Genomic DNA, 144,179 nt, shown 5'->3' with positions numbered 1-144,179 from the left:
CTGCTCAGTGTTCTGTTAATTCATCTCACAGAGTTACATCTGTATTTCGTGGATCTCTTTGCTATCCTTATTTCTGTGGAATCTGAGAACAGATATTTCTGATCCCCTTGAAGACTATAGGGCCAAAGGAAATATCCTGCGATAACAAAGAGAAAGAAGCTTTCTGAGAAACTTCTATGTGTTCTGTGAAATCATCTCACAGAGTTAGAGCTTTCCCTTCAAGAAGCCTTTCGCTAAGACAGTTCTAGTGGAATTGGCAAAGTGATATTTGGAAGCCCATAGAGGGCTATGGTGAAAAAGGAAATATCCTCAGATGAAATCTGGAAAGAAGCTTTCTGAGAACCTGCTCAGTGTTCTGTTAATTCATCTCACAGAGTTACATCTGTATTTCGTGGTTCTCATTGCTATCCTTATTTCTGTGGAATCTGAGAACAGATATTTCGGATCCCTTTGAAGACTATAGGGCCAAAGGAAATATCCTCCGATAACAAAGAGAAAGAAGCTTTCTGAGAAACTTCTATGTGTTCTGTGAAATCATCTCACAGAGTTACAGCTTTCCCCTCAAGAAGCCTTTCGCTAAGACAGTTCTCGTGGAATTGGCAAAGTGATATTTGGAAGCCCATAATGGGTTATGGTGAAAAAGGAAATATCCTCAGTTGAAATTTCGAAAGAAGCTTTCTGAGAAACTCCTTACTGTTCTGTTAATTCATCTCACAGAGTTACATCTGTATTTCGTGGATCTCCTTGCTAGCCTTATTTCTGTGGAATCTGAGAACAGATATTTCGGATTCCTTTGAACACTATAGGGCCAAAGGAAATATCCTCCGATAACAAAGAGAAAGAAGCTCTCTGAGAAACTTCTTTGTGTTCTGTGAAATCATCTCACAGAGTTAAAGCTTTCCCCTCAAGAAGCCTTTCGCTAAGACAGGTCTTGGGGAATTGGCAAAGTGATATTTGGAAGCCTATAGAGGGCTACGGTCAAAAAGGAAATATCCTCAGATGAAATCAGGAAGAAGATTTCTGAGAAACTGCTTAATCTTCTGTTAATTCATCTCACAGAGTTACATCTGTATTTCGAGTATCTCTTTGCTAGCCTTATTTCTTTGTAATCTGAGAACAGATATTTCGGATCGCTTTGAAGACTATAGGGCCAAAGGAAATATCCTCCGATAACAAAGAGAAAGAAGCTTTCTGAGAAACTTCTTTGTGTTCTTTGAAATAATCTCACAGAGATACAGCTTTCCCCTCAGGAAGCCTTTCGTTAAGACAGTTCTTGTGGAATTGGCAAAGTGATATTTGGAAACCCCTAGAGGGCTATGGTGAAAAAGGAAATATCCTTAGATGAAATCTGGAAAGAAGCTTTCTGAGAAACTGCTCAGTGTTCTGTTAATTCATCTCACAGAGTTACATCTTTATTTCGTGGATCTCTTTGCTAGCCTTGTTTCTGTGGAATCTAAGAACAGATATTTCGGATCCCTTTGAAGACTATAGGGCCAAAGGAAATTTCCTCCGATAAAAAAGAGAAAGAAGCTTTCTGAGAAACTTCTTTGTGTTCTGTGAAATCATCTCACAGAGTTACAGCTTTCCCTTCAGGAAGCCTTTCGCTAAGACAGTTCTTGTGGAATTGGCAAAGTGATATTTGGAAGCCCATAGAGGGCTATGGTGAAAAAAGAAATATCCTCAGATGAAACCTGGAAAGAAGCTTTCTGAGAAACTGCTCAGTGTTCTGTTAATTCATCTCACAGAGTTACATCTGCATTTCGTGGATCTCTTTGCTATCCTTATTTCTGTGGAATCTGAGAACAGATATTTCGGATCCCTTTAAAGACTATAGGGCCAAAGGAAATATCCTCCGATAACAAAGAGAAAGAAGCTTTCTGAGAAACTTCTATGTGTTCTGTGAAATCGTCTCACAGAGTTACAGCTTTCCCTTCAAGAAGCCTTTCGCTAAGACAGTTCTTGTGGAATTGGCAAAGTGATATTTGGAAGCCCATAGAGGGCTATGGTCAAAAAGGAAATATCCTCAGATGAAATCTGGAAAGAAGCTTTCTGAGAAACTGCTTAGTGTTCTGTTAATTCATCTCACAGAGTTACATCTGTATTTCGTGGATCTCTTTGCTAGCCTTATTTCTGTGTAATCTGAGTACAGATATTTCGGATCGCTTTGAAGACTATAGGGCCAAAGGAAATATCCTCCGATAACAAAGAGAAAGAAGCTTTCTGCGAAACTTCTTTGTGTTCTGTGAAATCATCTCACAGAGATACAGCTTTCCCCTCAGAAAGTCTTTCGTTAAGACAGTTCTTGTGGAATTGGCAAAGTGATATGTGGAAGCCCATAGAGGGCTATGGTGAAAATGGAAATATCCTCAGATGAAATCTGGAAAGAAGCTTTCTGAGAAACTGCTTAGTGTTCTGTTAATTCATCTCACAGAGTTACACCTTTATTTCGAGGATCTCTTTGCTAGCGTTATTTCTGTGGAATCTGAGAACAGATATTTCGGATCCCTTTGAAGACTATAGGCCAAAGGAAATATCCTCCGATAACAAAGAGAAAGAAGCTTTCTGAGAAACTTCTTTGTGTTCTGTGAAATCATCTCACAGAGTTACAGCTTTCCCCTCAAGAAGCCTTTCGCTAAGATAGTTCTTCTGGAATTGGAAAAGTGATATTTGGAAGCGCATAGAGGGCTATGGTGAAAAAGGAAATATCCTCAGCTGAAATCTGGAAAGAAGCTTTCTGAGAAACTACTCAGTGTTCTTTTAATTCGTCTCTCAGAGTTACATCTGTATTTCGAGGATCTCTTTGCTAGCCTTATTTCTGTGGAATCTGAGAACAGATATTTCGGATCCCTTTGAAGACTATAGGGCCAAAGGAAATATCCTCCGATAACAAAGAGAAAGAAGCTTTCTGAGAAACTTCTTTGTGTTCTGTGAAATCATCTCACAGAGTTACAGCTTACCCCTCAAGAAGCCTTTCGCTAAGACAGTTCTTGTGGAATTGGCAAAGTGATATTTGGAAGCCCATAGAGGGCTATGGTGAAAAAGGAAATATCCTAAGATGAAATGTGGAAAGAAGCTTTCTGAGAAACTGCTCAGTGTTCTGTTAATTCATCTCACAGAGTTACATCTGTATTTCGTGGATCTCTTTGCTATCCTTATATCTGTGGAATCTGAGAACAGATATTTCTGATCCCCTTGAAGACTATAGGGCCAAAGGAAATATCCTGCGATAACAAAGAGAAAGAAGCTTTCTGAGAAACTTCTATGTGTTCTGTGAAATCATCTCACAGAGTTAGAGCTTTCCCTTCAAGAAGCCTTTCGCTAAGACAGTTCTAGTGGAATTGGCAAAGTGATATTTGGAAGCCCATAGAGGGCTACGGTGAAAAAGGAAATATCCTCAGATGAAATCTGGAAAGAAGCTTTCTGAGAACCTGCTCAGTGTTCTGTTAATTCATCTCACAGAGTTACATCTGTATTTCGTGGTTCTCATTGCTATCCTTATTTCTGTGGAATCTGAGAACAGATATTTCGGATCCCTTTGAAGACTATAGGGCCAAAGGAAATATCCTCCGATAACAAAGAGAAAGAAGCTTTCTGAGAAACTTCTATGTGTTCTGTGAAATCATCTCACAGAGTTACAGCTTTCCCCTCAAGAAGCCTTTCGCTAAGACAGTTCTTGTGGAATTGGCAAAGTGATATTTGGAAGCCCATAAAGGGCTATGGGGAAAAAGGAAATATCCTCAGATGAAATCTGGAAAGAAGCTTTCTGAGAAACTCCTTAGTGTTGTGTTAATTCATCTCACAGAGTTACAGCTGTATTTCGAGGATCTCTTTGCTAGCCTTATTTCTGTGGAATCTGAGAACAGATATTTCGGATCGCGTTGAAGACTATAGGGCCAAAGGAAATATCCTCCGAAAACAAAGAGAAAGGAGCTTTCTGAGAAATTTCTTTGTGTTCTGTGAAATCATCTCACTGAGTTACAGCTTTCCCCTCAGGAAGCCTTTCGCTAAGACAGTTCTTGTAGAATTGGAAAAGTGATATTGGGAAGCCCATTTAGGCTATGGTGAATAAGGAAATATCCTCAGTTGAAATTTCGAAAGAAGCTTTCTGAGAAACTGCTTAGTGTTCTTTGAATTCATCTCACAGAGTTACATCTGTATTTCGTGGATCTCTTTGCTAGCCTTATTTCTGTGGAATTTTAGAACAGATATTTCGGATCCCTTTGAAGATTATAGGGCCAAAGGAAATATCCTCCGATAACAAAGAGAAAGAAGCTTTCTGAGAAACTTCTTTGTGTTCTGTGAAATCATCTCACAGAGTTACAGCTTTCCCCTCATGAGGCCTTTCGCTAAGACAGTTCTTGTGGAATTGGAAAAGTGATATTTGGAAGCCCGTAGAGGGCTATGGTGAAAAAGGAAATATCCTCAGATTAAATCTGGAAAGACGCTTTCTGAGAAACTGGTTAGTGTCTTGTTAATTCATCTCACAGAGTTACATCTGTATTTCGTGGATCTCTTTGCTAGCCTTATTTCTGTGGAATCTGAGAACAGATATTTCGGATCCCTTTGAAGACTATAGGGCCAAAGGAAATGTCCTTGGAAAACAAAGAGAAAGAAGCTTTCTGAGAAACTTCTTTGTGTTCTGTGAAATCATCTCACAGAGTTACAGCTTACCCCTCAAGAAGCCTTTCGCTAAGACAGTTCTTGTGGAATTGGCAAAGTGATATTTGGAAGCCCATAGAGGGCTATGGTGAAAAAGGAAATATCCTAAGATGAAATCTGGAAAGAAGCTTTCTGAGAAACTGCTCAGTGTTCTGTTAATTCATCTCACAGAGTTACATCTGTATTTCGTGGATCTCTTTGCTATCCTTATTTCTGTGGAATCTGAGAACAGATATTTCTGATCCCCTTGAAGACTATAGGGCCAAAGGAAATATCCTGCGATAACAAAGAGAAAGAAGCTTTCTGAGAAACTTCTATGTGTTCTGTGAAATCATCTCACAGAGTTAGAGCTTTCCCTTCAAGAAGCCTTTCTCTAAGACAGTTCTAGTGGAATTGGCAAAGTGATATTTGGAAGCCCATAGAGGGCTATGGTGAAAAAGGAAATATCCTCAGATGAAATCTGGAAAGAAGCTTTCTGAGAACCTGCTCAGTGTTCTGTTAATTCATCTCACAGAGTTACATCTGTATTTCGTGGTTCTCATTGCTATCCTTATTTCTGTGGAATCTGAGAACAGATATTTCGGATCCCTTTGAAGACTATAGGGCCAAAGGAAATATCCTCCGATAACAAAGAGTAAGAAGCTTTCTGAGAAACTTCTATGTGTTCTGTGAAATCATCTCACAGAGTTACAGCTTTCCCCTCAACAAGCCTTTCGCTAAGACAGTTCTTGTGGAATTGGCAAAGTGATATTTGGAAGCCCATAAAGGGCTATGGGGAAAAAGGAAATATCCTCAGATGAAATCTGGAAAGAAGCTTTCTGAGAAACTGCTTAGTGTTGTGTTAATTCATCTCACAGAGTTACAGCTGTATTTCGAGGATCTCTTTGCTAGCCTTATTTCTGTGGAATCTGAGAACAGATATTTCGGATCGCGTTGAAGACTATAGGGCCAAAGGAAATATCCTCCGAAAACAAAGAGAAAGGAGCTTTCTGAGAAATTTCTTTGTGTTCTGTGAAATCATCTCACTGAGTTACAGCTTTCCCCTCAGGAAGCCTTTCGCTAAGACAGTTCTTGTAGAATTGGAAAAGTGATATTGGGAAGCCCATTTAGGCTATGGTGAATAAGGAAATATCCTCAGTTGAAATTTCGAAAGAAGCTTTCTGAGAAACTGCTTAGTGTTCTTTGAATTCATCTCACAGAGTTACATCTGTATTTCGTGGATCTCTTTGCTAGCCTTATTTCTGTGGAATTTTAGAACAGATATTTCGGATCCCTTTGAAGATTATAGGGCCAAAGGAAATATCCTCCGATAACAAAGAGAAAGAAGCTTTCTGAGAAACTTCTTTGTGTTCTGTGAAATCATCTCACAGAGTTACAGCTTTCCCCTCATGAGGCCTTTCGCTAAGACAGTTCTTGTGGAATTGGAAAAGTGATATTTGGAAGCCCGTAGAGGGATATGGTGAAAAAGGAAATATCCCCAGATTAAATCTGGAAAGACGCTTTCTGAGAAACTGGTTAGTGTCTTGTTAATTCATCTCACAGAGTTACATCTGTATTTCGTGGATCTCTTTGCTAGCCTTATTTCTGTGTAATCTGAGAACAGATATTTCGGATCCCTTTGAAGACTATAGGGCCAAAGGAAATGTCCTTGGAAAACAAAGAGAAAGAAGCTTTCTGAGAAACTTCTTTGTGTTCTGTGAAATCATCTCACAGAGTTACAGCTTACCCCTCAAGAAGCCTTTCGCTAAGACAGTTCTTGTGGAATTGGCAAAGTGATATTTGGAAGCCCATAGAGGGCTATGGTGAAAAAGGAAATATCCTCTGATGAAATCTGGAAAGAAGCTTTCTGAGAAACTGCTTAGTGTTCTGTTAATTCATCTCACAGAGTTACATCTGTATTTCGAGTATCTCTTTGCTAGCCTTATTTCTGTGTAATCTGAGAACAGATATTTCAGATCGCTTTGAAGACTATAGGGATAAAGGAAATATCCTCCGATAACAAAGAGAAAGAAGCTTTCTGAGAAACTTCTTTGTGTCCTGTGATATCATCTCACAGAGATACAGCTTTCCCCTCAGGAAGCCTTTCGTTAAGACAGTTCTTGTGGAATTGGCAAAGTGATATTTGGAAGCCCATAGAGGGCTATGGTGAAAAAGGAAGTATTCTCGGATGAAATCTGGAAAGAAGCTTTCTGAGAAACTGCTCAGTGTTCTGTTACTTCATCTCACAGAGTTACATCTTTATTTCGAGTATCTCTTTGCTAGCCTTATTTCTGTGGAATCTGAGAACAGATATTTCGGATCGCTTTGAAGACTGTAGGGCCAAAGGAAATATCCTCCGAAAACAAAGAGAAAGAAGCTTTCTGAGAAACTTCTTTGTGTTCTGTGAAATCATCTCACAGAGTTACAGCTTACCCCTCAAGAAGCCTTTCGCTAAGACAGTTCTTGTGGAATTGGCAAAGTGATATTTGGAAGCCCATAGAGGGCTATGGTGAAAAAGGAAATATCCTCTGATGAAATCTGGAAAGAAGCTTTCTGAGAAACTGCTTAGTGTTCTGTTAATTCATCTCTCAGAGTTACATCTGTATTTCGAGTATCTCTTTGCTAGCCTTATTTCTGTGTAATCTGAGAAGAGATATTTCAGATCGCTTTGAAGACTATAGGGATAAAGGAAATATCCTCCGATAACAAAGAGAAAGAAGCTTTCTGAAAAACTTCTTTGTGTTCTGTGAAATCATCTCACAGAGATACAGCTTTCCCCTCAGGAAGCCTTTCGTTAAGACAGTTCTTGTGGAATTGGCAAAGTGATATTTGGAAGCCCATAGAGGGCTACGGTGAAAATGGAAATATCCTCAGATGAAATCTGGAAAGAAGCTTTCTGAGAAACTGCTCAGTGTTCTGTTAATTCATCTCACAGAGTTACATCTGTATTTCGTGGATCTCTTTGCTAGCCTTATTTCTGTGGAATCTGAGAACAGATATTTCGGATCCCTTTGAAGACTATAGGGCCAAAGGAAATATCCTCCGATAACAAAGAGAAAGAAGCTTTCTGCGAAACTTCTTTGTGTTCTGTGAAATACTCTCACAGAGTTACAGCTTTCCCTTCAGGAAACCTTTCGCTAAGACAGTTCTTGTGGAATTGGCAAAGTGATATTTGGAAGCCTATAGAGGGCTATGGTGAAAAAGGAAATATCCTAAGATGAAATCTGGAAAGAAGCTTTCTGAGAAACTGCTCAGTGTTCTGTTAATTCATCTCACAGAGTTACATCTGTATTTCGTGGATCTCTTTGCTATCCTTATTTCTGTGGAATCTGAGAACAGATATTTCTGATCCCCTTGAAGACTATAGGGCCAAAGGAAATATCCTGCGATAACAAAGAGAAAGAAGCTTTCTGAGAAACTTCTATGTGTTCTGTGAAATCATCTCACAGAGTTAGAGCTTTCCCTTCAAGAAGCCTTTCGCTAAGACAGTTCTAGTGGAATTGGCAAAGTGATATTTGGAAGCCCATAGAGGGCTATGGTGAAAAAGGAAATATCCTCAGATGAAATCTGGAAAGAAGCTTTCTGAGAACCTGCTCAGTGTTCTGTTAATTCATCTCACAGAGTTACATCTGTATTTCGTGGTTCTCATTGCTATCCTTATTTCTGTGGAATCTGAGAACAGATATTTCGGATCCCTTTGAAGACTATAGGGCCAAAGGAAATATCCTCCGATAACAAAGAGAAAGAAGCTTTCTGAGAAACTTCTATGTGTTCTGTGAAATCATCTCACAGAGTTACAGCTTTCCCCTCAAGAAGCCTTTCGCTAAGACAGTTCTCGTGGAATTGGCAAAGTGATATTTGGAAGCCCATAATGGGTTATGGTGAAAAAGGAAATATCCTCAGTTGAAATTTCGAAAGAAGCTTTCTGAGAAACTCCTTACTGTTCTGTTAATTCATCTCACAGAGTTACATCTGTATTTCGTGGATCTCCTTGCTAGCCTTATTTCTGTGGAATCTGAGAACAGATATTTCGGATTCCTTTGAACACTATAGGGCCAAAGGAAATATCCTCCGATAACAAAGAGAAAGAAGCTCTCTGAGAAACTTCTTTGTGTTCTGTGAAATCATCTCACAGAGTTAAAGCTTTCCCCTCAAGAAGCCTTTCGCTAAGACAGGTCTTGGGGAATTGGCAAAGTGATATTTGGAAGCCTATAGAGGGCTACGGTCAAAAAGGAAATATCCTCAGATGAAATCAGGAAGAAGATTTCTGAGAAACTGCTTAATCTTCTGTTAATTCATCTCACAGAGTTACATCTGTATTTCGAGTATCTCTTTGCTAGCCTTATTTCTTTGTAATCTGAGAACAGATATTTCGGATCGCTTTGAAGACTATAGGGCCAAAGGAAATATCCTCCGATAACAAAGAGAAAGAAGCTTTCTGAGAAACTTCTTTGTGTTCTTTGAAATAATCTCACAGAGATACAGCTTTCCCCTCAGGAAGCCTTTCGTTAAGACAGTTCTTGTGGAATTGGCAAAGTGATATTTGGAAACCCCTAGAGGGCTATGGTGAAAAAGGAAATATCCTTAGATGAAATCTGGAAAGAAGCTTTCTGAGAAACTGCTCAGTGTTCTGTTAATTCATCTCACAGAGTTACATCTTTATTTCGTGGATCTCTTTGCTAGCCTTGTTTCTGTGGAATCTAAGAACAGATATTTCGGATCCCTTTGAAGACTATAGGGCCAAAGGAAATATCCTCCGATAAAAAAGAGAAAGAAGCTTTCTGAGAAACTTCTTTGTGTTCTGTGAAATCATCTCACAGAGTTACAGCTTTCCCTTCAGGAAGCCTTTCGCTAAGACAGTTCTTGTGGAATTGGCAAAGTGATATTTGGAAGCCCATAGAGGGCTATGGTGAAAAAAGAAATATCCTCAGATGAAACCTGGAAAGAAGCTTTCTGAGAAACTGCTCAGTGTTCTGTTAATTCATCTCACAGAGTTACATCTGCATTTCGTGGATCTCTTTGCTATCCTTATTTCTGTGGAATCTGAGAACAGATATTTCGGATCCCTTTAAAGACTATAGGGCCAAAGGAAATATCCTCCGATAACAAAGAGAAAGAAGCTTTCTGAGAAACTTCTATGTGTTCTGTGAAATCGTCTCACAGAGTTACAGCTTTCCCTTCAAGAAGCCTTTCGCTAAGACAGTTCTTGTGGAATTGGCAAAGTGATATTTGGAAGCCCATAGAGGGCTATGGTCAAAAAGGAAATATCCTCAGATGAAATCTGGAAAGAAGCTTTCTGAGAAACTGCTTAGTGTTCTGTTAATTCATCTCACAGAGTTACATCTGTATTTCGTGGATCTCTTTGCTAGCCTTATTTCTGTGTAATCTGAGTACAGATATTTCGGATCGCTTTGAAGACTATAGGGCCAAAGGAAATATCCTCCGATAACAAAGAGAAAGAAGCTTTCTGCGAAACTTCTTTGTGTTCTGTGAAATCATCTCACAGAGATACAGCTTTCCCCTCAGAAAGTCTTTCGTTAAGACAGTTCTTGTGGAATTGGCAAAGTGATATGTGGAAGCCCATAGAGGGCTATGGTGAAAATGGAAATATCCTCAGATGAAATCTGGAAAGAAGCTTTCTGAGAAACTGCTTAGTGTTCTGTTAATTCATCTCACAGAGTTACACCTTTATTTCGAGGATCTCTTTGCTAGCGTTATTTCTGTGGAATCTGAGAACAGATATTTCGGATCCCTTTGAAGACTATAGGCCAAAGGAAATATCCTCCGATAACAAAGAGAAAGAAGCTTTCTGAGAAACTTCTTTGTGTTCTGTGAAATCATCTCACAGAGTTACAGCTTTCCCCTCAAGAAGCCTTTCGCTAAGATAGTTCTTCTGGAATTGGAAAAGTGATATTTGGAAGCGCATAGAGGGCTATGGTGAAAAAGGAAATATCCTCAGCTGAAATCTGGAAAGAAGCTTTCTGAGAAACTACTCAGTGTTCTTTTAATTCGTCTCACAGAGTTACATCTGTATTTCGAGGATCTCTTTGCTAGCCTTATTTCTGTGGAATCTGAGAACAGATATTTCGGATCCCTTTGAAGACTATAGGGCCAAAGGAAATATCCTCCGATAACAAAGAGAAAGAAGCTTTCGGAGAAACTTCTTTGTGTTCTGTGAAATCATCTCACAGAGTTACAGCTTTCCCCTGAAGAAGCCTTTCGCTAAGACAGTTCTCGTGGAATTGGCAAAGTGATATTTGGAAGCCCATAATGGGTTATGGTGAAAAAGGAAATATCCTCAGTTGAAATTTCGAAAGAAGCTTTCTGAGAAATTCCTTACTGTTCTGTTAATTCATCTCACAGAGTTACATCTGTATTTCGTGGATCTCCTTGCTAGCCTTATTTCTGTGGAATCTGAGAACAGATATTTCGGATTCCTTTGAACACTATAGGGCCAAAGGAAATATCCTCCGATAACAAAGACAAAGAAGCTCTCTGAGAAACTTCTTTGTGTTCTGTGAAATCATCTCACAGAGTTGAAGCTTTCCCCTCAAGAAGCCTTTCGCTAAGACAGGTCTTGGGGAATTGGCAAAGTGATCTTTGGAAGCCCATAGAGGGCTACGGTCAAAAAGGAAATATCCTCAGGTGAAATCAGGAAGAAGATTTCTGAGAAACTGCTTAATCTTCTGTTAATTCATCTCACAGAGTTACATCTGTATTTCGAGGATCTCTTTGCTAGCCTTATTTCTTTGTAATCTGAGAACAGATATTTCGGATCGCTTTGAAGAGTATAGGGCCAAAGGAAATATCCTCCGATAACAAAGAGAAAGAAGCTTTCTGAGAAACTTCTTTGTGTTCTTTGAAATCATCTCACAGAGATACAGCTTTCCCCTCAGGAAGCCTTACGTTAAGACAGTTCTTGTGGAATTGGCAAAGTGATATTTGGAAACCCCTAGAGGGCTATGGTGAAAAAGGAAATATCCTCAGATGAAATCTGGAAAGAAGCTTTCTGAGAAACTGCTCAGTGTTCTGTTAATTCATCTCACAGAGTTATATCTGTATTTCGTGGATCTCTTTGCTAGCCTTATTTCGGTGGAATCTAAGAACAGATATTTCGGATCCCTTTGAAGACTATAGGGCCAAAGGAAATATCCTCTGATAAAAAAGAGAAAGAAGCTTTCTGAGAAACTTCTTTGTGTTCTGTGAAATCATCTCACAGAGTTACAGCTTTCCCTTCAGGAAGCCTTTCGCTAAGACAGTTCTTGTGGAATTGGCAAAGTGATATTTGGAAGCCCATAGAGGGCTATGGTGAAAAAAGAAAAATCCTCAGATGAAATCTGGAAAGAATCTTTCTGAGAAACTGCTCAGTGTTCTGTTAATTCATCTCACAGAGTTACATCTGTATTTCGTGGATCTCTTTGCTATCCCTATTTCTGTGGAATCTGAGAACAGATATTTCGGATCCCTTTGAAGACTATAGGGCCAAAGGAAATATCCTCCGATAACAAAGAGAAAGAAGCTTTCTGAGAAACTTCTATGTGTTCTGTGAAATCATCTCACAGAGTTACAGCTTTCCCTTCAAGAAGCCTTTCGCTAAGACAGTTCTTGTGGAATTGGCAAAGTGATATTTGGAAGCCCATACAGCTCTATTGTGAAAAAGGCAATATCCTCAGATGAAATCTGGAAAGAAGCTTTCTGAGAAACTGCTTAGTGTTCTGTTAATTCATCTCACAGAGTTACATCTGTATTTCGTGGATCTCTTTGCTAGCCTTATTTCTGTGTAATCTGAGAACAGATATTTCGGATCGCTTTGAAGACTATAGGGCCAAAGGAAATATCCTCCGATAACAAACAGAAAGAAGCTTTCTGCGAAACTTCTTTGTGTTCTGTGAAATCATCTCACAGAGATACAGCTTTCCCCTCAGAAAGGCTTTCGTTAAGACAGTTCTTGTGGAATTGGCAAAGTGATATGTGGAAGCCCATAGAGGGCTATGGTGAAAATGGAAATATCCTCAGATGAAATCTGGAAAGAAGCTTTCTGAGAAACTGCTCAGTGTTCTGTTATTTCATCTCACAGAGTTACATCTTTATTTCGAGGATCTCTTTGCTAGCGTTATTTCTGTGGAATCTGAGAACAGATATTTCGGATCCCTTTGAAGACTATAGGCCAAAGGAAATATCGTCCGATAACAAAGAGAAAGAAGCTTTCTGAGAAACTTCTTAGTGTTCTGTGAAATCATCTCACAGAGTTACAGCTTTCCCCTCAAGAAGCCTTTCGCTAAGATAGTTCTTGTGGAATTGGAAAAGTGATATTTGGAAGCCCATAGAGGGCTATGGTGAAAAAGGAAATATCCTCAGCTGAAATCTGGAAAGAAGCTTTCTGAGAAACTACTCAGTGTTCTTTTAATTCGTCTCACAGAGTTACATCTGTATTTCGAGGATCTCTTTGCTAGCCTTATTTCTGTGGAATCTGAGAACAGATATTTCGGATCCCTTTGAAGACTATAGGGCCAAAGGAAATATCCTCCGATAACAAAGAGAAAGAAGCTTTCGGAGAAACTTCTTTGTGTTCTGTGAAATCATCTCACAGAGTTACAGCTTTCCCCTCAAGAAGCCTTTCGCTAAGACAGTTCTCGTGGAATTGGCAAAGTGATATTTGGAAGCCCATAATGGGTTATGGTGAAAAAGGAAATATCCTCAGTTGAAATTTCGAAAGAAGCTTTCTGAGAAACTCCTTACTGTTCTGTTAATTCATCTCACAGAGTTACATCTGTATTTCGTGGATCTCCTTGCTAGCCTTATTTCTGTGGAATCTGAGAACAGATATTTCGGATTCCTTTGAACACTATAGGGCCAAAGGAAATATCCTCCGATAACAAAGAGAAAGAAGCTTTCTGAGAAACTTCTTTGTGTTCTGTGAAATCGTCTCACAGAGTTAAAGCTTTCCCCTCAAGAAGCCTTTCGATAAAACAGGTCTTGGGGAATTGGCAAAGTGATATTTGGAAGCCCATAGAGGGCTACTGTCAAAAAGGAAATATCCTCAGATGAAATCAGGAAGAAGATTTCTGAGAAACTGCTTAATCTTCTGTTAATTCATCTCACAGAGTTACATCTGTATTTCGAGGATCTCTTTGCTAGCCTTATTTCTTTGTAATCTGAGAACAGATATTTCGGATCGCTTTGAAGACTATAGGGCCAAAGGAAATATCCTCCGATAACAAAGAGAAAGAAGCTTTCTGAGAAACTTCTTTGTGTTCTTTGAAATCATCTCACAGAGATACAGCTTTCCCCCTCAGGAAGCCTTTCGTTAAGACAGTTCTTGTGGAATTGGCAAAGTGATATTTGGAAACCCCTAGAGGGCTATGGTGAAAAAGGAAATATACTCAGATGAAATCTGGAAAGAAGCTTTCTGAGAAACTGCTCAGTGTTCTGTTAATTCATCTCACAGAGCTACATCTGTATTTCGTGGATCTCTTTGCTAGCCTTATTTCTGTGGAATCTAAGAACAGATATTTCGGATCCCTTTGAAGACTATAGGGCCAAAGGAAATATCCTCCGATAAAAAAGAGAAAGAAGCTTTCTGAGAAACTTCTTTGTGTTCTGTGAAATCATCTCACAGAGTTACAGCTTTCCCTTCAGGAAGCCTTTCGCTAAGACAGTTCTTGTGGAATTGGCAAAGTGATATTTGGAAGCCCATAGAGGGCTATGGTGAAAAAAGAAATATCCTCAGATGAAATCTGGAAAGAAGCTTTCTGAGAAACTGCTCAGTGTTCTGTTAATTCATCTCACAGAGTTACATCTGTATTTCGTGGATCTCTTTGCTATCCTTATTTCTGTGGAATCTGAGAACAGATATTTCGGATCCCTTTGAAGACTATAGGGCCAAAGGAAATATCCTCCGATAACAAAGAGAAAGAAGCTTTCTGAGAAACTTCTATGTGTTCTGTGAAATCATCTCACAGAGTTACAGCTTTCCCTTCAAGAAGCCTTTCGCTAAGACAGTTCTTGTGGAATTGGCAAAGTGATATTTGGAAGCCCATAGAGCTCTATGGTGAAAAAGGCAATATCCTCAGATGAAATCTGGAAGGAAGCTTTCTGAGAAACTGCTTAGTGTTCTGTTAATTCATCTCACAGAGTTACATCTGTATTTCTTGGATCTCTTTGCTAGTCTTATTTCTGTGGAATCTGAGAACAGATATTTCGGATCCCTTTGAACACTTTAGGGCCAAAGGAAATATCCTCCGATAACAAAGAGAAAGAAGCTTTCTGAGAAACTTCTTTGTGTTCTGTGAAATCATCTCACAGAGTTACAGCTTTCCCCTCAAGAAGCCTTTCGCTAAGACAGTTCTTGTGGAATTGGCACAGTGATATTTGGAAGCCCATAGAGGGCTACGGTGAAAAAGGAAATATCCTCAGATGAAATCTGGACAGAAGCTTTCTGAGAAACTGCTTAGTGTTCTGTTAATTCATCTCACAGAGTTACATCTGTATTTCGTGGATCTCTTTGCTAGCCTTATTTCTGTGTAATCTGAGAACAGATATTTCGGATCGCTTTGAAGACTATAGGGCCAAAGGAAATATCCTCCGATAACAAAGAGAAAGAAGCTTTCTGCGAAACTTCTTTGTGTTCTGTGAAATCATCTCACAGAGATTCAGCTTTCCCCTCAGAAAGTCTTTCGTTAAGACAGTTCTTGTGGAATTGGCAAAGTGATATGTGGAAGCCCATAGAGGGCTATGGTGAAAATGGAAATATCCTCAGATGAAATCTGGAAAGAAGCTTTCTGAGAAACTGCTCAGTGTTCTGTTATTTCATCTCACGGAGTTACATCTGTATTTCGTGTATCTCTTTGCTAGCCTTATTTCTGTGGAATCTGAGAACAGATATTTCGGATCCCTTTGAAGACTATAGGGCCAAAGGAAATATCCTCCAATAAAAAAGGGAAAGAAGCTTTCTGAGAGACTTCTTTGTGTTCTGTGAAATCATCTCACAGAGTTACAGCTTTCCCCTCAAGAAGCCTTTCGCTAAGACAGTTATTTTGGATTTGGAAAAGTGATATTTGGAAGCCCATAGAGGGCTATGGTGAAAAAGGAAATATCCTCAGAAGAAATCTGGAAAGAAGCTTTCTGAGAAACTACTCAGTGTTCTTTTAATTCGTCTCACAGAGTTACATCTGCATTTCGTGGATCTCTTTGCTAGCCTTATTTCTGTGGAATCTGAGAACAGACATTTCGGATCCCTTTGAAGACTATAGGGCCAAAGGAAATATCCTCCGATAACAAAGAGAAAGAAGCTTTCTGAGAAACTTCTTTGTGTTCTGTGAAATCATCTCACAGAGTTACAGCTTTCCCCTCAAGAAGACTTTCGCTAAGACAGTTCTTGTGGAATTGGCAAAGTGATATTTGGAAGCCCATAGAGGGCTATGGTGAAAAAGGAAATATCCTCAGTTGAAATTTTGAAAGAAGCTTTCTGAGAAACTGCTTAGTGTTCTGTTAATTCATCTCACCGAGTTTCATCTGTATTTCGTCGATCTCTTTGCTAGCCTTATTTCTGTGGAATCTGAGAACAGATATTTCGGATCCCTTTGAACACTATATGGCCAAAGGAAATATCCTCAGATAACAAAGAGAAAGAAGCTTTCTGTGAAACTGCTTTGTGTTCTGTGAAATCATCTCACAGAGTTACAGCTTTCCCCTCAAGAAGCCTTACGCTAAGACAGTTCTTGTGCAATTGGCAAAGTGATATTTGGAAGCCCAAAGAGGGCTATGGTGAAAAAGGAATTATCCTCAGATGAAATCTGGAAAGAGGCTTTCTGAGAAACTGCTTAGTGTTCTGTTAATTCATCTCACAGAGTTACATCTGTATTTCGTGGATCTCTTTGCTAGCCTTATTTCTGTGGAATCTGAGAGCAGATATTTCGGATCCCTTTGAAGATTATAGGGCCAAAGGAAATATCCTCCGATAACATAGAGAAAGAAGCTTTCTGAGAAACTTCTTTGTGTTCTGTGAAATCATCTCACAGAGATACAGCTTTCCCCTCAGGAAGCCTTTCGCTAAGACAGTTCTTGAGGAATTGGCAAAGTGATATTTGAAAGCCCATAGAGGGCTATGGTGAAAAAGGAAATATCCTCAGATGAAATCTGGAAAGAAGCTTTCTGAGAAACTGCTCAGTGTTCTGTTATTTCATCTGACAGAGTTACATCTGTATTTCGTGGATCTCTTTGCTAGCCTTATTTCTGTGGAATCTGAGAACAGATATTTCGGATCCCTTTGAAGACTATAAAGCCAAAGGAAATATCCTCCGATAACAAAGGGAAAGAAGCTTTCTGAGAAACTTCTTTGTGTTCTGTGAAATCATCTCACAGAGTTACAGCTTTCCCCTCAGGAAGCCTTTCGCTAAGACAGTTCTTGTGGAATTGGCAAACTGATATTTGGATGCCCATAGAGGGCTATGGTGAAAAAAGAAATATCCTGAGAAGAAATCTGGAAAGAGGCTTTCTGAGAAACTGCTTACTGTTCTGTTAATTCATCTCCCAGAGTTACATCTGTATTTCGTGGATCTCTTTGCTAGCCTTATTTCTGTGGAATCTGAGAACAGATATTTCGGATCCCTTTGAAGACTATTGGGCAAAAGGAAATATCCTCCGATAACAAAGAGAAAGAAGCCCTCTGAGAGACTTCTTCGTGTTCCGTGAAATCATCTCACAGATTTACAGCTTTCCCCTCAAGAAGCCTTTCGCTAACACAGTTCTTGTGGAATTGGCAAGGTGATATTTGGAAGCCCTTAGAGGGCTATGGTGAAAAAGGAAATATCCTCTGATGAAATCTGGATAGAAGCTTTCTGAGAAACTGCTCAGTGTTCTTTTAATTCATCTAACAGAGTTACATCTGTATTTCGTGGATCTCTTTGCTAGCCTTATTTCTGTGGAATCTGAGAACAGATATTTCGGATCCCTTTGAAGATTATAGGGCCAAAGGAAATATCCTCCGATAACAAAGAGAAAGAAGCTTTCTGAGAAACTTCTTTGTGTTCTGTGAAATCATCTCACGGAGATACAGCTTTCCCCTCAAGACGCCTTTCGCTAAGACAGTTCTTGTGGAATTGGCAAAGTCATATTTGGAAGCGCTTAGAGGGCTATGGTGAAAAAGGAAATATCCTCAGATGAAATCTGGAAAGAAGCTTTCTGAGAAACTGCTTAGTGTTCTGTTAATTCATCTCACAGAGTTACATCTTTATTTCGAGTATCTCTTTGCTAGCCTTATTTCTGTGGAATCTGAGAACAGATATTTCGGATCGCTTTGAAGACTGTAGGGCCAAAGGAAATATCCTCCGATAACAAAGAGAAAGAAGCTTTCTGAGAAACTTCTTTGTGTTCTGTGAAATCATCTCACAGAGTTACAGCTTACCCCTCAAGAAGCCTTTCGCTAAGACAGTTCTTGTGGAATTGGCAAAGTGATATTTGGAAGCCCATAGAGGGCTATGGTGAAAAAGGAAATATCCTCTGATGAAATCTGGAAAGAAGCTTTCTGAGAAACTGCTTAGTGTTCTGTTAATTCATCTCACAGAGTTACATCTGTATTTCGAGTATCTCTTTGCTAGCCTTATTTCTGTGTAATCTGAGAACAGATATTTCAGATCGCTTTGAAGACTATAGGGATAAAGGAAATATCCTCCGATAACAAAGAGAAAGAAGCTTTCTGAGAAACTTCTTTGTGTTCTGTGAAATCATCTCACAGAGATACAGCTTTCCCCTCAGGAAGCCTTTCGTTAAGACAGTTCTTGTGGAATTGGCAAAGTGATATTTGGAAGCCCATAGAGGGCTATGGTGAAAATGGAAATATCCTCAGATGATATCTGGAAAGAAGCTTTCTGAGAAACTGCTCATTGTTCTGTTAATTCATCTCACAGAGTTACATCTGTATTTCGTGGATCTCTTTGCTAGCCTTATTTCTGTGGAATCTGAGAACAGATATTTCGGATCCCTTTGAAGACTATAGGGCCAAAGGAAATATCCTCCGATAACAAAGAGAAAGAAGCTTTCTGAGAAACTTCTATGTGTTCTGTGAAATCATCTCACAGAGTTACAGCTTTCCCCTCAAGAAGCCTTTCGCTAAGACAGTTCTTGTGGAATTGGCAAAGTGATATTTGGAAGCCCATAAAGGGCTATGGGGAAAAAGGAAATATCCTCAGATGAAATCTGGAAAGAAGCTTTCTGAGAAACTGCTTAGTGTTGTGTTAATTCATCTCACAGAGTTACAGCTGTATTTCGAGGATCTCTTTGCTAGCCTTATTTCTGTGGAATCTGAGAACAGATATTTCGGATCGCGTTGAAGACTATAGGGCCAAAGGAAATATCCTCCGAAAACAAAGAGAAAGGAGCTTTCTGAGAAATTTCTTTGTGTTCTGTGAAATCATCTCACTGAGTTACAGCTTTCCCCTCAGGAAGCCTTTCGCTAAGACAGTTCTTGTAGAATTGGCAAAGTGATATTGGGAAGCCCATTTAGGCTATGGTGAATAAGGAAATATCCTCAGTTGAAATTTCGAAAGAAGCTTTCTGAGAAACTGCTTAGTGTTCTTTGAATTCATCTCACAGAGTTACATCTGTATTTCGTGGATCTCTTTGCTAGCCTTATTTCTGTGGAATTTTAGAACAGATATTTCGGATCCCTTTGAAGATTATAGGGCCAAAGGAAATATCCTCCGATAACAAAGAGAAAGAAGCTTTCTGAGAAACTTCTTTGTGTTCTGTGAAATCATCTCACAGAGTTACAGCTTTCCCCTCATGAGGCCTTTCGCTAAGACAGTTCTTGTGGAATTGGAAAAGTGATATTTGGAAGCCCGTAGAGGGCTATGGTGAAAAAGGAAATATCCTCAGATTAAATCTGGAAAGACGCTTTCTGAGAAACTGGTTAGTGTCTTGTTAATTCATCTCACAGAGTTACATCTGTATTTCGTGGATCTCTTTGCTTGCCTTATTTCTGTGGAATCTGAGAACAGATATTTCGGATCCCTTTGAAGACTATAGGGCCAAAGGAAATATCCTCCGATAACAAAGAGAAAGAAGCTTTCTGCGAAACTTCTTTGTGTTCTGTGAAATCCTCTCACAGAGTTACAGCTTTCCCTTCAGGAAGCCTTTCGCTAAGACAGTTCTTGTGGAATTGGCAAAGTGATATTTGGAAGCCTATAGAGGGCTATGGTGAAAAAGGAAATATCCTAAGATGAAATCTGGAAAGAAGCTTTCTGAGAAACTGCTCAGTGTTCTGTTAATTCATCTCACAGAGTTACATCTGTATTTCGTGGATCTCTTTGCTATCCTTATTTCTGTGGAATCTGAGAACAGATATTTCTGATCCCCTTGAAGACTATAGGGCCAAAGGAAATATCCTGCGATAACAAAGAGAAAGAAGCTTTCTGATAAACTTCTATGTGTTCTGTGAAATCATCTCACAGAGTTAGAGCTTTCCCTTCAAGAAGCCTTTCGCTAAGACAGTTCTAGTGGAATTGGCAAAGTGATATTTGGAAGCCCATAGAGGGCTATGGTGAAAAAGGAAATATCCTCAGATGAAATCTGGAAAGAAGCTTTCTGAGAACCTGCTCAGTTTTCTGTTAATTCATCTCACAGAGTTACATCTGTATTTCGTGGTTCTCATTGCTATCCTTATTTCTGTGGAATCTGAGAACAGATATTTCGGATCCCTTTGAAGACTATAGGGCCAAAGGAAATATCCTCCGATAACAAAGAGAAAGAATCTTTCTGAGAAACTTCTTTGTGTTCTGTGAAATCATCTCACAGAGTTACAGCTTTCCCTTCAAGAAGCCTTTCGCTAAGACAGTTCTTGTGGAATTGGCAAAGTGATATTTGGAAGCCCATAGAGGGCTATGGTGAAAAAGGAAGTATCCTCAGATGAAATCTGGAAAGAGGCTTTCTGAGAAACTGCTTAGTGTTCTGTTAATTCATCTCACAGAGTTTCTTCTGTATTTCGTAGATTTCTTTGCTAGCCTTATTTCTGTGGAATCTGAGAAGAGATATTTCGGATCCCTTTGAAAACTATAGGGCCAAAGGAAATATCCTCCGAAAACAAAGAGAAAGAAGCTTTCTGAGAAACTTCTTTGTGTTCTGTGAAATCATCTCAAAGAAATGCAGCTTTCCCCTCAAGAAGCCTTTCGCTAAGACAGTTCTTGTGGAATTGGCAAAGTGATATTTGGAAGCCCATGGAAGGCTATGGTGAAAAAGGAAATATCCTCAGATGAAATCTGGAAAGAAGCTTTCTGAGAAACTGCTTAGTGTCTGTTAATTCATCACACAGAGTTACAGCTGTATTTCGAGGATCTCTTTGCTAGCCTTATTTCTGTGGAATCTGAGAACAGATATTTCGGATCGATTTGAAGACTATAGGGCCAAAGGAAATATCCTCCGATAACAAAGAGAAAGAAGCTTTCTGAGAAACTTCTTTGTGTTCTGTGAAATCATCTCACAGAGTTACAGCTTTCCCCTCAGGAAGCCTTTTGCTAAGACAGTTCTTGTGGAATTGGCAAAGTGATATTTGGAAGCCCATAGAGGGCTATGGTGAAAAAGGAAATATCCTCAGATGAAATCTGGAAAGAGGCTTTCTGAGAAACTGCTTAGTGTTCTGTTAATTCATCTCACAGAGTTACATCTGTATTTCGTGGATCTCTTTGCTAGCCTTATTTCTGTGGAATCTGAGAACAGATATTTCGGATCCCTTTGAAGACTATAGGGCCAAAGGAAATATCCTCCGATAACAAAGAGAAAGAAGCTTTCTGAGAGACTTCTTTGTGTTCTGTGAAATCATCTCACACAGTTGGAGCTTTCCCCTCAGGAAGCCTTTCGCTAAGACAGTTCTTGTGGAATTGGCAAAGTGATATTTGGAAGCCCTTAGAGGGCTATGGTGAAAAAGGAAATATCCTCAGATGAAATCTGGAAAGAAGCTTTCTGAGATACTGCTCACTGTTCTGTTAATTCATCTCACAGAGTTCCATCTGTATTTCGTGGATCTCTTTGCTAGCCTTATTTCTGTGGAATCTGAGAAGAGATATTTCGGATCCCTTTGAAGACTATAGAGCCAAAGAAAATATCCTCCGATAACAAAGTGAAAGAATCTTTCTGAGAAACTTCTTTGTGTTCTGTGAAATCATCTCACAGAGTTACAGCTTTCCCTTCAAGAAGCCTTTCACTAAGACAGTTCTTGTGGAATTGGCAAAGTGATATTTGGAAGCCCATAGAGGGCTATAGTGAAAAAGGAAATATCCTCAGATGAAATCTGGAAAGAAGGTTTCTGAGAAACTGCTCAGTGTTCTGTTAATTTATCTCACAGAGTTACATCTGTATTTCGTGGATCTCTTTGCTAGCCTTATTTCTGTGGAATCTGAGAACAGATATTTCGGATTCCTTTGAAGACTATAGGGCCAAAGGAAATATGCTCCGATAACAAAGAGAAAGAAGCTTTCTGAGAATCTTCTTTGTGTTCTGTGAAATCATCTCACAGAATTACAGCTTTCCCTTCAGGAAGCCTTTCGCTAAGACAGTTCTTGTGGAATTGGCAAAGTGATATTTGGAAGCCCATAGAGGGGTATGGTGAAAAAGGAAATATCCTCAGATGAAATCTGGAAAGAAGCTTTCTGAGAAACTGCTTAGTGTTCTGTTAATTCATATCACAGAGTTACATCTGTATTTCGTGGAAATCTTTGCTAGCCTTATTTCTGTGGAATCTGAGAACAGGTATTTCGGATCCCTTTGAAGACTATAGGGCCAAAGGAAATATCCTCCGATAACAAAGAGAAAGAAGCTTTCTGAGAAACTTCTCTGTGTTCTGAGAAATCTTCTCACAGAGTTACAGCTTTCCCCTCAAGAAGCCTTTCGCTAACACAGTTCTTGTGGAATTGGCAAAGTGATATTTGGAAGCCCCTAGAGGGCTATGGGGAAAAAGGAAATATCCTCAGATGAAATCTCGAAAGAAGCTTTATGAGAAACTGCTTAGTGTTCTGTTAATTCATCTCACAGAGTTACATCTTTATTTCGAGGATCTCTTTGCTAGCCTTATTTCTGTGGAATCTGAGAACAGATATTTCGGATCGCATTGAAGACTATAGGGCCAAAGGAAATATCCTCCGAAAACAAAGAGAAAGAAGCTTTCTGAGAAACTTCTTTGTGTTCTGTGAAATCATCTCACAGAGTTACAGCTTTCTCCTCAGGAAGCCTTTCACTAAGACAGTTCTTGTAGAATTGGCAAAGTGATATTTGGAAGCCCTTATTGGCTATGGTGAAATAGGAAATATCCTCAGTTGAAATTTCGAAAGGAGCTTTCTGAGAAACTGCTTAGTGTTCTGTTAATTCATCTCACAGAGATACATCTGTATTTCTTGGATCTCTTTGCTAGCCTTATTTCTGTGGAATCTGAGAACAGATATTTCGGATCCCTTTGAAGCCTATAGGGCCAAAGGAAATATCCTCCAATAACAAAGAGAAAGAAGCTTTCTGAGAAACTTCTTTGTGTTCTGTGAAATCAGCTCACAGAGTTGGAGCTTTCCCCTCAGGAAGTCTTTCGCTAAGACAGTTCTTGTGGAATTGGCAAAGTGATATTTGGAAGCCCATAGAGGGCTATGGTGAAAAAGGAAATATCCTCAGATGAAATCTGGAAAGAGGGTTTCTGAGAAACTGCTTAGTGTTCTGTTAATTCATCTCACAGAGTTACATCTGTATTACGTGGATCTCTTTGCTATCCTTATTTCTGTGGAATCTGAGAACATATATTTCGGATCCCTTTGAAGACTATAGGGCCAAAGGAAATAACCTCCGATAACAAAGAGAAAGAAGCTTTCTGAGAAACTTCTTTGTGTTCTGTGAAATCATCTCACAGAGTTACAGCTTTCCCCTCAAGAATACTTTCGCTAAGACATTTCTTGTGGAATTTGCAAAGTGATATTTGGAAGCCCATAGAGGGCTCTGGTGAAAAAGGAAATATCCTCTGATGAAATCTGGAAAGAAGCTTTCTGAGAAACTGCTTAGTGTTCTGTTAATTCATCTCACAGAGTTACTTCTGTATTTCGTGAATCTCTTTCCTAGCCTTATTTCTGTGGAATCTGAGAACAGATATTTCGGATCCCTTTGAAGACTGTAGGGCCAAAGGAAATATCCTCCGATAACAAAGAGAAAGAGACTTTCTGTGAAACTGCTTTGTGTTCTGTGAAATCATCTCACAGAGTTACAGCTTTCCCTCATAAAGCCTTTTGCTAAGACAGTTCTTGTGGAATTGGCAAAGTGATATTTGGAAGCCCTTAAAGGGCTATGGTGAAAAAGGAAATATCCTCAGATGAAATCTGGAAAGAAGCTTTCTGAGAAACTGCTTAGTGTTTTGTTAATTCATCTCACGGAGTTATTTCTGTATTTCGTGGATTCCGTTGCTAGCCTTATTTCTGTGGAATATGAGAACAGATATTTCGGATCCCTTTGAAGACTATAGGGCCAAAGGAAATATCCTCCGATTACAAAGAGAAAGAAGCTTTCTGAGAAACTTCTTTGTGTTCTGTGAAATCATCTCACAGAGTTACAGCTTTCGCCTCAAGAAGCCTTTCGCTAACACAGTTCTTGTGGAATTGGCAAAGTGATATTTGGAAGCCCTTAGAGGGCTATGGTGAAAAAGGAAATATCCTCAGATGAAATCTGGAAAGAAGCTTTCTGAGAAACTGCTTAGTGTTCTGTTAATTCATCTCACAGAGTTACATCTTTATTTCGAGGATCTCTTTGCTAGCCTTATTTCTGTGGAATCTGAGAACAGATATCTCGGATACCTTTGTAGACTACAGGGCCAAAGGAAATATCCTCCGATAACAAAGAGAAAGAAGCTTTCTGAGAAACTTCTTTGTGTTCTGTGAAATCATCTCACAGAATTACAGCTTTCCCCTCAAGAAGCCTTTCACTAAGACAGTTCTTGTGGAATTGGCAAAGTGATATTTGGAAGCCCATAGAGGGCTATGGTGAAAAAGTAAATAGCCTCAGATGAAATCTGGAAAGAAGCTTTCTGAGAAACTACTTAGTGTTCTGTTAATTCATCTCACAGAGTTACATCGGTATTTCGTGGATCTCTTTGCTAGCCTTATTTCTGTGGAATCTAGAACAGATATTTCGGATCCCTTTGAAGACTGTAGGGCCAAAGGAAATATCCTCCGATAACAAAGAGAAAGAAACTTTCTGTGAAACTGCTTTGTGTTCTGTGAAATCATCTCACAGAGTTACAGCTTTCCCCTCATAAAGCCTTTCGCTAAGACAGTTCTTGTGGAATTGGCAAAGTGATATTTGGAAGCCCTTAGAGGGCTATGGTGAAAAAGGAAATATCCTCAGATGAAATCTGGAAAGAAGCTTTCTGAGAAACTGCTTAGTGTTCTGTTAATTCATCTCACAGAGTTGCATCTGCATTTCGTGGATCTCTTTGCTAGACTTATTTCTGTGGAATCTGAGAACAGATATTTCGGAACGCTTTGAAGACTATAGGGCCAAAGGAAATATCTTCCGATAACAGAGAAAGAAGCTTTCTGTGAAATTTCTTTGTGTTCTGTGAAATCATCTCACAGAGTTACAGCTTTCCCCTCAGGAAGTCTTTTGCTAAGACAGTTCTTGTGGAATTGGCAAAGTGATATTTGGAAGCCCATAGAGGGCCATGGTGAAAAAGGAAATATCCTCAGATGAAATCTGGAAAGAGGCTTTCTGAGAAACTGCTTAGTGTTCTGTTAGTTCATCTCACAGAGTTACATCTGTATTTCGTGGATCTCTTTGCTAGCCTTATTTCTGTGGAATCTGAGAACAGATATTTCGGATCCCTTTGAACACTATAGGGCCAAAGGAAATATCCTCCGATAACAAAGAGAAAGAAGCTTTCTGAGAAACTTCTTTGTGTTCTGTGAAATCATCTCACAAAGTTGGAGCTTTCCCCTCAGGAAGCCTTTCGCTAAGACAGTTCTTGTGGAATTGGCAAAGAGATATTTGGAAGCCCTTAGAGGGCTATGGTGAAAAAGGAAATATCCTTAGATGAAATCTGGAAAAAACTTTCTGAGAAACTGCTCACTGTTCTGTTAATTCATCTCACAGAGTTCCATCTGTATTTCGTGGATCTCTTTGCTAGCCTTATTTCTGTGGAATCTGAGAAGAGATATTTCGGATGCCTTTGAAGACTATAGGGCCAAAGGAAATATCCTCCGATAACAAAGAGAAAGAAGCTTTCTGAGAAACTTGTTTGTGTTCTGTGAAACAATCTCACAGAGTTACAGCTTTCCCTTCAAGAAGCCTTTCGCTAAGACAGTTCTTGTGGAATTGGCAAAGTGATATTTGGAAGCCCTTAGAGGGCTATGGTGAAAAAGGAAGTATCCTCAGATGAAATCTGGAAAGAGGATTTCTGAGAAACTGCTTAGTGTTCTGTTAATTCATCTCACAGAGTTTCATCTGTATTTCGTGGATCTCTTTGCTATCCTTATTTCTCTGGAATCTGAGAAGAGATATTTCGGATCCCTTTGAACACTAAAGGGCCAAAGGAAATATCCTCCGAAAACAAAGAGAAAGAAGCTTTCTGAGAAACTTCTTTGTGTTCTGTGAAATCATCTCAAAGAATTACAGCTTTACCCTCAAGAAGCCTTTCGCAAACACAGTTCTTGTGGAATGGGCAAAGTGATATTTGGAAGCCCATAGAGGGCTATGGTGAAAAAGGAAATATCCTCAGATGAAATCTGGAAAGAAGCTTTCTGAGAAACTGCTTAGTGTTCTGTTAATTCATCTCACAGAGTTACAACTTTATTTCGAGGATTTCTTTGCTAGACTTATTTCTGTGGAATCTGAGAACAGATATTTCGGATCCCTTTGAAGACTATAGGGCCAAAGGAAATATCCTCCGATATCAAAGAGAAAGAAGCTTTCTGAGAAACTTCTTTGTGTTCTGTGAAATCACCTCACAGAGTTGGAGGATTCCCCTCAGGAAGCCTTTAGCTAAGACAGTTCTTGTGGAATTGGCAAAGTGATATTTGGAAGCCCTTAGAGGGCTATGGTGAAAAAGGAAATATCCTCAGATGAAATCTGGAAAGAAGCTTTCTGAGAAACTGCTTAGTGTTCTGTTAATTCATCTCACAGAGTTACAGCTGTATTTCGTGGATCTCTTTGCTAGCCTTATTTCTGTGGAATATGAGAACAGATATTTCGGATCCCTTTGAAGACTATAGGGCCAAAGGAAATATCCTCCGATAACAAAGAGAAAGAAGCTTTCTGAAAAACTTCTTTGTGTTCTGTGAAATCATCTCACAGAGTTGGAGCTTTCCCCTCAGGAAGCCTTTCCCTAGGACAGTTCTTGTGGAATTGGCAAAGTGATGTTTGGAAGCCCTTAGAGGGCTATGGTGAAAAAGGATATATCCTCAGATGAAATCTGGAAAGAAGCTTTCTGAGAAACTGCTCACTGTTCTGTTAATTCATCTCACAGAGTTGCATCTGTATTTCGTGGATCTCTTTGCTAGCCTTATTTCAGTGGAATCTGAGAAGAGATATTTCGGATCCCTTTGAAGACTATATTTCCAAAGGAAATATCCTCCGATAACAAAGAGAAAGAAGATTTCTGAGAAATTTCTTTGTGTTCTGTGAAATCATCTCACAGACTTACAGCTTTCCCCTCAAGAAGCCTTTCGCTATGACAGTTCTTATGGAATTGGCAAAGTTATAATTGGAAGCACGTAGAGGGCTATGGTGAAAAAGGAAATATCCTCAGATGAAATCTGGAAAGAAGCTTTCTGAGAAACTGCTTAGTGTTCTGTTAATTCATCTCACAGAGTTACATCTGTATTTCGTGGATCTCTTTGCTAGCCTTATTTCTGTGGAATCTGAGAACAGATATTTGGATCCCTTTGAAGACTATAGGGCCAAAGGAAATATCCTCCGATAACAAAGAGAAAGAAACTTTCTGAGAAACTTCTTTGTGTTCTGTGAAATCATCTCACAGAGTTACAGCTATCCCTTCAAGAAGCCTTTCGCTAAGACAGTTCTTGTGGAATTGGCAAAGTGATATTTGGAAGCCCCTAGAGGGCTATGGTGAAAAAGGAAGTATCCTCAGATGAAATTGGGAAAGAAGCTTTCTGAGAAACTGGTTGGTGTTCGGTTAATTCATCTCACAGAGTTCCATCTGTATTTCGTGGATCTCTTTGCTAGCCTTATTTCTGTGGAATCTGAGAAGAGATATTTCGGATCCCTTTGAAGACTATAGGGCCAAAGGAAATATCCTCCGATAACAAAGAGAGAGAAGCTTTCTGAGAAACTTCTTTGTGTTCTGTGAAGTCATCTCACAGAGTTACAGCTTTCCCTTCAAGAAGTCTTTCGCTAAGACAGTTCTTGTGGAATTGGCAAAGTGATATTTGGAAGTCCATAGAGGGCTGTGGTGAAAAAGGAAATATCCTCAGAAGAAATCTGGAAAGAAGCTTTCTGAGAATCTGCTTAGTGTTCTATTAATTCATCTCACAGAGTTACATCTGTATTTCGTGGGTCTCTTTGCTAGCCTTATTTCTGTGGAATCTGAGAACAGATATTTCGGATCCCTTTGAACACTTTAGGGCCAAAGGAAATATCCTCCGATAACAAAGAGAAAGAAGCTTTCTGAGAAACTTCTTTGTGTTCTGTGAAATCATCTCAGAGAGTTACAGCTTTCCCCTCAGGAAGCCTTTCGCTAAGACAGTTCTTGTGGAATTGGCAAAGTGATATTTGGAAGCCCATAGAGGGCTATGGTGAAAAAGGAAATATCCTCAGATGAAATCTGGAAAGAGGCTTTCTGAGAAACTGCTTAGCGTTCTGTTAATTCATGTCACAGAGTTACATCTGTATTTCGTGGATCTCTTTGCTAGCCTTATTTCTGTGGAATCTGAGAACAGATATTTCGGATCCCTTTGAAGACTATAGGGCCAAAGGAAATATCCTCCGATAACAAAGAGAAAGAAGCTTTCTGAGAAACTTCGTTGTGTTCTGTGAAATCATCTCACAGAGTTACAGCTTTCCCCTGAAGAAGCCTTTCCCTAAGACAGTTCTTGTGGAATTGGCAAAGTGATATTTGGAAGCCCTTATAGGGCTAAGTTGAAAAAGGAAATATCCTCAGATGAAATCGGGAAAGAATCTTTCTGAGAAACTGCTCAGTGTTCTGTTAATTCATCTCACAGAGTTACATCTGTATTTCGTGGATCTCTTTGCTAGCCTTATTTCTGTGGAATCTGAGAACAGATATTTCGGATCCCTTTGAAGCCTATAGGGCCAAAGGAAATATCCTCCGATAAAAAAGAGAAAGAAGCTTTCTGAGAAACTTCTTTGTGTTCTGTGAAATCATCTCACAGAGTTACAGCTTTCCCCTCAAGAAGCCTTTCGCTAACACAGTTCTAGTGGAATTGGCAAAGTGATATTTGGAAGCCCATAGAGGGCTATGGTGAAAAAGGAAATATCCTCAGATGAAATCTGGAAAGAAGCTTTCTGAGAAACTGCTTAGTGTTCTGTTAATTCATTTCACAGAGTTACAACTTTATTTCGAGGATCTCTTTGCTAGACTTATTTCTGTGGAATCTGAGAACAGATATTTCGGATCGCTTTGAAGACTATAGGGGCAAAGGAAATATCCTCCGATAACAAAGAGAAAGAAGCTTTCTGAGAAACTTCTTTGTGTTCTGTGAAATCATCTCACACAGTTACAGCTTTCCCCTCAAGAAGCCTTTCGCTAAGACAGTTCTTGTGGAATTGGCAAAGTGATATTTGGAAGCCCATAGAGGACTATGGTGAAAAAGGATATATCCTCAGATGAAATCTGGAAATAAGCTTTCTGAGAAACTGCTCAGTGTTCTGTTAATTCATCTCACAGAGTTGTATCTGTATTTCGTGGATCTCTTTGCTAGCCTTATTTCTGTGGAATCAGAACAGATATTTCGGATCCCTTTGAAGACTATAGGGCCAAAGGAAATATCCTCCGATAAAAAAGAGAAAGAAGCTTTCTGAGAAACTTCTTTGTGTTCTGTGAAATCATCTCACAGAGTTGGGGCTTTCCCTTCAGGAAGCCTTTCGCTAACACAGTTCTTGTGGAATTGGCAAAGTGATATTTGGAAGCCCATAGAGGGCTATGGTGAAAAAGGAAATATCCTCAGATGAAATCTGGAAAGAGGCTTTATGAGAAACTGCTTAGTGTTCTGTTAATTCATCTCACAGAGTTACATCTGTATTTCGTGGATATCTTTGCTCGCCTTATTTCTGTGGAATCTGAGAACAGATATTTCGGATCCCTTTGAAGACTATAGGGCCAAAGGAAATATCCTCCGATAACAAAGAGAAAGAAGATTTCTGAGAAACTTCTTTGTGTTCTGTGAAATCATCTCACAGAGTTACAGCTTGCCCTCAAGAAGCCTTTCCCTAAGACAGTTCTTGTGGAATTGGCAAAGTGATATTTGGAAGCCCATAGAGGGCTATGGTGAAAAAGGAAATATCCTCAGATGAAATCTGGAAAGAAGCTTTCTGAGAAACTGCTCAGTGTTCTGTTAATTCATCTCACAGAGTTACATCTGTATTTCGTGGATCTCTTTGCTAGCCTTATTTCTGTGGAATCTGAGAACAGATATTTCGGATCCCTTTGAAGACTATAGGGCAAAAGGAAATATCCTCCGAAAACAAACAGAAAGAAGCTTTCTGAGAGACTTCTTTGTGTTCTTTGAAATCATCTCACAGAGTTACAGCTTTCCCCTCAAGAAGCCTTTCGCTAAGGCAGTTCTTGTGGAATTGGCAAAGTGATATTTGGAAGCCCATAGAGGGCTATGGTGAAAAAGGAAATATCCTGAGATGAAATCTGGAAAGAAGCTTTCTGAGAAACTGCTCAGTGTTCTGTTAATTCATCTCACAGAGTTACATCTGTATTTCGTGGATCTCTTTGCTAGCCTTATTTCTGTGGAATCAGAACAGATATTTCGGATCCCTACGAAGACTATAGGCCCAAAGGAAATATCCTCCGATAAAAAAGAGAAAGAAGCTTTCTGAGAAACTTCTTTGTGTTCTGTGAAATCATCTCACAAAGTTGGAGCTTTCCCCTCAGGAAGCCTTTCGCTAAGACAGTTCTTGTGGAATTGGCAAAGTGATATTTGTAAGCCCTTAGAGGGCTATGGTGAAAAAGGAAATATCCTTAGATGAAATCTGGAAAAAACTTTCTGAGAAACTGCTCACTGTTCTGTTAATTCATCTCACAGAGTTCCATCTGTATTTCGTGGATCTCTTTGCTAGCCTTATTTCTGTGGAATCTGAGAACAGATATTTCGGATCCCTTTGAAGACTATAGGGCCAAAGGAAATATCCTTCGATAACAAAGAGAAAGAAGCTTTCTGAAAAACTTCTTTGTGTTCTGTGAAATCATCTCACAGAGTTGGAGCTTTCCCCTCAGGAAGCCTTTCCCTAGGACAGTTCTTGTGGAATTGGCAAAGTGATATTTGGAAGCCCTTAGAGGGCTATGGTGAAAAAGGATATATCCTCAGATGAAATCTGGAAAGAAGCTTTCTGAGAAACTGCTCACTGTTCTGTTAATTCATCTCACAGAGTTGCATCTGTATTTCGTGGATCTCTTTGCTAGCCTTATTTCAGTGGAATCTGAGAAGAGATATTTCGGATCCCTTTGAAGACTATATGGCCAAAGGAAATATCCTCCGATAACAAAGAGAAAGAAGATTTCTGAGAAATTTCTTTGTGTTCTGTGAAATCATCTCACAGACTTACAGCTTTCCCCTCAAGCAGCCTTTCGCTATGACAGTTCTTATGGAATTGGCAAAGTTATAATTGGAAGCCCGTAGAGGGCTATGGTGAAAAAGGAAATATCCTCAGATGAAATCTGGAAAGAAGCTTTCTGAGAAACTGCTTAGTGTTCTGTTAATTCATCTCACAGAGTTACATCTGTATTTCGTGGATCTCTTTGCTAGCCTTATTTCTGTGGAATCTGAGAACAGATATTTGGATCCCTTTGAAGATAATAGGGCCAAAGGAAATATCCTCCGATAACAAAGAGAAAGAAACTTTCTGAGAAACTTCTTTGTGTTCTGTGAAATCATCTCACAGAGTTACAGCTATCCCTTCAAGAAGCCTTTCGCTAAGACAGTTCTTGTGGAATTGGCAAAGTGATATTTGGAAGCCCCTAGAGGGCTATGGTGAAAAAGGAAGTATCCTCAGATGAAATTGGGAAAGAAGCTTTCTGAGAAACTGGTTGGTGTTCGGTTAATTCATCTCACAGAGTTCCATCTGTATTTCGTGGATCTCTTTGCTAGCCTTATTTCTGTGGAATCTGAGAAGAGATATTTCGGATCCCTTTGAAGACTATAGGGCCAAAGGAAATATCCTCCGATAACAAAGAGAGAGAAGCTTTCTGAGAAACTTCTTTGTGTTCTGTGAAGTCATCTCACAGAGTTACAGCTTTCCCTTCAAGAAGTCTTTCGCTAAGACAGTTCTTGTGGAATTGGCAAAGTGATATTTGGAAGTCCATAGAGGGCTGTGGTGAAAAAGGAAATATCCTCAGATGAAATCTGGAAAGAAGCTTTCTGAGAATCTGCTTAGTGTTCTATTAATTCATCTCACAGAGTTACATCTGTATTTCGTGGGTCTCTTTGCTAGCCTTATTTCTGTGGAATCTGAGAACAGATATTTCGGATCCCTTTGAACAATTTAGGGCCAAAGGAAATATCCTCCGATAACAAAGAGAAAGAAGCTTTCTGAGAAACTTCTTTGTGTTCTGTGAAATCATCTCAGAGAGTTACAGCTTTCCCCTCAGGAAGCCTTTCGCTAAGACAGTTCTTGTGGAATTGGCAAAGTGATATTTGGAAGCCCATAGAGGGCTATGGTGAAAAAGGAAATATCCTCAGATGAAATCTGGAAAGAGGCTTTCTGAGAAACTGCTTAGCGTTCTGTTAATTCATGTCACAGAGTTACATGTGTATTTCGTGGATCTCTTTGCTAGCCTTATTTCTGTGGAATCTGAGAACAGATATTTCGGATCCCTTTGAACACTATAGGGCCAAAGGAAATATCCTCCGATAACAAAGAGAAAGAAGCTTTCTGAGAAACTTCTTTGTGTTCTGTGAAATCATCTCACAGAGTTACAGCTTTCCCCTGAAGAAGCCTTTCCCTAAGACAGTTCTTGTGGAATTGGCAAAGTGATATTTGGAAGCCCTTATAGGGCTAAGGTGAAAAAGGAAATATCCTCAGATGAAATCGGGAAAGAAGCTTTCTGAGAAACTGCTCAGTGTTCTGTTAATTCATCTCACAGAGTTACATCTGTATTTCGTGGATCTCTTTGCTAGCCTTATTTCTGTGGAATCTGAGAACAGATATTTCGGATCCCTTTGAAGACTATAGGGCCAAAGGAAATATCCTCCGATAAAAAAGAGAAAGAAGCTTTCTGAGAAACTTCTTTGTGTTCTGTGAAATCATCTCACAGAGTTACAGCTTTCCCCTCAAGAAGCCTTTCGCTAACACAGTTCTAGTGGAATTGGCAAAGTGATATTTGGAAGCCCATAGAGGGCTATGGTGAAAAAGGAAATATCCTCAGATGAAATCTGGAAAGAAGCTTTCTGAGAAACTGCTTAGTGTTCTGTTAATTCATTTCACAGAGTTACAACTTTATTTCGAGGATCTCTTTGCTAGACTTATTTCTGTGGAATCTGAGAACAGATATTTCGGATCGCTTTGAAGACTATAGGGGCAAAGGAAATATCCTCCGATAACAAAGAGAAAGAAGCTTTCTGAGAAACTTCTTTGTGTTCTGTGAAATCATCTCACACAGTTACAGCTTTCCCCTCAAGAAGCCTTTCGCTAAGACAGTTCTTGTGGAATTGGCAAAGTGATATTTGGAAGCCCATAGAGGACTATGGTGAAAAAGGATATATCCTCAGATGAAATCTGGAAATAAGCTTTCTGAGAAACTGCTCAGTGTTCTGTTAATTCATCTCACAGAGTTGCATCTGTATTTCGTGGATCTCTTTGCTAGCCTTATTTCTGTGGAATCAGAACAGATATTTCGGATCCCTTTGAAGACTATAGGGCCAAAGGAAATATCCTCCGATAAAAAAGAGAAAGAAGCTTTCTGAGAAACTTCTTTGTGTTCTGTGAAATCATCTCACAGAGTTGGGGCTTTCCCTTCAGGAAGCCTTTCGCTAACACAGTTCTTGTGGAATTGGCAAAGTGATATTTGGAAGCCCATAGAGGGCTATGGTGAAAAAGGAAATATCCTCAGATGAAATCTGGAAAGAGGCTTTCTGAGAAACTGCTCAGTGTTCTGTTAATTCATCTCACAGAGTTACATCTGTATTTCGTGGATCTCTTTGCTAGCCTTATTTCTGTGGAATCTGAGAACAGATATTTCGGATCCCTTTGAAGACTATAGGGCCAAAGGAAATATCCTCCGAAAACAAAGAGAAAGAAGCTTTCTGAGAAACTTCTTTGTGTTCTGTGAAATCATCTCACAGAGTTGGAGCTTTCCCTTCAGGAAGCCTTTCGCTAACACAGTTCTTGTGGAATTGGCAAAGTGATATTTGGAAGCCCCTAGAGGGCTATGGTGAAAAATGAAATATCCTCAGATGAAATCTGGAAAGAAGCTTTCTCAGAAACTGCTTAGTGTTCTGTTAATTCATCTCACAGAGTTACATCTGTATTTCGTGGATCTCTTTGCTAGCCTTATTTCTGTGGAATCTGAGAACAGATATTTCGGATCCCTTTGAAGACTATAGGGCCAAAGGAAATATCCTCCGATAACAAAGAGAAAGAAGCTTTCTGAGAAACTTCTTTGTGTTCTGTGAAATCATCTCACAGAGTTACAGCTTTCCCCTCAAGAAGCCTTTCGCTAAGATAGTTCTTGTGGAATTGGCAAAGTGATATTTGGAAGCCCATAGAGGGCTATGGTGAAAAATGAAATATCCTCAGATGAAATCTGGAAAGAAGCTTTCTGAGAAACTGCTTAGTGTTCTGTTAATTCATCTCACAGAGTTACATCTGTATTTCGTGGATCTCTTTGCTAGCCTTATTTCTGTGGAATCAGAACAGATATTTCGGATCCCTTTGAAGACTATAGGGCCAAAGGAAATATCCTCCGATAAAAAAGAGAAAGAAGCTTTCTGAGAAACTTCTTTGTGTTCTGTGAAATCATCTCACAGAGTTGGAGCTTTCCCTTCAGGAAGCCTTTCGCTAACACAGTTCTTGTGGAATTGGCAAAGTTATATTTGGAAGCCCATAGAGGGCTATGGTGAAAAAGGAAATATCCTCAGATGAAATCTGGAAAGAGGCTTTCTGAGAAACTGCTTAGTATTCTGTTAATTCATCTCACAGAGTTACATCTGTATTTCGTGGATCTCTTTGCTAGCCTTATTTCTGTGGAGTCTGAGAACAGATATTTCGGATCCCTTTGAAGACTATAGGGCCAAAGGAAGTATCCTCCGATAACAAAGAGAAAGAAGATTTCTGAGAAACTTCTTTTTGTTCTGTGAAATCATCTCATAGAGTTACAGCTTGCCCTCAAGAAGCCTTTCCCTAAGACAGTTCTTGTGGAATTGGCAAAGTGATATTTGGAAGCCCATAGAGGGCTATGGTGAAAAAGGAAATATCCTGAGATGAAATCTGGAAAGAAGCTTTCTGAGAAACTGCTCAGTGTTCTGTTAATTCATCTCACAGAGTTACATCTGTATTTCGTGGATCTCTTTGCTAGCCTTATTTCTGTGGAATCTGAGAACAGATATTTCGGATCCCTTTGAAGACTATAGGCCCAAAGGAAATATCCTCCGATAAAAAAGAGAAAGAAGCTTTCTGAGAAACTTCTTTGTGTTCTGTGAAATCATCTCACAGAGTTGGAGCTTTCCCTTCAGGAAGCCTTTCGCTAACACAGTTCTTGTGGAATTGGCAAAGTGATATTTGGAAGCCCATAGAGGGCTATGGTGAAAAATGAATTATCCTCAGATGAAATCTGGAAAGAAGCTTTCTCAGAAACTGCTTAGTGTTCTGTTAATTCATCTCACAGAGTTACATCTGTATTTCGTGGATCTCTTTGCTAGCCTTATTTCTGTGGAATTGAGAACAGATATTTCGGATCCCTTTGAAGACTATAGGGCCAAAGGAAATATCCTCCGATAACAAAGAGAAAGAAGCTTTCTGAGAAACTTCTTTGTGTTCTGTGAAATCATCTCACAGAGATACAGGTTTCCCCTCAGGAAGCCTTTCGCTAAGACAGTTCTTGTGGAATTGGCAAAGTGATATTTGGAAGCCCATAGAGGACTATGGTGAAAAAGGATATATCCTCAGATGAAATCTGGAAAGAAGCTTTCTGAGAAACTGCTCAGTGTTCTGTTAATTCATCTCACAGAGTTACATCGGTATTTCGTGGATCTCTTTGCTAGCCTTATTTCTGTGGAATCAGAACAGATATTTCGGATCCCTTTGAAGACTATAGGGCCAAAGGAAATATCCTCCGATAAAAAAGAGAAAGAAGCTTTCTGAGAAACTTCTTTGTGTTCTGTGAAATCATCTCACAGAGTTGGGGCTTTCCCTTCAGGAAGCCTTTCGCTAACACAGTTCTTGTGGAATTGGCAAAGTGATATTTGGAAGCCCATAGAGGGCTATGGTGAAAAAGAAAATATCCTCAGATGAAATCTGGAAAGAAGCTTTCTGAGAAACTGCTCAGTGTTCTGTTAATTCATCTCACAGAGTTACATCTGTATTTCGTGGATCTCTTTGCTCGCCTTATTTCTGTGGAATCTGAGAACAGATATTTCGGATTCCTTTGAAGACTATAGGGCCAAAGGAAATATCCTCCGAAAACAAAGAGAAAGAAGCTTTCTGAGAGACTTCTTTGTGTTCTTTGAAATCATCTCACAGAGTTACAGCTTTCCCCTCAAGAAGCCTTTCGCTAAGACAGTTCTTGTGGAATTGGCAAAGTGATATTTGGAAGCCCATAGAGGGCTATGATGAAAAATGAAATATCCTCAGATGAAATCTGGAAAGAAGCTTTCTGAGAAACTGCTTAGTGTTCTGTTAATTCATCTCACAGAGTTACATCTGTATTTCGTGGATCTCTTTGCTAGCCTTATTTCTGTGGAATCAGAACAGATATTTCGGATCCCTTTGAAGGCTATAGGGCCAAAGGAAATATCCTCCGATAAAAAAGAGAAAGAAGCTTTCTGAGAAACTTCTTTGTGTTCTGTGAAATCATCTCACAGAGTTGGAGCTTTCCCTTCAGGAAGCCTTTCGCTAACACAGTTCTTGTGGAATTGGCAAAGTGATATTTGGAAGCCCATAGAGGGCTATGGTGAAAAAGGAAGTATCCTCAGATGAAATTGGGAAAGAAGCTTTCTGAGAAACTGGTTGGTGTTCGGTTAATTCACCTCACAGAGTTACATCTGTATTTCGTGGATCTCTTTGCTAGCCTTATTTCTGTGGAATCTGAGAACAGATATTTCGGATCCCTTTGAAGACTCTAGGGCCCAAGGAAATATCCTCCGATAACAAAGAGAAAGAAGCTTTCTGAGAAACTTCTTTGTGTTTGTGAAATCATCTCACAGAATTACAGCTTTCCCCTCAAGAAGCCTTTCGCTAACGCAGTTCTTGTGGAATTGGCAAAGTGATATTTGGAAGCCCTTAGAGGGCTATGGTGAAAAAGGAAATATCCTCAGATGAAATCTGGAAAGAAGCTTTCTGAGAAACTGCTCACTGTTCTGTTAATTCATCTCACAGAGTTACATCTGTATTTCGTGGATCTCTTTGCTAGCCTTATTTCTGTGTAATCTGAGAACAGATATTTCGGATCCCTTTGAAGACTATAGGGCCAAAGGAAATATCCTCCGATAACAAAGAGAAAGAAGATTTCTGAGAAACTTCTTTTTGTTCTGTGAAATCATCTCATAGAGTTACAGCTTGCCCTCAAGAAGCCTTTCCCTAAGACAGTTCTTGTGGAATTGGCAAAGTGATATTTGGAAGCCCATAGAGGGCTATGGTGAAAAAGGAAATATCCTGAGATGAAATCTGGAAAGAAGCTTTCTGAGAAACTGCTCAGTGTTCTGTTAATTCATCTCACAGAGTTACATCTGTATTTCGTGGATCTCTTTGCTAGCCTTATTTCTGTGGAATCTGAGAACAGATATTTCGGATCCCTTTGAAGACTATAGGCCCAAAGGAAATATCCTCCGATAAAAAAGAGAAAGAAGCTTTCTGAGAAACTTCTTTGTGTTCTGTGAAATCATCTCACAGAGTTGGAGCTTTCCCTTCAGGAAGCCTTTCGCTAACACAGTTCTTGTGGAATTGGCAAAGTGATATTTGGAAGCCCATAGAGGGCTATGGTGAAAAATGAAATATCCTCAGATGAAATCTGCAAAGAAGCTTTCTCAGAAACTGCTTAGTGTTCTGTTAATTCATCTCACAGAGTTACATCTGTATTTCGTGGATCTCTTTGCTAGCCTTATTTCTGTGGAATTGAGAACAGATATTTCGGATCCCTTTGAAGACTATAGGGCCAAAGGAAATATCCTCCGATAACAAAGAGAAAGAAGCTTTCTGAGAAACTTCTTTGTGTTCTGTGAAATCATCTCACAGAGTTACAGCTTTCCCCTCAAGAAGCCTTTCGCTAAGACCGCTCTTGGGGAATTGGCAAAGTGATATTTGGAAGCCCCTAGAGGGCTATGGTGAAAAAGGAAATATCCTCAGATGAAATCTGGAAAGAAGCTTTCTGAGAAACTGCTCAGTGTTCTTTTAATTCATCTCACAGAGTTACATCTGTATTTCGTGGATCTCTTTGCTAGCCTTATTTCTGTGGAATCTGAGAACAGATATTTCGGATCCCTTTGAAGACTATAGGGCCAAAGGAAATATCCTCCGATAACAAAGAGAAAGAAGCTTTCTGAGAAACTTCTTTGTGTTCTGTGAAATCATCTCACAGAGTTACAGCTTTCCCCTCAAGAAGCCTTTCGCTAAGATAGTTCTTGTGGAATTGGCAAAGTGAAATTTGGAAGCCCATAGAGGGCTATGGTGAAAAATGAAATATCCTCAGATGAAATCTGGAAAGAAGCTTTCTGAGAAACTGCTTAGTGTTCTGTTAATTCATCTCACAGAGTTACATCTGTATTTCGTGGATCTCTTTGCTAGCCTTATTTCTGTGGAATCAGAACAGATATTTCGGATCCCTTTGAAGACTATAGGGCCAAAGGAAATATCCTCCGATAAAAAAGAGAAAGAAGCTTTCTGAGAAACTTCTTTGTGTTCTGTGAAATCATCTCACAGAGTTGGAGCTTTCCCTTCAGGAAGCCTTTCGCTAACACAGTTCTTGTGGAATTGGCAAAGTTATATTTGGAAGCCCATAGAGGGCTATGGTGAAAAAGGAAATATCCTCAGATGAAATCTGGAAAGAGGCTTTCTGAGAAACTGCTTAGTATTCTGTTAATTCATCTCACAGAGTTACATCTGTATTTCGTGGATCTCTTTGCTAGCCTTATTTCTGTGGAGTCTGAGAACAGATATTTCGGATCCCTTTGAAGACTATAGGGCCAGAGGAAGTATCCTCCGATAACAAAGAGAAAGAAGATTTCTGAGAAACTTCTTTTTGTTCTGTGAAATCATCTCATAGAGTTACAGCTTGCCCTCAAGAAGCCTTTCCCTAAGACAGTTCTTGTGGAATTGGCAAAGTGATATTTGGAAGCCCATAGAGGGCTATGGTGAAAAAGGAAATATCCTGAGATGAAATCTGGAAAGAAGCTTTCTGAGAAACTGCTCAGTGTTCTGTTAATTCATCTCACAGAGTTACATCTGTATTTCGTGGATCTCTTTGCTAGCCTTATTTCTGTGGAATCTGAGAACAGATATTTCGGATCCCTTTGAAGACTATAGGCCCAAAGGAAATATCTTCCGATAAAAAAGAGAAAGAAGCTTTCTGAGAAACTTCTTTGTGTTCTGTGAAATCATCTCACAGAGTTGGAGCTTTCCCTTCAGGAAGCCTTTCGCTAACACAGTTCTTGTGGAATTGGCAAAGTGATATTTGGAAGCCCATAGAGGGCTATGGTGAAAAATGAAATATCCTCAGATGAAATCTGGAAAGAAGCTTTCTCAGAAACTGCTTAGTGTTCTGTTAATTCATCTCACAGAGTTACATCTGTATTTCGTGGATCTCTTTGCTAGCCTTATTTCTGTGGAATTGAGAACAGATATTTCGGATCCCTTTGAAGACTATAGGGCCAAAGGAAATATCCTCCGATAACAAAGAGAAAGAAGCTTTCTGAGAAACTTCTTTGTGTTCTGTGAAATCATCTCACAGAGATACAGGTTTCCCCTCAGGAAGCCTTTCGCTAAGACAGTTCTTGTGGAATTGGCAAAGTGATATTTGGAAGCCCATAGAGGACTATGGTGAAAAAGGATATATCCTCAGATGAAATCTGGAAAGAAGCTTTCTGAGAAACTGCTCAGTGTTCTGTTAATTCATCTCACAGAGTTACATCGGTATTTCGTGGATCTCTTTGCTAGCCTTATTTCTGTGGAATCAGAACAGATATTTCGGATCCCTTTGAAGACTATAGGGCCAAAGGAAATATCCTCCGATAAAAAAGAGAAAGAAGCTTTCTGAGAAACTTCTTTGTGTTCTGTGAAATCATCTCACAGAGTTGGGGCTTTCCCTTCAGGAAGCTTTTCGCTAACACAGTTCTTGTGGAATTGGCAAAGTGATATTTGGAAGCCCATAGAGGGCTATGGTGAAAAAGAAAATATCCTCAGATGAAATCTGGAAAGAAGCTTTCTGAGAAACTGCTCAGTGTTCTGTTAATTCATCTCACAGAGTTACATCTGTATTTCGTGGATCTCTTTGCTCGCCTTATTTCTGTGGAATCTGAGAACAGATATTTCGGATTCCTTTGAAGACTATAGGGCCAAAGGAAATATCCTCCGAAAACAAAGAGAAAGAAGCTTTCTGAGAGACTTCTTTGTGTTCTTTGAAATCATCTCACAGAGTTACAGCTTTCCCCTCAAGAAGCCTTTCGCTAAGACAGTTCTTGTGGAATTGGCAAAGTGATATTTGGAAGCCCATAGAGGGCTATGGTGAAAAATGAAATATCCTCAAATGAAATCTGGAAAGAAGCTTTCTGAGAAACTGCTTAGTGTTCTGTTAATTCATCTCACAGAGTTACATCTGTATTTCGTGGATCTCTTTGCTAGCCTTATTTCTGTGGAATCAGAACAGATATTTCGGATCCCTTTGAAGACTATAGGGCCAAAGGAAATATCCTCCGATAAAAAAGAGAAAGAAGCTTTCTGAGAAACTACTTTGTGTTCTGTGAAATCATCTCACAGAGTTGGAGCTTTCCCTTCAGGAAGCCTTTCGCTAACACAGTTCTTGTGGAATTGGCAAAGTGATATTTGGAAGCCCTTAGAGGGCTATGGTGAAAAAAGAAGTATCCTCAGATGAAATTGGGAAAGAAGCTTTCTGAGAAACTGGTTGGTGTTCGGTTAATTCACCTCACAGAGTTACATCTGTATTTCGTGGATCTCTTTGCTAGCCTTATTTCTGTGGAATCTGAGAACAGATATTTCGGATCCCTTTGAAGACTCTAGGGCCCAAGGAAATATCCTCCGATAACAAAGAGAAAGAAGCTTTCTGAGAAACTTCTTTGTGTTTGTGAAATCATCTCACAGAATTACAGCTTTCCCCTCAAGAAGCCTTTCGCTAACGCAGTTCTTGTGGAATTGGCAAAGTGATATTTGGAAGCCCTTAGAGGGCTATGGTGAAAAAGGAAATATCCTCAGATGAAATCTGGAAAGAAGCTTTCTGAGAAACTGCTCACTGTTCTGTTAATTCATCTCACAGAGTTACATCTGTATTTCGTGGATCTCTTTGCTAGCCTTATTTCTGTGGAATCTGAGAACAGATATTTCGGATCCCTTTGAAGACTATAGGGCCAAAGGAAATATCCTCCGATAACAAAGAGAAAGAAGCTTTCTGAGAACCTTCTTTGTGTTCTATGACATCATCTCACAGAGTTGGACCTTTCCCCTCAGGACGCCATTCGCTAAGACAGTTCTTGTGGAATTGGCAAAGTGATATTTGGAAGCCCTTAGAGGGCTATTGTGAAAAAGGATATATCCTCAGATGAAATCTGGAAAGAAGCTTTCTGAGAAACTGCTCACGGTTCTGTTAATTCATCTCACAGAGTTGCATCTGTATTTCGTGGATCTCTTTGCTAGCCTTATTTCTGTGGAATCTGAGAAGAGATATTTCGGATCCCTTTGAAGACTATATGGCCAAAGGAAATATCCTCCGATAACAAAGAGAAAGAAGCTTTCTCAGAAACTTCTTTGTGTTCTGTGAAATCATCTCACAGAGTTGGAGCTTTCCCCTCAGGAAGCCTTTCACTAAGACAGTTCTTGTGGGTTGACAAAGTGATATTTGGAAGCCCTTAGAGGGCTATGGTGAAAAAGGAAATATCCTGAGATGAAATCTGGAAAGAAGATTTATGAGAAACTGCTCACTGTTCTGTTAATTCATCTCACAGCGTTACATCTGTATTTCGTGGATCTCTTTGCTAGCCTTATTTCGGTGGAATCTGAGAACAGATATTTCGGATCCCTTTCAAGACTATAGGGCTAAAGGAAATATCCTCCGATAACAAAGAGAAAGACGCTTTCTGAGAAACTTCTTTGTGTTCTGTGAAATCGTCTCACAGAGTTACAGCTTTCCCTTCAAGAAGCCTTTCGCTAAGACAGTTCTTGTGGAATTGGCAAAGTGATATTTGGAAGCCCATAGAGGGCTATGGTGAAAAAGAAAGTATCCTCAGATGAAATTGGGAAAGAAGCTTTCTGAGAAAGTGCTTAGTGTTCTGTTAATTCATCTCACTGTGTTACATCTGTATTTCCTGGATCTCTTTGCTAGCCTTATTTCTGTGGAATCTGAGAAGAGATATTTCGGATCCCTTTGAACACTATAGGGCCAAAGGAAATATCCTCCGATAACAAAGACAAAGAAGCTTTCTGAGAAACTTCTTTGTGTTCTGTGAAATCATCTCACAGAATTTCAGCTTTCCCCTCAAGAAGCCTTTCGCTAACACAGTTCTTGTGCAATTGGCAAAGTGATATTTGGAAGCCCTTAGCGGGCTAAGGTGAAAAAGGAAATATCCTCAGATGAAATCTGGAAAGAAGCTTTCTGAGAAACTGCTTAGTGTTCTGTTAATTCATCTCACAGAGTTACATCTGTATTTCGTGGATCTCTTTGCTAGCCTTATTTCTGTGGAATCTGAGAACAGATATTTCGGATCCCTTTGAACACTATAGGGCCAAAGGAAATATGCTCCGACAATAAAGAGAAAGAAGCTTTCTGAGAAACTTCTTTGTGTTCTCTGAAATCATCTCACAGATTTACAGCTTTCCCCTCAGGAAGCCTTTCTCTAAGACATCTCTTGTGGAATTGGCAAAGTGATATTTGGAAGCCCATAGAGGGCTATACTGAAAAAGGAAATATCCTCAGATGAAATCTGGAAAGAAACTTTCTGAGAAACTGCTCAGTGTTCTGTTAATTCATCTCACAGAGTTACATCTGTATTTCGTGGATCTCTTTGCTAGCCTTATTTCTGTGGAATCTGAGAACAGATATTTCGGATCCCTTTGAAGACTATAGGGCCAAAGGAAATATCCTCCGATAACAAAGAGAAAGAAGCATTCTGAGAAACTTCTTTGTGTTCTGTGAAATCATCTCACAGAGTTACAGCTTTCCCTTAAAGAAGCCTTTCGTTAAGACAGTTCTTGTGGAATTGGCAAAGTGATATTTGGAAGCCCAGAGAGGGCTATGGTGAAAAAGGAAATATCCTCAGATGAAATCTGGAAAGAAGCTTTCTGAGAAACTGCTCAGTGTTCTGTTAATTCATCTCACAGAGTTATAGCTGTATTTCGAGGATCTCTATGCTAACCTTATTTCTGTGGAATCTGAGAACAGATATTTTGGATCGCTTTAAAGACTATAGGGCCAAAGGAAATATCCTCCGATAACAAAGAGAAGGAAGCTTTCTGAGAAACTTCTTTGTGTTCTGTGAAATCATCTCACAGAGTTACAGCTTTCCCCTCAGGAAGCCTTTCGCTAAGACAGTTCTTGTGGAACTGGCAAAGTTATATTTGGAAGCCCATAGAGGGCTATGGTGAAAAAGGAAATATCCTCAGATGAAATCTGGAAAGAGGCTTTCTGAGAAACTGCTTACTGTTCTGTTAATTCATCTCACAGAGTTACATCTGTATTTCGTGGATCTCTTTATTAGCCTTATTTCTGTGGTATCTGAGAACAGATATTTCGGATCCCTTTGAAGACTATAGGGCCAAAGGAAATATCCTCCGATAACAAAGAGAAAGAAGCTTTCTGAGAAACTTATTTGTATTCTGTGAAATCATCTCACAGAGTTGGAGCTTTTCTCTCAGGAAGCCTTTCACTAAGACAGTTCTTGTGGATTGGCAAAGTGATATTTGGAAGCCCATAGAGGGCTATGGTGAAAAAGGAAATATCCTCAGATGAAATCTGGAAAGAAGCTTTCTGAGAAACTGCTTAGTGTTCTGTTAATTCATCTCACAGAGTTACAGGTGTATTTCGAGGATCTCTTTGCTAGCCTTATTTCTGTGGAATCTGAGAACAGATATTTCGGATCCCTTTGAAGACTATAGGGCCAAAGGAAATATCCGCCGATATCAAAGAGAAAGAAGCTTTCTGTGAAACTTCTTTGTGTTCTGTGAAATCATCTCACAGAGTTACAGCTTTCCCCTCAGGAAGCCTTTCGCTAAGACAGTTCTTGTGGAATTGGCAAAGTGATATTTGGAAGCCCATAGAGGGCTATGGTGATAAAGGAAATATCCTCAGATGAAATCTGGAAAGAGGGTTTCTGAGAAACTGCTTACTGTTCTGTTAATTCATCTCACAGAGTTACATCTGTATTTCGTGGATCTCTTTGCTAGCCTTATTTCTGTGGAATCTGAGAACAGATATTTCGGATCCCTTTGAACACTATAGGGCCAAAGGAAATCTCATCCGATAACAAAGAGAAAGAAGCTCTCTGTGAAACTGCTTTGTGTTCCATGACATCATCTCACAGAGTTGGAGCTTTCCCCTCAGGAAGCCATTCGCTAAGACAGTTCTTGTGGAATTGGCAAAGTGATATTTGGAAGCCCTTAGAGGGCTATGGTGAAAAAGGATATATCCTCAGATGAAATCTGGAAAGAAGCTTTCTGAGAAACTGCTCACTGTTCTGTTAATTCACCTCACAGAGTTGCATCTGTATTTCGTGGATCTCTTTGCTAGCCTTATTTCTGTGGAATCTGAGAAGAGATATTTCGGATCCCTTTGAAGACTATATGGCCAAAGGAAATATCCTCCGATAACAAAGAGAAAGAAGCTTTCTGAGAAACTGCTTTGTGTTCTGTGAAATCATCTCACAGAGTTGGAGCTATCCCCTCAGGAAGCCTTTCACTAAGACAGTTCTTGTGGATTGGCAAAGTGATATTTGGAAGCCCATAGAGGGCTATGGTGAAAAAGGAAATATCCTGAGATGAAATCTGGAAAGAAGATTTATGAGAAACTGCTCACTGTTCTGTTAATTCATCTCACAGAGTTACATCTGTATTTCGTGGATCTCTTTGCTAGCCTTATTTCTGTGGAATTGAGAACAGATATTTCGGATCCCTTTGAAGACTATAGGGCCAAAGGAAATATCCTCCGATAACAAAGAGAAAGAAGCTTTCTGAGAAACTTCTTTGTGTTCTGTGAAATCATCTCACAGAGTTACAGCTTTCCCCTCAAGTGGCCTTTCGCTAAGACCGTTCTTGTGGAATTGGCAAAGTGATATTTGGAAGCCCCTAGAGGGCTATGGTGAAAAAGGAAATATCCTCAGATGAAATCTGGAAAGAAGCTTTCTGAGAAACTGCTCAGTGTTCTTTTAATTCATCTCACAGAGTTACATCTGTATTTCGTGGATCTCTTTGCTAGCCTTATTTCTGTGGAATCTGAGAACAGATATTTCGGATCCCTTTGAACACTATAGGGCCAAAGGAAATATCATCCGATAACAAAGAGAAAGAAGCTCTCTGTGAAACTGCTTTGTGTTCCATGACATCATCTCACAGAGTTGGAGCTTTCCCCTCAGGAAGCCATTCGCTAAGACAGTTCTTGTGGAATTGGCAAAGTGATATTTGGAAGCCCATAGAGGGCTATGGTGAAAAAGGATATATCCTCAGATGAAATCTGGAAAGAAGCTTTCTGAGAAACTGCTCACTGTTCTGTTAATTCACCTCACAGAGTTGCATCTGTATTTCGTGGATCTCTTTGCTAGCCTTATTTCTGTGGAATCTGAGAAGAGATATTTCGGATCCCTTTGAAGACTATATGGCCAAAGGAAATATCCTCCGATAACAAAGAGAAAGAAGCTTTCTGAGAAACTGCTTTGTGTTCTGTGAAATCATCTCACAGAGTTGGAGCTATCCCCTCAGGAAGCCTTTCACTAAGACAGTTCTTGTGGATTGGCAAAGTGATATTTGGAAGCCCATAGAGGGCTATGGTGAAAAAGGAAATATCCTGAGATGAAATCTGGAAAGAAGATTTATGAGAAACTGCTCACTGTTCTGTTAATTCATCTCACAGAGTTACATCTGTATTTCGTGGATCTCTTTGCTAGCCTTATTTCTGTGGAATTGAGAACAGATATTTCGGATCCCTTTGAAGACTATAGGGCCAAAGGAAATATCCTAAGATAACAAAGAGAAAGAAGCTTTCTGAGAAACTTCTTTGTGTTCTGTGAAATCATCTCACAGAGTAAAGGCTTTCCCCTCAAGAAGCCTTTCGCTAAGACCGTTCTTGTGGAATTGGCAAAGTGATATTTGGAAGCCCCTAGAGGGCTATGGTGAAAAAGGAAATATCCTCAGATGAAATCTGGAAAGAAGCTTTCTGAGAAACTGCTCAGTGTTTTTTTAATTCATCTCACAGAGTTACATCTGTATTTCGTGGATCTCTTTGCTAGCCTTATTTCTGTGGAATCTGAGAACAGATATTTCGGATCCCTTTGAAGACTATAGGGCCAAAGGAAATATCCTCCGATAACAAAGAGAAAGAAGCTTTCTGAGAAACTTCTTTGTGTTCTGTGAAATCATCTCACAGAGTTACAGCTTTCCCCTCAAGAAGCCTTTCGCTAAGATAGTTCTTGTGGAATTGGCAAAGTGATATTTGGAAGCCCATAGAGGGCAATGGTGAAAAATGAAATATCCTCAGATGAAATCTGGAAAGAAGATTTCTGAGAAACTGCTTAGTGTTCTGTTAATTCATCTCACAGAGTTACATCTGTATTTCGTGGATCTCTTTGCTAGCCTTATTTCTGTGGAATCAGAACAGATATTTCGGATCCCTTTGAAGACTATAGGGCCAAAGGAAATATCCTCCGATAACAAAGAGAAAGAAGCTTTCTGAGAAACTTCTTTGTGTTCTGTGAAATCATCTCACAGAGTTGGAGCTTTCCCTTCAGGAAGCCTTTCGCTAACACAGTTCTTGTGGAATTGGCAAAGTGATATTTGGAAGCCCATAGAGGGCTATGGTGAAAAAGGAAATATCCTGAGATGAAATCTGGAAAGAAGCTTTCTGAGAAACTGCTCAGTGTTCTGTTAATTCATCTCACAGAGTTACATCTGTATTTCGTGGATCTCTTTGCTATCCTTATTTCTGTGGAATCTGAGAACAGATATTTCGGATCCCTTTGAAGACTATAGGCCCAAAGGAAATATCCTCCGATAAAAAAGAGAAAGAAGCTTTCTGAGAAACTTCTTTGTGTTCTGTGAAATCATCTCACAGAGTTGGAGCTTTCCCTTCAGGAAGCCTTTCGCTAAGACAGTTCTTGTGGAATTGGCAAAGTGATATTTGGAAGCCCATAGAGGGCTATGGTGAAAAAGGAAATATCCTCAGATGAAATCTGGAAAGAAGCTTTCTCAGAAACTGCTTAGTGTTCTGTTAATTCATCTCACAGAGTTACATCTGTATTTCATGGATCTCTTTGCTAGCCTTATTTCTGTGGAATTGAGAACAGATATTTCGGATCCCTTTGAAGACTATAGGGCCAAAGGAAATATCCTCCGATAACAAAGAGAAAGAAGCTTTCTGAGAAACTTCTTTGTGTTCTGTGAAATCATCTCACACAGTTACAGCTTTCCCCTTAAGAAGCCTTTCGCTAAGACCGTTCTTGTGGAATTGGCAAAGTGATATTTGGAAGCCCCTAGAGGGCTATGGTGAAAAAGGAAATATCCTCAGATGAAATCTGGAAAGAAGCTTTCTGAGAAACTGCTCAGTGTTCTTTTAATTCATCTCACAGAGTTACATCTGTATTTCGTGGATCTCTTTGCTAGCCTTATTTCTGTGGAATCTGAGAACAGATATTTCGGATCCCTTTGAAGACTATAGGGCCAAAGGAAATATCCTCCGATAACAAAGAGAAAGAAGCTTTCTGAGAAACTTCTTTGTGTTCTGTGAAATCATCTCACAGAGTTACAGCTTTCCCCTCAAGAAGCCTTTCGCTAAGATAGTTCTTGTGGAATTGGCAAAGTGATATTTGGAAGCCCATAGAGGGCTATGGTGAAAAATGAAATATCCTCAGATGAAATCTGGAAAGAAGATTTCTGAGAAACTGCTTAGTGTTCTGTTAATTCATCTCACAGAGTTACATCTGTATTTCGTGGATCTCTTTGCTAGCCTTATTTCTGTGGAATCAGAACAGATATTTCGGATCCCTTTGAAGACTATAGGGCCAAAGGAAATATCCTCCGATAACAAAGAGAAAGAATCTTTCTGAGAAACTTCTTTGTGTTCTGTGAAATCATCTCACAGAGTTGGAGCTTTCCCTTCAGGAAGCCTTTCGCTAACACAGTTCTTGTGGAATTGGCAAAGTGATATTTGGAAGCCCATAGAGGGCTATGGTGAAAAAGGAAATATCCTGAGATGAAATCTGGAAAGAAGCTTTCTGAGAAACTGCTCAGTGTTCTGTTAATTCATCTCACAGAGTTACATCTGTATTTCGTGGATCTCTTTGCTATCCTTATTTCTGTGGAATCTGAGAACAGATATTTCGGATCCCTTTGAAGACTATAGGCCCAAAGGAAATATCCTCCGATAAAAAAGAGAAAGAAGCTTTCTGAGAAACTTCTTTGTGTTCTGTGAAATCATCTCACAGAGTTGGAGCTTTCCCTTCAGGAAGCCTTTCGCTAACACAGTTCTTGTGGAATTGGCAAAGTGATATTTGGAAGCCCATAGAGGGCTATGGTGAAAAAGGAAATATCCTCAGATGAAATCTGGAAAGAAGCTTTCTCAGAAACTGCTTAGTGTTCTGTTAATTCATCTCACAGAGTTACATCTGTATTTCATGGATCTCTTTGCTAGCCTTATTTCTGTGGAATTGAGAACAGATATTTCGGATCCCTTTGAAGACTATAGGGCCAAAGGAAATATCCTCCGATAACAAAGAGAAAGAAGCTTTCTGAGAAACTTCTTTGTGTTCTGTGAAATCATCTCACACAGTTACAGCTTTCCCCTTAAGAAGCCTTTCGCTAAGACCGTTCTTGTGGAATTGGCAAGGTGATATTTGGAAGCCCCTAGAGGGCTATGGTGAAAAACGAAATATCCTCAGATGAAATCTGGAAAGAAGCTTTCTGAGAAACTGCTCAGTGTTCTTTTAATTCATCTCACAGAGTTACATCTGTATTTCGTGGATCTCTTTGCTAGCCTTATTTCTGTGGAATCTGAGAACAGATGTTTCGGATCCCTTTGAAGACTATAGGGCCAAAGGAAATATCCTCCGATAACAAAGAGAAAGAAGCTTTCTGAGAAACTTCTTTGTGTTCTGTGAAATCATCTCACAGAGTTACAGCTTTCCCCTCAAGAAGCCTTTCGCTAAGATAGTTCTTGTGGAATTGGCAAAGTGATATTTGGAAGCCCATAGAGGGCTATGGTGAAAAATGAAATATCCTCAGATGAAATCTGGAAAGAAGCTTTCTGAGAAACTGCTTAGTGTTCTGTTAATTCATCTCACAGAGTTACATCTGTGTTTCGTGGATCTCTTTGCTAGCCTTATTTCTGTGGAATTGAGAACAGATATTTCGGATCCCTTTGAAGACTATAGGGCCAAAGGAAATATCCTCCGTTAACAAAGAGAAAGAAGCTTTCTGAGAAACTTCTTTGTGTTCTGTGAAATCATCTCACAGAGTTACAGCTTTCCCCTCAAGAAGCCTTTCGCTAAGACCGTTCTTGTGGAATTGGCAAAGTGATATTTGGAAGCCCATAGAGGGCTATGGTGAAAAAGGAAATATCCTCAGATGAAATCTGGAAAGAAGCTTTCTGAGAAACTGCTCAGTGTTCTGTTAATTCATCTCACAGAGTTACATCTGTATTTCGTGGATCTCTTTGCTAGCCTTATTTCTGTGGAATCTGAGAACAGATATTTCGGATCCCTATGAAGACTATAGGGCCAAAGGAAATATCCTCCGATAACAAAGAGAAAGAAGGTTTCTGAGAGACTTCTTTGTGTTCTGTGAAATCATCTCACAGAGTTACAGCTTTCCCCTCAAGAAGCCTTTCGGTAAGACAGTTCTTGTGGAATTGGCAAAGTGATATTTGGAAGCCCATAGAGGGCTATGGTGAAAAAGGAAGTTTCCTCAGATGAAATTGGGAAACAAGCTTTCTGAGAAACTGGTTGGTGTTCGGTTAATTCACCTCACAGAGTTACATCTGTATTTCGTGGATCTCTTTGCTAGCCTTATTTCTGTGGAATCTGAGAACAGATATTTCGGATCCCTTTGAAGACTATAGGGCCAAAGGAAATATCCTCCGATAACAAAGAGAAAGAAGCTTTCTGAGAACCTTCTTTGTGTTCTATGACATCATCTCACAGAGTTGGAGCTTTCCCCTCAGGAAGCCATTCGCTAAGACAGTTCTTGTGGAATTGGCAAAGTGATATTTGGAAGCCCTTAGAGGGCTATGGTGAAAAAGGATATATCCTCAGATGAAATCTGGAAAGAAGCTTTCTGAGAAACTGCTCACGGTTCTGTTAATTCATCTCACAGAGTTGCATCTGTATTTCGTGGATCTCCTTGCTAGCCTTATTTCTGTGGAATCTGAGAAGAGATATTTCGGATCCCTTTGAAGACTATATGGCCAAAGGAAATATCCTCCGATAACAAAGAGAAAGAAGCTTTCTGAGAAACTTCTTTGTGTTCTGTAAAATCATCTCACAGAGTTGGAGCTTTCCCCTCAGGAAGCCTTTCACTAAGACAGTTCTTGTGGATTGGCAAAGTGATATTTGGAAGCCCTTAGAGGGCTATGGTGAAAAAGGAAATATCCTGAGATGAAATCTGGAAAGAAGATTTATGAGAAACTGCTCACTGTTCTGTTAATTCATCTCACAGAGTTACATCTGTATTTCGTGGATCTCTTTGCTAGCCTTATTTCGGTGGAATCTGAGAACAGATATTTCGGATCCCTTTGAAGACTATAGGGCTAAAGGAAATATCCTCCGATAATAAAGAGAAAGAAGCTTTCTGAGAAACTTCTTTGTGTTCTGTGAAATCGTCTCACAGAGTTACAGCTTTCCCTTCAAGAAGCCTTTCGCTAAGACAGTTCTTGTGGAATTGGCAAAGTGATATTTGGAAGCCCATAGAGGGCTATGGTGAAAAAGGAAGTATCCTCAGATGAAATTGGGAAAGAAGCTTTCTGAGAAACTGCTTAGTGTTCTGTTAATTCATCTCACTGTGTTACATCTGTATTTCCTGGATCTCTTTGCTAGCCTTATTTCTGTGGAATCTGAGAACAGATATTTCGGATCCCTTTGAACACTATAGGGCCAAAGGAAATATCCTCCGATAACAAAGACAAAGAAGCTTTCTGAGAAACTTCTTTGTGTTCTGTGAAATCATCTCACAGAATTACAGCTTTCCCCTCAAGAAGCCTTTCGCTAACACAGTTCTTGTGCAATTGGCAAAGTGATATTTGGAAGCCCTTAGAGGGCTATGGTGAAAAAGGAAATATCCTCAGATGAAATCTGGAAAGAAGCTTTCTGAGAAACTGCTTAGTGTTCTGTTAATTCATCTCAAAGAGTTACATCTGTATTTCGTGGATCTCTTTGCTAGCCTTATTTCTGTGGAATCTGAGAACAGATATTTCGGATCCCTTTGAACACTATAGGGCCAAAGGAAATATGCTCCGACAATAAAGAGAAAGAAGCTTTCTGAGAAACTTCTTTGTGTTCTGTGAAATCATCTCACAGATTTACAGCTTTCCCCTCAGGAAGCCTTTCTCTAAGACATCTCTTGTGGAATTGGCAAAGTGATATTTGGAAGCCCATAGAGGGCTATAGTGAAAAAGGAAATATCCTCAGATGAAATCTGGAAAGAAACTTTCTGAGAAACTGCTCAGTGTTCTGTTAATTCATCTCACAGAGATACATCTGTATTTCGTGGATCTCTTTGCTAGCCTTATTTCTGTGGAATCTGAGAACAGATATTTCGGATCCCTTTGAAGACTATAGGGCCAAAGGAAATATCCTCCGATAACAAAGAGAAAGAAGCATTCTGAGAAACTTCTTTGTGTTCTGTGAAATCATCTCACAGAGTTACAGCTTTCCCTTAAAGAAGCCTTTCGCTCTGACAGTTCTTGTGGAATTGGCAAAGTGATATTTGGAAGCCCAGAGAGGGCTATGGTGAAAAAGGAAATATCCTCAGATGAAATCTGGAAAGAAGCTTTCTGAGAAACTGCTCAGTGTTCTGTTAATTCATCTCACAGAGTTATAGCTGCATTTCGAGGATCTCTATGCTAGCCTTATTTCTGTGGAATCTGAGAACAGATATTTCGGATCGCTTTGAAGACTATAGGGCCAAAGGAAATATCCTCCGATAACAAAGAGAAGGAAGCTTTCTGAGAAACTTCTTTGTGTTCTGTGAAATCATCTCACAGAGTTACAGCTTTCCCCTCAGGAAGCCTTTCGCTAAAACAGTTCTTGTGGAATTGGCAAAGTGATATTTGGAAGCCCATAGAGGGCTATGGTGAAAAAGGAAATATCCTCAGATGAAATCTGGAAAGAGGCTTTCTGAGAAACTGCTTACTGTTCTGTTAATTCATCTCACAGAGTTACATCTGTATTTCGTGGATCTCTTTGTTAGCCTTATTTCTGTGGAATCTGAGAACAGATATTTCGGATCCCTTTGAAGACTATAGGGCCAAAGGAAATATCCTCCGATAACAAAGAGAAAGAAGCTTTCTGAGAAACTTCTTTGTGTTCTGTGAAATCATCTCACAGAGTTGGAGCTTTTTCCTCAGGAAGCCTTTCACTAAGACAGTTCTTGTGGATTGGCAAAGTGATATTTGGAAGCCCCTAGAGGGCTATGGTGAAAAAGGAAATATCCTGAGATGAAATCTGGAAAGAAGATTTATGAGAAACTGCTCACTGTTCTGTTAATTCATCTCACAGAGTTACATCTGTATTTCGTGGATCTCTTTGCTAGCCTTATTTCTGTGGAATCTGAGAACAGATATTTCGGATCCCTTTGAAGACTATAGGGCTAAAGGAAATATCCTCCGATAACAAAGAGAAAGAAGCTTTCTGAGAAACTTCTTTGTGTTCTGTGAAATCATCTCACAGAGTTACAGCTTTCCCATCAAGAAGCCTTTCGCTAAGACAGTTCTTGTGGAATTGGCAAAGTGATATTTGGAAGCCCATAGAGGGCTATGGTGAAAAAGGAAGTATCCTCAGATGAAATTGGGAAAGAAACTTTCTGAGAAACTGCTTAGTGTTCTGTTAATTCATCTCACTGAGTTACATCTGTATTTCCTGGATCTCTTTGCTAGCCTTATTTCTGTGGAATCTGAGAAGAGATATTTCGGATCCCTTTGAACACTATAGGGCCAAAGAAAATATCCTCCGATAACAAAGAGAAAGAAGCTTTCTGAGAAACTTCTTTGTGTTCTGTGAAATCATCTCACAGAATTTCAGCTTTCCCCTCAAGAAGCCTTTCGCTAACACAGTTCTTGTGGAATTGGCAAAGTGATATTTGGAAGCCAATAGAGGGCTATGGTGAAAAAGGAAATATCCTCAGATGAAATCTGGAAAGAAGCTTTCTGAGAAACTGCTTAGTGTTCTGTTAATTCATCTCACAGAGTTACAGGTGTATTTCGAGGATCTCTTTGCTAGCCTTATTTCTGTGGAATCTGAGAACAGATATTTCGGCTCCCTTTGAAGACTATAAGGCCAAAGGAAATACCCTCCGATATCAAAGAGAAAGAAGCTTTCTGTGAAACTTCTTTGTGTTCTGTGAAATCATCTCACAGAGTTACAGCTTTCCCCTCAGGAAGCCTTTCGCTAAGACAGTTCTTGTGGAATTGGCAAAGTGATATTTGGAAGCCCATAGAGGGCTATGGTGATAAAGGAAATATCCTCAGATGAAATCTGGAAAGAGGGTTTCTGAGAAACTGCTTACGGTTCTGTTAATTCATCTCACAGAGTTACATCTGTATTTCGTGGATCTCTTTGCTAGCCTTATTTCTGTGGAATCTGAGAACAGATATTTCGGATCCCTTTGAAGACTATAGGGCCAAAGGAAATATAATCCGATAACAAAGAGAAAGAAGCTCTCTTTGAAACTGCTTTGTGTTCTATGACATCATCTCACAGAGTTGGAGCTTTCCCCTCAGGAAGCCATTCGCTAAGACAGTTCTTGTGGAATTGGCAAAGTGATATTTGGAAGCCCTTAGAGGGCTATGGTGAAAAAGGATATATCCTCAGATGAAATCTGGAAAGAAGCTTTCTGAGAAACTGCCCACTGTTCTGTTAATTCATCTCACAGAGTTGCATCTGTATTTCGTGGATCTCTTTGCTAGCCTTATTTCTGTGGAATCTGAGAACAGATATTTCGGATCGCTTTGAACACTATAGGGAAAAAGGAAATATCCTCCGATAACAAAGAGAAAGAAGCTTTCTGAGAAACTTCTTTGTGTTCTGTGAAATCATCTCACAGAGTTACAGCTATCGCCTCAAGAAGCCTTTCGCTAACACAGTTCTTGTGGAATTGGCAAAGTGATATTTGGAAGCCCATAGAGGGCTATGGTGAAAAAGGAAATATCCTCAGATGAAATCTGGAAAGAAGCTTTCTGAGAAACTGCTCAGTGTTCTGTTAATTCACCTCACAGAGTTACATCTGTATTTCGAGGATCTCTTTGCTAGCCTTATTTCTGTGGAATCTGAGAACAGATATTTCGGATCCCTTTGAACACTATAGGGCCAAAGGAAATATCCTCTGATAACAAAGAGAGAGAAGCTTTCTGAGAAACTTCTTTGTGTTCTGTGAAATCATCTCACAGACTTGGAGCATTGCCCTCAGGGAGCCTTTAGCTAAGACAGTTCTTGTGCAATTGGCAAAGTGATATTTGGGAGCCCTTAGAGGGCTATGGTGAAAAAGGAAATATCCTCAGATGAAATCTGGAAAGAAGCTTTCTGAGAAACTGCTTAGTGTTCTGTTAATTCATCTCACAGGGTTACATCTGTATTTCGTGGATCTCTTTGCTAGCCTTATTTCTGTGGAATCTGAGAATAGATATTTCGGATCCCTTTGAAGACTATAGGGCCAAAGGAAATATCCTCCGATAACAAAGAGAAAGAAGCTTTCTGAGAAACTTCTTTGTGTTCTGTGAAATCATCTCACACAGTTACAGCTATCCCTTCAAGAAGCCTTTCGCTAAGACAGTTCTTGTGGAATTGGCAAAGTGATATTTGGAAGCCCATAGAGGGCTAGGTGAAAAAGGAAGTATCCTCAGATGAAATTGGGAAAGAAGCTTTCTGAGAAACTGGTTGGTGTTCGGTTAATTCATCTCACAGAGTTACATCTGTATTTCGTGGATCTCTTTGCTAGCCTTATTTCTGTGGAATCTGAGAAGAGATAGTTCGGATCCCTTTGAACACTATAGGGCTAAAGGAAATATCCTCCGATAACAAAGAGAAAGAAGCTTTCTGAGAAACTTCTATGTGTTCTGTGAAATCATCTCACAGAAATACAGCTTTCCCCTCAAGAAGACTTTCGCTAACACAGTTCTTGTGGAGTTGGAAAAGTGATATTTGGAAGCCCATAGAGGGCTATGGTGAAAAAGGAAATATCCTCAGATGAAATCTGGAAAGAAGCTTTCTGAGAAACTGCTTAGTGTTCTGTTAATTCATCTCACAGAGTTACAGCTGTATTTCGAGGATCTCTTTGCTAGCCTTATTTCTGTGGAATCTGAGAACAGATATTTCGGATCGCTCTAAAGACTATAGGGCCAAAGGAAATATCCTCCGATAACAAAGAGAAAGAAGCTTTCTGTGAAACTTCTTTGTGTTCTGTGAAATCATCTCACAGACTTGCAGCATTGCCCTCAGGGAGCCTTTAGCTAAGACAGTTCTTGTGCAATTGGCAAAGTGATATTTGGAAGCCCTTAGAGGGCTATGGTGAAAAAGGATATATCCTCAGATGAAATCTGGAAAGAAGCTTTCTGAGAAACTGCTCACTGTTCTGTTAATTCATCTCACAGAGTTGCATCTGTATTTCGTGGATCTCTTTGCTAGCCTTATTTCTGTGGAATCTGAGAAGAGATATTTCAGATCCCTTTGAAGACTATATGGCCAAAGGAAATATCCTCCGATAACAAAGAGAAAGAAGATTTCTGAGAAATTTCTTTGTGTTCTGTGAAATCATCTCACAGACTTACAGCTTTCCCCTCAAGAAGCCTTTCGCTAAGACAGTTCTTGTGGAATTGGCAAAGTTATAATTGGAAGCCCGTAGAGGGCTATGGTGAAAAAGGAAATATCCTCAGATGAAATCTGGAAAGAAGCTTTCGGAGAAACTGCTTAGTGTTCTGTTAATTCATCTCACAGAGTTACATCTGTATTTCGTGGATCTCTTTGCTAGCCTTCTTTCTGTGGAATCTGAGAACAGATATTTCGGATCCCTTTGAAGACTATAGGGCCAAAGGAAATATCCTCCGATAACAAAGAGAAAGAAGCTTTCTGAGAAACTTCTTTGTGTTCTGTGAATCATCTCACAGAGTTAAAGCTATCCCTTCAAGAAGCGTTTCACTAAGACAGTTCTTGTGGAATTGGCAAAGTGATATTTGGAAGCCCATAGAGGGCTATGGTGAAAAAGGAAGTATCCTCAGATGAAATTGGGAAAGAAGCTTTCTGAGAAACTGGTTGGTGTTCGGTTAATTCATCTCACAGCGTTACATCTGTATTTCGTGGATCTCTTTGCTAGCCTTATTTCTGTGGAATCTGAGAAGAGATATTTCGGATCCCTTTGAAGACTATAGGGCCAAAGGAAATATCATCCGATAACAAAGAGAAAGAAGCTTTCTGAGAAACTTCTTTGTGTTCTGTGAAATCATCTCACAGAGTTACAGCTTTCCCCTCAGGAAGCCTTTCGCTAAGACAGTTCTTGTGGAATTGGCAAAGTGATATTTGGAAGCCCATAGAGGGCTATGGTGAAAAAGGAAATATCCTCAGATGAAATCTGGAAAGAAGCTTTCTGAGATACTGCTTAGTGTTCTGTTAATTCATCTCACAGAGTTACAGCTGTATTTCGAGGATCTCTTTGCTAGCCTTATTTCTGTGGAATCTGAGAACAGATATTTCAGATCGCTTTGAAGACTATAGGGCCAAAGGAAATATCCTCCGATAACAAAGAGAAAGAAGCTTTCTATGAAACTTCTTTGTGTTCTCTGAAATCATCTCTCAAAGTTACAGCTTTCCCCTCAGGAAGCCTTTCGCTAAGACAGTTCTTGTGGAATTGGCAAAATGATATTTGGAAGCCCATAGAGGGCTATGGTGAAAAAGGAAATATCCTCAGATGAAATCTGGAAAGAGGCTTTCTGAGAAAATGCTTAGTGTTCTGTTAATTCATCTCACAGAGTTACAGCTGTATTTCGTGGATCTCTTTGCTAGCCTTATTTCTGTGGAATCTGAGAACAGATATTTCGGATCCCTTTGAAGACTATAGGGCCAAAGGAAATATCCTCCGATAACAAAGAGAAAGAAGCTTTCTGAGAAACTTCTTTGTGTTCTGTGAAATCATCTCACAGAGTTGGAGCTTTCCCCTCAGGAAGCCTTTCGCTAAGACAGTTCTTGTGGAATTGGCAAAGTGATATTTTGAAGCCCTTAGAGGGCTATGGTGAAAAAGGATATATCCTAAGATGAAATCTGGAAAGAAGCTTTCTGAGAAAATGCTCACTGTTCTGTTAATTCATCTCACAGAGTTGCATCTGTATTTCGTGGATCTCTTTGCTAGCCTTATTTCTGTGGAATCTGAGAAGAGATATTTCGGATCCCTTTGAAGACTATAGGGCCAAAGGAAATATCCTCCGATAACAAAGAGAAAGAAGATTTCTGAGAAATTTCTTTGTGTTCTGTGAAATCATCTCACGGACTTACAGCTTTCCCCTCAAGAAGCCTTTCGCTAAGACAGTTCTTGTGGAATTGGCAAAGTTATAATTGGAAGCCCGTAGAGGGCTATGGTGAAAAAGGAAGTATCCTCAGATGAAATCTGGAAAGAAGCTTTCTGAGAAACTGCTTAGTGTTCTGTTAATTCGTCTCACAGAGTTACATCGGTATTTCGTGGATCTCTTTGCTAGCGTTATTTCTGTGGAATCTGAGAACAGATATTTCGGATCGCTTTGAAGACTATAGGGCCAAAGGAAATATCCTCCGATAACAAAGAGAAAGAAGCTTTCTGAGAAACTTCTTTGTGTTCTGTGAAATCAACTCACAGGGTTACAGCTTTCCCCTCAAGTAGCCTTTCGCTAAGACAGTTCTTGTGGAATTTGCACAGTGATATTTGGAAGCCCATAGAGGGCTACGGTGAACAAGGATATATGCTCAGATGAAATTTCAAAAGAGGCTTTCTGAGAAACTGCTTAGTGTTCTGTTAATTCATCTCACAGAGTTGCATCGGTATTTCGTGGATCTCTTTGTTAGCGTTATTTCTGTGGAATCTGAGAACAGATATTTCATATCTCTTTGAACACTATAGGGTCAAAGGAAATATCCTCCGATAACAAAGAGAAAGAAGCTTTCTGAGAAACTTCTTTGTGTTCTGTGAAATCATCTCACAGAGTTGGAGCATTCCCCTCAGGAAGCCTTTAGCTAAGACAGTTCTTCTGCAATTCGCAAAGTGATATTTGGAAGCCCTTAGAGGGCTATGGTGAAAAAGGACATATCCTCAGATGAAATCTGGAAAGAAGCTTTCTGAGAAACTGCTTAGTGTTCTGTTAATTCATGTCACAGAGTTACATCTGTATTTCGTGGATCTCTTTGCTAGCCTTATTTCTGTGGAATCTGAGAACAGATATTTCGGATCCCTTTGAAGACTATAGGGCCAAAGGAAATATCCTCCGATAACAAAGAGAAAGAAGCTTTCTGAGAAACTTCTTTGTGTTCTGTGAAATCATCTCACAGAATTACAGCTTTCCCCTCAAGAAGCCTTTCACTAACACAGTTCTTGTGGAATTGGCAAAGTGATATTTGGAAGCCCATAGAGGGCTATGGTGAAAAAGGAAATATCCTCAGATGAAATCTGGAAAGAAGCTTTCTGAGAAACTGCTTAGTGTTCTGTTAATTCATCTCACAGAGTTACAGCTGTATTTCGAGGGTCTCTTTGCTAGCCTTATTTCTGTGGAATCTGAGAACAGATATTTCGGATCGCTTTGAAGACTATAGGGCCAAAGGAAATATCCTCCGATAACAAAGAGAAAGAAGCTTTCTGTGAAACTTCTTTGTGTTCCGTGAAATCATCTCACAGAGTTACAGCTTTCCTCTCAGGAAGCCTTTCGCTAAGACAGTTCTTGTGGAATTGGCTAAGTGATATTTGGAAGCCCATAGTGGGCTATGGTGGAAAAGGAAATATCCTCAGATGAAATCTGGAAAGAGGCTTTCTGAGAAACTGCTTAGTGTTCTGTTAATTCATCTCACAGAGTTACATCTGTATTTCGTGGATCTCTTTGCTAGCCTTATTTCTGTGGAATCTGAGAACAGATATTTCGGATCCCTTTGAAGACTATAGGGCCAAAGGAAATATCCTCCGATAACAAAGAGAAAGAAGCTTTCTGAGAAACTTCTTTGTGTTCTGTGAAATCATCTCACAGAGTTGGAGCTTGCCCCTCCGGAAGCCTTTCGCTAAGACAGTTCTTGTGGAATTGGCAAAGTGATATTTGGAAGCCCTTAGAGGGCTATGGTGGAAAAGAAAATATCCTCAGATGAAATCTGGAAAGAGGCTTTCTGAGAAACTGCTCACTGTTCTGTTCATTCATCTCACAGAGTTGTATCTGTATTTCGTGGATCTCTTTGCTAGCCTTATTTCTGTGGAATCTGAGAAGAGATATTTCGGATCCCTTTGAAGACTATATGGCCAAAGGAAATATCCTCCGATAACAAAGAGAAAGAAGATTTCTGAGAAATTTCTTTGTGTTCTGTGAAATCATCTCACAGACATACAGCTTTCCCCTCAAGAAGCCTTTCGCTAAGACAGTTCTTGTGGAATTGGCAAAGTTATAATTGGAACCCCGTAGAGGCTATGGTGAAAAAGGAAATATCCTCAGATGAAATCTGGAAAGAAGCTTTCTGAGAAACTGCTTAGTGTTCTGTTAATTCATCTCACAGAGTTACATCTGTATTTCGTGGATCTCTTTGCTAGCCTTCTTTCTGTGGAATCTGAGAACAGATATTTCGGATCCCTTTGAAGACTATAGGGCCAAAGGAAATATCCTCCGATAACAAAGAGAAAGAAGCTTTCTGAGAAACTTCTTTGTGTTCTGTGAAATCATCTCACAGAGTTACAGCTATCCCTTCAAGAAGCCTTTCGCTAAGACAGTTCTTGTGGAATTGGCAAAGTGATATTTGGAAGCCCATAGAGGGCTATGGTGAAAACGGAAGTATCCTCAGATGAAATTGGGAAAGAAGCTTTCTGAGAAACTGGTTGGTGTTCGGTTAATTCATCTCACAGAGTTACATCTGTATTTCGTGGATCTCTTTGCTAGCCTTATTTCTGTGGAATCTGAGAAGAGATATTTCGGATCCCTTTGAAGACTATAGGGCCAATAGAAATATCATCCGATAACAAAGAGAAAGAAGCTTTCTGAGAAACTTCTTTGTGTTCTGTGAAATCATCTCACAGAGTTACAGCTTTCCCCTCAGGAAGCCTTTCTCTAAGACAGTTCTTGTGGAATTGGCAAAGTGATATTTGGAAGCCCATAAAGGGCTATAGTGAAAAAGGAAATATCCTCAGATGAAATCTGGAAAGAAACTTTCTGAGAAACTGCTCAGTGTTCTGTTAATTCATCTCACAGAGTTACATCTGTATTTCGTGGATCTCTTTGCTAGCCTTATTTCTGTGGAATCTGAGAACAGATATTTCGGATCCCTTTGAAGACTATAGGGCCAAAGTTAATATCCTCCGATAACAAAGAGAAAGAACCATTCTGAGAAACTTCTTTGTGTTCTGTGAAATCATCTCACAGAGTTACAGCTTTCCCTTCAAGAAGCCTTTCGTTAAGACAGTTCTTGTGGAATTGGCAAAGTGATATTTGGAAGCCCAGAGAGGGCTATGGTGAAAAAGGAAATATCCTCAGATGAAATCTGGAAAGAAGCTTTCTGAGAAACTGCTCAGTGCTCTGTTAATTCATCTCACAGAGTTATAGCTGTATTTCGAGGATCTCTATGCTAGCCTTATTTCTGTGGAATCTGAGAACAGATATTTTGGATCGCTTTGAAGACTATAGGGCCAAAGGAAATATCCTCCGATAACAAAGAGAAAGAAGCTTTCTGAGAAACTTCTTTGTGTTCTGTGAAATCATCTCACAGAGTTGGAGCTTGCCCCTCCGGAAGCCTTTCGCTAAGACAGTTCTTGGGGAATTGGCAAAGTGATATTTGGAAGCCCTTAGAGGGCTATGGTGGAAAAGGAAATATCCTCAGATGAAATCTGGAAAGAGGCTTTCTGAGAAACTGCTCACTGTTCTGTTCATTCATCTCACAGAGTTGTATCTGTATTTCGTGGATCTCTTTGCTAGCCTTATTTCTGTGGAATCTGAGAAGAGATATTTCGGATCCCTTTGAAGACTATATGGCCAAAGGAAATATCCTCCGATAACAAAGAGAAAGAAGATTTCTGAGAAATTTCTTTGTGTTCTGTGAAATCATCTCACAGACATACAGCTTTCCCCTCAAGAAGCCTTTCGCTAAGACAGTTCTTGTGGAATTGGCAAATTTATAATTGGAACCCCGTAGAGGCTATGGTGAAAAAGGAAATATCCTCAGATGAAATCTGGAAAGAAGCTTTCTGAGAAACTGCTTAGTGTTCTGTTAATTCATCTCACAGAGTTACGTCTGTATTTCGTGGATCTCTTTGCTAGCCTTCTTTCTGTGGAATCTGAGAACAGATATTTCGGATCCCTTTGAAGACTATAGGGCCAAAGGAAATATCCTCCGATAACAAAGAGAAAGAAGCTTTCTGAGAAACTTCTTTGTGTTCTGTGAAATCATCTCACAGAGTTACAGCTATCCCTTCAAGAAGCCTTTCGCTAAGACAGTTCTTGTGGAATTGGCAAAGTGATATTTGGAAGCCCATAGAGGGCTATGGTGAAAACGGAAGTATCCTCAGATGAAATTGGGAAAGAAGCTTTCTGAGAAACTGGTTGGTGTTCGGTTAATTCATCTCACAGAGTTACATCTGTATTTCGTGGATCTCTTTGCCAGCCTTATTTCTGTGGAATCTGAGAAGAGATATTTCGGATCCCTTTGAAGACTATAGGGCCAATGGAAATATCATCCGATAACAAAGAGAAAGAAGCTTTCTGAGAAACTTCTTTGTGTTCTGTGAAATCATCTCACAGAGTTACAGCTTTCCCCTCAGGAAGCCTTTCTCTAAGACAGTTCTTGTGGAATTGGCAAAGTGATATTTGGAAGCCCATAAAGGGCTATAGTGAAAAAGGAAATATCCTCACATGAAATGTGGAAAGAAACTTTCTGAGAAACTGCTCAGTGTTCTGTTAATTCATCTCACAGAGTTACATCTGTATTTCGTGGATCTCTTTGCTAGCCTTATTTCTGTGGAATCTGAGAACAGATATTTCGGATCCCTTTGAAGACTATAGGGCCAAAGTTAATATCCTCCGATAACAAAGAGAAAGAAGCATTCTGAGAAACTTCTTTGTGTTCTGTGAAATCATCTCACAGAGTTACAGCTTTCCCTTCAAGAAGCCTTTCGTTAAGACAGTTCTTGTGGAATTGGCAAAGTGATATTTGGAAGCCCAGAGAGGGCTATGGTGAAAAAGGAAATATCCTCAGATGAAATCTGGAAAGAAGCTTTCTGAGAAACTGCTCAGTGCTCTGTTAATTCATCTCACAGAGTTATAGCTGTATTTCGAGGATCTCTATGCTAGCCTTATTTCTGTGGAATCTGAGAACAGATATTTTGGATCGCTTTGAAGACTATAGGGCCAAAGGAAATATCCCCCGATAACAAAGAGAAGGAAGCTTTCTGAGAAACTTCTTTGTGTTCTGTGAAATCATCTCACAGAGTTACAGCTTTTCCCTCAAGAAGCCTTTCGCTAAGACAGTTCTTGTGGAACTGGCAAAGTGACATTTGGAAGCCCAGAGAGGGCTATGGTGAAAAAGGAAATATCCTCAGATGAAATCTGGAAAGAGGCTTTCTGAGAAACAGCTTACTGTTCTGTTAATTCATCTCACAGAGTTACATCTGTATTTCGTAGATCTCTTTGTTAGCCTTATTTCTGTGGAGTCTGAGAACAGATATTTCGGATCCCTTTGAAGACTATAGAGCCAAAGGAAATATCCTCCGATAACAAAGAGAAAGAAGCTTTCTGAGAAACTTGTTTGTGTTCTCTGAAATCATCTCACAGAGTTACAGCTTTCCCTTCAAGAAGCCTTTCGCTAAGACCGTTCTTGTGTAATTGGCAAAGTGATATTTGGAAGCCCATAGAGGGCTATGGTGAAAAAGGAAATATCCTCAAATGAAATCTGGAAAGAAGCTTTCTGAGAAAGTGCTTGGTGTTCTGTTAATTCATCTCACAGAGTTACATCTTTATTTCGAGGATCTCTTTGCTAGATTTATTTCTGTGGAATCTGAGAACAGATATTTCGGAACGCTTTGAAGACTATAGGGCCAAAGGAAATATCCTCCGATAACAAAGAGAAAGAAGCTTTCTGAGAAATTTCTTTGTGTTCTGTGAAATCATCTCACAGAGTTACAGCTTTCCCCTCAAGAAGCCTTTCGCTAACACAGTTCTTGTGGAATTGGAAAAGTGATATTTCGAAGCCCATAGAGGGCTATGGTGAAAAAGGAAATATCCTCAGATGAAATCTGGAAAGAAGCTTTCCGAGAAACTGCTCAGTGTTCTGTTAATTCATCTCACAGAGTTACATCTGTATTTCGAGGATGTTTTTGCTAGCCTTATTTCTGTGGAATCTGAGAACAGATATTTCGGATCCCTTTGAAGACTATAGGGCCAAAGGAAATATCCTCCGATAACAAAGAGAAAGAAGCTTTCTGAGAAACTTCTTTGTGTTCTGTGAAATCATCTCACAGAGTTGGAGCTTTCCCCTCAGGAAGCCTTTCGCTAAGACAGTTCTTGTGGAATTGGCAAAGTGATATTTGGAAGCCCTTAAGGGCTATGCTGAAAAAGGATATATCCTCAGATGAAATCTGGAAAGAAACTTTCTGAGAAAATGCTCACTGTTCTGTTAATTCATCTCACAGAGTTTCATCTGTATTTCGTGGATCTCTTTGCTAGCCTTATTTCTGTGGAATCTGAGAAGAGATATTTCGGATCCATTTGAAGACTATATGGCCAAACGAAATATCCTCCGATAACAAAGAGAAAGAAAATTTCTGAGAAATTTCTTTGTGTTCTGTGAAATCATCTCACAGACTTACAGCTTTCCCCTCAAGAAGCCTTTCGCTAAGACAGTTCTTGTGGAATTGGCAAAGTTAAAATTGGAAGCCCGTAGAGGGCTATGGTGAAAAAGGAAATATCCTCAGATGAAATCTGGAAAGAAGCTTTCTGAGAATCTGCTTAGTGTTCTGTTAATTCATCTCACAGAGTTACATCTGTATGTCGTGGATCTCTTTGCTAGCCTTATTTCTGTGGAATCTGAGAACAGATATTTCGGATCCCTTTGAAGACTATAAGGCCAAAGGAAATATCCTCCGATAACAAAGAGAAAGAAGCTTTCTGAGAAACTCCTTTGTGTTCTGTGAAATCATCTCACAGAGTTACAGCTATCCCTTCAAGAAGCCTTTCGGTAAGACAGTTCTTGTGGAATTGGCAAAGTGATATTTGGAAGCCCATAGAGGGCTATGGTGAAAAAGGAAGTATCCTCAGATGAAATTGGGAAAGAAGCTTTCTGAGAAACTGGTTGGTGTTCGGTTAATTCATCTCACAGAGTTACATCTGTATTTCTTGGATCTCTTTGCTAGCCTTATTTCTGTGGAATCTGAGAAGAGATATTTCGGATCCCTTTGAACACTATAGGGCCAAAGGAAATATCCTCCGATAACAAAGAGAAAGAAGCTTTCTGAGAAACTTATTTGGGTTTGTGAAATCATCTCACAGAATTACAGCTTTCGCCTCAAGAAGCCTTTCGCTAAGACAGTTCTTGTGGAATTGGCAAAGTGATATTTGGAAGCCCATAGAGGGCTATGGTGAAAAAGGAAATATCCTCGGATGAAATCTGGAAAGAAGCTTTCTGAGAAACTGCTTAGTGTTCTGTTAATTCATCTCACAGAGTTACAGGTGTATTTCGAGGATCTCTTTGCTAGCCTTATTTCTATGGAATCTGAGAACAGATATTTCGGATCCCTTTGAAGACTATAGGGCCAAAGGAAATATCCTCCGATATCAAAGAGAAAGAAGCTTTCTGTGAAACTTCTTTGTGTTCTGTGAAATCATCTCACAGAGTTACAGCTTTCTCCTCAGGAAGCCTTTCGATAAGACAGTTCTTGTGGAATTGGCAAAGTGATATTTGGAAGCCCCTAGAGGGCTATGGTGAAAAAGGAAATATCCTCAGATGAAATCTGGAAAGAGGCTTTCTGAGAAACTGCTTAGTGTTCTGTTAATTCATCTCACAGAGTTACATCTGTATTTCGTGGATCTCTTTGCTAGCCTTATTTCTGTGGAATCTGAGAACAGATATTTCGGATCCCTTTGAAGACTATAGGGCCATAGGAAATATCCTCCGATAACAAAGAGAGAAGCTTTCTGAGAAACTTCTTTGTGTTCTGTGAAATCATCTCACAGAGTTGGAGCTTTCCCCTCAGGAAGCCTTTCGCTAAGACAGTTCTTGTGGAATTGGCAAAGTGATATTTGGAAGCCCTTAGAGGGCTATGGTGAAAAAGGATATATCCTCAGATGAAATCTGGAAAGAAGCTTTCTGAGAAAATGCTCACTGTTCTGTTAATTCATCTCACAGAGTTGCATCTGTATTTCGTGGATCTCTTTGCTAGCCTTATTTCTGTGGAATCTGAGAAGAGATATTTCGGATCCCTTTGAAGACTATATGGCCAAAGGAAATATCCTCCGATAACAAAGAGAAAGAAGATTTCTGAGAAATTTCTTTGTGTTCTGTGAAATCATCTCACAGACTTACAGCTTTCCCCTCAAGAAGCCTTTCGCTAAGACAGTTCTTGTGGAATTGGCAAAGTTATAATTGGAAGCCCGTAGAGGGCTATGGTGAAAAAGGAAATATCCTCAGATGAAATCTGGAAAGAAGCTTTCTGAGAAACTGCTTAGTGTTCTGTTAATTCATCTCACAGAGTTACATCCGTATTTCGTGGATCTCTTTGCTAGCGTTATTTCTGTGGAATCTGAGAACAGATATTTCATATCTCTTTGAACACTATAGGGTCAAAGGAAATATCCTCCGATAACAAAGAGAAAGAAGCTTTCTGAGAAACTTCTTTGTGTTCTGTGAAATCATCTCACAGAGTTGGAGCATTCCCCTCAGGAAGCCTTTAGCTAAGACAGTTCTTGTGCAATTGGCAAAGTGATATTTGGAAGCCCTTAGAGGGCTCTGGTGAAAAAGTACATATCCTCAGATGAAATCTGGAAAGAAGCTTTCTGAGAAACTGCTTAGTGTTCTGTTAATTCATCTCACAGAGTTACATCTGTATTTCGTGGATCTCTTTGCTAGCCTTATTTCTGTGGAATCTGAGAACAGATATTTCGGATCCCTTTGAACACTATAGGGCCAAAGGAAATATCCTCCGATAACAAAGAGAAAGAAGCTTTCTGAGAAACTTCTTTGTGTTTGTGAAATCATCTCACAGAGTTACAGCTTTCCCCTCAAGAAGCCTTTCGCTAACACAGTTCTTGTGGAATTGGCAAAGTGATATTTGGAAGCCCATAGAGGGCTATGGTGAAAAAGGAAATATCCTCAGATGAAAACTGGAAAGAAGCTTTCTGAGAAACTGCTTAGTGTTCTGTTAATTCATCTCACAGAGTTACAGCTGTATTTCGAGGGTCTCTTTGGTAGCCTTATTTCTGTGGAATCTGAGAACAGATATTTCGGTTCCCTTTGAAGACTATAGGGCCAAAGGAAATATCCTCCGATAACAAAGAGAAAGAAGCTTTCTGAGAAACTTCTTTGTGTTCCGTGAAATCATCTCACAGAGTTACAGCTTTCCCCTCAGGAAGACTTTCGCTAAGACAGTTCTTGTGGAATTGGCAAAGTGATATTTGGAAGCCCATAGAGGGCTATGGTGGAAAAGGAAATATCCTCAGATGAAATCTGGAAAGAGGCTTTCTGAGAAACTGCTTAGTGTTCTGTTAATTCATCTCACAGAGTTACATCTGTATTTCGTGGATCTCTTTGCTAGCCTTATTTCTGTGGAATCTGAGAACAGATATTTCGGATCCCTTTGAAGACTATAGGGCCAAAGGAAATATCCTCCGATAACAAAGAGAAAGAAGCTTTCTGAGAAACTTCTTTGTGTTCTGTGAAATCATCTCACAGAGTTGGAGCTTGCCCCTCCGGAAGCCTTTCGCTAAGACAGTTCTTGTGGAATTGGCAAAGTGATATTTGGAAGCCCTTAGAGGGCTATGGTGGAAAAGGAAATATCCTCAGATGAAATCTGGAAAGAGGCTTTCTGAGAAACTGCTTAGTGTTCTGTTAATTCATCTCACAGAGTTACATGTGTATTTCGTGGATCTCTTTGCTAGCCTTATTTCTGTGGAATCTGAGAACAGATATTTCGGATCCCTTTGAAGATTATAGGGCCAAAGGAAATATCCTCCGATAACAAAGACAAAGAAGCTTTCTGAGAAACTTCTTTGTGTTCTGTGAAATCATCTCACAGAGTTGGAGCTTTCCCCTCAGGAAGCCTTTCGCTAAGACAGTTCTTGTGGAATTGGCAAAGTGATATTTGGAAGCCCTTAGAGGGCTATGGTGAAAAAGGATATATCCTCAGATGAAATCTGGAAAGAAGCTTTCTGAGAAAATGCTCACTGTCCTGTTAATTCATCTCACAGAGTTGCATCTGTATTTCGTGGATCTCTTTGCTAGCCTTATTTCTGTGGAATCTGAGAAGAGATATTTCCGATCCCTTTGAAGACTATATGGCCAAAGGAAATATCCTCCGATAACAAAGAGAAAGAAGATTTCTGAGAAATTTCTTTGTGTTCTGTGAAATCATCTCACAGACTTACAGCTTCCCCCTCAAGAAGCATTTCGCTAAGACAGTTCTTGTGGAATTGGCCAAGTTATAATTGGAAGCCCGTAGAGGGCTATGGTGAAAAAGGAAATATCCTTAGATGAAATCTGGAAAGAAGCTTTCTGAGAAACTGCTTAGTGTTCTGTTAATTCAACTCACAGAGTTACATCTGTATTTCGTGGATCTCTTTGCTAGCCTTATTTCTGTGGAATCTGAGAACAGATATTTCGGATCCCTTTGAACACTATAGGGCCAAAGGAAATATCCTCCGACAACAAAGAGAAAGAAGCTTTCTGAGAAACTTCTTTGAGTTCTGTGAAATCATCTCACAGAGTTACAGCTATCCGTTCAAGAAGCCTTTCGCTAAGACAGTTCTTGTGGAATTGGCAAAGTGATATTTGGAAGCCCATAGAGGGCTATGGTGAAAAAGGAAGTATCCTCAGATGAAATTGGGAAAGAAGCTTTCTGAGAAACTGGTTGGTGTTCGGTTAATTCATCTCACAGAGTTACATCTGTATTTCGTGGATCTCTTTGCTAGCCTTATTTCTGTGGAATCTGAGAAGAGATATTTCGGATCCCTTTGAACACTATAGGGCCAAAGGAAATATCATCCGATAACAAAGAGAAAGAAGCTTTCTGAGAAACTTCTTTGTGTTCTGTTAAATCATCTCACAGAGTTACAGCTTTCCCCTCAGGAAGCCTTTCTCTAAGACAGTTCTTGTGGAATTGGCAAAGTGATATTTGGAAGCCCATAGAGGGCTATGGTGAAAAAGGAAATATTCTCAGATGAAATCTGGAAAGAAGTTTTCTGAGAAACTGCTTAGTGTTCTGTTAATTCATCTCACAGATTTACATCTTTATTTCGAGGATCTCTTTTCTAGCCTATTTCTGTGGATTCTGAGAACAGATATTTCGGATCCCTTTGAACACTATAGGGCCAAAGGAAATATCCTCCGACAACAAAGAGAAAGAAGATTTCTGAGAAACTTCTTTGTGTTCTGTGAAATCATCTCACATATTTACAGCTTTCCCCTCAGGAAGCCTTTCTCTAAGAAAGTTCTTGTGGAATTGGAAAAGTGATATTTGGAAGCCCATAGAGGGCTATGGTGAAAAAGGAAATATACTCAGATGAAATCTGGAAAGAAACTTTCTGAGAAACTGCTCAGTGTTCTGTTAATTCATCTCACAGAGTTACATCTGTATTTCGTGGATCTCTTTGCTAGCCTTATTTCTGTGGAATCTGATAACAGATATTTCGGATCCCTTTGAAGACTATAGGGCCAAAGTTAATATCCTCCGATAACAAAGAGAAAGAAGCTTTCTGAGAAACTTCTTTGTGTTCTGTGAAATCATCTCACAGAGTTGGAGCTTGCCCCTCCGGAAGCCTTTCGCTAAGACAGTTCTTGTGGAATTGGCAAAGTGATATTTGGAAGCCCTTAGAGGGCTATGGTGGAAAAGGAAATATCCTCAGATGAAATCTGGAAAGAGGCTTTCTGAGAAACTGCTTAGTGTTCTCTTAATTCATCTCACAGAGTTGCATCTGTATTTCGTGGATCTCTTTGCTAGCCTTATTTCTGTGGAATCTGAGAAGAGATATTTCGGATCCCTTTGAAGACTATATGGCCAAAGGAAATATCCTCCGATAACAAAGAGAAAGAAGATTTCTGAGAAATTTCTTTGTGTTCTGTGAAATCATCTCACAGACTTACAGCTTTCCCCTCAAGAAGCCTTTCGCTAAGACAGTTCTTGTGGAATTGGCAAAGTTATAATTGGAACCCCGTAGAGGCTATGGTGAAAAAGGAAATATCCTCAGATGAAATCTGGAAAGAATCTTTCTGAGAAACTGCTTAGTGTTCTGTTAATTCATCTCACAGAGTTACATCTGTATTTCGTGGATCTCTTTGCTAGCATTCTTTCTGTGGAATCTGAGAACAGATATTTCGGATCCCTTTGAAGACTATAGGGCCAAAGGAAATATCCTCCGATAACAAAGAGAAAGAAGCTTTCTGAGAAACTTCTTTGTGTTCTGTGAAATCATCTCACAGAGTTACAGCTATCCCTTCAAGAAGCCTTTCGCTAAGACAGTTCTTGTGGAATTGGCAAAGTGATATTTGGAAGCCCATAGAGGGCTATGGTGAAAAAGGAAGTATCCTCAGATGAAATTGGGAAAGAAGCTTTCTGAGAAACTGGTTGGTGTTCGGTTAATTCAACTCACAGAGTTACATCTGTATTTCGTGGATCTCTTTGCTAGCCTTATTTCTGTGGAATCTGAGAAGAGATATTTCGGATCCCTTTGAAGACTATAGGGCCAATGGAAATATCATCCGATAACAAAGAGAAAGAAGCTTTCTGAGAAACTTCTTTGTGTTCTGTGAAATCATCTCACAGAGTTACAGCTTTCCCCTCAGGAAGCCTTTCTCTAAGACAGTTCTTGTGGAATTGGCAAAGTGATATTTGGAAGCCTATAAAGGGCTATAGTGAAAAAGGAAATATCCTCAGATGAAATCTGGAAAGAAACTTTCTGAGAAACTGCTCAGTGTTCTGTTAATTCATCTCACAGAGTTACATCTGTATTTCGTGGATCTCTTTGCTAGCCTTATTTCTGTGGAATCTGAGAACAGATATTTCGGATCCCCTTGAAGACTATAGGGCCAAAGGAAATATCCTCCGATAACAAAGAGAAAGAAGCTTTCTGAGAAACTTCTTTGTGTTCTGTGAAATCATCTCACAGAGTTGGAGCTTTCCCCTCAGGAAGCCTTTCGCTAAGACAGTTCTTGTGGAATTGGCAAAGTGATATTTGGAAGCCCTTAGAGGGCTATGGTGAACAAGGATATATCCGGAGATGAAATTTCGAAAGAAGCTTTCTAAGAAACTGCTTAGTGTTCTCTTAATTCATCTCACAGAGTTACATCTGTATTTCGTGAATCTCTTTGCTAGCCTTATTTCTGTGGAATCTGAGAACAGATATTTCGGATCCCTTTGAACACTATAGGGCCAAAGGAAATATCATCTGATAACAAAGAGAAAGAAGCTTTCTGTGAAACTGCTTTGTGTTCTGTGAAATCATCTCACAGAGTTACAGCTTTCGCCTCAAGAAGCGTTTCGCTAAGACTGTTCTTGTGGAATTGGCAAAGTGATATTTCGAAGCCCATAGAGGGCTATGGTGAAAAAGGAAATATCCTCAGATGAAATCTGGAAAGAAGCTTTCTGAGAAACTGCTTAGCGTTCTGTTAATTCATCTCACAGAGTTACATCTTTATTTCGAGGATTTCTATGCTAGCCTTATTTATGTGGAATCTGAGAACAGATATTTCGGATCGCTTTGAAGACTATAGGGCCAAAGGAAATATCCTCTGATAAAAAAGAGAAAGAAGCTTTCTGAGAAAATTCTTTGTGTTCTGTGAAATCATCTCACAGAGTTACAGCTTTCCCCTCAAGAAGCCTTTAGCTAAGACAGTTCTTGTGGAATTGGCAAAGTGATATTTGGAAGTCCATAGAGGGCTATGGTGAAAAATGAAATATCCTCAGATGAAATCTGGAAAGAAGCTTTCTGAGAAACTGCTCAGTGTTCTTTTAATTCATCTCACAGAGTTACATCTGTATTTCGTGGATCTCTTTGCTAGCCTTATTTCTGTGGAATCTGAGAAGAGATATTTCGGATCCCTTTGAACACTATAGGTCCAAAGGAAATATGCTCCGATAACAAAGAGAAAAAGCTTTCTGAGAAACTTCTTTGTGTTCTGTGATATCATCTCACAGAGTTACAGCTTTCCCCTCAAGAAGCCTTTCGCTAAGACAGTTCTTGTGGAATTGGCAAAGTTATAATTGGAAGCCCGTAGAGGGCTATGGGGAAAAAGGAAATATCCTCAGATGAAATCTGGAAAGAAGCTTTCTGAGAAACTGCTTAGCGTTCTGTTAATTCATCTCACAGAGTTACATCTTTATTTCGAATATCTCTTTGCTAGCCTTATTTCTGTGGAATCTGAGAACAGATATTTCATATCCCTTTGAAGACTATAGGGCCAAAGTTAATATCCTCTGATAACAAAGAGAAAGAAGCTTTCTGAGAAACTTCTTTGTGTTCTGTGAAATCATCTCACAGAGTTACAGCTTTCCCTTCTAGAAGCCTTTCGCTATGACAGTTCTTGTGGAATTGGCAAAGTGATATTTGGAAGCCCATAGAGGGCTATGGTGAAAAAGGAAGTATCCTCAGATGAAATCTGGAAAGAAGCTTTCTGAGAAACTGCTTAGTGTTCTGTTAATTTATCTCACAGATTTACATCTTTATTTCGAGGATCTCTTTGCTAGCCTTATTTCTGTGGAATCTGAGAACAGATATTTTGGATCGCTTTGAAGACTATAGGGCCAAAGGAAATATCCTCCGATAACAAAGAGAAAGAAGCTTTCTGAGAAACTTCTTTGTGTTCTGTGAAATCATCTCACAGAGTTACAGCTTTCCCCTCAGGAAGCCTTTCGCTAAGACAGTTCTTGTGGAATTGGCAAAGTGATATTTGGAAGCCCATAGAGGGCTATGGTGAAAAAGGAAATATCCTGAGATGAAATCTGGAAAGAAGCTTTCTGAGAAACTGCTTAGTGTTCTGTTGATTCATCTCACAGAGTTACAGGTGTATTTCGAGGATCTCTTTGCTAGCCTTATTTCTGTGGAATCTGAGAACAGATATTTCGGATCCCTTTGAAGACTATAGGGCCAAAGGAAATATAATCCGATAACAAAGAGAAAGAAGCTTTCTGAGAAACTTCTTTGTGTTCTGTGAAATCATCTCACAGAGTTGGAGCTTTCCCCTCAGGAAGCCTTTCGCTAAGACACTTCTTGTGGAATTGGCAAAGTGATATTTGGAAGCCCTTAGAGGGCTACGGTGAACAAGGATATAACCGGAGATGAAATTTCGAAAGAAGCTTTCTAAGAAACTGCTTAGTGTTCTGTTAATTCATCTCACAGAGTTACATCTGTATTTCGTGGATCTCTTTGCTAGCCTTATTTCTGTGGAATCTGAGAACAGATATTTCGGATCCCTTTGAACACTATAGGGCCAAAGGAAATATCATCCGATAACAAAGAGAAAGAAGCTTTCTGTGAAACTGCTTTGTGTTCTGTGAAATCATCTCACAGAGTTACAGCTTTCCCCTCAAGAAGCCTTTCGCTAAGACTGTTCTTGTGGAATTGGCAAAGTGATATTACGAAACCCATAGAGGGCTATGGTGAAAAAGGAAATATCCTCAGATGAAATCTGGAAAGAAGCTTTCTGAGAAACTGCTCAGTGTTCTTTTAATTCATCTCACAGAGTTACATCTGTATTTCGTGGATCTCTTTGCTAGCCTTATTTCTGTGGAATCTGAGAACTGATATTTCGGATCCCTTTGAACTCTATAGTGCCAAAGGAAATATGCTCCGATAACAAAGAGAAAAAGCTTTCTGAGAAACTTTTTTGTGTTCTGTGAAATCATCTCACAGAGTTACAGCTTTCCCCTCAAGAAGCCTTTCGCTAAGACAGTTCTTCTGGAATTGGCAAAGTTATAATTGGAAGCCCGTAGAGGGCTATGGTGAAAAAGGAAATATCCTCAGATGAAATCTGGAAAGAAGCTTTCTGAGAAACTGCTTAGTGTTCTGTTAATTCATCTCACAGAGTTACATCTGTATTTCGTGGATCTCTTTGCTAGCCTTATTTCTGTGGAATCTGAGAACAGATATTTCGTATCCCTTTGAAGACTATAGGGCCAAAGTTAATATCCTCTGATAACAAAGAGAAAGAAGCTTTCTGAGAAACTTCTTTGTGTTCTGTGAAATGATCTCACAGAGTTACAGCTTTCCCTTCAAGAAGCCTTTCGCTATGACAGTTCTTGTGGAATTGGCAAAGTGATATTTGGAAGCCCATAGAGGGCTATGGTGAAAAAGGAAGTATCCTCAGATGAAATCTGGAAAGAAGCTTTCTGAGAAACTGCTTAGTGTTCTGTTAATTTATCTCACAGATTTACATCTTTATTTCGAGGATCTCTTTGCTAGCCTTATTTCTGTGGAATCTGCGAACAGATATTTCGGATCCCTTTGAACACTATAGGGCCAAAGGAAATAACCTCCGATAACAAATAGAAAGAAGCTTTCTGAGAAACTTCTTTGTGTTCTGTGAAATCATCTCACAGAATTACAGCTTTCCCCTCAAGAAGCCTTTCGCTAAGACAGTTCTTGTGGAATTGGCAAAGTGATATTTCGAAGCCCAGAGAGGGCTATGGTGAAAAAGGAAATATCCTCAGATGAAATCTGGAAAGAAGCTTTCTGAGAAACTGCTTAGTGTTCTGTTAATTCATCTCACAGAGTAACAGCTGTACTTCGTGGATCTCTATGCTAGCCTTATTTCTGTGGAATCTGAGAACAGATATTTCGGATCCCTTTGAAGACTATAGGGCCAAAGGAAATATCCTCCGATAACAAAGAGAAAGAAGCTTTCTGAGAAACTTCTTTGTTTTCTGTGAAATCATCTCACAGAGTTGGAGCTTTCCCTTCAGGAAGCCTTTCGCTAAGACACTTCTTCTGGAATTGGCAAAGTGATATTTGGAAGCCCATAGAGGGCTATGGTGAAAAAGGAAATATCCTGAGATGAAATCTGGAAAGAAGCTTTCTGAGAAACTGCTTAGTGTTCTGTTGATTCATCTCACAGAGTTACAGGTGTATTTCGAGGATCTCTTTGCTAGCCTTATTTCTGTGGAATCTGAGAACAGATATTTCGGATCCCTTTGAAGTCTATAGGGCCAAAGGAAATATCCTCCGATAACAAAGAGAAAGAAGCTTTCTGTGAAACTTCTTTCTGTTCTGTGAAATCATCTCACAGAGTTACAGCTTTCCCCTCAGGAAGCCTTTCGCTAAGACAGTTCTTGTGGAATTGGCAAAGTGATATTTGGAAGCCAATAGAGGGCTATGGTGAAAAAGGAAATATCCTCAGATGAAATCTGGAAAGAGACTTTCTGAGAAACTGCTTAGTGTTCTGTTAATTCATCTCACAGAGTTACATCTGTATTTCGTCGATCTCTTTGCTAGCCTTATTTCTGTGGAATCTGAGAACAGATATTTCGGATCCCTTTGAACCCTACAGGGCCAAAGGAAATATCCTCCGATAACAAAGAGAAAGAAGCTTTCTGAGTAACTTCTTTGTGTTCTGTGAAATCATCTCACAGAGTTACAGCTATCGCCTCAAGAAGCCTTTCGCTACCACAGTTCTTGTGGAATTGGCAAAGTGATATTTGGAAGCCCATAGAGGGCAAAGGTGAAAAAGGAAATATCCTCAGATGAAATCTGGAAAGAAGCTTTCTGAGAAACTGCTTAGTGTTCTGTTAATTCATCTCACAGAGTTACATCTTTATTTCGAGGATTTCTTTGCTAGCCTTATTTCTGTGGAATCTGAGAACAGATATTTTGGATCGCTTTGAAGACTATAGGGCCAAAGGAAATATCCTCTGATAACAAAGAGAAAGAAGCTTTCTGAGAAACTTCTTTGTGTTCTGTGAAATCATCTCACAGAGTTACAGCTTTCCCCTCAAGAAGCCTTTCGTTAGGACAGTTCTTGTGGAATTGGCAAAGTGATATTTGGAAGCCCATAGAGGGCTATGGTGAAAAAGGAAATATCCTCAGATGAAATCTGGAAAGAGGCTTTCTGAAAAACTACTTAGTGTTCTGTTAATTCATCTCACAGAGTTACATCTGTATATCGTGGATCTCTTTGCTAGCCTTATTTCTGTGGAATCTGAGAACAGATATTTCTGATCCCTTTTAAGACTATAGGGCCAAAGGAAATATCCTCCGATAACAAAGAGAAAGAAGCTTTCTGAGAAACTTCTTTGTGTTCTGTGAAATCATCTCACAGAGTTACAGCTTTCCGTTCAAGAAGCCTTTCACTATGACAGTTCTTGTGGAATTGGCAAAGTGATATTTGGAAGCCCATAGAGGGCTATGGTGAAAAAGGAAGTATCCACAGATGAAATCTGGAAAGAAGCTTTCTGAGAAACTGCTTAGTGTTCTGTTAATTCATCTCACAGATTTACATCTTTATTTCGAGGATCTCTTTGCTAGCCTTATTTCTGTGGAATCTGCGAACAGATATTTCGGATCGCTTTGAAGACTATAGGGACAAAGGAAATATACTCCGATAAAAAAGAGAAAGAAGCTTTCTGAGAAACTTCTTTGTGTTCTGTGATATCATCTCACAGAGTTGGAGAATTCCCTTCAGGAAGCCTTTCGCTAAGACAGTTCTTGTGGAATTGGCAAAGTGATATTTGGAAGCCCATAGAGGGCTATGGTGAAAAAGGAAATATCCTGAGATGAAATCTGGAAAGAAGCTTTCTGAGAAACTGCTCACTGTTCTGTTGATTCATCTCACAGAGTTACATCTGTATTTCGTGGATCTCTTTGCTAGCCTTATTTCTGTGGAATCTGAGAAGCGATATTCCGGATCCCTGTGAACACTATAGGGCCAAAGGAAATATCCTCCGATAAAAAAGAGAAAGAAGCTTTCTGAGAAACTTCTTTGTGTTCTGTGAAATCATCTCACAGAGTTACAGCTTTCCCCTCAGGAAGCCTTTCGCTAAGACAGTTCTTGTGGAATTGGCAAAGTGATATTTGGAAGCCCATAGAGGGCTATGGTGAACAAGGATATATCCTCAGATGAAATTTCGAAAGAAGCTTTCTGAGAAACTGCTTAGTGTTCTGTTAATTCATCTCAGAGAGTTACATCTGTATTTCGTGGATCTCTTTGCTAGCCTTATTTCTGTGGAATCTGAGAACAGGTATTTCGGATCCCTTTGAAGACGATAGGGCCAAAGGAAATATCCTCCGTTAACAAAGAGAAAGAAGCTTTCTGAGAAACTTCTTTGTGTTCTGTGAAATCATCTCACAGAGTTACAGCTTTCCCCTCAAGAAGCCTTTCGCTAAGACAGTTCTTGTGGAATTGGCAAAGTGATATTTCGAAGCCCCTAGAGGGCTATGGTGAAAAAGGAAATATCCTCAGATGAAATATGGAAAGAAGCTTTCTGAGAAACTGCTTAGTGTTCTGTTAATTCATCTCACAGAGTTTCATCTGTATTTCGTGGATCTCTTTGCTAGCCTTATTTCTGTGGAATCTGAGAACAGATATTTTGGATCGCTTTGAAGACTATAGGGCCAAAGTTAATATCCTCTGATAACAAAGAGAAAGAAGCTTTCTGAGAAACTTCCTTGTGTTCTGTGAAATCATCTCACAGAGTTACAGCTTTCCCTTCAAGAATCCTTTCGCTATGACAGTTCTTGTGGAATTGGCAAAGTGATATTTGGAAGCCCATAGAGGGCTATGGTGAAAAAGGAAGTATCCTCAGATGAAATCTGGAAAGAAGCTTTCTGAGAAACTGCTTAGTGTTCTGTTAATTCATCTCACAGATTTACATCTTTATTTCGAGGATCTCTTTGCTAGCCTTATTTCTGTGGAATCTGCGAACAGATATTTCGGATCGCTTTGAAGACTCTAGGGCCAAAGGAAATATCCTCCGATAACAAAGAGAAAGAAGCTTTCTGAGAAAGTTCTTTGTGTTCTGTGAAATCATCTCACAGAATTACAGCTTTCCCCTCAAGAAGCCTTTCGCTAACACAGTTCTTGTGGAATTGGCAAAGTGATATTTGGAAGCCCAGAGAGGGCTATGGTGAAAAAGGAAATATCCTCAGATGAAATCTGGAAAGAAGCTTTCTGAGAAACTGCTTAGTGTTCTGTAAATTCATCTCACAGAGTTACAGCTGTACTTCGAGGATCTCTATGCTAGCCTTATTTCTGTGGAATCTGAGAACAGATATTTTGGATCGCTTTGAAGACTATAGGGCCAAAGGAAATATCCTCTGATAACAAAGAGAAGGAAGCTTTCTGAGAAACTTCTTTGTGTTCTGTGAAATCATCTCACAGAGTTACAGCTTTCCCCTCAGGAAGCCTTTCGCTAACACAGTTCTTGTGGAATTGGCAAAGTGATATTTGGAAGCCCATAGAGGGCAAAGGTGAAAAAGGAAATATCCTCAGATGAAATCTGGAAAGAAGCTTTCTGAGAAACTGCTTAGTGTTCTGTTAATTCATCTCACAGAGTTACATCTTTATTTCGAGGATTTCTTTGCTAGCTATATTTCTGTGGAATCTGAGAACAGATATTTCGGATCGCTTTGAAGACTATAGGGCCAAAGGAAATATCCTCTGATAACAAAGAGAAAGAAGCTTTCTGAGAAACTTCTTTGTGTTCTGTGAAATCATCTCACAGAGTTACAGCTTTCCCCTCAAGAAGCCTTTCGTTAAGACAGTTCTTGTGGAATTGGCAAAGTGATATTTGGAAGCCCATAGAGGGCTATGGTGAAAAAGGAAATATCCTCAGATGAAATCTGGAAAGAGGATTTCTGAAAAACTACTTAGTGTTCTGTTAATTCATCTCACAGAGTTACATCTGTATATCGTGGATCTCTTTGCTAGCCTTATTTCTGTGGAATCTGAGAACAGATATTTCGAATCCCTTTGAAGACTATAGGGCCAAAGGAAATATCCTCCGATAACAAAGAGAAAGAAGCTTTCTGAGAAACTTCTTTGTGTTCTGTGAAATCATCTCACAGAGTTACAGCTTTCCGTTCAAGAAGCCTTTCGCTATGACAGTTCTTGTGGAATTGGCAAAGTGATATTTGGAAGCCCTTAGTGGGCTATGGTGAAAAAGGAAGTATCCACAGATGAAATCTGGAAAGAAGCTTTGTGAGAAACTGCTTAGTGTTCTGTTAATTCATCTCACAGATTTACATCTTTTTTTCGAGGATCTCTTTGCTACCCTTATTTCTGTGGAATCTGCGAACAGATATTTTAGATCGCTTTGAAGACTATAGGGACAAAGGAAATATCCTCCGATAAAAAAGAGAAAGAAGCTTTCTGAGAAACTTCTTTGTGTTCTGTGAAATCGTGTCACAGAATTACAGCTTTCCCCTCAAGAAGCCTTTCACTAACACAGTTCTTGTGGAATTGGCAAAGTGATATTTGGGAGCCCAGAGAGGGCTATGGTGAAAAAGGAAACATCCTCAGATGAAATCTGGGAAGAAGCTTTCTGAGAAACTGCTTAGTGTTCTGTTAATTCATCTCACAGAGTTACAGCTGTACTTCGATGATCTCTATGCTAGCCTTATTTCTGTGGAATCTGAGAACAGATATTTTGGATCGCTTTGAAGACTATAGGGCCAAAGGAAATATCCTCCGATAACAAATAGAAGGTAGCATTCTGAGAAACTTCTTTGTGTTCTGTGAAATCATCTCACAGAGTTACAGTTTTCCCCTCAGGAAGCCTTTCGCTAACACAGTTCTTGTGGAATTCGCAAAGTGATATTTGGAAGCCCATAGAGGGCTATGGTGAAAAAGGAAATATCCTCAGATGAAATCTGGAAAGAAGCTTTCTGAGAAACTCCTTAGTGTTCTGTTAATTCATCTCACAGAGTTACATCTGTATTTCGTGGATCTCTTTGCTAGCCTTATTTCTGTGGAATCTGAGAACAGATATTTCGGATCCCTTTGAAGATTATAGGGCCAAAGGAAATATCCTCCGATAACAAAGAGAAAGAAGCTTTCTGAGAAACTTCTTTGTGTTCTGTGAAATCATCTCACAGAGTTACAGCTTTCCGTTCAAGAAGCCTTTCGCTATGACAGTTCTTGTGGAATTGGCAAAGTGATATTTGGAAGCCCATAGAGGGCTATGGTGAAAAAGGAAGTATCCACAGATGAAATCTGGAAAGAAGCTTTCTGAGAAACTGCTTAGTGTTCTGTTAATTCATATCACAGATTTACATCTTTATTTCGAGGATCTCTTTGCTAGCCTTATTTCTGTGGAATCTGCGAACAGATATTTCGGATCGCTTTGAAGACTATAGGGACAAAGGAAATATCCTCCGATAAAAAAGAGAAAGAAGCTTTCTGAGAAACTTCTTTGTGTTCTGTGAAATCATGTCACAGAATTACAGCTTTCCCCTCAAGAAGCCTTTCGCTAACACAGTTCTTGTGGAATTGGCAAAGTGATATTTGGAAGCCCATAGAGGGCTATGGTGAAAAAGGAAGTATCCTCAGATGAATTCTGGAAAGAAGCTTTCTGAGAAACTGCTTAGTGTTCTGTTAATTCATCTCACAGAGTTACATCTGTATTTCGTCGATCTCTTTGCTAGCCTTATTTCTGTGGAATCTGAGAACAGATATTTCGGATCCCTTTGAACCCTACAGGGCCAAAGGAAATATCCTCCGATAACAAAGAGAAAGAAGCTTTCTGAGTAACTTCTTTGTGTTCTGTGAAATCATCTCACAGAGTTACAGCTATCGCCTCAAGAAGCCTTTCGCTACCACAGTTCTTGTGGAATTGGCAAAGTGATATTTGGAAGCCCATAGAGGGCAAAGGTGAAAAAGGAAATATCCTCAGATGAAATCTTGAAAGAAGCTTTCTGAGAAACTGCTTAGTGTTCTGTTAATTCATCTCACAGAGTTACATCTTTATTTCGAGGATTTCTTTGCTAGCCTTATTTCTGTGGAATCTGAGAACAGATATTTTGGATCGCTTTGAAGACTATAGGGCCAAAGGAAATATCCTCTGATAACAAAGAGAAAGAAGGCTTTCTGAGAAACTTCTTTGTGTTCTGTGAAATCATCTCACAGAGTTACAGCTTTCCACTCAAGAAGCCTTTCGTTAAGACAGTTCTTGTGGAATTGGCAAAGTGATATTTGGAAGCCCATAGAGGGCTATGGTGAAAAAGGAAATATCCTCAGATGAAATCTGGAAAGAGGCTTTCTGAAAAACTACTTAGTGTTCTGTTAATTCATCTCACAGAGTTACATCTGTATATCGTGGATCTCTTTGCTAGCCTTATTTCTGTGGAATCTGAGAACAGATATTTCGGATCCCTTTGAAGACTACAGGGCCAAAGGAAATATCCTCCGATAACAAAGAGAAAGAAGCTTTCTGAGAAACTTCTTTGTGTTCTGTGAAATCATCTCACATAGTTACAGCTTTCCGTTCAAGAAGCCTTTCACTATGACAGTTCTTGTGGAATTGGCAAAGTGATATTTGGAAGCCCATAGAGGGCTATGGTGAAAAAGGAAGTATCCAAAGATGAAATCTGGAAAGAAGCTTTCTGAGAAACTGCTTAGTGTTCTGTTAATTCATCTCACAGATTTACATCTTTATTTCGAGGATCTCTTTGCTAGCCTTATTTCTGTGGAATCTGCGAACAGATATTTCGGATCGCTTTGAAGACTATAGGGCCAAAGGAAATATACTCCGATAAAAAAGAGAAAGAAGCTTTCTGAGAAACTTCTTTGTGTTCTGTGATATCATCTCACAGAGTTGGAGAATTCCCTTCAGGAAGCCTTTCGCTAAGACAGTTCTTGTGGAATTGGCAAAGTGATATTTGGAAGCCCATAGAGGGCTATGGTGAAAAAGGAAATATCCTGAGATGAAATCTGGAAAGAAGCTTTCTGAGAAACTGCTCACTGTTCTGTTGATTCATCTCACAGAGTTACATCTGTATTTCGTGGATCTCTTTGCTAGCCTTATTTCTGTGGAATCTGAGAAGAGATATTCCGGATCCCTGTGAACACTATAGGGCCAAAGGAAATATCCTCCGATAAAAAAGAGAAAGAAGCTTTCTGAGAAACTTCTTTGTGTTCTGTGAAATCATCTCACAGAGTTACAGCTTTCCCCTCAGGAAGCCTTTCGCTAAGACAGTTCTTGTGGAATTGGCAAAGTGATATTTGGAAGCCCATAGAGGGCTATGGTGAACAAGGATATATCCTCAGATGAAATTTCGAAAGAAGCTTTCTGAGAAACTGCTTAGTGTTCTGTTAATTCATCTCAGAGAGTTACATCTGTATTTCGTTGATCTCTTTGCTAACCTTATTTCTGTGGAATCTGAGAACAGGTATTTCGGATCCCTTTGAAGACGATAGGGCCAAAGGAAATATCCTCCGTTAACAAAGAGAAAGAAGCTTTCTGAGAAACTTCTTTGTGTTCTGTGAAATCATCTCACAGAGTTACAGCTTTCCCCTCAAGAAGCCTTTCGCTAAGACAGTTCTTGTGGAATTGGCAAAGTGATATTTCGAAGCCCCTAGAGGGCTATGGTGAAAAAGGAAATATCCTCAGATGAAATATGGAAAGAAGCTTTCTGAGAAACTGCTTAGTGTTCAGTTAATTCATCTCAAAGAGTTTCATCTGTATTTCGTGGATCTCTTTGCTAGCCTTATTTCTGTGGAATCTGAGAACAGATATTTTGGATCGCTTTGTAGACTATAGGGCCAAAGTTAATATCCTCTGATAACAAAGAGAAAGAAGCTTTCTGAGAAACTTCCTTGTGTTCTGTGAAATCATCTCACAGAGTTACAGCTTTCCCTTCAAGAATCCTTTCGCTATGACAGTTCTTGTGGAATTGGCAAAGTGATATTTGGAAGCCCATAGAGGGCTATGGTGAAAAAGGAAGTATCCTCAGATGAAATCTGGAAAAAAGCTTTCTGAGAAACTGCTTAGTGTTCTGTTAATTCATCTCACAGATTTACATCTTTATTTCGAGGATCTCTTTGCTAGCCTTATTTCTGTTCAATCTGCGAACAGATATTTCGGATCGCTTTGAAGACTATAGGGCCAAAGGAAATATCCTCCGATAACAAAGAGAAAGAAGCTTTCTGAGAAAGTTCTTTGTGTTCTGTGAAATCATCTCACAGAATTACAGCTTTCCCCTCAAGAAGCCTTTCGCTAACACAGTTCTTGTGGAATTGGCAAAGTGATATTTGGAAGCCCAGAGAGGGCTATGGTGAAAAAGGAAATATCCTCAGATGAAATCTGGAAAGAAGCTTTCTGAGAAACTGCTTAGTGTTCTGTAAATTCATCTCACAGAGTTACAGCTGTACTTCGAGGATCTCTATGCTAGCCTTATTTCTGTGGAATCTGAGAACAGATATTTTGGATCGCTTTGAAGACTATAGGGCCAAAGGAAATATCCTCTGATAACAAAGAGAAGGAAGCTTTCTGAGAAACTTCTTTGTGTTCTGTGAAATCATCTCACAGAGTTACAGCTTTCCCCTCAGGAAGCCTTTCGCTAACACAGTTCTTGTGGAATTGGCAAAGTGATATTTGGAAGCCCATAGAGGGCAAAGGTGAAAAAGGAAATATCCTCAGATGAAATCTGGAAAGAAGCTTTCTGAGAAACTGCTTAGTGTTCTGTTAATTCATCTCACAGAGTTACATCTTTATTTCCAGGATTTCTTTGCTAGCCTTATTTCTGTGGAATCTGAGAACAGATATTTTGGATCGCTTTGAAGACTATAGGGACAAAGGAAATATCCTCTGATAACAAAGAGAAAGAAGGCTTTCTGAGAAACTTCTTTGTGTTCTGTGAAATCATCTCACAGAGTTACAGCTTTCCCCTCAAGAAGCCTTTCGTTAAGACAGTTCTTGTGGAATTGGCAAAGTGATATTTGGAAGCCCATAGAGGGCTATGGTGAAAAAGGAAATATCCTCAGATGAAATCTGGAAAGAGGCTTTCTGAAAAACTACTTAGTGTTCTGTTAATTCATCTCACAGAGTTACATCTGTATATCGTGGATCTCTTTGCTAGCCTTATTTCTGTGGAATCTGAGAACAGATATTTCGGATCCCTTTGAAGACTATAGGGCCAAAGGAAATATCCTCCGATAACAAAGAGAAAGAAGCTTTCTGAGAAACTTCTTTGTGTTCTGTGAAATCATCTCACATAGTTACAGCTTTCCGTTCAAGAAGCCTTTCACTATGACAGTTCTTGTGGAATTGGCAAAGTGATATTTGGAAGCCCATAGAGGGCTATGGTGAAAAAGGAAGTATCCACAGATGAAATCTGGAAAGAAGCTTTCTGAGAAACTGCTTAGTGTTCTGTTAATTCATCTCACAGATTTACATCTTTATTTCGAGGATCTCTTTGCTAGCCTTATTTCTGTGGAATCTGCGAACAGATATTTCGGATCGCTTTGAAGACTATAGGGACAAAGGAAATATACTCCGATAAAAAAGAGAAAGAAGCTTTCTGAGAAACTTCTTTGTGTTCTGTGAAATCATCTCACAGAATTACAGCTTTCCCCTCAAGAAGCCTTTCGCTAACACAGTTCTTGTGGAATTGGCAAAGTGATATTTGGAAGCCCAGAGAGGGCTATGGTGAAAAAGGAAATATCCTCAGATGAAATCTGGAAAGAAGCTTTCTGAGAAACTTCTTAGTGTTCTGTAAATTCATCTCACAGAGTTACAGCTGTACTTCGAGGATCTCTATGCTAGCCTTATTTCTGTGGAATCTGAGAACAGATATTTTGGATCGCTTTGAAGACTATAGGGCCAAAGGAAATATCCTCTGGTAACAAAGAGAAGGAAGCTTTCTGAGAAACTTCTTTGTGTTCTGTGAAATCATCTCACAGAGTTACAGCTTTCCCCTCAGGAAGCCTTTCGCTAACACAGTTCTTGTGGAATTGGCAAAGTGATATTTGGAAGCCCATAGAGGGCAAAGGTGAAAAAGGAAATATCCTCAGATGAAATCTGGAAAGAAGCTTTCTGAGAAACTGCTTAGTGTTCTGTTAATTCATCTCACAGAGTTACATCTTTATTTCGAGGATTTCTTTGCTAGCCTTATTTCTGTGGAATCTGAGAACAGATATTTCGGATCGCTTTGAAGACTATAGGGCCAAAGGAAATATCCTCTGATAACAAAGAGAAAGAAGCTTTCTGAGAAACTTCTTTGTGTTCTGTGAAATCACCTCACAGAGTTACAGCTTTCCCCTCAAGAAGCCTTTCGTTAAGACAGTTCTTGTGGAATTGGCAAAGTGATATTTGGAAGCTCATAGAGGGCTATGGTGAAAAAGGAAATATCCTCAGATGAAATCTGGAAAGAGGATTTCTGAAAAACTACTTAGTGTTCTGTTAATTCATCTCACAGAGTTACATCTGTATATCGTGGATCTCCTTGCTAGCCTTATTTCTGTGGAATCTGAGAACAGATATTTCGGATCCCTTTGAAGACTATAGGGCCAAAGGAAATATCCTCCGATAACAAAGAGAAAGAAGCTTTCTGAGAAACTTCTTTGTGTTCTGTGAAATCATCTCACAGAGTTACAGCTTTCCGTTCAAGAAGCCTTTCGCTATGACAGTTCTTGTGGAATTGGCAAAGTGATATTTGGAAGCCCATAGTGGGCTACGGTGAAAAAGGAAGTATCCACAGATGAAATCTGGAAAGAAGCCTTCTGAGAAACTGCTTAGTGTTCTGTTAATTCATCTCACAGATTTACATCTTTTTTTCGAGGATCTCTTTGCTACCCTTATTTCTGTGGAATCTGCGAACAGATATTTTAGATCGCTTTGAAGACTATAGGGACAAAGGAAATATCCTCCGATAAAAAAGAGAAAGAAGCTTTCTGAGAAACTTCTTTGTGTTCTGTGAAATCATGTCACAGAATTACAGCTTTCCCCTCAAGAAGCCTTTCGCTAACACAGTTCTTGTGGAATTGGCAAAGTGATATTTGGGAGCCCAGAGAGGGCTATGGTGAAAAAGGAAATATCCTCAGATGAAATCTGGGAAGAAGCTTTCTGAGAAACTGCTTAGTGTTCTGTTAATTCATCTCACAGAGTTACAGCTGTACTTCGAGGATCTCTATGCTAGCCTTATTTCTGTGGAATCTGAGAACAGATATTTTGGATCGCTTTGAAGACTATAGGGCCAAAGGAAATATCCTCCGATAACAAATAGAAGGAAGCATTCTGAGAAACTTCTTTGTGTTCTGTGAAATCATCTCACAGAGTTACAGTTTTCCCCTCAGGAAGCCTTTCGCTAACACAGTTCTTGTGGAATTCGCAAAGTGATATTTGGAAGCCCATAGAGGGCTATGGTGAAAAAGGAAATATCCTCAGATGTAATCTGGAAAGAAGCTTTCTGAGAAACTCCTTAGTGTTCTGTTAATTCATCTCACAGAGTTACATCTGTATTTCGTGGATCTCTTTGCTAGCCTTATTTCTGTGGAATCTGAGAACAGATATTTCGGATCCCTTTGAAGACTATAGGGCCAAAGGAAATATCCTCCGATAACAAAGATAAAGAAGCTTTCTGAGAAACTTCTTTGTGTTCTGTGAAATCATCTCACAGAGTTACAGCTTTCCGTTCAAGAAGCCTTTCGCTATGACAGTTCTTGTGGAATTGGCAAAGTGATATTTGGAAGCCCATAGAGGGCTATGGTGAAAAAGGAAGTATCCACAGATGAAATCTGGAAAGAAGCTTTCTGAGAAACTGCTTAGTGTTCTGTTAATTCATATCACAGATTTACATCTTTATTTCGAGGATCTCTTTGCTAGCCTTATTTCTGTGGAATCTGCGAACAGATATTTCGGATCGCTTTGAAGACTATAGGGACAAAGGAAATATCCTCCGATAAAAAAGAGAAAGAAGCTTTCTGAGAAACTTCTTTGTGTTCTGTGAAATCATGTCACAGAATTACAGCTTTCCCCTCAAGAAGCCTTTCGCTAACACAGTTCTTGTGGAATTGGCAAAGTGATATTTGGAAGCCCATAGAGGGCTATGGTGAAAAAGGAAGTATCCTCAGATGAATTCTGGAAAGAAGCTTTCTGAGAAACTGCTTAGTGTTCCGTTAATTCATCTCACAGAGTTACAGCTGTACTTCGGGGATCTCTATGCTAGCCTTATTTCTGTGGAATCTGAGAACAGATATTTGGATCGCTTTGAAGACTATAGGGCCAAAGGAAATATCCTCCGATAACAAAGAGAAGGAAGCTTTCTGAGAAACTTCTTTGTGTTCTGTGAAATCATCTCACAGAGTTACAGCTTTCCCCTTAGGAAGCCTTTCGCTAAGACAGTTCTTGTGGAATTGGCAAAGTGATATTTGGAAGCCCATAGAGGGCTATGGTGAAAAAGGAAATATCCTCAGATGAAATCTGGAAAGAGGCTTTCTGAGAAACTGCTTACTGTTCTGTTAATTCATCTCACAGAGTTACATCTGTATTTCGTGGATCTCTTTGCTAGCCTTATTTCTGTGGAATCTGAGAACAGATATTTCGGATCCCTTTGAAGACTATAGGGCCAAAGGAAATATCCTCCGATAAAAAAGAGAAAGAAGCTTTCTGAGAAACTTCTTTGTGTTCTGTGATATCATCTCACAGAGTTGGAGAATTCCCTTCAGGAAGCCTTTCGCTAAGACAGTTCTTGTGGAATTGGCAAAGTGATATTTGGAAGCCCATAGAGGGCTATGGTGAAAAAGGAAATATCCTCAGATGAAATCTGGAAAGAAGCTTTCTGAGAAACTGCTCAGTGTTCTGTTGATTCATCTCACAGAATTACATCTGTATTTCGTGGATCTCTTTACTAGCCTTATTTCTGAGGAATCTGAGAAGAGATATTCCGGATCCCTGTGAACACTATATGGCCAAAGGAAATATCCTCCGATAAAAAAGAGAAAGAAGCTTTCTGAGAAACTTCTTTGTGTTCTGTGAAATCATCTCACAGAGTTACAGCTTTTCCCTCAGGAAGCCTTTCGCTAACACAGTTCTTGTGGAATTGGCAAAGTGATATTTGGAAGCCCATAGAGGGCTATGGTGAACAAGGATATATCCTCAGATGAAATTTCGAAAGAAGCTTTCTGAGAAACTGCTTAGTGTTCTGTTAATTCAACTCACAGAGTTACAGCTGTATTTCGTGGATCTCTTTGCTAGCCTTATTTCTGTGGAATCTGAGAACAGGTATTTCGGATCCCTTTGAAGACAATATGGCCAAAGGAAATATCCTCCGTTAACAAAGAGAAAGAAGCTTTCTGAGAAACTTCTTTGTGTTCTGTGAAATCATCTCACAGAGTTACAGCTTTCCACTCAAGAATCCTTTCGCTAAGACAGTTCTTGTGGAATTGGCAAAGTGATATTTCAAAGCCCCTAGAGGGCTATGGTGAAAAAGGAAATATCCTCAGATGAAATCTGGAAAGAAGCTTTCTGAGAAACTGCTTAGTGTTCTGTAAATTCATCTCACAGAGTTACAGCTGTACTTCGAGGATCTCTATGCTAGCCTTATTTCTGTGGAATCTGAGAACAGATATTTTGGATCGCTTTGAAGACTATAGGGCCAAAGGAAATATCCTCTGGTAACAAAGAGAAGGAAGCTTTCTGAGAAACTTCTTTGTGTTCTGTGAAATCATCTCACAGAGTTACAGCTTTCCCCTCAGGAAGCCTTTCGCTAACACAGTTCTTGTGGAATTGGCAAAGTGATATTTGGAAGCCCATAGAGGGCAAAGGTGAAAAAGGAAATATCCTCAGATGAAATCTGGAAAGAAGCTTTCTGAGAAACTGCTTAGTGTTCTGTTAATTCATCTCACAGAGTTACATCTTTATTTCGAGGATTTCTTTGCTAGCCTTATTTCTGTGGAATCTGAGAACAGATATTTCGGATCGCTTTGAAGACTATAGGGCCAAAGGAAATATCCTCTGATAACAAAGAGAAAGAAGCTTTCTGAGAAACTTCTTTGTGTTCTGTGAAATCACCTCACAGAGTTACAGCTTTCCCCTCAAGAAGCCTTTCGTTAAGACAGTTCTTGTGGAATTGGCAAAGTGATATTTGGAAGCTCATAGAGGGCTATGGTGAAAAAGGAAATATCCTCAGATGAAATCTGGAAAGAGGATTTCTGAAAAACTACTTAGTGTTCTGTTAATTCATCTCACAGAGTTACATCTGTATATCGTGGATCTCCTTGCTAGCCTTATTTCTGTGGAATCTGAGAACAGATATTTCGGATCCCTTTGAAGACTATAGGGCCAAAGGAAATATCCTCCGATAACAAAGAGAAAGAAGCTTTCTGAGAAACTTCTTTGTGTTCTGTGAAATCATCTCACAGAGTTACAGCTTTCCGTTCAAGAAGCCTTTCGCTATGACAGTTCTTGTGGAATTGGCAAAGTGATATTTGGAAGCCCATAGTGGGCTACGGTGAAAAAGGAAGTATCCACAGATGAAATCTGGAAAGAAGCCTTCTGAGAAACTGCTTAGTGTTCTGTTAATTCATCTCACAGATTTACATCTTTTTTTCGAGGATCTCTTTGCTACCCTTATTTCTGTGGAATCTGCGAACAGATATTTTAGATCGCTTTGAAGACTATAGGGACAAAGGAAATATCCTCCGATAAAAAAGAGAAAGAAGCTTTCTGAGAAACTTCTTTGTGTTCTGTGAAATCATGTCACAGAATTACAGCTTTCCCCTCAAGAAGCCTTTCGCTAACACAGTTCTTGTGGAATTGGCAAAGTGATATTTGGGAGCCCAGAGAGGGCTATGGTGAAAAAGGAAATATCCTCAGATGAAATCTGGGAAGAAGCTTTCTGAGAAACTGCTTAGTGTTCTGTTAATTCATCTCACAGAGTTACAGCTGTACTTCGAGGATCTCTATGCTAGCCTTATTTCTGTGGAATCTGAGAACAGATATTTTGGATCGCTTTGAAGACTATAGGGCCAAAGGAAATATCCTCCGATAACAAATAGAAGGAAGCATTCTGAGAAACTTCTTTGTGTTCTGTGAAATCATCTCACAGAGTTACAGTTTTCCCCTCAGGAAGCCTTTCGCTAACACAGTTCTTGTGGAATTCGCAAAGTGATATTTGGAAGCCCATAGAGGGCTATGGTGAAAAAGGAAATATCCTCAGATGTAATCTGGAAAGAAGCTTTCTGAGAAACTCCTTAGTGTTCTGTTAATTCATCTCACAGAGTTACATCTGTATTTCGTGGATCTCTTTGCTAGCCTTATTTCTGTGGAATCTGAGAACAGATATTTCGGATCCCTTTGAAGACTATAGGGCCAAAGGAAATATCCTCCGATAACAAAGATAAAGAAGCTTTCTGAGAAACTTCTTTGTGTTCTGTGAAATCATCTCACAGAGTTACAGCTTTCCGTTCAAGAAGCCTTTCGCTATGACAGTTCTTGTGGAATTGGCAAAGTGATATTTGGAAGCCCATAGAGGGCTATGGTGAAAAAGGAAGTATCCACAGATGAAATCTGGAAAGAAGCTTTCTGAGAAACTGCTTAGTGTTCTGTTAATTCATATCACAGATTTACATCTTTATTTCGAGGATCTCTTTGCTAGCCTTATTTCTGTGGAATCTGCGAACAGATATTTCGGATCGCTTTGAAGACTATAGGGACAAAGGAAATATCCTCCGATAAAAAAGAGAAAGAAGCTTTCTGAGAAACTTCTTTGTGTTCTGTGAAATCATGTCACAGAATTACAGCTTTCCCCTCAAGAAGCCTTTCGCTAACACAGTTCTTGTGGAATTGGCAAAGTGATATTTGGAAGCCCATAGAGGGCTATGGTGAAAAAGGAAGTATCCTCAGATGAATTCTGGAAAGAAGCTTTCTGAGAAACTGCTTAGTGTTCCGTTAATTCATCTCACAGAGTTACAGCTGTACTTCGGGGATCTCTATGCTAGCCTTATTTCTGTGGAATCTGAGAACAGATATTTGGATCGCTTTGAAGACTATAGGGCCAAAGGAAATATCCTCCGATAACAAAGAGAAGGAAGCTTTCTGAGAAACTTCTTTGTGTTCTGTGAAATCATCTCACAGAGTTACAGCTTTCCCCTTAGGAAGCCTTTCGCTAAGACAGTTCTTGTGGAATTGGCAAAGTGATATTTGGAAGCCCATAGAGGGCTATGGTGAAAAAGGAAATATCCTCAGATGAAATCTGGAAAGAGGCTTTCTGAGAAACTGCTTACTGTTCTGTTAATTCATCTCACAGAGTTACATCTGTATTTCGTGGATCTCTTTGCTAGCCTTATTTCTGTGGAATCTGAGAACAGATATTTCGGATCCCTTTGAAGACTATAGGGCCAAAGGAAATATCCTCCGATAAAAAAGAGAAAGAAGCTTTCTGAGAAACTTCTTTGTGTTCTGTGATATCATCTCACAGAGTTGGAGAATTCCCTTCAGGAAGCCTTTCGCTAAGACAGTTCTTGTGGAATTGGCAAAGTGATATTTGGAAGCCCATAGAGGGCTATGGTGAAAAAGGAAATATCCTCAGATGAAATCTGGAAAGAAGCTTTCTGAGAAACTGCTCAGTGTTCTGTTGATTCATCTCACAGAATTACATCTGTATTTCGTGGATCTCTTTACTAGCCTTATTTCTGAGGAATCTGAGAAGAGATATTCCGGATCCCTGTGAACACTATATGGCCAAAGGAAATATCCTCCGATAAAAAAGAGAAAGAAGCTTTCTGAGAAACTTCTTTGTGTTCTGTGAAATCATCTCACAGAGTTACAGCTTTTCCCTCAGGAAGCCTTTCGCTAACACAGTTCTTGTGGAATTGGCAAAGTGATATTTGGAAGCCCATAGAGGGCTATGGTGAACAAGGATATATCCTCAGATGAAATTTCGAAAGAAGCTTTCTGAGAAACTGCTTAGTGTTCTGTTAATTCAACTCACAGAGTTACAGCTGTATTTCGTGGATCTCTTTGCTAGCCTTATTTCTGTGGAATCTGAGAACAGGTATTTCGGATCCCTTTGAAGACAATATGGCCAAAGGAAATATCCTCCGTTAACAAAGAGAAAGAAGCTTTCTGAGAAACTTCTTTGTGTTCTGTGAAATCATCTCACAGAGTTACAGCTTTCCACTCAAGAATCCTTTCGCTAAGACAGTTCTTGTGGAATTGGCAAAGTGATATTTCAAAGCCCCTAGAGGGCTATGGTGAAAAAGGAAATATCCTCAGATGAAATCTGGAAAGAAGCTTTCTGAGAAACTGCTTAGTGTTCTGTTAATTCATCTCACAGAGTTACATCTGTATTTCGTGGATCTCTTTGCTAGCCTTATTTCTGTGGAATCTGAGAACAGATATTTTGGATCGCTTTGAAGACTATAGGGCCAAAGTTAATATCCTCTGATAACAAAGAGAAAGAAGCTTTCTGAGAAACTTCCTTGTGTTCTGTGAAATCATCTCACAGAGTTACAGCTTTCCCTTCAAGAATCCTTTCGCTATGACAGTTCTTGTGGAATTGGCAAAGTGATATTTGGAAGCCCATAGAGGGCTATGGTGAAAAAGGAAGTATCCTCAGATGAAATCTGGAAAGAAGCTTTCTGAGAAACTGCTTAGTGTTCTGTTAATTCATCTCACAGATTTACATCTTTATTTCGAGGATCTCTTTGCTAGCCTTATTTCTGTGGAATCTGCGAACAGATATTTCGGATCGCTTTGAAGACTATAGGGCCAAAGGAAATATCCTCCGATAACAAAGAGAAAGAAGCTTTCTGAGAAAGTTCTTTGTGTTCTGTGAAATCATCTCACAGAATTACAGCTTTCCCCTCAAGAAGCCTTTCGCTAACACAGTTCTTGTGGAATTGGCAAAGTGATATTTGGAAGCCCAGAGAGGGCTATTGTGAAAAAGGAAATATCCTCAGATGAAATCTGGAAAGAAGCTTTCTGAGAAACTGCTTAGTGTTCTGTAAATTCATCTCACAGAGTTACAGCTGTACTTTGAGGATCTCTATGCTAGCCTTATTTCTGTGGAATCTGAGAACAGATATTTTGGATCGCTTTGAAGACTATAGGGCCAAAGGAAATATCCTCTGATAACAAAGAGAAGGAAGCTTTCTGAGAAAATTCTTTGTGTTCTGTGAAATCATCTCACAGAGTTACAGCTTTCCCCTCAGGAAGCCTTTCGATAAGACAGTTCTTGTGGAATTGGCAAAGTGATATTTGGAAGCCCATAGAGGGCTGTGGTGAAAAAGGAAATATCCTCAGATGAAATCTGGAAAGAGGCTTTCTGAGAAACTGCTTACTGTTCTGTTAATTCATCTCACAGAGTTACATCTGTATTTCGTGGATCTCTTTGCTAGCCTTATTTCTGTGGAATCTGAGAACAGATATTTCGGATCCCTTTGAAGACTATAGGGCCAAAGGAAATATCCTCCGATAAAAAAGAGAAAGAAGCTTTCTGAGAAACTTCTTTGTGTTCTGTGAAATCATCTCACAGAATTACAGCTTTCCCCTCAAGAAGCCTTTCGCTAACACAGTTCTTGTGGAATTGGCAAAGTGATATTTGGAAGCCCATGGAGGGCTATGGTGAAAAAGGAAATATCCTGAGATGAAATCTGGAAAGAAGCTTTCTGAGAAACTGTTCACTGTTCTGTTGATTCATTTCACAGAGTTACATCTGTATTTCGTGGATCTCTTTGCTAGCCTTATTTCTGTGGAATCTTAGAAGACATATTTCGGATCCCTTTGAACACTATAGGGCCAAAGGAAATATCCTCCGATAACAAAGAGAAAGAAGCTTTCTGAAAAACTTCTTTGTGTTCTGTGAAATCATCTAACAGAGTTACAGCTTTCCCCTCAAGAAGCCTTTCGCTAAGACAGTTCTTGTGGAATTGGCAAAGTGATATTTCGAAGCCCTTTGAGGGCTATGGTGAAAAAGGAAATATCCTCAGATGAAATCTGGAAAGAGGCTTTCTGAGAAACTGCTTAGTGTTCAGTTAATTCATCTCACAGAGTTACATCTTTATTTTGTGGTTCTCTTTGCTAGCCTTATTTCTGTGGAATCTGAGAACAGATATTTCGGATCCCTTTGAAGACTATAGGGCCAAAGGAAATATCCTCCGATAACAAAGAGAAAGAAGCTTTCTGAGAAACTTCTTTGTGTTCTGTGAAATCATCTCACAGAGTTACAGCTTTCCCCTCAAGAAGCCTATCGCTAACACAGTTCTTGTGGAATTGGCAAAGTGATATTTGGAAGCCCATAGAGGGCTATGGAAAACAAGGATATATCCTCAGATGAAATTTCGAAAGAAGCTTTCTGAGAAACTGCTTAGTGTTCTGTTAATTCATCTCACAGAGTTACATCTGTATTTCGTGGATCTCTTGGTAGCCTTATTTCTGTGGAATCTGAGAACAGATATTTCGGATCCCTTTGAACACTATAGGGCCAAAGGAAATATCATCCTATAACAAAGGGAAAGAAGCTTTCTGTGAAACTTCTTTGTGTTCTGTGAAATCATCTCACAGAGTTACAGCTTTCCCCTCAAGAAGCCTTTCGCTAAGACAGTTCTTGTGGAATTGGCAAAGTGATATTTGGAAGCCCCTAGAGGGCTATGGTTAAAAAGGAAATATCCTCAGATGAAATCTGGAAAGAAGCTTTCTGAGAAACAGCTTAGTGTTCTGTTAATTCATCTCACAGAGGTACATCTGTATTTCGTGGATCTCATTGCTAGCCTTATTTCTGTGGAATCTGAGAAGAGATATTTCGGATCCCTTTGAAGACTATAGGGCCAAAGGAAATATCCTCCGATAACAAAGAGAAAGAAGCTTTCTGAGAAACTTCTTTGTGTTCTGTGAAATCATCTCGCAGAGTTACAGCTTTCCTCTCAAGAAGCCTTTCGCAAAGACAGTTCTTGTGGAATTGGCAAAGTGATATTTGCAAGTCCATAGAGGGCTATGGTAAAAAAGGAAATATCCTGAGATGAAATCTGGAAAGAAGCTTTCTGAGAAACTGCTCAGTGTTCTTTTAATTCATCTCACAGAGTTACATCTGTATTTCGTGGATCTCTTTCCTAGCCTTATTTCTGTGGAATCTGAGAACAGATACTTCGGATCCCTTTGAAGACTATAGGGCCAAAGGAAATATCATCCGATAACAAAGGGAAAGAAGCTTTCTGTGAAACTGCTTTGTGTTCTGTGAAATCATCTCACAGAGCTGCAGCTTTCCCCTCAAGAAGCCTTTCGCTAAGACAGTTCTTGTGGAGTTGGCAAAGTGATATTTGGAAGCCCCTAGAGGGCTATGGTGAAATAGGAAATATCCTCAGATGAAATCTGGAAAGAAGCTTTCTGAGAAACTGCTTAGTGTTCTGTTAATTCATCTCACAGAATTACATCTGTATTTCGTGGATCGGTTTGCTAGCCTTATTTCTGTGGAATCTGAGAACAGATATTTCGGATCGCTTTGAAGACTATAGGGCCAAAGGAAATATCCTCCGATAAAAAAGAGAAAGAAGATTCCTGAGAAACTTCTTTGTGTTCTGTGAAATCATCTCACAGAGTTACATCTTTCCCCTCAAGAAGCCTTTCGCTACGACAGTTCTTGTGGAATTGGCAAATTGATATATGGAAGCCCATAGAGGGCTACGGTGAAAAAGGAAATATCCTCAGATGAAATCTGGAAAGAAGCTTTCTGAGAAACTGCTCAGTGTTCTGTTAATTCATCTCAAAGAGTTACATTTGTATTTCATGGATCTCTTTGCTAGCCTTATTTCTGTGGAATCTGAGAACAGATATTTCGGATCCCTTTGAAGACTATAGGGCCAAAGGAAATATCCTCCGATAACAAAGAGAAAGAAGCTTTCTGAGAATCTTCTTTGTGTTCTGTGAAATCATCTCACAGAGTTACAGCTTTCCCCTCAAGAAGCCTTTCGCTAAGACAGTTCTTGTGGAATTGGCAAAGTGATATTTGGAAGCCCATAGAGGGCTATGGTGAACAAGGATATATCCTCAGATGAAATTTCGAAAGAAGCTTTCTGAGAAACTGCTTAGTGTTCTGTTAATTCATCTCACAGAGTTACATCTGTATTTCGTGGATCTCTTGGTAGCCTTATTTCTGTGGAATCTGAGAACAGATATTTCGGATCCCTTTGAAGACTATAGGGCCAAAGGAAATATCCTCCGATAACAAAGAGAAAGAAGCTTTCTGTGAAACTGCTTTGTGTTCTGTGAAATCATCTCACAGAGTTACAGCTTTCCCCTCAAGAAGCCTTTTGCTAAGACAGTTCTTGTGGAATTGGCAAAGTGATATTTCGAAGCCCATAGAGGGCTATGGTGAAAAAGGAAATATCCTCAGATGAAATCTGGAAAGAGGCTTTCTGAGAAACAGCTTGGTGTTCTGTTAATTCATTTCACAGAGTTACATCTGTATTTCGTGGATCTCTTTGCTAGCCTTATTTCTGTGGAATCTGAGAACAGATATTTCGGATCCCTTTGAACACTATAGGGCCAAAGGAAATATCCTCCGATAAAAAAAGAAAGAAGCTTTCTGAGAAACTTCTTTGTGTTCTGTGAAATCATCTCACAGAGTTACAGCTTTCCCCTCAAGAAGCCTTTCGCTAAGACAGTTCTTGTGGAATTGGCAAAGTGATATTTGGAAGCCCATAGAGGGCTATGGTGAACAAGGATATATCCTCAGATGAAATTTCGAAAGAAGCTTTCTGAGAAACTGCTTAGTGTTCTGTTAATTCATCTCACAGAGTTACATCTGTATTTCGTGGATCTCTTGGTAGCCTTATTTCTGTGGAATCTGAGAACAGATATTTCGGATCCCTTTGAAGACTATAGGGCCAAAGGAAATATCCTCCGATAACAAAGAGAAAGAAGCTTTCTGTGAAACTGCTTTGTGTTCTGTGAAATCATCTCACAGAGTTAGAGCGTTCCCCTCAAGAAGCCTTTCGCTAAGACAGTTCTTGTGGAATTGGCAAAGTGATATTTGGAAGCCCATAGAGGGCTATGGTGAACAAGGATATATCATCAGATGAAATTTCGAAAGAAGATTTCTGAGAAACTGCTTAGTGTTCTGTTAATTCATCTCACAGAGTTACATCTGTATTTCGTGGATCTCTTTGCTAGCCTTATATCTGTGGAATCTGAGAACAGATATTTCGGATCGCTTTGAAGACTACAGGCCCAAAGATATATCCTCCGATAACAAAGAGAAAGAAGCTTTCGGAGAAACTTCTTTGTGTTCTGTGAAATCATCTCACAGAGTTAGAGCTTTCCCCTCAAGAAGCCTTTCGCTAAGACAGTTCTTGTGGAATTGGCAAAGTGATATTTGGTAGCCAACAGAGGGCTACGGTGAAAAAGGAAATATCCTCAGATGAAATCTGGAAAGAGGCTTTCTGAGAAACTGCTTAGTGTTCTGTTAATTCATCTCACAGATTTACATCTTTATTTCGAGGATCTCTTTGCTAGCCTTATTTCTGTGGAATCTGAGAACAGATATTTCGGATCGCTTTGAAGACTATAGGGCCAAAGGAAATATCCTCCGATAACAAAGAGAAAGAAGCTTTCTGAGAAACTTCTTTCTGTTCTGTGAAATCATCTCACAGAGTTACAGCTTTCCCCTCAAGAAGCCTTTCGCTAAGACAGTTCTTGTGGAATTGGCAAAGTGATATTTCGAAGCCCATAGAGGGCTATGGTGAAAAAGGAAATATCCTCAGATGAAATCTGGAAAGAGGCTTTCTGAGAAACTGCTTAGTGTTCTGTTAATTCATTTCACAGAGTTACATCTGTATTTCGTGGATCTCTTTGCTAGCCTTATTTCTGTGGAATCTGAGAACAGATATTTCGGATCCCTCTGAAGACTATAGGGCTAAAGGAAATATCCTCCGATAACAAAGAGAAAGAAGCTTTCTGAGAAACTTCTTTGTGTTCTGTGAAATCATCTCACAGAGTTACAGCTTTCCCCTCAAGAAGCCTTTCGCTAAGACAGTTCTTGTGGAATTGGCAAAGTGATATTTGTAAGCCCATAGAGGGCTATGGTGAACAAGGATATATCATCAGATGAAATTTCGAAAGAAGATTTCTGAGAAACTGCTTAGTGTTCTGTTAATTCATCTCACAGAGTTACATCTGTATTTCGTGGATCTCTTTCCTAGCCTTATTTCTGTGGAATCTGAGAACAGATATTTCGGATCCCTTTGAACACTATAGGGCCAAAGGAGATATCATCCGATAACAAAGGGAAAGAAGCTTTCTGTGAAACTGCTTTGTGTTCTGTGAAATCATCTCACAGAGTTGCAGCTTTCCCCTCAAGAAGCCTTTCGCTAAGACAGTTCTTGTGGAATTGGCAAAGTGATATTTGGAAGCCCTTGAGGGCTATGGTGAAATAGGAAATATCCTCAGATGAAATCTGGAAAGAAGCTTTCTGAGAAACTGCTCACTGTTCTGTTAATTCATCTCACAGAGTTACATCTGTATTTCGTGGATCTCTTTGCTAGCCTTATTTCTGTGGAATCTGAGAACAGATATTTCGGATCGCTTTGAAGACTATAGGGCCAAAGGAAATATCCTCCGATAACAAAGAGAAAGAAGATTCCTGAGAAACTTCTTTGTGTTCTGTGAAATCATCTCACAGAGTTACAGCTTTCCCCTCAAGAAGACTTTCGCTAAGACAGTTCTTGTGGAATTGGCAAAGTGATATTTGGAAGCCCATAGAGGGCTATGTTGAAAAAGGAAATATCCTCAGATGAAATCTGGAAAGAAGCTTTCTGAGAAACTGCTCAGTGTTCTGTTAATTCATCTCACAGAGTTACATTTGTATTTCATGGATCTCTTTGCTAGCCTTATTTCTGTGGAATCTGAGAACAGATATTTGGTATCTCTTTGAAGACTATAAGGCCAAAGGAAATATCCTCCGATAACAAAGAGAAAGAAGCTTTCTGAGAAACTTCTTTGTGTTCTGTGAAATCATCTCACAGAGTTACAGCTTTCCCTTTAAGAAGCCTTTCGCTAAGACAGTTCTTGTGGAATTGGCAAAGTGATATTTGGAAGCCCATAGAGGGCTATGATGAAAAAGGAAATATCTTCAGATGAAATCTGGAAAGAAGCTTTCTGAGAAACTGCTCACTGTTCTGTTAATTCATCTCACAGAGTTACATCTGTATTTTGTGGTTCTCTTTGCTAGCCTTATTTCTGTGGAATCTGAGAACAGATATTTCGGATCGCTTTGAAGACTATAGGGCCAAAGGAAATATCCTCCGATAACAAAGAGAAAGAAGCTTTCTGAGAAACTTCTTTGTGTTCTGTGAAATCATCTCACAGAGTTACAGCTTTCCCCTCAAGAAGCCTATCGCTAACACAGTTCTTGTGGAATTGGCAAAGTGATATTTGGAAGCCCATAGAGGGCTATGGAAAACAAGGATATATCCTCAGATGAAATTTCGAAAGAAGCTTTCTGAGAAACTGCTTAGTGTTCTGTTAATTCATCTCACAGAGTTACATCTGTATTTCGTGGATCTCTTGGTAGCCTTATTTCTGTGGAATCTGAGAACAGATATTTCGGATCCCTTTGAACACTATAGGGCCAAAGGAAATATCATCCTATAACAAAGGGAAAGAAGCTTTCTGTGAAACTTCTTTGTGTTCTGTGAAGTCATCTCACAGAGTTACAGCTTTCCCCTCAAGAAGCCTTTCGCTAAGACAGTTCTTGTGGAATTGGCAAAGTGATATTTGGAAGCCCCTAGAGGGCTATGGTTAAAAAGGAAATATCCTCAGATGAAATCTGGAAAGAAGCTTTCTGAGAAACAGCTTAGTGTTCTGTTAATTCATCTCACAGAGGTACATCTGTATTTCGTGGATCTCATTGCTAGGCTTATTTCTGTGGAATCTGAGAAGAGATATTTCGGATCCCTTTGAAAACTATAGGGCCAAAGGAAATATCCTCCGATAACAAAGAGAAAGAAGCTTTCTGAGAAACTTCTTTGTGTTCTGTGAAATCATCTCACAGAGTTACAGCTTTCCCCTCAAGAAGCCTTTCGCTAAGACAGTTCTTGTGGAATTGGCAAAGTGATATTTGCAAGTCCATAGAGGGCTATGGTGAAAAAGGAAATATCCTCAGATGAAATCTGGAAAGAAGCTTTCTGAGAAACTGCTCAGTGTTCTTTTAATTCATCTCACAGAGTTACATCTGTATTTCGTGGATCTCTTTCCTAGCCTTATTTCTGTGGAATCTGAGAACAGATACTTCGGATCCCTTTGAAGACTATAGGGCCAAAGGAAATATCATCCGATAACAAAGGGAAAGAAGCTTTCTGTGAAACTGCTTTGTGTTCTGTGAAATCATCTCACAGAGCTGCAGCTTTCCCCTCAAGAAGCCTTTCGCTAAGACAGTTCTTGTGGAGTTGGCAAAGTGATATTTGGAAGCCCCTAGAGGGCTATGGTGAAATAGGAAATATCCTCAGATGAAATCTGGAAAGAAGCTTTCTGAGAAACTGCTTAGTGTTCTGTTAATTCATCTCACAGAATTACATCTGTATTTCGTGGATCTCTTTGCTAGCCTTATTTCTGTGGAATCTGAGAACAGATATTTCGGATCGCTTTGAAGACTATAGGGCCAAAGGAAATATCCTCCGATTAAAAAGAGAAAGAAGATTCCTGAGAAACTTCTTTGTGTTCTGTGAAATCATCTCACAGAGTTACATCTTTCCCCTCAAGAAGCCTTTCGCTACGACAGTTCTTGTGGAATTGGCAAAGTGATATATGGAAGCCCATAGAGGGCTACGGTGAAAAAGGAAATATCCTCAGATGAAATCTGGAAAGAAGCTTTCTGAGAAACTGCTCAGTGTTCTGTTAATTCATCTCAAAGAGTTACATTTGTATTTCATGGATCTCTTTGCTAGCCTTATTTCTGTGGAATCTGAGAACAGATATTTCGGATCCCTTTGAAGACTATAGGGCCAAAGGAAATATCCTCCGATAACAAAGAGAAAGAAGCTTTCTGAGAATCTTCTTTGTGTTCTGTGAAATCATCTCACAGAGTTACAGCTTTCCCCTCAAGAAGCCTTTCGCTAAGACAGTTCTTGTGGAATTGGCAAAGTGATATTTGGAAGCCCATAGAGGGCTATGGTGAACAAGGATATATCCTCAGATGAAATTTCGAAAGAAGCTTTCTGAGAAACTGCTTAGTGTTCTGTTAATTCATCTCACAGAGTTACATCTGTATTTCGTGGATCTCTTGGTAGCCTTATTTCTGTGGAATCTGAGAACAGATATTTCGGATCCCTTTGAAGACTATAGGGCCAAAGGAAATATCCTCCGATAACAAAGAGAAAGAAGCTTTCTGTGAAACTGCTTTGTGTTCTGTGAAATCATCTCACAGAGTTAGAGCGTTCCCCTCAAGAAGCCTTTCGCTAAGACAGTTCTTGTGGAATTGGCAAAGTGATATTTCGAAGCCCATAGAGAGCTATGGTGAAAAAGGAAATATCCTCAGATGAAATCTGGAAAGAGACTTTCTGAGAAACTGCTTAGTGTTCTGTTAATTCATTTCACAGAGTTACATCTGTATTTCGTGGATCTCTTTGCTAGCCTTATTTCTGTGGAATCTGAGAACCGATATTTCGGATCCCTCTGAAGACTATAGGGCTAAAGGAAATATCCTCCGATAACAAAGAGAAAGAAGCTTTCTGAGAAACTTCTTTGTGTTCTGTGAAATCATCTCACAGAGTTACAGCTTTCCCCTCAAGAAGCCTTTCGCTAAGACAGTTCTTGTGGAATTGGCAAAGTGATATTTGGAAGCCCATAGAGGGCTATGGTGAACAAGGATATATCATCAGATGAAATTTCGAAAGAAGATTTCTGAGAAACTGCTTAGTGTTCTGTTAATTCATCTCACAGAGTTACATCTGTATTTCGTGGATCTCTTTCCTAGCCTTATTTCTGTGGAATCTGAGAACAGATATTTCGGATCCCTTTGAACACTATAGGGCCAAAGGAGATATCATCCGATACCAAAGGGAAAGAAGCTTTCTGTGAAACTGCTTTGTGTTCTGTGAAATCATCTCACAGAGTTGCAGCTTTCCCCTCAAGAAGCCTTTCGCTAAGACAGTTCTTGTGGAATTGGCAAAGTGATATTTGGAAGCCCTTGAGGGCTATGGTGAAATAGGAAATATCCTCAGATGAAATCTGGAAAGAAGCTTTCTGAGAAACTGCTCACTGTTCTGTTAATTCATCTCACAGAGTTACATCTGTATTTCGTGGATCTCTTTGCTAGCCTTATTTCTGTGGAATCTGAGAACAGATATTTCGGATCGCTTTGAAGACTATAGGGCCAAAGGAAATATCCTCCGATAACAAAGAGAAAGAAGATTCCTGAGAAACTTCTTTGTGTTCTGTGAAATCATCTCACAGAGTTACAGCTTTCCCCTCAAGAAGCCTTTCGCTAAGACAGTTCTTGTGGAATTGGCAAAGTGATATTTGGAAGCCCATAGAGGGCTATGTTGAAAAAGGAAATATCCTCAGATGAAATCTGGAAAGAAGCTTTCTGAGAAACTGCTCAGTGTTCTGTTAATTCATCTCACAGAGTTACATTTGTATTTCATGGATCTCTTTGCTAGCCTTATTTCTGTGGAATCTGAGAACAGATATTTGGTATCTCTTTGAAGACTATAAGGCCAAAGGAAATATCCTCCGATAACAAAGAGAAAGAAGCTTTCTGAGAAACTTCTTTGTGTTCTGTGAAATCATCTCACAGAGTTACAGCTTTCCCTTTAAGAAGCCTTTCGCTAAGACAGTTCTTGTGGAATTGGCAAAGTGATATTTGGAAGCCCATAGAGGGCTATGATGAAAAAGGAAATATCTTCAGATGAAATCTGGAAAGAAGCTTTCTGAGAAACTGCTCACTGTTCTGTTAATTCATCTCACAGAGTTACATCTGTATTTCGTGGATCTCTTTGCTAGCCTTATTTCTGTGGAATCTGAGAACAGATATTTCGGATCGCTTTGAAGACTATAGGGCCAAAGGAAATATCCTCCGATAACAAAGAGAAAGAAGCTTTCTGAGAAACTTCTTTCTGTTCTGTGAAATCATCTCACAGAGTTACAGCTTTCCCCACAAGAAGCCTTTCGCTAACACAGTTCTTGTGGAATTGGCAAAGTGATATTTGGAAGCCCTTAGAGGGCTATGGTGAACAAGGAAATATCCTCAGATGAAATCTGGAAAGAAGCTTTCTGAGAAACTGCTCAGTGTTCTGTTAATTCATCTCACAGAGTTACATTTGTATTTCGTGGATCTCTTTGCTAGCCTTATTTCTGTGGAATCTGAGAACAGATATTTCGGATCCCTTTGAAGACTATAGGGCCAAAGGAAATATCCTCCGATAACAAAGAGAAAGAAGCTTTCTGAAAAACTTCTTTGTGTTCTGTGAAATCATCTAACAGAGTTACAGCTTTCCCCTCAAGAAGCCTTTCGCTAAGACAGTTCTTGTGGAATTGGCAAAGTGATATTTCGAAGCCCTTTGAGGGCTATGGTGAAAAAGGAAATATCCTCAGATGAAATCTGGAAAGAGGCTTTCTGAGAAACTGCTTAGTGTTCAGTTAATTCATCTCAAAGAGTTACATCTGTATTTTGTGGTTCTCTTTGCTAGCCTTATTTCTGTGGAATCTGAGAACAGATATTTCGGATCCCTTTGAAGACTATAGGGCCAAAGGAAATATCCTCCGATAACAAAGAGAAAGAAGCTTTCTGAGAAACTTCTTTGTGTTCTGTGAAATCATCACACAGAGTTACAGCTTTCCCCTCAAGAAGCCTTTCGCTAACACAGTTCTTGTGGAATTGGCAAAGTGATATTTGGAAGCCCATAGTGGGATATGGTGAAAAAGGAAATATCCTCAGATGAAATCTGGAAAGGGGCTTTCTGAGAAACTGCTTAGTGTTCTGTTAATTCATCTCACAGAGTTACATCTGTATTTTGTGGATGTCTTTGCTAGCCTTATTTCTGTGGAATCTGAGAACAGATATTTCGGATCCCTTTGAAGACTATAGGGCCAAAGGAAATATCCTCCCATAACAAAGAGAAAGAAGCTTTCTGAGAAACTTCTTTGTGTTCTGTGAAATCATCTCACAGAGTTACAGCTTTCCCCTTAAGAAGCCTTTCGCTAAGACAGTTCTTGTGGAATTGGCAAAGTGATATTTGCAAGTCCATAAAGGGCTATGGTGAAAAAGGAAATATCCTCAGATGAAATCTGGAAAGAAGCTTTCTGAGAAACTGCTCAGTGTTCTTTTAATTCATCTCACAGAGTTACATCTGTATTTCGTGGATCTCTTTCCTAGCCTTATTTCTGTGGAATCTGAGAACAGATATTTCGGATCCCTTTGAAGACTATAGGGCCAAAGGAAATATCATCCGATAACAAAGGGAAAGAAGCTTTCTGTTGAACTGCTTTGTGTTCTGTGAAATCATCTCACAGAGTTGCAGCTTTCCCCTTAAGAAGCCTTTCGCTAAGACAGTTCTTGTGGAGTTGGCAAAGTGATATTTGGAAGCCCCTAGAGGGCTATGGTGAAATAGGAAATATCCTCAGATGAAATCTGGAAAGAAGCTTTCTGAGAAACTGCTTAGTGTTCTGTTAATTCATCTCACAGAGTTACATCTGTATTTCGTGGATCTCTTTGCTAGCCTTATTTCTGTGGAATCTGAGAACAGATATTTCGGATCCCTTTGAAGACTATAGGGCCAAAGGAAATATCCTCCGATAACAAAGAGAAAGAAGCTTTCTGAGAAACTTCTTTGTGTTCTGTGAAATCATCTCACAGAGTTACAGCTTTCCCCTCAAGAAGCCTTTCGATAAGACAGTTCTTGTGGAATTGACAAAGTGATATTTGGAAGCCCATAGAGGGCTATGGTGAACAAGGATATATCCTCAGATGAAATTTCGAAAGAAGCTTTCTGAGAAACTGCTTAGTGTTCTGTTAATTCATCTCACAGAGTTACATCTGTATTTCGTGGATCTCTTTCCTAGCCTTATTTCTGTGGAATCTGAGAAGAGATAGTTCGGATCCCTTTGAACACTATAGGGCTAAAGGAAATATCCTCCGATAACAAAGAGAAAGAAGCTTTCTGAGAAACTTCTATGTGTTCTGTGAAATCATCTCACAGAAATACAGCTTTCCCCTCAAGAAGACTTTCGCTAAGACAGTTCTTGTGGAATTGGCAAAGTGATATTTGGAAGCCCCTAGAGGGCTATGGTGAAATAGGAAATATCCTCAGATGAAATCTGGAAAGAAGCTTTCTGAGAAACTGCTCACTGTTCTCTTAATTCATCTCACAGAGTTACATCTGTATTTCGTGGATCTCTTTGCTAGCCTTATTTCTGTGGAATCTGAGAACAGATATTTCGGATCGCTTTGAAAACTATAGGGCCAAAGGAAATATCCTACGATAACAAAGAGAAAGAAGATTCCTGAGAAACTTCTTTGTGTTCTGTGAAATCATCTCACAGAGTTACAGCTTTCCCCTCAAGAAGCCTTTCGCTAAGACAGTTCTTGTGGAATTGGCAAAGTGATATTTGGAAGCCCATAAAGGGCTATGGGGACAAAGGAAATATCCTCAGATGAAATCTGGAAAGAAGCTTTCTGAGAAACTGCTCAGTGTTCTGTTAATTCATCTCACAGATTTACATCTTTATTTCGAGGATCTCTTTGCTAGCCTTATTTCTGTGGAATCTGAGAACAGATATTTCGGATCGCTTTGAAGACTATAGGGCCAAAGGAAATATCCTCCGATAACAAAGAGAAAGAAGCTTTCTGAGAAACTTCTTTCTGTTCTGTGAAATCATCTCACAGAGTTACAGCTTTCCCCTCAAGAAGCCTTTCGCTAAGACAGTTCTTGTGGAATTGGCAAAGTGATATTTCGAAGCCGATAGAGGGCTATGGTGAAAAAGGAAATATCCTCAGATGAAATCTGGAAAGAGGCTTTCTGAGAAACTGCTTAGTGTTCTGTTAATTCATTTCACAGAGTTACATCTGTATTTCGTGGATCTCTTTGCTAGCCTTATTTCTGTGGAATCTGAGAACAGATATTTCGGATCCCTTTGAAGACTATAGGGCCAAAGGAAATATCCTCCGATAACAAAGAGAAAGAAGCTTTCTGAAAAACTTCTTTGTGTTCTGTGAAATCATCTAACAGAGTTACAGCTTTCCCCTCAAGAAGCCTTTCGCTAAGACAGTTCTTGTGGAATTGGCAAAGTGATATTTCGAAGCCCTTTGAGGGCTATGGTGAAAAAGGAAATATCCTCAGATGAAATCTGGAAAGAGGCTTTCTGAGAAACTGCTTAGTGTTCAGTTAATTCATCTCACAGAGTTACATCTGTATTTTGTGGTTCTCTTTGCTAGCCTTATTTCTGTGGAATCTGAGAACAGATATTTCGGATCCCTTTGAAGACTATAGGGCCAAAGGAAATATCCTCCGATAACAAAGAGAAAGAAGCTTTCTGATAAACTTCTTTGTGTTCTGTGAAATCATCTCACAGAGTTACAGCTTTCCCCTCAAGAAGCCTTTCGCTAACACAGTTCTTGTGGAATTGGCAAAGTGATATTTGGAAGCCCTTAGAGGGCTGTGGAAAACAAGGATATATCCTCAGATGAAATTTCGAAAGAAGCTTTCTGAGAAACTGCTTAGTGTTCTGTTAATTCATCTCACAGAGTTACATCTGTATTTCGTGGATCTCTTGGTAGCCTTATTTCTGTGGAATCTGAGAACAGATATTTCGGATCCCTTTGAACACTATAGGGCCAAAGGAAATATCATCCTATAACAAAGGGAAAGAAGCTTTCTGTGAAACTTCTTTGTGTTCTGTGAAATCATCTCACAGAGTTACAGCTTTCCCCTCAAGAAGCCTTTCGCTAAGACAGTTCTTGTGGAATTGGCAAAGTGATATTTGGAAGCCCATAGAGGGCTATGGTTAAAAAGGAAATATCCTCAGATGAAATCTGGAAAGAAGCGTTCTGAGAAACAGCTTAGTGTTCTGTTAATTCATCTCACAGAGGTACATCTGTATTTCGTGGATCTCATTGCTAGCCTTATTTCTGTGGAATCTGAGAAGAGATATTTCGGATCCCTTTGAAGACTATAGGGCCAAAGGAAATATCCTCCGATAACAAAGAGAAAGAAGCTTTCTGAGAAACTTCTTTGTGTTCTGTGAAATCATCTCACAGAGTTACAGCTTTCCCCTCAAGAAGCCTTTCGCTAAGACAGTTCTTGTGGAATTGGCAAAGTGATATTTGGAAGCCCATAGAGGGCTAGGGTGAACAAGGATATATCATCAGATGAAATTTCGAAAGAAGATTTCTGAGAAACTGCTTAGTGTTCTGTTAATTCATCTCACAGAGTTACATCTGTATTTTGTGGATGTCTTTGCTAGCCTTATTTCTGTGGAATCTGAGAACAGATATTTCGGATCCCTTTGAAGACTATAGGGCCAAAGGAAATATCCTCCCATAACAAAGAGAAAGAAGCTTTCTGAGAAACTTCTTTGTGTTCTGTGAAATCATCTCACAGAGTTACAGCTTTCCCCTTAAGAAGCCTTTCGCTAAGACAGTTCTTGTGGAATTGGCAAAGTGATATTTGCAAGTCCATAGAGGGCTATGGTGAAAAAGGAAATATCCTCAGATGAAATCTGGAAAGAAGCTTTCTGAGAAACTGCTCAGTGTTCTTTTAATTCATCTCACAGAGTTACATCTGTATTTCGTGGATCTCTTTCCTAGCCTTATTTCTGTGGAATCTGAGAACAGATATTTCGGATCCCTTTGAAGACTATAGGGCCAAAGGAAATATCATCCGATAACAAAGGGAAAGAAGCTTTCTGTTGAACTGCTTTGTGTTCTGTGAAATCATCTCACAGAGTTGCAGCTTTCCCCTTAAGAAGCCTTTCGCTAAGACAGTTCTTGTGGAGTTGGCAAAGTGATATTTGGAAGCCCCTAGAGGGCTATGGTGAAATAGGAAATATCCTCAGATGAAATCTGGAAAGAAGCTTTCTGAGAAACTGCTCAGTGTTCTGTTAATTCATCTCACAGAGTTACATCTGTATTTCGTGGATCTCTTTGCTAGCCTTATTTCTGTGGAATCTGAGAACAGATATTTCGGATCCCTTTGAAGACTATAGGGCCAAAGGAAATATCCTCCGATAACAAAGAGAAAGAAGCTTTCTGAGAAACTTCTTTGTGTTCTGTGAAATCATCTCACAGAGTTACAGCTTTCCCCTCAAGAAGCCTTTCGCTAAGACAGTTCTTGTGGAATTGACAAAGTGATATTTGGAAGCCCATAGAGGGCTATGGTGAACAAGGATATATCCTCAGATGAAATTTCGAAAGAAGCTTTCTGAGAAACTGCTTAGTGTTCTGTTAATTCATCTCACAGAGTTACATCTGTATTTCGTGGATCTCTTTCCTAGCCTTATTTCTGTGGAATCTGAGAAGAGATAGTTCGGATCCCTTTGAACACTATAGGGCTAAAGGAAATATCCTCCGATAACAAAGAGAAAGAAGCTTTCTGAGAAACTTCTATGTGTTCTTTGAAATCATCTCACAGAAATACAGCTTTCCCCTCAAGAAGACTTTCGCTAAGACAGTTCTTGTGGAATTGGCAAAGTGATATTTGGAAGCCCCTAGAGGGCTATGGTGAAATAGGAAATATCCTCAGATGAAATCTGGAAAGAAGCTTTCTGAGAAACTGCTCACTGTTCTCTTAATTCATCTCACAGAGTTACATCTGTATTTCGTGGATCTCTTTGCTAGCCTTATTTCTGTGGAATCTGAGAACAGATATTTCGGATCGCTTTGAAAACTATAGGGCCAAAGGAAATATCCTCCGATAACAAAGAGAAAGAAGATTCCTGAGAAACTTCTTTGTGTTCTGTGAAATCATCTCACAGAGTTACAGCTTTCCCCTCAAGAAGCCTTTCGCTAAGACAGTTCTTGTGGAATTGGCAAAGTGATATTTGGAAGCCCATAAAGGGCTATGGGGACAAAGGAAATATCCTCAGATGAAATCTGGAAAGAAGCTTTCTGAGAAACTGCTCAGTGTTCTGTTAATTCATCTCACAGAGTTACATCTGTATTTCGAGGATCTCTTTGCTAGCCTTATTTCTGTGGAATCTGAGAACAGATATTTCGGATCTCTTTGAAGACTATAGGGCCAAAGGAAATATCCTCCGATAACAAAGAGAAAGAAGCTTTCTGAGAAACTTCTTTCTGTTCTGTGAAATCATCTCACAGAGTTACAGCTTTCCCCTCAAGAAGCCTTTCGCTAAGACAGTTCTTGTGGAATTGGCAAAGTGATATTTCGAAGCCCATAGAGGGCTATGGTGAAAAAGGAAATATCCTCAGATGAAATCTGGAAAGAGGCTTTCTGAGAAACTGCTTAGTGTTCTGTTAATTCATTTCACAGAGTTACATCTGTATTTCGTGGATCTCTTTGCTAGCCTTATTTCTGTGGAATCTGAGAACAGATATTTCGGATCCCTTTGAAGACTATAGGGCCAAAGGAAATATCCTCCGATAACAAAGAGAAAGAAGCTTTCTGAAAAACTTCTTTGTGTTCTGTGAAATCATCTAACAGAGTTACAGCTTTCCCCTCAAGAAGCCTTTCGCTAAGACAGTTCTTGTGGAATTGGCAAAGTGATATTTCGAAGCCCTTTGAGGGCTATGGTGAAAAAGGAAATATCCTCAGATGAAATCTGGAAAGAGGCTTTCTGAGAAACTGCTTAGTGTTCAGTTAATTCATCTCACAGAGTTACATCTGTATTTTGTGGTTCTCTTTGCTAGCCTTATTTCTGTGGAATCTGAGAACAGATATTTCGGATCCCTTTGAAGACTATAGGGCCAAAGGAAATATCCTCCGATAACAAAGAGAAAGAAGCTTTCTGATAAACTTCTTTGTGTTCTGTGAAATCATCTCACAGAGTTACAGCTTTCCCCTCAAGAAGCCTTTCGCTAACACAGTTCTTGTGGAATTGGCAAAGTGATATTTGGAAGCCCTTAGAGGGCTATGGAAAACAAGGATATATCCTCAGATGAAATTTCGAAAGAAGCTTTCTGAGAAACTGCTTAGTGTTCTGTTAATTCATCTCACAGAGTTACATCTGTATTTCGTGGATCTCTTGGTAGCCTTATTTCTGTGGAATCTGAGAACAGATATTTCGGATCCCTTTGAACACTATAGGGCCAAAGGAAATATCATCCTATAACAAAGGGAAAGAAGCTTTCTGTGAAACTTCTTTGTGTTCTGTGAAATCATCTCACAGAGTTACAGCTTTCCCCTCAAGAAGCCTTTCGCTAAGACAGTTCTTGTGGAATTGGCAAAGTGATATTTGGAAGCCCCTAGAGGGCTATGGTTAAAAAGGAAATATCCTCAGATGAAATCTGGAAAGAAGCGTTCTGAGAAACAGCTTAGTGTTCTGTTAATTCATCTCACAGAGGTACATCTGTATTTCGTGGATCTCATTGCTAGCCTTATTTCTGTGGAATCTGAGAAGAGATATTTCGGATCCCTTTGAAGACTATAGGGCCAAAGGAAATATCCTCCGATAACAAAGAGAAAGAAGCTTTCTGAGAAACTTCTTTGTGTTCTGTGAAATCATCTCACAGAGTTACAGCTTTCCCCTCAAGAAGCCTTTCGCTAAGACAGTTCTTGTGGAATTGGCAAAGTGATATTTGGAAGCCCATAGAGGGCTAGGGTGAACAAGGATATATCATCAGATGAAATTTCGAAAGAAGATTTCTGAGAAACTGCTTAGTGTTCTGTTAATTCATCTCACAGAGTTACATCTGTATTTTGTGGATGTCTTTGCTAGCCTTATTTCTGTGGAATCTGAGAACAGATATTTCGGATCCCTTTGAAGACTATAGGGCCAAAGGAAATATCCTCCCATAACAAAGAGAAAGAAGCTTTCTGAGAAACTTCTTTGTGTTCTGTGAAATCATCTCACAGAGTTACAGCTTTCCCCTTAAGAAGCCTTTCGCTAAGACAGTTCTTGTGGAATTGGCAAAGTGATATTTGCAAGTCCATAGAGGGCTATGGTGAAAAAGGAAATATCCTCAGATGAAATCTGGAAAGAAGCTTTCTGAGAAACTGCTCAGTGTTCTTTTAATTCATCTCACAGAGTTACATCTGTATTTCGTGGATCTCTTTCCTAGCCTTATTTCTGTGGAATCTGAGAACAGATATTTCGGATCCCTTTGAAGACTATAGGGCCAAAGGAAATATCATCCGATAACAAAGGGAAAGAAGCTTTCTGTTGAACTGCTTTGTGTTCTGTGAAATCATCTCACAGAGTTGCAGCTTTCCCCTTAAGAAGCCTTTCGCTAAGACAGTTCTTGTGGAGTTGGCAAAGTGATATTTGGAAGCCCCTAGAGGGCTATGGTGAAATAGGAAATATCCTCAGATGAAATCTGGAAAGAAGCTTTCTGAGAAACTGCTCAGTGTTCTGTTAATTCATCTCACAGAGTTACATCTGTATTTCGTGGATCTCTTTGCTAGCCTTATTTCTGTGGAATCTGAGAACAGATATTTCGGATCCCTTTGAAGACTATAGGGCCAAAGGAAATATCCTCCGATAACAAAGAGAAAGAAGCTTTCTGAGAAACTTCTTTGTGTTCTGTGAAATCATCTCACAGAGTTACAGCTTTCCCCTCAAGAAGCCTTTCGCTAAGACAGTTCTTGTGGAATTGACAAAGTGATATTTGGAAGCCCATAGAGGGCTATGGTGAACAAGGATATATCCTCAGATGAAATTTCGAAAGAAGCTTTCTGAGAAACTGCTTAGTGTTCTGTTAATTCATCTCACAGAGTTACATCTGTATTTCGTGGATCTCTTTCCTAGCCTTATTTCTGTGGAATCTGAGAAGAGATAGTTCGGATCCCTTTGAACACTATAGGGCTAAAGGAAATATCCTCCGATAACAAAGAGAAAGAAGCTTTCTGAGAAACTTCTATGTGTTCTTTGAAATCATCTCACAGAAATACAGCTTTCCCCTCAAGAAGACTTTCGCTAAGACAGTTCTTGTGGAATTGGCAAAGTGATATTTGGAAGCCCCTAGAGGGCTATGGTGAAATAGGAAATATCCTCAGATGAAATCTGGAAAGAAGCTTTCTGAGAAACTGCTCACTGTTCTCTTAATTCATCTCACAGAGTTACATCTGTATTTCGTGGATCTCTTTGCTAGCCTTATTTCTGTGGAATCTGAGAACAGATATTTCGGATCGCTTTGAAAACTATAGGGCCAAAGGAAATATCCTCCGATAACAAAGAGAAAGAAGATTCCTGAGAAACTTCTTTGTGTTCTGTGAAATCATCTCACAGAGTTACAGCTTTCCCCTCAAGAAGCCTTTCGCTAAGACAGTTCTTGTGGAATTGGCAAAGTGATATTTGGAAGCCCATAAAGGGCTATGGGGACAAAGGAAATATCCTCAGATGAAATCTGGAAAGAAGCTTTCTGAGAAACTGCTCAGTGTTCTGTTAATTCATCTCACAGAGTTACATCTGTATTTCGAGGATCTCTTTGCTAGCCTTATTTCTGTGGAATCTGAGAACAGATATTTCGGATCTCTTTGAAGACTATAGGGCCAAAGGAAATATCCTCCGATAACAAAGAGAAAGAAGCTTTCTGAGAAACTTCTTTCTGTTCTGTGAAATCATCTCACAGAGTTACAGCTTTCCCCTCAAGAAGCCTTTCGCTAAGACAGTTCTTGTGGAATTGGCAAAGTGATATTTCGAAGCCCATAGAGGGCTATGGTGAAAAAGGAAATATCCTCAGATGAAATCTGGAAAGAGGCTTTCTGAGAAACTGCTTAGTGTTCTGTTAATTCATTTCACAGAGTTACATCTGTATTTCGTGGATCTCTTTGCTAGCCTTATTTCTGTGGAATCTGAGAACAGATATTTCGGATCCCTTTGAAGACTATAGGGCCAAAGGAAATATCCTCCGATAACAAAGAGAAAGAAGCTTTCTGAAAAACTTCTTTGTGTTCTGTGAAATCATCTAACAGAGTTACAGCTTTCCCCTCAAGAAGCCTTTCGCTAAGACAGTTCTTGTGGAATTGGCAAAGTGATATTTCGAAGCCCTTTGAGGGCTATGGTGAAAAAGGAAATATCCTCAGATGAAATCTGGAAAGAGGCTTTCTGAGAAACTGCTTAGTGTTCAGTTAATTCATCTCACAGAGTTACATCTGTATTTTGTGGTTCTCTTTGCTAGCCTTATTTCTGTGGAATCTGAGAACAGATATTTCGGATCCCTTTGAAGACTATAGGGCCAAAGGAAATATCCTCCGATAACAAAGAGAAAGAAGATTCCTGAGAAACTTCTTTGTGTTCTGTGAAATCATCTCACAGAGTTACAGCTTTCCCCTCAAGAAGCCTTTCGCTAAGACAGTTCTTGTGGAATTGGCAAAGTGATATTTGGAAGCCCATAAAGGGCTATGGGGACAAAGGAAATATCCTCAGATGAAATCTGGAAAGAAGCTTTCTGAGAAACTGCTCAGTGTTCTGTTAATTCATCTCACAGAGTTACATCTGTATTTCGAGGATCTCTTTGCTAGCCTTATTTCTGTGGAATCTGAGAACAGATATTTCGGATCTCTTTGAAGACTATAGGGCCAAAGGAAATATCCTCCGATAACAAAGAGGAAGAAGCTTTCTGAGAAACTTCTTTCTGTTCTGTGAAATCATCTCACAGAGTTACAGCTTTCCCCTCAAGAAGCCTTTCGCTAAGACAGTTCTTGTGGAATTGGCAAAGTGATATTTCGAAGCCCATAGAGGGCTATGGTGAAAAAGGAAATATCCTCAGATGAAATCTGGAAAGAGGCTTTCTGAGAAACTGCTTAGTGTTCTGTTAATTCATTTCACAGAGTTACATCTGTATTTCGTGGATCTCTTTGCTAGCCTTATTTCTGTGGAATCTGAGAACAGATATTTCGGATCCCTTTGAAGACTATAGGGCCAAAGGAAATATCCTCCGATAACAAAGAGAAAGAACCTTTCTGAAAAACTTCTTTGTGTTCTGTGAAATCATCTAACAGAGTTACAGCTTTCCCCTCAAGAAGCCTTTCGCTAAGACAGTTCTTGTGGAATTGGCAAAGTGATATTTCGAAGCCCTTTGAGGGCTATGGTGAAAAAGGAAATATCCTCAGATGAAATCTGGAAAGAGGCTTTCTGAGAAACTGCTTAGTGTTCAGTTAATTCATCTCACAGAGTTACATCTGTATTTTGTGGTTCTCTTTGCTAGCCTTATTTCTGTGGAATCTGAGAACAGATATTTCGGATCCCTTTGAAGACTATAGGGCCAAAGGAAATATCCTCCGATAACAAAGAGAAAGAAGCTTTCTGATAAACTTCTTTGTGTTCTGTGAAATCATCTCACAGAGTTACAGCTTTCCCCTCAAGAAGCCTTTCGCTAACACAGTTCTTGTGGAATTGGCAAAGTGATATTTGGAAGCCCTTAGAGGGCTATGGAAAACAAGGATATATCCTCAGATGAAATTTCGAAAGAAGCTTTCTGAGAAACTGCTTAGTGTTCTGTTAATTCATCTCACAGAGTTACATCTGTATTTCGTGGATCTCTTGGTAGCCTTATTTCTGTGGAATCTGAGAACAGATATTTCGGATCCCTTTGAACACTATAGGGCCAAAGGAAATATCATCCTATAACAAAGGGAAAGAAGCTTTCTGTGAAACTTCTTTGTGTTCTGTGAAATCATCTCACAGAGTTACAGCTTTCCCCTCAAGAAGCCTTTCGCTAAGACAGTTCTTGTGGAATTGGCAAAGTGATATTTGGAAGCCCCTAGAGGGCTATGGTTAAAAAGGAAATATCCTCAGATGAAATCTGGAAAGAAGCGTTCTGAGAAACAGCTTAGTGTTCTGTTAATTCATCTCACAGAGGTACATCTGTATTTCGTGGATCTCATTGCTAGCCTTATTTCTGTGGAATCTGAGAAGAGATATTTCGGATCCCTTTGAAGACTATAGGGCCAAAGGAAATATCCTCCGATAACAAAGAGAAAGAAGCTTTCTGAGAAACTTCTTTGTGTTCTGTGAAATCATCTCACAGAGTTACAGCTTTCCCCTCAAGAAGCCTTTCGCTAAGACAGTTCTTGTGGAATTGGCAAAGTGATATTTGGAAGCCCATAGAGGGCTAGGGTGAACAAGGATATATCATCAGATGAAATTTCGAAAGAAGATTTCTGAGAAACTGCTTAGTGTTCTGTTAATTCATCTCACAGAGTTACATCTGTATTTTGTGGATGTCTTTGCTAGCCTTATTTCTGTGGAATCTGAGAACAGATATTTCGGATCCCTTTGAAGACTATAGGGCCAAAGGAAATATCCTCCCATAACAAAGAGAAAGAAGCTTTCTGAGAAACTTCTTTGTGTTCTGTGAAATCATCTCACAGAGTTACAGCTTTCCCCTTAAGAAGCCTTTCGCTAAGACAGTTCTTGTGGAATTGGCAAAGTGATATTTGCAAGTACATAGAGGGCTATGGTGAAAAAGGAAATATCCTCAGATGAAATCTGGAAAGAAGCTTTCTGAGAAACTGCTCAGTGTTCTTTTAATTCATCTCACAGAGTTACATCTGTATTTCGTGGATCTCTTTCCTAGCCTTATTTCTGTGGAATCTGAGAACAGATATTTCGGATCCCTTTGAAGACTATAGGGCCAAAGGAAATATCATCCGATAACAAAGGGAAAGAAGCTTTCTGTTGAACTGCTTTGTGTTCTGTGAAATCATATCACAGAGTTGCAGCTTTCCCCTTAAGAAGCCTTTCGCTAAGACAGTTCTTGTGGAGTTGGCAAAGTGATATTTGGAAGCCCCTAGAGGGCTATGGTGAAATAGGAAATATCCTCAGATGAAATCTGGAAAGAAGCTTTCTGAGAAACTGCTCAGTGTTCTGTTAATTCATCTCACAGAGTTACATCTGTATTTCGTGGATCTCTTTGCTAGCCTTATTTCTGTGGAATCTGAGAACAGATATTTCGGATCCCTTTGAAGACTATAGGGCCAAAGGAAATATCCTCCGATAACAAAGAGAAAGAAGCTTTCTGAGAAACTTCTTTGTGTTCTGTGAAATCATCTCACAGAGTTACAGCTTTCCCCTCAAGAAGCCTTTCGCTAAGACAGTTCTTGTGGAATTGACAAAGTGATATTTGGAAGCCCATAGAGGGCTATGGTGAACAAGGATATATCCTCAGATGAAATTTCGAAAGAAGCTTTCTGAGAAACTGCTTAGTGTTCTGTTAATTCATCTCACAGAGTTACATCTGTATTTCGTGGATCTCTTTCCTAGCCTTATTTCTGTGGAATCTGAGAAGAGATAGTTCGGATCCCTTTGAACACTATAGGGCTAAAGGAAATATCCTCCGATAACAAAGAGAAAGAAGCTTTCTGAGAAACTTCTATGTGTTCTTTGAAATCATCTCACAGAAATACAGCTTTCCCCTCAAGAAGACTTTCGCTAAGACAGTTCTTGTGGAATTGGCAAAGTGATATTTGGAAGCCCCTAGAGGGCTATGGTGAAATAGGAAATATCCTCAGATGAAATCTGGAAAGAAGCTTTCTGAGAAACTGCTCACTGTTCTCTTAATTCATCTCACAGAGTTACATCTGTATTTCGTGGATCTCTTTGCTAGCCTTATTTCTGTGGAATCTGAGAACAGATATTTCGGATCGCTTTGAAAACTATAGGGCCAAAGGAAATATCCTCCGATAACAAAGAGAAAGAAGATTCCTGAGAAACTTCTTTGTGTTCTGTGAAATCATCTCACAGAGTTACAGCTTTCCCCTCAAGAAGCCTTTCGCTAAGACAGTTCTTGTGGAATTGGCAAAGTGATATTTGGAAGCCCATAAAGGGCTATGGGGACAAAGGAAATATCCTCAGATGAAATCTGGAAAGAAGCTTTCTGAGAAACTGCTCAGTGTTCTGTTAATTCATCTCACAGAGTTACATCTGTATTTCGAGGATCTCTTTGCTAGCCTTATTTCTGTGGAATCTGAGAACAGATATTTCGGATCTCTTTGAAGACTATAGGGCCAAAGGAAATATCCTCCGATAACAAAGAGAAAGAAGCTTTCTGAGAAACTTCTTTCTGTTCTGTGAAATCATCTCACAGAGTTACAGCTTTCCCCTCAAGAAGCCTTTCGCTAAGACAGTTCTTGTGGAATTGGCAAAGTGATATTTCGAAGCCCATAGAGGGCTATGGTGAAAAAGGAAATATCCTCAGATGAAATCTGGAAAGAGGCTTTCTGAGAAACTGCTTAGTGTTCTGTTAATTCATTTCACAGAGTTACATCTGTATTTCGTGGATCTCTTTGCTAGCCTTATTTCTGTGGAATCTGAGAACAGATATTTCGGATCCCTTTGAAGACTATAGGGCCAAAGGAAATATCCTCCGATAACAAAGAGAAAGAAGCTTTCTGAAAAACTTCTTTGTGTTCTGTGAAATCATCTAACAGAGTTACAGCTTTCCCCTCAAGAAGCCTTTCGCTAAGACAGTTCTTGTGGAATTGGCAAAGTGATATTTCGAAGCCCTTTGAGGGCTATGGTGAAAAAGGAAATATCCTCAGATGAAATCTGGAAAGAGGCTTTCTGAGAAACTGCTTAGTGTTCAGTTAATTCATCTCACAGAGTTACATCTGTATTTTGTGGTTCTCTTTGCTAGCCTTATTTCTGTGGAATCTGAGAACAGATATTTCGGATCCCTTTGAAGACTATAGGGCCAAAGGAAATATCCTCCGATAACAAAGAGAAAGAAGCTTTCTGATAAACTTCTTTGTGTTCTGTGAAATCATCTCACAGAGTTACAGCTTTCCCCTCAAGAAGCCTTTCGCTAACACAGTTCTTGTGGAATTGGCAAAGTGATATTTGGAAGCCCATAGAGGGCTATGGAAAACAAGGATATATCCTCAGATGAAATTTCGAAAGAAGCTTTCTGAGAAACTGCTTAGTGTTCTGTTAATTCATCTCACAGAGTTACATCTGTATTTCGTGGATCTCTTGGTAGCCTTATTTCTGTGGAATCTGAGAACAGATATTTCGGATCCCTTTGAACACTATAGGGCCAAAGGAAATATCATCCTATAACAAAGGGAAAGAAGCTTTCTGTGAAACTTCTTTGTGTTCTGTGAAATCATCTCAAAGAGTTACAGCTTTCCCCTCAAGAAGCCTTTCGTAAGACAGTTCTTGTGGAATTGGCAAAGTGATATTTGGAAGCCCCTAGAGGGCTATGGTTAAAAAGGAAATATCCTCAGATGAAATCTGGAAAGAAGCGTTCTGAGAAACAGCTTAGTGTTCTGTTAATTCATCTCACAGAGGTACATCTGTATTTCGTGGATCTCATTGCTAGCCTTATTTCTGTGGAATCTGAGAAGAGATATTTCGGATCCCTTTGAAGACTATAGGGCCAAAGGAAATATCCTCCGATAACAAAGAGAAAGAAGCTTTCTGAGAAACTTCTTTGTGTTCTGTGAAATCATCTCACAGAGTTACAGCTTTCCCCTCAAGAAGCCTTTCGCTAAGACAGTTCTTGTGGAATTGGCAAAGTGATATTTGCAAGTCCATAGAGGGCTATGGTGAAAAAGGAAATATCCTCAGATGAAATCTGGAAAGAAGCTTTCTGAGTAACTGCTCAGTGTTCTTTTAATTCATCTCACAGAGTTACATCTGTATTTCGTGGATCTCTTTCCTAGCCTTATTTCTGTGGAATCTGAGAACAGATACTTCGGATCCCTTTGAAGACTATAGGGCCAAAGGAAATATCATCCGATAACAAAGGGAAAGAAGCTTTCTGTGAAACTGCTTTGTGTTCTGTGAAATCATCTCACAGAGCTGCAGCTTTCCCCTCAAGAAGCCTTTCGCTAAGACAGTTCTTGTGGAGTTGGCAAAGTGATATTTGGAAGCCGCTAGAGGGCTATGGTGAAATAGGAAATATCCTCAGATGAAATCTGGAAAGAAGCTTTCTGAGAAACTGCTTAGTGTTCTGTTAATTCATCTCACAGAATTACATCTGTATTTCGTGGATCTCTTTGCTAGCCTTATTTCTGTGGAATCTGAGAACAGATATTTCGGATCGCTTTGAAGACTATAGGGCCAAAGGAAATATCCTCCGATAAAAAAGAGAAAGAAGATTCCTGAGAAACTTCTTTGTGTTCTGTGAAATCATCTCACAGAGTTACATCTTTCCCCTCAAGAAGCCTTTCGCTACGACAGTTCTTGTGGAATTGGCAAAGTGATATTTGGAAGCCCATAGAGGGCTACGGTGAAAAAGGAAATATCCTCAGATGAAATCTGGAAAGAAGCTTTCTGAGAAACAGCTCAGTGTTCTGTTAATTCATCTCAAAGAGTTACATTTGTATTTCATGGATCTCTTTGCTAGCCTTATTTCTGTGGAATCTGAGAACAGATATTTCGGATCCCTTTGAAGACTATAGGGCCAAAGGAAATATCCTCCGATAACAAAGAGAAAGAAGCTTTCTGAGAATCTTCTTTGTGTTCTGTGAAATCATCTCACAGAGTTACAGCTTTCCCCTCAAGAAGCCTTTCGCTAAGACAGTTCTTGTGGAATTGGCAAAGTGATATTTGGAAGCCCATAGAGGGCTATGGTGAACAAGGATATATCCTCAGATGAAATTTCGAAAGAAGCTATCTGAGAAACTGCTTAGTGTTCTGTTAATTCATCTCACAGAGTTACATCTGTATTTCGTGGATCTCTTGGTAGCCTTATTTCTGTGGAATCTGAGAACAGATATTTCGGATCCCTTTGAAGACTATAGGGCCAAAGGAAATATCCTCCGATAACAAAGAGAAAGAAGCTTTCTGTGAAACTGCTTTGTGTTCTGTGAAATCATCTCACAGAGTTACAGCTTTCCCCTCAAGAAGCCTTTCGCTAAGACAGTTCTTGTGGAATTGGCAAAGTGATATTTGGAAGCCCATAGTGGGCTATGGTGAACAAGTATATATCATCAGATGAAATTTCGAAAGAAGATTTCTGAGAAACTGCTTAGTGTTCTGTTAATTCATCTCACAGAGTTACATCTGTATTTCGTGGATCTCTTTGCTAGCCTTATTTCTGTGGAATCTGAGAACAGATATTTCGGATCGCTTTGAAGACTACAGGAACAAAGGATATATCCTCCGATAACAAAGAGAAAGAAGCTTTCGGAGAAACTTCTTTGTGTTCTGTGAAATCATCTCACAGAGTTACAGCTTTCCCCTCAAGAAGCCTTTCGCTAAGACAGTTCTTGTGGAATTGGCAAAGTGATATTTGGTAGCCAACAGAGGGCTACGGTGAAAAAGGAAATATCCTCAGATGAAATCTGGAAAGAGGCTTTCTGAGAAACTGCTTAGTGTTCTGTTAATTCATCTCACAGATTTACATCTTTATTTCGAGGATCTCTTTGCTAGCCTTATTTCTGTGGAATCTGAGAACAGATATTTCGGATCGCTTTGAAGACTATAGGGCCAAAGGAAATATCCTCCGATAACAAAGAGAAAGAAGCTTGCTGAGAAACTTCTTTCTGTTCTGTGAAATCATCTCACAGAGTTACAGCTTTCCCCTCAAGAAGCCTTTCGCTAAGACAGTTCTTGTGGAATTGGCAAAGTGATATTTCGAAGCCCATAGAGGGCTATGGTGAAAAAGGAAATATCCTCAGATGAAATCTGGAAAGAGGCTTTCTGAGAAACTGCTTAGTGTTCTGTTAATTCATCTCACAGATTTACATCTTTATTTCGAGGATCTCTTTGCTAGCCTTATTTCTGTGGAATCTGAGAACAGATATTTCGGATCCCTTTGAAGACTATAGGGCCAAAGGAAATATCCTCCGATAACAAAGAGAAAGAAGCTTTCTGTGAAACTGCTTTGTGTTCTGGGAAATCATCTCACAGAGTTACAGCTTTCCCCTCAAGAAGCCTTTCGCTAAGACAGTTCTTGTGGAATTGGCAAAGTGATATTAGGAAGCCCATAGAGGGCTATGGTGAAAAAGGAAATATCCTCAGATGAAATCTGGAAAGAAGCTATCTGAGAAACTGCTTAGTGTTCTGTTAATTCATTTCACAGAGTTACATCTGTATTTCGTGGATCTCTTTGCTAGCCTTATTTCTGGGAATCTGAGAACAGATATTTCCGATCCCTTTGAAGACTGTAAGGACAAAGGAAATATCCTCCGATAACAAAGAGAAAGAAGCTTTCTGAGAAACTTCTTTGTGTTCTGTGAAATCATCTCACAGAGTTACAGCTTTCCCCCCAAGAAGCCTTTCGCTAAGACAGTTCTTGTGGAATTGGCAAAGTGATATTTCGAAGCCCATAGAGGGCTATGGTGAAAAAGGAAATATCCTCAGATGAAATCTGGAAAGAGGTTTTGTTAGAAACTGCTTAGTGTTCTCTTAATTCATCTCACAGAGTTACATCTGTATTTCGTGGATCTCTTTGCTAGCCTTATTTCTGTGGAATCTGAGAACAGATAATTCGGATCGCTTTGAAGACTGTAGGCCCAAAGGATATATCCTCCGAAAACAAAGAGAAAGAAGCTTTCGGAGAAACTTCTTTGTGTTCTGTGAAATCATCTCACAGAGTTACAGCTTTCCCCTCAAGAAGCCTTTCGCTAAGACAGTTCTTGTGGAATTGGCAAAGTGATATTTGGAAGCCCATAGAGGGGTATGGTGAAAAAGGAAATATCCTCAGATGAAATCTGGAAAGAAGCTTTCTGAGAAACTGCTCAGTGTTCTTTTAATTCATCTCACAGAGTTACATCTGTATTTCGTGGATCTCTTTGCTAGCCTTATTTCTGTGGAACCTGGGAACAGATATTTCGGATCCCTTTGAAGGCTATAGGACCAAAGGAAATATCCTCCGATAACAAAGAGAAAGAAGCTTTCTGAGAAACTTCTTTGTGTTCTGTGTAATCATCTCACAGAGTTACAGCTTTCCCCTTAAGAAGCCTTACGCTAAGACAGTTCTTGTGGAAGTGGCTAAGTGATATTTGGAAGCCCATAGAGGGGTATGGTGAAAAAGGAAATATCCTCAGATGAAATCTGGAAAGAAGCTTTCTGAGAAACTGCTCAGTGTTCTGTTAATTCATCTCACAGAGTTACATCTGTATTTCGAGGATCTCTTTGCTAGCTTTATTTCTGTGGAATCTGAGAACAGATATTTCGGATCGCTTTGAAGACTATAGGGCCAAAGGAAATATCCTCCGATAAAAAAGAGAAAGAAGCTTTCTGAGAGACTTCTTTGTGTTCTGTGAAATCATGTCACACAGTTACAGCTTTCCCCTCAGGAAGCATTTAGCTAAGACAGTTCTTGTGGAATTGGCAAAGTGATATTTGGAAGCCCATAGAGGGCTATGGTGAAAAAGGAAATATCCTCAGATGAAATCTTGAAAGAAGCTTTCTGAGAAACTGCTCAGTGTTCTATTAATTCATCTCACAGAGTTACATCTGTATTTCGTGGATCTCTTTGGTTGCCTTATTTCTGTGGAATCTGAGAACAGATATTTCGGATCCCTTTGAAGACTATCGGGCCAAAGGAAATATCCTCCAATAACAAGGAGAAAGAAGCTTTCTGAGAAACTTCTTTGTATTCTGTGAAATCATCTCACAGAGTTACAGCTTTCCCTTCAAGAAGCCTTTCGTTAAGACAGTTCTTGTGGAATTGGCAAAGTGATATTTGGAAGCCCATAGAGGGCTATGGTGAAAAAGGAAATATCCTCAGATGAAATCTGGAAAGAAGCTTTCTGAGAAACTGCTTAGTGTTCTGTTAATTCATCTCAGAGAGTTACATCTCTATTTCGTGGATCTCTTTGCTAGCCTTATTTCTGTGAAATCTGAGAACAGATATTTCGGATCCCTTTGAAGACTATAGGGCCAAAGGAAATATCCTCCGATAACAAAGAGAAAGAAGCTTTCTGAGAAACTTCTTTGAGTTCTGTGAAATCATCTCACAGAGTTACAGCTTTCCCCTCAAGAAGCCTTTCGCTAAGACAGTTCTTGTGGAATTGGCAAAGTGATATTTGGAAGCCCATAGAGGGCTATGGTGAACAAGGATATATCATCAGATGAAATTTCTAAAGAAGCTTTCTGAGAAACTGCTTAGTGTTCTGTTAATTCATCTCACAGTGTTACATCTGTATTTCGTGGATCTCTTTCCTAGCCTTATTTCTGTGGAATCTGAGAACAGATATTTCGGATCCCTTTGAACACTATAGGGCCAAAGGAAATATCATCCGATAACAAAGGGAAAGAAGCTTTCTGTGAAACTGCTTTGTGTTCTGTGAAATCATCTCACAGAGTTACAGCTTTCCCCTCAAGAAGCCTTTCGCTGAGACAGTTCTTGTGGAATTGGCAAAGTGATATTTGGAAGCCCTTAGAGGGCTATGGTGAAAAAGGAAATATCCTCATATGAAATCTGGAAAGAAGCTTTCTGAGAAACTGCTTAGTGTTCTGTTAATTCATCTCACAGAGTTACATCTGTATTTCGTGGATCTCTTTGCTAGCCTTATTTCTGTGGAATCTGAGAACAGATATTTCGGATCCCTTTGAAGAATATAGGGCCAAAGGAAATATCCTCCGATAACAAAGAGAAAGAAGCTTTCTGAGAAACTTCTTTGTGTTCTGTGAAATCATCTCACAGCGTTACAGCTTTCCCCTCAAGAAGCCTTTCGCTAACACAGTTCTTGTGGAATTGGCAAAGTGATATTTGCAAGTCCATAGAGGGCTATGGTGAAAAAGGAAATATCCTCAGATGAAATCTGGAAAGAAGCTTTCTGAGAAACTGCTCAGTGTTCTTTTAATTCATCTCACAGAATTACATCTGTATTTCGTGGATCTCTTTCCTAGCCTTATTTCTGTGCAATCTGAGAACAGATACTTCGGATCCCTTTGAAGACTATAGGGCCAAAGGAAATATCCTCTCAAAACAAAGAGAAAGAAGCTTTCTGAGAAACTTCTTTGTGTTCTGTGAAATCATCTCACAGAGTTACAGCTTTACCCTCAAGAAGCCTTCCGCTAAGACAGTTCTTGTGGAATTGGCAAAGTGATATTTGGAAGCCCATAGAGGGCTATGGTGAAAAAGGAAATATCCTCAGATGAAATCTGGAAAGAAGCTTTCTGAGAAACTGCTCACTGTTCTGTTAATTCATCTCACAGTGTTACATCTGTATTTCGTGGATCTCTTTGCTAGCCTTATTTTTGTGGAATCTGAGAACAGATATTTCGGATCCCTTTGAAGACTATTGGGCCAAAGGAAATATCCTCCCAAAACAAAGAGAAAGAAGCTTTCTGAGAAACTTCTTTGTGTTCTGTGAAATCATCTCACAGAGTTACAGCTTTCCCCTCAAGAAGCGTTTCGCTAAGACAGTTCTTGTGGAATTGGCAAAGTGATATTTGGAAGCCCATAGAGGGGTATGGTGAAAAAGGAAATATCCTCAGATGAAATCTGGAAAGAAGCTTTCTGAGAAACTGCTCAGTGTTCTTTTAATTCATCTCACAGAGTTACATCTGTATTTCGTGGATCTCTTTGCTAGCCTTATTTCTGTGGAACCTGGGAACAGATATTTCGGATCCCTTTGAAGGCTATAGGACCAAAGGAAATATCCTCCGATAACAAAGAGAAAGAAGCTTTCTGAGAAACTTCTTTGTGTTCTGTGTAATCATCTCACAGAGTTACAGCTTTCCCCTTAAGAAGCCTTACGCTAAGACAGTTCTTGTGGAATTGGCAAAGTGATATTTGGAAGCCTCTAGAGGGGTATGGTGAAAAAGGAAATATCCTCAGATGAAATCTGGAAACAAGCTTTCTGAGAAACTGCTCAGTGTTCTGTTAATTCATCTCACAGAGTTACATCTGTATTTCGAGGATCTCTTTGCTAGCTTTATTTCTGTGGAATCTGAGAACAGATATTTCGGATCGCTTTGAAGACTATAGGGCCAAAGGAAATATCCTCCGATAACAAAGAGAAAGAAGCTTTCTGAGAAACTTCTTTGTGTTCTGTGAAATCATCTCACAGAGTTACAGCTTTCCCCTCAGGAAGCATTTCGCTAAGACAGTTCTTGTGGAATTGGCAAAGTGATATTTGGAAGCCCATAGAGGGCTATGGTGAAAAAGGAAATATCCTCAGATGAAATCTGGAAAGAAGCTTTCTGAGAAACTGCTTAGTGTTCTGTTAACTCATCTCAGAGAGTTACATCTGTATTTCGTGGATCTCTTTGCTAGCCTTATTTCTGTGGAATCTGAGAACAGATATTTCGGATCCCTTTGAACACTATTGGGCCAAAGGAAATATCCTCCGATAACAAAGAGAAAGAAGCTTTCTGAGAAACTTCTTTGTGTTCTGCGAAATCATCTCACAGAGTTACAGCTTTCGCCTCAAGAAGCCTTCCGCTAACACAGTTTTTGCGGAATTGGCAAAGTGATATTTGGAAGCCCATAGAGGGCTATAGTGAAAAAGGAAATATCCTCAGATGAAATCTGGAAAGAAGATTTCTGAGAAACTGCTCAATGTTCTGTTAATTCATCTCACAGAGTTACATCTGTATTTCGTGGATCTCTTTGCTAGCCTTATTTCTGTGGAATGTGAGAACAGATATTTCGGATCTCTTTAAACACTATAGGGCCAAAGGAAATATGCTCCGATAACAAAGAGAAAGAAGCTTTCTGAGAAACTTCTTTGTGTTCTGTGAAATCATCTCACAGAGTTACAGCTTTCCCCTCAAGAAGCCTTTCGCTAACACAGTTCTTGTGGAATTGGCAAAGTGATATTTGGAAGCCCATAGAGGGCTATGGTGAAAAAGGAAATATCCTCAGTTGAAATTTCGAAAGAAGCTTTCTGAGAAACCGCTTAGTGTTCTGTTAATCCATCTCACAGAGTTACATCTGTATTTCGTGGATCTTTTGCAAGCCTTATTTCTGTGGAATCTGAGAACAGATATTTCGGATCTCTTTGAAGACTATAGGGCCAAAGGAAATATCCTCCGATAACAAAGAGAAAGAAGCTTTCTGTGAAACTTCTTTGTGTTCTGTGAAATCATCTCACAGAGTTACAGCTTTCCCCTCAAGAAGCCTTTAGCTAAGACAGTTCTTGTGGAATTGGCAAAGTGATATTTCGAAGCCCATAGAGGGCTATGGTGAAAAAGGAAATATCCTCAGATGAAATCTGGAAAGAAGATTTCTGAGAGACTGCTTAGTGTTCTGTTAATTCATCTCACAGAGTTACATCTGTATTTTGAGGATCTCTTTGCTACCCTTATTTCTGTGTAATCTGAGAACAGATATTTCGGATCGCTTTGAAGACTATAGGGCCAAAGGAAATATCCTCCAATAACAAAGAGAAAGAAGCTTTCTGAGAAACTTCTTTGTGTTCTGTGAAATCATCTCACAGAGTTACAGCTTCCCCTCACGAAGCCTTTCGCTAAGACAGTTTTTGTGGAATTGGCAAAGTGATATTTGGAAGCCCTTAGAGGGTTATGGTGAAAAAGGAAATATCCTCAGATGAAATCTGTAAAGAAGCTTTCTGAGAACCTGCTCACTGTTCTGTTAATTCATCTCACAGTGTTACATCTGTATTTCATGGATGTCTTTGCTAGCCTTATTTCTGTGGAATCTGAGAACAGATATTTCGGATCCCTTTGAAGACTATAGGGACAAAGGAATTATCCTCCGATAACAAAGAGCAAGAAGCTTTCGGAGAAACTTCTTTGTGTTCTGTGAAATCATCTCACAGAGTTACAGCTTTCCCCTCAAGAAGCCTTTCGCTAAGACAGTTCTTGTGGAATTCGCAAAGTGATATTTGGAAGCCCATAGAGGGCTATGGTGAAAAAGGAAATATCCTCAGATGAAATCTGGAAAGAAGTTTTCTGAGAAACTGGTTCGTGTTTTGTTAATTCATCTCGCAGAGTTACATCTGTATTTCGTGGATCTCTTTGCCAGCCTTATTTCTGTGGAATCTGAGAACAGATATTTCGGATCCCTTTTGAAGACTATAGGGCCAAAGGAAATATCCTCCGAAAACAAAGAGAAAGAAGCTTTCTGAGAAACTTCTTTGTGTTCTGTGAAATCATGTCACACAGTTACAGCTTTCCCCTCAGGAAGCATTTAGCTAAGACAGTTCTTGTGGAATTGGCAAAGTGATATTTGGAAGCCCATAGAGGGCTATGGTGAAAAAGGAAATATCCTCAGATGAAATCCTGAAAGAAGCTTTCTGAGAAACTGCTCAGTGTTCTGTTAATTCATCTCACAGAGTTACGTCTGTATTTCGTGGATCTCTTTGCTAGCCTTATTTCTGTGGAATCTGAGAACAGATATTTCGGATCCCTTTGAAGACTATCGGGCCAAAGGAAATATCCTCCAATAACAAGGAGAAAGAAGCTTTCTGAGAAACTTCTTTGTATTCTGTGAAATCATCTCACAGAGTTACAGCTTTCCCTTCAAGAAGCCTTTCGCTAAGACAGTTCTTGTGCAATTGGCAAAGTGATATTTGGAAGCCCATAGAGGGCTATGGTGAAAAAGGAAATATCCTCAGATGAAATCTGGAAAGAAGCTTTCTGAGAAACTGGTTAGTGTTCTGTTAATTCATCTCAGAGAGTTACATCTGTATTTCGTGGATCTCTTTGCTAGCCTTATTTCTGTGGAATCTGAGAACAGATATTTCAGATCCCTTTTGAAGACTATAGGGCCATAGGAAATATCCTCCGATAACAAAGAGAAAGAAGCTTTCTGAGAAACTTCTTTGTGTTCTGTGAAATCATCTCACAGAGTTACAGCTTTCCCTTCAAGAAGCCTTTCGCTAAGACAGTTCTTGTGGAATTGGCAAAGTGATATTTGGAAGCCCATAGAGGGCTATGGTGAAAAAGGAAATATCCTCAGATGAAATCTGGAAAGAAGCTTTCTGAGAAACTGCTTAGTGTTCTGTTAATTCATCTCACGGAGTTACATCTGTATTTCGTGGATCTCTTTGCTAGCCTTATTTCTGTGGAATCTGAGAAGAGATATTTCGGATCCCTTTGAGACTATAGGGCCAAAGGAAATATCCTCCGATAACAAAGAGAAAGAAGCTTTCTGAGAAACTTCTTTGTGTTCTGTGAAATCATCTCACAGAGTTACAGCTTTCCCCTCAAGAAGCCTTTCGCTAAGACAGTTTTTGTGGAATTGGCAAAGTGATATTTGGAACCCAATAGAGGGCTACGGTGAAAAAGGAAATATCCTCAGATGAAATCTGGAAAGAAGCTTTCTGAGAAACTTGTTAGTGTTTTGTTAATTCATCTCACAGAGTTACATCTGTATTTCGTGGATCTCTTTGCTAGCCTTATTTCTGTGGAATCTGAGAACAGATATTTCGGATCTCTTTGAAGACTATAGGGCCAAAGGAAATATCCTCCCAAAACAAAGAGAAAGAAGCTTTCTGAGAAACTTCTTTGTGTTCTGTGAAATCATCTCACAGAGTTACAGATTTCCCCTCAAGAAGCCTTTCGCTAAGACAGTTTTTGTGGAATTGGCAAAGTGATATTTGGAACCCAATAGAGGGCTACGGTGAAAAAGGAAATATCCTCAGATGAAATCTGGAAAGAAGCTTTCTGAGAAACTTGTTAGTGTTTTGTTAATTCATCTCACAGAGTTACATCTGTATTTCGTGGATCTCTTTGCTAGCCTTATTTCTGTGGAATCTGAGAACAGATATTTCGGATCTCTTTGAAGACTATAGGGCCAAAGGAAATATCCTCCCAAAACAAAGAGAAAGAAGCTTTCTGAGAAACTTCTTTGTGTTCTGTGAAATCATCTCACAGAGTTACAGCTTTCCCCTCAAGAAGCCTTTCGCTAAGACAGTTCTTGTGGAATTGGCAAAGTGATATTTGGAAGCCCATAGAGGGCTATGGTGAAAAAGGAAATATCCTCAGATGAAATCTGGAAAGAAGCTTTCTGAGAAACTGCTTAGTGTTCTGTTAATTCATCTCAGAGAGTTTCATCTGTATTTCGTTGATCTCTTTGCTAGCCTTATTTCTGTGGAATCTGAGAACAGATATTTCGGATCCCTTTGAACACTATTGGGCCAAAGGAAATATCCTCCGACAACAAAGAGAAAGAAGCTTTCTGAGAAACTTCTTTGTGTTCTGCGAAATCATCTCACAGAGTTACAGCTTTCGCCTCAAGAAGCCTTCCGCTAACAAAGTTTTTGCGGAATTGGCAAAGTGATATTTGGAAGCCCATAGAGGGCTATAGTGAAAAAGGAAATATCCTCAGATGAAATCTGGAAAGAAGATTTCTGAGAAACTGCTCAATGTTCTGTTAATTCATCTCACAGAGTTACATCTGTATTTCGTGGATCTCTTTGCTAGCCTTATTTCTGTGGAATGTGAGAACAGATATTTCGGATCTCTTTAAACACTATAGGGCCAAAGGAAATATGCTCCGATAACAAAGAGAAAGAAGCTTTCTGAGAAACTTCTTTGTGTTTTGTGAAATCATCTCACAGAGTTACAGCTTTCCCCTCAAGAAGTCTTTCGCTAACACAGTTCTTGTGGAATTGGCAAAGTGATATTTGGAAGCCCATAGAGGGCTATGGTGAAAAAGGAAATATCCTCAGTTGAAATTTCGAAAGAAGCTTTCTGAGAAACTGCTTAGTGTTCTGTTAATTCATCTCACAGAGTTACATCTTTATTTCGAGGATCTCTTTGCTAGCCTTATTTCTTTGGAATCTGAGAACAGATATTTCGGATCCCTTTGAAGACTATAGGGACAAAGGAAATATCCTCCGATAACAAAGAGAAAGAAGCTTTCTGAGAAACTTCTTTGTGTTCTGTGAAATCATCTCACAGAGTTACAGCTTTCCCTTCAAGAAGCCTTTCGCTAAGACAGTTCTTGTGGAATTGGCATTGTGATATTTGGAAGCCCATAGAGGGCTATGGTGAAAAAGGAAATATCCTCAGATGAAATCTGGAAAGAAGTTTTCTGAGAAACTGGTTAGTGTTTTGTTAATTCATCTCACAGAGTTACATCTGTATTTCGTGGATCTCTTTGCTAGCCTTATTTCTGTGGAATCTGAGAACAGATATTTCGGATCCGTTTTGAAGACTATAGGGCCAAAGGAAATATCCTCCGAAAACAAAGAGAAAGAAGCTTTCTGAGAAACTTCTTTGTGTTCTGTGAAATCATCTCACAGAGTTACAGCTTTCCCTTCAAGAAGCCTTTCGCTAAGACAGTTCTTGTGGAATTGGCAAAGTGATATTTGGAAGCCCATAGAGGGCTATGGTGAAAAAGGAAATATCCTCAGATGAAATCTGGAAAGAAGCTTTCTGAGAAACTGCTTAGTGTTCTGTTAATTCATCTCACAGAGTTACATCTGTATTTCGTGGATCTCTTTGCTAGCCTTATTTCTGTGGAATCTGAGAAGAGATATTTCGGATCCCTTTGAGACTATAGGGCCAAAGGAAATATCCTCCGATAACAAAGAGAAAGAAGCTTTCTGAGAAACTTCTTTGCGTTCTGTGAAATCATCTCACAGAGTTACAGCTTTCCCCTCAAGAAGCCTTTCGCTAAGACAGTTTTTGTGGAATTGGCAAAGTGATATTTGGAACCCAATAGAGGGCTACGGTGAAAAAGGAAATATCCTCAGATGAAATCTGGAAAGAAGCTTTCTGAGAAACTTGTTAGTGTTTTGTTAATTCATCTCACAGAGTTACATCTGTATTTCGTGGATCTCTTTGCTAGCCGTATTTCTGTGGAATCTGAGAACAGATATTTCGGATCTCTTTGAAGACTATAGGGCCAAAGGAAATATCCTCCCAAAACAAAGAGAAAGAAGCTTTCTGAGAAACTTCTTTGTGTTCTGTGAAATCATCTCACAGAGTTGCAGCTTTCCCCTCAAGAAGCCTTTCGCTAAGACAGTTCTTGTGGAATTGGCAAAGTGATATTTGGAAGCCCTTAGAGGGTTATGGTGAAAAAGGAAATATCCTCAGATGAAATCTGTAAAGAAGCTTTCTGAGAAACTGCTCACTGTTCTGTTAATTCATCTCACAGACTTACATCTGTATTTCATGGATGTCTTTGCTAGCCTCATTTCTGTGGAATCTGAGAACAGATATTTCGGATCCCTTTGAAGACTATAGGCCAAAGGAAATATCCTCCGATAACAAAGAGAAAGAAGCTTTCTGAGAAACTTCTTTGTGTTCTGTGAAATCATCTCACAGAGTTACAGCTTTCCCCTCAAGAAGCGTTTCGCTAAGACAGTTCTTGTGGAATTGGGAAAGTGATATTTGGAAGCCCGTAGAGGACTATGGTGAAAAAGGAAATATCCTCAGATGAAATCTGGAAAGAAGTTTTCTGAGAAACTGGTTAGTGTTTTGTTAATTCATCTCACAGAGTTACATCTGTATTTCGTGGATCTCTTTGCTAGCCTTATTTCTGTGGAATCTGAGAAAAGATATTTCGGATCCCTTTTGAAGACTATAGGGCCAAAGGAAATATCCTCCGAAAACAAAGAGAAAGAAGCTTTCTGAGAAACTTCTTTGTGTTCTGTGAAATCATCTCACAGAGTTACAGCTTTCCCTTCAAGAAGCCTTTCGCTAAGACAGTTCTTGTGGAATTGGCAAAGTGATATTTGGAAGCCCTTAGAGGGCTACGGTGAAAAAGGAAATATCCTCAGATGAAATCTGGAAAGAAGCTTTCTGAGAAACTGCTTAGTGTTCTGTTCATTCATCTCACAGAGGTACATCTGTATTTCGTGGAACTCTTTGCTAGCCTTATTTCTGTGGAATCTGAGAACAGATATTTCGGATTTCTTTGAAGATAATAGGGCCAAAGGAAATATCCTCCGATAACAAAGAGAAAGAAGCTTTCTGAGAAACCTCTTTGTGTTCTGTGAAATCATCTCACAGAGTTACAGCTTTCCCCTCAAGAAGCCTTTTGCTAAGACAGTTCTTGTGGAATTGGCAAAGTGATATTTGGAAGCCCATAGAGGGCTATGGTGAAAAAGGAAATATCCACAGATGAAACCTGGAAAGAAGTTTTCTGAGAAACTGCTTAGTGTTCTTTTAATTCATATCACAGAGTTACATCTCTATTTCGTGGATCTCTTTGCTAGCCTTATTTCTGTGGAATCTGAGAACAGATATTTAGGAACCCTTTTTAGAATATAGGGTCAAAGGAAATATCCTCCGATAACAAAGAAAAAGAAGCTTTCTGAGAAACTTCTTTGTGTTCTGTGAAATCGTCTCACAGAGTTACAGCTTTCGCCTCAAGAAGCCTTTCGCTAACACAGTTCTTGTGGAATTGGCAAGGTGATATTAGAAAGCCCATAGAGGGCTATGGTGAAAAAGGAAATATCCTCAGATGAAATCTGGAAAGAAGGTTTCTGAGAAACTGCTCAGTGTTCTGTTAATTCATCTCACAGAGTTACATCTTTATTTCGAGGATCTCTTTGCTAGCCTTATTTCTGTGGAATCAGAGAACAGATATTTCAGATCGCTTTGAAGACTATAGGGCCAAAGGAAATATCCTCCGATAACAAACAGAAAGAAGCTTTCTGAGAAACTTCTTTGTGTTCTGTGAAATCATCTCACAGAGTTACAGCTTTCCCCTCAAGAAGCCTTTCGCTAAGACAGTTCTTGTGGAATTGGCAAAATGATATTTGGAAGCCCATGGAGGGCTATGGTGAAAAAGGAAATATCCTCAGATGAAATCTGGAAAGAGGCTTTCTGAGAAACTGCTTAGTGTTCTGTTAATTCATCTCACAGAGTTACATCTGTATTTCGTGGATCTCTTTGCTAGCCTTATTTCTGTGGAATCTGAGAAGAGATATTTCGTATCTCTTTGAAGACTATAGGGCCAAAGGAATTATCCTCCCAAAACAAAGAGAAAGAAGCTTTCTGAGAAACTTCTTTGTGTTCTGTGAAATCATCTCAAAGAGTTACAGATTTCCCCTCAAGAAGCCTTTCGCTAAGACAGTTCTTGTGGAATTGGCAAAGTGATATTTGGAAGTCCATAGAGGGCTATGGTGAAAAAGGAAATATCCTCAGATGAAATCTGGAAAGAAGCTTTCTGAGAAACTGCTTAGTGTTCTGTTAATTCATCTCACAGAGTTTCATCTGTATTTCGTGGATCTCTTTGCTAGCCTTATTTCTGTGGAATCTGAGAACAGATATTTCGGATCCCTTTGAAGACTATAGGGACAAAGGAAATATCCTCCGATAACAAAGAGAAAGAAGCTTTCTGAGAAAATTCTTTGTGTTCTGTGAAATCATCTCACAGAGTTACAGCTTTCCCCTCAAGAAGCCTTTCGCTAAGACAGTCTTGTGGAATTGGCAAAGTGATATTTGGAAGCCCATAAAGGGCTATGGGGAAAAAGGAAATATCCTCAGATGAAATCTGGAAAGAAGCTTTCTGAGAAACTGCTTAGTGTTCTGTTAATCCATCTCACAGAGTTACATCTGTATTTCGTGGATCTCTTTGCAAGCCTTATTTCTGTGGAATCTGAGAACAGATATTTCGGATCCCTTTGAACACTATAGGGCCAAAGGAAATATCCTCCCAAAACAAAGAGAAAGAAGCTTTCTGAGAAACTAATTTGTGTTCTGCGAAATCATCTCAAAGAGTTACAGCTTTCCCCTCAAGAAGCCTTTCGCTAAGTCAGTTCTTGTGGAATTGGCAAAGTGATATTTGGAAGCCCATAGAGGGCTAGGGTGAAAAAGGAAATATCCTCAGATGAAATCTGGAAAGAAGCTTTCTGAGAAACTGATTAGTGTTCTGTTAATTCATCTCACAGAGTTACATATGTATTTCGTGGATCTCTTTGCTAGCCTTCCTTCTGTGGAATCTGAGAACAGATATTTCGGATCGCTTTGAAGACTATAGGGCCAAAGGAAATATCCTCCGATAACAAAGAGAAAGAAGCTTTCTGAGAAACTTCTTTGTGTTCTGTGAAATCATCTCACAGAGTTACAGCTTCCCCCTCAAGAAGCCTTTCGCTAAGACAGTTCTTGTCGAATTGGCAAAGTGATATTTGCAACCCTTAGAGGGCTATGGTGAAAAAGGAAATATCCTCAGATGAAATCTGGAAAGAAGCTTTCTGAGAAACTGCTCAGTGTTCTTTTAATTCGTCTCACAGAGTTACATCCGTATTTCGTGGATCTCTTTGCTAGCCTTATTTCTGTGGAATCTGAGAACAGATATTTCGGATCCCTTTGAAGACTATAGGGACAAAGGAAATATCCTCCCAAAACAAAGAGAAAGAAGCTTTCTGAGAAAATTCTTTGTGTTCTGTGAAATCATCTCACAGAGTTACAGCTTTCCCCTCAAGAAGCCTTTCGCTAAGACAGTCTTGTGGAATTGGCAAAGTGATATTTGGAAGCCCATAAAGGGCTATGGGGAAAAAGGAAATATCCTCAGATGAAATCTGGAAAGAAGCTTTCTGAGAAACTGCTTAGTGGTCTGTTAATCCATCTCACAGAGTTACATCTGTATTTCCTGGATCTCTTTGCAAGCCTTATTTCTGTGGAATCTGAGAACAGATATTTCGGATCCCTTTGAACACTATAGGGCCAAAGGAAATATCCTCCCAAAACAAAGAGAAAGAAGCTTTCTGAGAAACTTCTTTGCGTTCTGTGAAATCATCTCACAGAGTTACAGCTTTCCCCTCAAGAAGCCTTTCGCTAAGACAGTTTTTGTGGAATTGGCAAAGTGATATTTGGAACCCAATAGAGGGCTACGGTGAAAAAGGAAATATCCTCAGATGAAATCTGGAAAGAAGCTTTCTGAGAAACTTGTTAGTGTTTTGTTAATTCATCTCACAGAGTTACATCTGTATTTCGTGGATCTCTTTGCTAGCCGTATTTCTGTGGAATCTGAGAACAGATATTTCGGATCTCTTTGAAGACTATAGGGCCAAAGGAAATATCCTCCCAAAACAAAGAGAAAGAAGCTTTCTGAGAAACTTCTTTGTGTTCTGTGAAATCATCTCACAGAGTTGCAGCTTTCCCCTCAAGAAGCCTTTCGCTAAGACAGTTCTTGTGGAATTGGCAAAGTGATATTTGGAAGCCCTTAGAGGGTTATGGTGAAAAAGGAAATATCCTCAGATGAAATCTGTAAAGAAGCTTTCTGAGAAACTGCTCACTGTTCTGTTAATTCATCTCACAGACTTACATCTGTATTTCATGGATGTCTTTGCTAGCCTCATTTCTGTGGAATCTGAGAACAGATATTTCGGATCCCTTTGAAGACTATAGGCCAAAGGAAATATCCTCCGATAACAAAGAGAAAGAAGCTTTCTGAGAAACTTCTTTGTGTTCTGTGAAATCATCTCACAGAGTTACAGCTTTCCCCTCAAGAAGCGTTTCGCTAAGACAGTTCTTGTGGAATTGGGAAAGTGATATTTGGAAGCCCGTAGAGGACTATGGTGAAAAAGGAAATATCCTCAGATGAAATCTGGAAAGAAGTTTTCTGAGAAACTGGTTAGTGTTTTGTTAATTCATCTCACAGAGTTACATCTGTATTTCGTGGATCTCTTTGCTAGCCTTATTTCTGTGGAATCTGAGAAAAGATATTTCGGATCCCTTTTGAAGACTATAGGGCCAAAGGAAATATCCTCCGAAAACAAAGAGAAAGAAGCTTTCTGAGAAACTTCTTTGTGTTCTGTGAAATCATCTCACAGAGTTACAGCTTTCCCTTCAAGAAGCCTTTCGCTAAGACAGTTCTTGTGGAATTGGCAAAGTGATATTTGGAAGCCCTTAGAGGGCTACGGTGAAAAAGGAAATATCCTCAGATGAAATCTGGAAAGAAGCTTTCTGAGAAACTGCTTAGTGTTCTGTTAATTCATCTCACAGAGTTACATCTGTATTTCGTGGAACTCTTTGCTAGCCTTATTTCTGTGGAATCTGAGAACAGATATTTCGGATTTCTTTGAAGATAATAGGGCCAAAGGAAATATCCTCCGATAACAAAGAGAAAGAAGCTTTCTGAGAAACCTCTTTGTGTTCTGTGAAATCATCTCACAGAGTTACAGCTTTCCCCTCAAGAAGCCTTTTGCTAAGACAGTTCTTGTGGAATTGGCAAAGTGATATTTGGAAGCCCATAGAGGGCTATGGTGAAAAAGGAAATATCCACAGATGAAACCTGGAAAGAAGCTTTCTGAGAAACTGCTTAGTGTTCTTTTAATTCATATCACAGAGTTACATCTCTATTTCGTGGATCTCTTTGCTAGCCTTATTTCTGTGGAATCTGAGAACAGATATTTAGGAACCCTTTTTAGAATATAGGGTCAAAGGAAATATCCTCCGATAACAAAGAAAAAGAAGCTTTCTGAGAAACTTCTTTGTGTTCTGTGAAATCGTCTCACAGAGTTACAGCTTTCGCCTCAAGAAGCCTTTCGCTAACACAGTTCTTGTGGAATTGGCAAGGTGATATTAGAAAGCCCATAGAGGGCTATGGTGAAAAAGGAAATATCCTCAGATGAAATCTGGAAAGAAGGTTTCTGAGAAACTGCTCAGTGTTCTGTTAATTCATCTCACAGAGTTACATCTTTATTTCGAGGATCTCTTTGCTAGCCTTATTTCTGTGGAATCAGAGAACAGATATTTCGGATCGCTTTGAAGACTATAGGGCCAAAGGAAATATCCTCCGATAACAAACAGAAAGAAGCTTTCTGAGAAACTTCTTTGTGTTCTGTGAAATCATCTCACAGAGTTACAGCTTTCCCCTCAAGAAGCCTTTCGCTAAGACAGTTCTTGTGGAATTGGCAAAATGATATTTGGAAGCCCATGGAGGGCTACGGTGAAAAAGGAAATATCCTCAGATGAAATCTGGAAAGAGGCTTTCTGAGAAACTGCTTAGTGTTCTGTTAATTCATCTCACAGAGTTACATCTGTATTTCGTGGATCTCTTTGCTAGCCTTATTTCTGTGGAATCTGAGAAGAGATATTTCGTATCTCTTTGAAGACTATAGGGCCAAAGGAATTATCCTCCCAAAACAAAGAGAAAGAAGCTTTCTGAGAAACTTCTTTCTGTTCTGTGAAATCATCTCAAAGAGTTACAGATTTCCCCTCAAGAAGCCTTTCGCTAAGACAGTTCTTGTGGAATTGGCAAAGTGATATTTGGAAGTCCATAGAGGGCTATGGTGAAAAAGGAAATATCCTCAGATGAAATCTGGAAAGAAGCTTTCTGAGAAACTGCTTAGTGTTCTGTTAATTCATCTCACAGAGTTTCATCTGTATTTCGTGGATCTCTTTGCTAGCCTTATTTCTGTGGAATCTGAGAACAGATATTTCGGATCCCTTTGAAGACTATAGGGACAAAGGAAATATCCTCCGATAACAAAGAGAAAGAAGCTTTCTGAGAAAATTCTTTGTGTTCTGTGAAATCATCTCACAGAGTTACAGCTTTCCCCTCAAGAAGCCTTTCGCTAAGACAGTCTTGTGGAATTGGCAAAGTGATATTTGGAAGCCCATAAAGGGCTATGGGGAAAAAGGAAATATCCTCAGATGAAATCTGGAAAGAAGCTTTCTGAGAAACTGCTTAGTGTTCTGTTAATCCATCTCACAGAGTTACATCTGTATTTCGTGGATCTCTTTGCAAGCCTTATTTCTGTGGAATCTGAGAACAGATATTTCGGATCCCTTTGAACACTATAGGGCCAAAGGAAATATCCTCCCAAAACAAAGAGAAAGAAGCTTTCTGAGAAACTAATTTGTGTTCTGCGAAATCATCTCAAAGAGTTACAGCTTTCCCCTCAAGAAGCCTTTCGCTAAGTCAGTTCTTGTGGAATTGGCAAAGTGATATTTGGAAGCCCATAGAGGGCTAGGGTGAAAAAGGAAATATCCTCAGATGAAATCTGGAAAGAAGCTTTCTGAGAAACTGATTAGTGTTCTGTTAATTCATCTCACAGAGTTACATATGTATTTCGTGGATCTCTTTGCTAGCCTTCCTTCTGTGGAATCTGAGAACAGATATTTCGGATCGCTTTGAAGACTATAGGGCCAAAGGAAATATCCTCCGATAACAAAGAGAAAGAAGCTTTCTGAGAAACTTCCTTGTGTTCTGTGAAATCATCTCACAGAGTTACAGCTTCCCCCTCAAGAAGCCTTTCGCTAAGACAGTTCTTGTCGAATTGGCAAAGTGATATTTGCAACCCTTAGAGGGCTATGGTGAAAAAGGAAATATCCTCAGATGAAATCTGGAAAGAAGCTTTCTGAGAAACTGCTCAGTGTTCTTTTAATTCGTCTCACAGAGTTACATCCGTATTTCGTGGATCTCTTTGCTAGCCTTATTTCTGTGGAATCTGAGAACAGATATTTCGGATCCCTTTGAAGACTATAGGGACAAAGGAAATATCCTCCCAAAACAAAGAGAAAGAAGCTTTCTGAGAAAATTCTTTGTGTTCTGTGAAATCATCTCACAGAGTTACAGCTTTCCCCTCAAGAAGCCTTTCGCTAAGACAGTCTTGTGGAATTGGCAAAGTGATATTTGGAAGCCCATAAAGGGCTATGGGGAAAAAGGAAATATCCTCAGATGAAATCTGGAAAGAAGCTTTCTGAGAAACTGCTTAGTGGTCTGTTAATCCATCTCACAGAGTTACATCTGTATTTCCTGGATCTCTTTGCAAGCCTTATTTCTGTGGAATCTGAGAACAGATATTTCGGATCCCTTTGAACACTATAGGGCCAAAGGAAATATCCTCCCAAAACAAAGAGAAAGAAGCTTTTTGAGAAACTTCTTTGTGTTCTGTGAAATCATCTCAAAGAATTACAGCTTTCCCCTCAAGAAGCCTTTCGCTAAGACAGTTCTTGTGGAATTGTCAAAGTGATATTTGGAAGCCCTTAGAGGGTTATGGTGAAAAAGGAAATATCCTCAGATGAAATCTGTAAAGAAGCTTTCTGAGAAACTGCTCACTGTTCTGTTAATTCATCTCACAGACTTACATCTGTATTTCATGGATGTCTTTGCTAGCCTCATTTCTGTGGAATCTGAGAACAGATATTTCGGATCCCTTTGAAGACTATAGGCCAAAGGAAATATCCTCCGATAACAAAGAGAAAGAAGCTTTCTGAGAAACTTCTTTGTGTTCTGTGAAATCATCTCACAGAGTTACAGCTTTCCCCTCAAGAAGCGTTTCGCTAAGACAGTTCTTGTGGAATTGGGAAAGTGATATTTGGAAGCCCGTAGAGGACTATGGTGAAAAAGGAAATATCCTCAGATGAAATCTGGAAAGAAGTTTTCTGAGAAACTGGTTAGTGTTTTGTTAATTCATCTCACAGAGTTACATCTGTATTTCGTGGATCTCTTTGCTAGCCTTATTTCTGTGGAATCTGAGAAAAGATATTTCGGATCCCTTTTGAAGACTATAGGGCCAAAGGAAATATCCTCCGAAAACAAAGAGAAAGAAGCTTTCTGAGAAACTTCTTTGTGTTCTGTGAAATCATCTCACAGAGTTACAGCTTTCCCTTCAAGAAGCCTTTCGCTAAGACAGTTCTTGTGGAATTGGCAAAGTGATATTTGGAAGCCCTTAGAGGGCTACGGTGAAAAAGGAAATATCCTCAGATGAAATCTGGAAAGAAGCTTTCTGAGAAACTGCTTAGTGTTCTGTTCATTCATCTCACAGAGGTACATCTGTATTTCGTGGAACTCTTTGCTAGCCTTATTTCTGTGGAATCTGAGAACAGATATTTCGGATTTCTTTGAAGATAATAGGGCCAAAGGAAATATCCTCCGATAACAAAGAGAAAGAAGCTTTCTGAGAAACCTCTTTGTGTTCTGTGAAATCATCTCACAGAGTTACAGCTTTCCCCTCAAGAAGCCTTTTGCTAAGACAGTTCTTGTGGAATTGGCAAAGTGATATTTGGAAGCCCATAGAGGGCTATGGTGAAAAAGGAAATATCCACAGATGAAACCTGGAAAGAAGCTTTCTGAGAAACTGCTTAGTGTTCTTTTAATTCATATCACAGAGTTACATCTCTATTTCGTGGATCTCTTTGCTAGCCTTATTTCTGTGGAATCTGAGAACAGATATTTAGGAACCCTTTTTAGAATATAGGGTCAAAGGAAATATCCTCCGATAACAAAGAAAAAGAAGCTTTCTGAGAAACTTCTTTGTGTTCTGTGAAATCGTCTCACAGAGTTACAGCTTTCGCCTCAAGAAGCCTTTCGCTAACACAGTTCTTGTGGAATTGGCAAGGTGATATTAGAAAGCCCATAGAGGGCTATGGTGAAAAAGGAAATATCCTCAGATGAAATCTGGAAAGAAGGTTTCTGAGAAACTGCTCAGTGTTCTGTTAATTCATCTCACAGAGTTACATCTTTATTTCGAGGATCTCTTTTCTAGCCTTATTTCTGTGGAATCAGAGAACAGATATTTCGGATCGCTTTGAAGACTATAGGGCCAAAGGAAATATCCTCCGATAACAAACAGAAAGAAGCTTTCTGAGAAACTTCTTTGTGTTCTGTGAAATCATCTCACAGAGTTACAGCTTTCCCCTCAAGAAGCCTTTCGCTAAGACAGTTCTTGTGGAATTGGCAAAATGATATTTGGAAGCCCATGGAGGGCTATGGTGAAAAAGGAAATATCCTCAGATGAAATCTGGAAAGAGGCTTTCTGAGAAACTGCTTAGTGTTCTGTTAATTCATCTCACAGAGTTACATCTGTATTTCGTGGATCTCTTTGCTAGCCTTATTTCTGTGGAATCTGAGAAGAGATATTTCGTATCTCTTTGAAGACTATAGGGCCAAAGGAATTATCCTCCCAAAACAAAGAGAAAGAAGCTTTCTGAGAAACTTCTTTGTGTTCTGTGAAATCATCTCAAAGAGTTACAGATTTCCCCTCAAGAAGCCTTTCGCTAAGACAGTTCTTGTGGAATTGGCAAAGTGATATTTGGAAGTCCATAGAGGGCTATGGTGAAAAAGGAAATATCCTCAGATGAAATCTGGAAAGAAGCTTTCTGAGAAACTGCTTAGTGTTCTGTTAATTCATCTCACAGAGTTTCATCTGTATTTCGTGGATCTCTTTGCTAGCCTTATTTCTGTGGAATCTGAGAACAGATATTTCGGATCCCTTTGAAGACTATAGGGACAAAGGAAATATCCTCCGATAACAAAGAGAAAGAAGCTTTCTGAGAAAATTCTTTGTGTTCTGTGAAATCATCTCACAGAGTTACAGCTTTCCCCTCAAGAAGCCTTTCGCTAAGACAGTCTTGTGGAATTGGCAAAGTGATATTTGGAAGCCCATAAAGGGCTATGGGGAAAAAGGAAATATCCTCAGATGAAATCTGGAAAGAAGCTTTCTGAGAAACTGCTTAGTGTTCTGTTAATCCATCTCACAGAGTTACATCTGTATTTCGTGGATCTCTTTGCAAGCCTTATTTCTGTGGAATCTGAGAACAGATATTTCGGATCCCTTTGAACACTATAGGGCCAAAGGAAATATCCTCCCAAAACAAAGAGAAAGAAGCTTTCTGAGAAACTAATTTGTGTTCTGCGAAATCATCTCAAAGAGTTACAGCTTTCCCCTCAAGAAGCCTTTCGCTAAGTCAGTTCTTGTGGAATTGGCAAAGTGATATTTGGAAGCCCATAGAGGGCTAGGGTGAAAAAGGAAATATCCTCAGATGAAATCTGGAAAGAAGCTTTCTGAGAAACTGATTAGTGTTCTGTTAATTCATCTCACAGAGTTACATATGTATTTCGTGGATCTCTTTGCTAGCCTTCCTTCTGTGGAATCTGAGAACAGATATTTCGGATCGCTTTGAAGACTATAGGGCCAAAGGAAATATCCTCCGATAACAAAGAGAAAGAAGCTTTCTGAGAAACTTCTTTGTGTTCTGTGAAATCATCTCACAGAGTTACAGCTTCCCCCTCAAGAAGCCTTTCGCTAAGACAGTTCTTGTCGAATTGGCAAAGTGATATTTGCAACCCTTAGAGGGCTATGGTGAAAAAGGAAATATCCTCAGATGAAATCTGGAAAGAAGCTTTCTGAGAAACTGCTCAGTGTTCTTTTAATTCGTCTCACAGAGTTACATCCGTATTTCGTGGATCTCTTTGCTAGCCTTATTTCTGTGGAATCTGAGAACAGATATTTCGGATCCCTTTGAAGACTATAGGGACAAAGGAAATATCCTCCCAAAACAAAGAGAAAGAAGCTTTCTGAGAAAATTCTTTGTGTTCTGTGAAATCATCTCACAGAGTTACAGCTTTCCCCTCAAGAAGCCTTTCGCTAAGACAGTCTTGTGGAATTGGCAAAGTGATATTTGGAAGCCCATAAAGGGCTATGGGGAAAAAGGAAATATCCTCAGATGAAATCTGGAAAGAAGCTTTCTGAGAAACTGCTTAGTGGTCTGTTAATCCATCTCACAGAGTTACATCTGTATTTCCTGGATCTCTTTGCAAGCCTTATTTCTGTGGAATCTGAGAACAGATATTTCGGATCCCTTTGAACACTATAGGGCCAAAGGAAATATCCTCCCAAAACAAAGAGAAAGAAGCTTTCTGAGAAACTTCTTTGCGTTCTGTGAAATCATCTCACAGAGTTACAGCTTTCCCCTCAAGAAGCCTTTCGCTAAGACAGTTTTTGTGGAATTGGCAAAGTGATATTTGGAACCCAATAGAGGGCTACGGTGAAAAAGGAAATATCCTCAGATGAAATCTGGAAAGAAGCTTTCTGAGAAACTTGTTAGTGTTTTGTTAATTCATCTCACAGAGTTACATCTGTATTTCGTGGATCTCTTTGCTAGCCGTATTTCTGTGGAATCTGAGAACAGATATTTCGGATCTCTTTGAAGACTATAGGGCCAAAGGAAATATCCTCCCAAAACAAAGAGAAAGAAGCTTTCTGAGAAACTTCTTTGTGTTCTGTGAAATCATCTCACAGAGTTGCAGCTTTCCCCTCAAGAAGCCTTTCGCTAAGACAGTTCTTGTGGAATTGGCAAAGTGATATTTGGAAGCCCTTAGAGGGTTATGGTGAAAAAGGAAATATCCTCAGATGAAATCTGTAAAGAAGCTTTCTGAGAAACTGCTCACTGTTCTGTTAATTCATCTCACAGACTTACATCTGTATTTCATGGATGTCTTTGCTAGCCTCATTTCTGTGGAATCTGAGAACAGATATTTCGGATCCCTTTGAAGACTATAGGCCAAAGGAAATATCCTCCGATAACAAAGAGAAAGAAGCTTTCTGAGAAACTTCTTTGTGTTCTGTGAAATCATCTCACAGAGTTACAGCTTTCCCCTCAAGAAGCGTTTCGCTAAGACAGTTCTTGTGGAATTGGGAAAGTGATATTTGGAAGCCCGTAGAGGACTATGGTGAAAAAGGAAATATCCTCAGATGAAATCTGGAAAGAAGTTTTCTGAGAAACTGGTTAGTGTTTTGTTAATTCATCTCACAGAGTTACATCTGTATTTCGTGGATCTCTTTGCTAGCCTTATTTCTGTGGAATCTGAGAAAAGATATTTCGGATCCCTTTTGAAGACTATAGGGCCAAAGGAAATATCCTCCGAAAACAAAGAGAAAGAAGCTTTCTGAGAAACTTCTTTGTGTTCTGTGAAATCATCTCACAGAGTTACAGCTTTCCCTTCAAGAAGCCTTTCGCTAAGACAGTTCTTGTGGAATTGGCAAAGTGATATTTGGAAGCCCTTAGAGGGCTACGGTGAAAAAGGAAATATCCTCAGATGAAATCTGGAAAGAAGCTTTCTGAGAAACTGCTTAGTGTTCTGTTCATTCATCTCACAGAGGTACATCTGTATTTCGTGGAACTCTTTGCTAGCCTTATTTCTGTGGAATCTGAGAACAGATATTTCGGATTTCTTTGAAGATAATAGGGCCAAAGGAAATATCCTCCGATAACAAAGAGAAAGAAGCTTTCTGAGAAACCTCTTTGTGTTCTGTGAAATCATCTCACAGAGTTACAGCTTTCCCCTCAAGAAGCCTTTTGCTAAGACAGTTCTTGTGGAATTGGCAAAGTGATATTTGGAAGCCCATAGAGGGCTATGGTGAAAAAGGAAATATCCACAGATGAAACCTGGAAAGAAGCTTTCTGAGAAACTGCTTAGTGTTCTTTTAATTCATATCACAGAGTTACATCTCTATTTCGTGGATCTCTTTGCTAGCCTTATTTCTGTGGAATCTGAGAACAGATATTTAGGAACCCTTTTTAGAATATAGGGTCAAAGGAAATATCCTCCGATAACAAAGAAAAAGAAGCTTTCTGAGAAACTTCTTTGTGTTCTGTGAAATCGTCTCACAGAGTTACAGCTTTCGCCT

The sequence above is a fragment of the Macaca mulatta genome, chromosome 3 (genome assembly GCF_049350105.2).
Source record: "Macaca mulatta isolate MMU2019108-1 chromosome 3, T2T-MMU8v2.0, whole genome shotgun sequence".
Lineage (NCBI taxonomy): Eukaryota > Metazoa > Chordata > Mammalia > Primates > Cercopithecidae > Macaca > Macaca mulatta.
The sequence above is the reverse complement of the archived record's forward strand: the minus strand, read 5'-3'. Positions refer to the sequence as shown.